Source organism: Acanthochromis polyacanthus, chromosome 18 (genome assembly GCF_021347895.1).
Source record: "Acanthochromis polyacanthus isolate Apoly-LR-REF ecotype Palm Island chromosome 18, KAUST_Apoly_ChrSc, whole genome shotgun sequence".
Lineage (NCBI taxonomy): Eukaryota > Metazoa > Chordata > Actinopteri > Pomacentridae > Acanthochromis > Acanthochromis polyacanthus.
The window spans coordinates 18,216,972-18,361,150 of record NC_067130.1 but is presented as its reverse complement, the minus strand read 5'-3'; the positions used below and the strand labels follow the sequence as shown (position 1 = coordinate 18,361,150).

The 144,179-nt window shown below is 40.2% G+C and overlaps 3 protein-coding genes across 4 annotated transcripts in view; 1 reads left to right on the top strand and 2 right to left on the bottom strand.

The window, feature by feature from the left end:
- Nucleotides 1–5,734, bottom strand: part of crhbp (corticotropin releasing hormone binding protein) — a 7,537-nt gene extending 1,803 nt beyond the window's left edge. Inside the window, exons 1-5 of the mRNA XM_022208210.2 lie at nt 5,586–5,734; nt 5,400–5,493; nt 3,844–4,001; nt 2,504–2,714; nt 1,801–1,946 (exon numbers count right to left, since the gene is read on the bottom strand). Coding sequence (XP_022063902.2) covers nt 1,801–1,946; nt 2,504–2,714; nt 3,844–4,001; nt 5,400–5,493; nt 5,586–5,675 — 699 coding nt within the window. The 5' untranslated portion in view covers nt 5,676–5,734. The remainder of the gene's footprint in view (nt 1–1,800; nt 1,947–2,503; nt 2,715–3,843; nt 4,002–5,399; nt 5,494–5,585) is intronic.
- A 19,618-nt stretch (nt 5,735–25,352) lies between these two features.
- On the top strand, nt 25,353–131,770 carry pde8b (phosphodiesterase 8B). 2 transcript variants are annotated; one of them, XM_051938193.1, is made up of 22 exons: nt 25,353–25,468; nt 68,617–68,673; nt 84,450–84,640; nt 86,997–87,056; nt 91,188–91,245; nt 91,557–91,645; nt 91,755–91,833; nt 95,463–95,603; nt 95,681–95,769; nt 95,854–95,908; nt 99,989–100,040; nt 101,022–101,099; nt 101,699–101,775; nt 106,226–106,390; nt 107,793–107,838; nt 108,676–108,805; nt 112,822–113,020; nt 114,304–114,521; nt 115,097–115,235; nt 118,487–118,654; nt 119,950–120,079; nt 126,936–131,770. In XM_051938193.1, exons 1-22 carry the CDS (start codon nt 25,421–25,423, stop codon nt 127,043–127,045), a joined length of 2,379 nt encoding a protein of 792 aa, XP_051794153.1. In that variant the 5' UTR covers nt 25,353–25,420; the 3' UTR covers nt 127,046–131,770. The 2 variants fall into 2 exon arrangements, with proteins under 2 accessions (XP_051794153.1, XP_022063903.1); XM_022208211.2 differs by lacking the exon at nt 25,353–25,468 and adding an exon at nt 38,208–39,437.
- On the bottom strand, nt 76,608–79,172 carry LOC127530777 (uncharacterized). The gene is made up of 2 exons (XM_051938203.1): nt 78,581–79,172; nt 76,608–78,221 (listed from the first exon to the last, which is right to left on the bottom strand). Exons 1-2 carry the CDS (start codon nt 78,699–78,701, stop codon nt 77,089–77,091), a joined length of 1,254 nt encoding a protein of 417 aa, XP_051794163.1. The 5' UTR covers nt 78,702–79,172; the 3' UTR covers nt 76,608–77,088.
- Nucleotides 131,771–144,179: the final 12,409 nt, after the last annotated feature.

Here is a 144,179-nt window from a genome sequence, read left to right as displayed (position 1 = left end):
CTCCCAAAAAGCTCGCGCTTACAGACAGAAGCCCTTTGGGAATTATGAAGCATCCTGTGATACTCATTGACAATAATACAGATTTGTCTTTCTTTCATTTTTATGTTTTAGCATGCATAGTGTTCCGTAAAGCCTTTTTGCTGGTTAAACATTGGCATTTGCATGATAATAATTCTTTATTAGAATGAAACGCAAAGTACAGCTGAGGGAGGGCCATTTGCTTTGGAGGCATTTGGTCAACATGAGCAAAGGCGCTGAATAAAAACTGCTGGTGGTGGTGGAGGATAAGTTAGAGAACCACATGTGAGGGCGTTATCCTTTACATATAGTCATCCCCCCCAAAAAAATGTTAAAATAACACATTTCCATCTTTGGGTTATAAAGATGAATGCCTGTACAATATTTTGTTACAACCTAAAGTTTTTGTATACATCATTTTTGAAAACTTCATCGTTCATAATGTTTCTCTGCAATTTTTGCAGTGTATTTTTAATATATTCTTATATTGCCTGTATACTCCTGTCTTTTGAGCTGCTGTGACGGTAAACCGTCCCCACTGTGGGATCAATAAAGCTTATCTTATCTTATCTCATCTCATCTCATCTCATCTCATCTCATCTCATCTCATCTCATCTTATCTTATCTTATCTCATCTTATCTTATCTTATCAATCTGTCCAATAATCATTGAGATATTCCAGTCAAAGCAGTGAACCATCAGACTAAATGTCTTTTCTAGAACCTTGGATGGTCATAAGGCTACAAACATGATTCCTGTTTGATCTAGTATAACTCAGGTGAAACAACTTTCATTAAGAGTAGCTCAGCTCCTTTAAATGTCCAGGCATGCGGCTGTCCTCTAAAGCCCTTTGGGATACTTAACATTGTTGACTTCCTCCATATGTTGAAGTGAAGCATTCTGTCATTCAGACGAAGGTCACTTTTACCATAATGTTCCTCACAGTTTCATTTAGAGGTGCCCAAAACAGTGACAGGCAGAGCCATGGTACAGACATGATACTTTCCATACATGAGTGACATTTAACGTAATCATCGTCAGCTTTATAAGTGTCTGTCTGTGTTATTTTGACTGCATACAATTCAGACTCGTGTCATGTTCAAATTGAAACACTGTGAGTGCTTCAGGTAATCTTCAAAGTGGTTTGATGTCTGGAAAACCTAAACTGTGAGTTCACAGATGCCAAAACACTGTAGACCTGAGAGGAACTACAGAGTCTGGTGATAATTCTTCACTAGCTGGGTTTTTCCTTTTCCAGAATGGGGTGTGACTACACACAACATTAAGTATGATTGAGCTTTGGTACCTTATTTGTCAGAAATCTATTCATTTTCCTGTTATGTCCAACCATTTGACAAACAAAAATGTCTGTTTTGCTTGAGTAAATGAAATCCCATTTTTCAAAAAAGCTGCTTCATGTTCTTTCCTGTCATTCTGATGCTTGTGATTTTCACTTTGCCACCAGATAAAACCTCTTTGGGTTGCCAAGAATTTCTCTGTGCAGGAGAAATCCTGACTTTGAGCCATGCAATGGTGCGACCCACTGTTAATATTAAAAAATTGTATATATTGTACTGCTTTAACCAAAGTAGACCACAGCAAACAGGGTAATTTTGGGAGAGGTAAATAGTTTTCCTGTTTACTGCATGGAGTTTAATGCTTTGAATGAATGAATTGCCTCAATTCAGCTGGAGCAGTGGCAAAACTTTGATAAAAACATGTTGAGGTGGAGAATCAAGAGCATTGAGGTAACACTAAAGTGCGTCTAATGACTTGGTTTACCTTGGGGAAGTTGTTGTAGTGTCCCAGGCTGAACTCCGAGATGTCGATCTCCACTGGATAAATGATGGAGAAGCTGCAGTTTCTGTGCTGCTGTGGGATCACCATTGTGTAACTGCCCTCTGGTGACTGGGAGATGACATTACAGGCTGCAAAGACGCAAGAAGGCATGTTGAAAGCAGGAACATCCAGACATGAATGATTTGCATACAAATGAGAGGTAGAAAATGTGCACTGACTCAATCAAGAAAGCCAGAATAATTTAGAAAGCTACTCTCCGCTTCCTTGGTGAAAAGATGAATTAATTAAATGGGGTTGGTGTGTTAAAAAATGAGGATTTCCTTCCTTTTAATGATTATTCTTATCATTTGATCTGATTTGTGCAGATCAGATAAGAGTTAGTTTCAGAGGTAGGAGCAAATTTTGCATTTTGCCTAATTTGGATGTGGTATCAACACAAATTAGGATGCTTTTAAAGTCTCAGTTTTGTGTTCAGTGCAACTTTAAGATATGTGCTTTGCAATGTGTTTATAGACACAGTGATTTCAAATTGTCCCCTGTTAGTGCGGTTGATGACGAAAGCCCCCTGCCAGCTTGTACTATCACCGCACAATCACACATTAATTGCTGCCCAAATGGGCTGACAGCTGAATTGGTTCTATTTGTGTGCATGCGTGACTGAGTATGACTATGATTATCCACTTACGGAAGGGGTTGATGTGTTTCCTGACTGTCAGGGTGAAGCTGCTGCCGGCGTTGTGGATGCGGAAGAAGACCATGGCCACGTTCTGAGAGGAGCGTACGCTTTTCCTCAGCGATCCGGAGTCGCAGTAATCCACGTAGCGCTCGTACAGAGGCAGCGGGTGATCCTGGGAGCTGGGGAACTTCTGTCCTTTCATCACCCAACCGTCAAACACCTGCAAGAGAGAGATTTCATACTCAGTCATCCAAGAACAAAACTCTCTCAAGTCCAAAACCTGCTGGCGTGTGGAAGGCATGTTGTCTTTTCAAAACAACCACAAACACACCATTTATGTGCATTTATGTATTATTTTTCCTCAAAAACTTTGGGGGAAACAAAAGAAAAGAATCAGACTGTCAATTTCACTATAATTCTTGAGCTAATTTGAGCAGCTCCAACAGGAAAATGAAGCTTAAAATAGTGATATTTCTGCAAAATCGCTTCACTTTACCTGTCTTTAGTAAAAATTTGCCAAAAAATAATCCATTTGACACAACAGTGTTTTGTAAAAGACTAAAAATTCTGCTCTTCATTGCCCAATTTTTTAGCCATTAGTGACTCAGTTGCAACCGGTAGTTACATGATAAAAATTCAGTGGCTTTTCGGCTGAACTGCAGGCTGTGTTTATACAGGGCAAACATCGAAACAAATTAAAAATGCATAGTATGCAGAGCTAGTATTTTGCGTTGCATTGGGAACACCTGTGGGCACCTGGAAAAAATGATCTAATTGTTGATTTCATTTTCCCCTAGTATTTCTTGATAAATAAATAGTTAAAGAAATTCAACTTTCTTTGTTATGTTTTTGTGATTTATGGCATCATAACTGTATCAAACTGCACAGAGGAGTTTTTCAGTTTCCTCTCCTTCTAGCTATGGTTCCATAGAGGTGTAGGACAATATATTGCAGTGAAAATGAATCAACAGTGAGTACAAATGTGACAGGAGCACTAAATGCCCAAACATTGCTTGGAGTTCAGAGGTTCAGTGTTGAAAAATTCCAAATCAACAAGCAGTTTTTTGCTGAGCTGTGTGCAAAACATTCAACTCTTGAGGGTTCGGGATGTGTTTAGCGTGCAGAGTGTCAGATCACCTAATCAAGCTTTACATTACAGGAGGATTTTTGCCTGATCAGGAAGTGTTTCTGAGCTCAGCCGAAGTTAACTGAACCAAGTGTTTGAAAAGGCTGCACTGCAAAAACAAAATAAACACACAGTTCTGTTCCTGTGATGAATAGATAGACACAGAATCCAGTACTAGACCTAAGGAGCTGAGTGAAAAAGCAGTGAAAAGCTGTTCGCTCACAGTGATGAAGTCTCCGCCTCTGCAGTCGATGTCAACGCTGTCATAATCCACACTGATCACTTCGTTGGGCTCCGCCATGAAGAAGGCGGCACAGCTGAGCTGAGGACGGTCTGCTGTGAAGGTGAACTGACCCGCCAATGCAACCATGTCCAGACAGCCTGACAGGCAGCAGAGGGCATTTCTACAGTTACACGTTATGCTGTGTATGTGCACATCGCAAATAAAAGCACTTGGAAGTAAATGCACAAGATCAATTTCAATTTACTTTTATCAGTTCTTAAAATGTAGTATTATTGTACACTGTAAAAAATCAATCTGTAACTTTGTTTTTTTAACAGATTTTTTTTTTTAGATTCTTAAATAGATCAATAATAAATTGATTTTTTTTATGCCTGATGCAAAATAACAGCAACAGAAAACTGATAAATGGTGTAATTTTGTTGATTTTGAAATTGCAATATGCCTTTAAAACCTGGTACACAGCTGTGTCATTCTATTTCTGTTCCAAATGCATGTAATCTGTACTTATCATATAGTTTTTGAAATTATCCAAAGACACAGACAAATGGAGACGTTCAAAATTGTAAGTTTGTCAAACATTGAGCGTGCATGTTGCAATTGGAAATAAAAAAATGAATGATTAAAAGATATATTTTTGAATTCCGTCTGTTGTGGCAGTTTTTGACGCTGATCAGACGATGATCGATGCTCAGACGGCATTTCTACATTTACACATTGTACTGCATGTCTACATCACAAGATCAATTTCAATTTATTTTATCAATATTTTAAAATTTTAATATTATTGTACACTGAAAAAAACAATCTGTAATTTTACTGATTCTTTTTACAGATTTTTTTTTTTAAATATCAAAAATAAACTGCATTTTTATGGCGAAGAGATTAAGAGGTTAATTTGAAGTTTATATATTAAATGTATTTTTAAAATTACATACAACTAGGGACAGATAACATTAAAAAGTAGTGGTATTGCTTCTGAAACTTCACATAGATTTGCTTATTAAATGAGCAAGTATTGTATAATTTCAGACATTTTCACAATTAACATGTTGAATAAGTTTTTTTCATTAGTGTAATATATATATAAGCACTCATAATTAGTCAAAATATGATTTTTTTTTAAATCATCATATTCACTGTAGGCAATTCAGTTGTTTTTACACATGCAAATATTTTTCATCAAACAACAAAAAGCTAAGAAACCACATAGTGTCATGTAGAATTATGGCTTGAAAATCGCTTTATTTGTAGAAATTATTGTACTTTAAAGAGATGGATATTTTAGATTATTTCACAGTATTATTTTAGTTTTTATTTTATTTACTTTTTTGTTTTTTTTAAACAATGTAGTGTAATTAGTTTTATTTCTTCTATTTTCTATATTTTCTCTCCACTAGTCTTTAGAATTACTGAAGTTTTATACTAATAAACTAATATTAAACCCAAACAGAAAGATAACAGTCTAGTAAATGGCTTACAAAACATAAATGAACACAAATTAGTCTTTGTATTATATTCTACTTGACATGACTCACGTAAAGGTCGACGGTACATCAGCTCCTCAGGTGTTTCTCTCTTTAGCTCCGAGTTGAAAAATGAGTATAATTCATCTTTTGAGATTTCGTTGTTCTGCAGGAGAGAAAAGAAGAAGTGCGCAAAGCTCAGCAAGCATGCGTGAATCTGTAAGGAAGCCATCGTGAGTAAAGTTTCAGTTCACTCACCTCAATATATCTGGAGTCTCCTTTGAGGACAGACAGACACAACACCAGGAAGAAGAGCTGCTCTCGGAAAGTGCGCTCCATTACGCGCATCTCTGTCTGCAAGGCGCACCTGAGCGGAGAAAGTGTGAGCTGCTCGGCGGCCGGAGCTGCTTTTTATAGGAGCACAGTCTGAGAGTGACATGGTCGCTGTCACCCACCGTGGACACCCTCCCTCCTACACAATTGCGTGGTTGTGACGAGAGCAAGGATGGGTGAGAAAGAGAGGGAGAAAGAGAGAGAGAGAAGGAGGAGATGACAGCTGATACAGATACAGGAGTTCAAACCACAGAGTCTCAGTGTGTCAGGCAGCTGCTGCAGGAATTCTGTCCAAAAGTGAAGCTGAAGCTGCAGTGGGGCCTCCAGAAATCTTTCAAAGAGGAGGTTAGATGGAGACTAGTTAATATTATATTATGTGTGAGAATAAACCAATACAGGAACAGTTTATTTTATTTTATTGTACTATACTATAACACTATAGAGTAATTGGTCCCATCTGTGTGTGTGTGTGTGTGTGTGGGGGGGGGGGGGGGGTAATTATAGGGGTTGTGGGGACCTAATGTCCCCACAACCATAGGAAAACCAAAAGAGATGTCATTTGTGGGGACCTCATTTGGGTCCCCATGAGGGGAAACAGCGTTTTCTTGGCCAAAACACCGGTTTTGGCGCGAGTTGCTTTCTCGCGTCCCAAGATTTGGATACAGACCACAACAAATAACGATCGCCAAGTAATGTGGAAGTTTTCGTTCACTTCTCATCTCTAGTATGTTGTGGGACACTCATTGAGACTATCCGAGCCGGTCAGTGTGGGAAAAAAAGCACGTTAGGGCGGACTTTGACGTGGGGGAGCAAGTTGCCCCATACTTTTCGCTAGCTGAGCTGCTAAGCTGCCTGCCTGGCTCAATACTGGAGCTATGTCAAAAATTCATTTCTCCATCACTCACATGTATGAAATGACATATGAAAACAGACCCCAGGTTGAAAAAAAACGAAGTTCCCCTTTAAGGTTAGGGTAAGGGTTAGGGGTTAGATATGAATGGGAGTCAATGGTAGGTCCCCACAAGGATAGGAATACACAGTGTGTGTGTGTGTCTGTGAACAGTCTCGAGCTCGAGTGCTATGGTCTGACACACTGATACTTTACAGGTGAGCTAGGAATGGCCTCTCAGGTCCACTAGAGGTCAGAGGTCACTCTTTCAAAAATGCTGTATATCTTGAAAATGGTGGAGGGTAGATTTAGACTATTTGGTGCATCCATGATAAAGCTTTCCATTGGTGATGTAACATTTTACCTTGGGTGATATTTCAAGGTCAAAGTCAAGGTCAAAAATTTGGATGATGCCATTGCATTTTAAATAACTTGTATTGTAGACATGGATAATATATATTTCACCTTGGACAAACAGCCAACCATGATTAGTGAAAGAAAACACCTGTTTTGTGGATGGAGTTGGATGGAATAATGGTTTACTGGGGCTCAGTGCAATCATGGCAGGCAGGGGGTAACTATATCCCTCTACTGGGGGGCCTCTATCCATTCAATATCTACACACTGCTTAATCCTCATTAGGGTCGCAGGGGGCTGGAGTCTATCCCAGCTGACTTAGGGTGAAAGTAGGGGATATGCTGGACAGGTCGCCAGTCCATCACAGAGCTACACATAGAAACAAACAATCACACTCACATTCACACTTACGTACAATTTAGAATTACCAGTAAACCTCAGCATGTTTTTGGACTGTGCAGTGATGCTGGTTATAGTCTGGATCCACGGATTTGTTAAAAATTTCTGTATCATTGCGAGATAGCGACACGGTGTCACTGTAACTATGACAACAAGCGAACACTACATCAACTGCCTGCTGATGATCACATGATTGTGATCCTGCTACAAATCAACCACTGCGGACCTATTGGAACTTATCTGCCAGAAATGATACAAGGAACAATTGTTTAAATTGTGGGGGTGTTTCAGAGTCCCATCATTTCCCGCTGCTACATATTTAGGTCACGTGATTTGGTATCCATACATAACATACACAGGCATAACACATACCCTGTGTTCAGCATAAGATCGTATTGTTTGTGGGTACATCTATATTAAATGGCCACATTCCATAGTGCTGTGATTTCTTTTCACGATCTTCTTTACAAGATTTCACCCATCAGACATCATACGACTGAGCAGCCTTGATGGAGTATTGCACAGTGCTTTTCTTGTTCTATTTCTGTTACAAGTGCATATAATCTGTACTTATCATATAGGTTGTGTAATTATCCAAAGACATAGGCAAAGGGAGACCTACAGCTTAAGAACATCAAGTCTAGAATTTGTTGACACTGGAGCACCAGGCGTCCGTACATACAAGACAGGGGAGAAAAGGCATAGATAGATGGAGGATGGAGGTAAGGGGGATTGCTTGATATGGGTTTAACTGTCTGATAGTAAAATAGCATGATGGAAAGTTTACATTCACACAACAGTGTAAGTCATGTAACAGCCTGCTAGGATTGGTACAGCATTTACTTCACACCCAGAGTACATTCACTGAGCTGCTTTCACGCCTGCCTTGTGTGATGCAGTCATAACAAACCCTGAGGTCCCTCAGCGCTAAAGTCTGGTACGTTTTCAGAAGGTGAGAAAACTCCAGCCACTCCTGAATGAACACCGGACAAACACTACTGAAATATCACAGCTGTAGTATAACTATCATTACCAAGCTGTTGTATCCAGCAGGAAGTAATGCAGTGTACACAAAAGTGAGGACATCCCTCTGCAAAATCATGCAAATGTCAAGAGATTCTAGATAGTGTTATCAATTCAGTAACTGAATTTGTTCTGAGCTGAAGAGCACAAAATTTGCTCTTCTGTGAAATTTTCAATCACTATCCATGAAAACAAGGGCTGGAGGTCTGGGCTCTGTGGAGGTCAATCCATGTGTGAAAATGATGTCTCACTCTCCCTGATCCACTCATTCACAATGTGAGCCCCATGAATCCTGGCATCATCATCTTGGAACATGCCCATGTCATCAGGGAAGAAAAACTCCATTGATGGAAGGACCTGGTATTTTTAGTATGCTTAGGTAGTCAGCTGACCTCATTCTTTGGGAGCGTAATGTTGCTGAACCCAACCAACTGCACCAGCCAGATCATAACCCTAACCTCCACAGGCTTGTAGACACCAGACATGATGAGTTCATCACCTCATCTGCCTCTCTTCTTACCCTGATGGCCCCATCACTTTGGAACAGGGTAACTCTGGACTCATCAGACCACATGACCCCATTTATTCCTCCAAGATGATGGTTCACCACTATACTTCCAGGTATTAATAATGCGTTGGACAGTTCTTAACCTGATTTTAGTAGTTTCAGAAATCTCCTTCGTTGTTTTCTTTGATGCAGGCCAATAATTTCACCCTTCTGTAACAGATCAACATCCTTTTTACAACCACAGGATATGTCTTCCAACATGGTTGTTAAAGAAATTAGAAGCTCCTCACTGCATCAGCTAGGGTTACATAAGTTGTTGCAGCTGAATCATATCATCACTGCAGTAATTATCCAATGGAAGACTCTTATCTATTTACTTAGTTAAATGCAGATGGTGACTTTTTTCTTGGACGAGTGGTGTAGCAACCTGTATTTTTGATGTCACATTCAATTTTCCAAAGTTCTGCACCAGCGTCCTTAAAGATGTTCTGTCGTTATGCAGAGATGATTTGTCTCCAGCTGCTTTTTACTGAAGAACTTGTGTTGCTTTACCTTTCTCTTATCAACATACTTGTTCATGTCATCATTTTGTCTTTTTGTTCTGTAGAAACTCTTGCGTGATTTTGTGCTTTGGATCATTACTGTGCTGGAATATTCCTCTTCCGCCAAGCATTTGCAGACTGGGAGTCATCTAGCCATCCAGTATTTTGGTGTTTCCACAAACATTCATGTTGTCATCCCACCTATGCGCTTCACTATTAGAACTATGCATTCACTGTGGTATACCTGACCAGATTCATTGCCAACATGCCAAACCTCATCTGAGCTGAAAAAAATTTATTTTGATCTAATTTGACCAAAAACTGTGCACCGATATTCATCAGGCTTCTTTTCATGTCCTATATCTTAATTTTATCTTGCAGTTTTGTGCCACACACCAAGCCACAGTGTGTTTCTTGGATGTCGCCTGTAGAGGTTGAAATTATGCACCATCCAGCACACTGTTTGAGCTGATACCAAAAGTCTGATTTATACTTACAACCCCTGCGCCATGTCTGACTCAGCTTTCTGTATATATGTTCAGAGCTGGATTGTGCAGGTAGCACACTGTCTGTGGCATCATTTTAAGATGCAGCTCTGCAGCTCTGATTAGTGGTACTTTGACTCACTCTATACCTCCCAATTATTGCTGCATCGGTGTTTCAGTTCATCTTTAGTTGGTTGCTTATCTTTCTCTATCCTTTTCCATTTTTGTGCAGTCTCACAATCCCATTTGTCGGTCCATCTGGCAATTGTGGTGCTAGGTCCCAAACTGGGGATGTTTTGCTGTTCACAGATCATTTTCATGTTCATGCTCAATTTGGTTTTGGTGATCCCACATTTTGTAATTTGTGTGTCAGTGATCAGAGGTATATTGACTTTTGGTGCATTGCGTTTCTACTTTGGTTGTTGCTAGAGGTACGGACCCGTACCCGTAGCCTGTGGACTACGGATACGGCACTTGCCATTTGCCAATCAGATACGCGAGATCTGGTCACATGACTCCCGGTAGACGCTAGCTGTACGGACCCGTAGCATCGGTACGACAGGTACGGACCCTAAACCTGACCCTAACACTAACCCTAACCTTAACCTTTGCTTACCTTTCAACAGTTTGCAGTGGTTAGCAGCTTCTTGACTCGCGAGACTCGCGTACGGGTCCTTATCTGTCTGGCAAATGGAAAGTGCCGTACCCGTAGCCTGTGGGCTACGGATACGGACCCGTATCCGTAGACACTACCTTCTACTTTGTGACCTGTATTTTCAATATAGTAAAGAATTTAAAAATTTGCTCATAAGGGAAAATACGCTATTTCTCAACGTAGAAATAATGCATTTATGGAAGTTGACGTCATTTTGAATCATTTGCCATAAGTGATGTTACACTATTGTATACTGTGTGAAACATGCATGATGAGTTGTGAGCAAAATCCAAACAAAACCACAATACTGGACATGTTGCATGCCAAATTGTGCACAGAATTTGTTGCTAAATACGAAGTAGACAGCATGATGAATATTTTCTGTCAGCCCTGGTGTTCGAGTTATGCTGTAACGACCTTTCAGATGAAGATGTGAAGATTTTCTGAAAGTGTTGCAGTCACATATCTGGTTCTTCTTCCAAAACTACAGTACAGCATCTTATAATTTGCTTGTTTTCCGAGCAGAGGAAACTTTGCAACAAACTAAATGAATAAAATGCACGACTGTTGAAAAGTTTCAAGTTGCATTCACAGACTTTATTGAAAGTCAAGGTCACTGAGTGCTTGTCTTCCACCCGTCTGAGCTCAGTCCCCGAGGTTTCCTGGAGCCTCAGGCTGTTGAAAATGTCACTTCATTCAAATGCTTTAAAAATTGTGCCTCAGTGTAATCCACACTCTAAACAACATGTTTCCCCGAGATAAGCAATGTTGTCGCAGAGCATATTAAAACTTGACATATCAGAAATAGGAAAATGCATTCAAATAATTTAATACACCGAGATGGCAAAAAGAATTGTATGTGTTTTATATTTTTTAGACTTGTGAAAGTAATACAATAAGTTTTCTCTCACAAAGCAGATCTAAAAGTATATTTATAGAATCATATCTTTCATGTCAATGAGAGTGCACAGAAAGCTAACAGATTGGCGCTAAATATTTCATATTAAAGTAGAGACAAAGTTGTGCTCCACTGACATCCACTGGTTTTGTCTCTTGTATTGTCACATATCATTGTGTTTCATTGGTCTTTCTAAAATCCTGACATATTACTGGGGTTTTCTGTCCAATAACATAGGTATCTATTTCTGTACTGGACAGCAAATAAGCAAATATGTACACACAACTGCATGTGTCCTTCAGGAAAACACAATTCTATGTTCATCATTTAATGGAAACAGACTGTTTTAACCACAAGCACATAATTAAGAACTAATCCTAATCCAACCAAGCCTACAGCCACACTAATATGTGTTAATTTTAATCACTTCTGCTTATTTATGCCTAGCATCTATGCTATTCCAGAGTCCTCGGGCGCCTAAATGGAAATATTTGAGCCACAGATAGACAGGTTCTCTGTTAGACTGGTCTTGCATTTATTGCCACAACATGAAGCAACACAACTAATTTGTCTGAACACAGATCTGCATGCAACAAGAGCAGGGCCAGATCTGAATGACTGCATTACACCAAATGGTAAGATTCCAAACGGTTTATTTTCAGCTTTTCTTTGAAATATTTTTTAATTTTTGATGACGATCCACCCATTTCCAAAATCATTACGATCACTGTAGAATTATTAATACTTTCTAAATAGAGTTACTTAAGTAATTTTGATGAAAACTGCTGTATTTTTTTCACGTAACAATATATTTCACTCAATAACAAAATATTGCAGTTTCCCAGTGTCATGCAGCCTCAGCAGACATTTTTGTTCACCCTGTGATGGTCGTCACACTTCTGTCACCTGCCCATTTAAGGGAAGAAAACAAAGACGTCAGCCGTAGTGGTTAATTTAACATGGATGATGCTTTACAGGCATTGCTGACCTTCTTGTTGAGCTTGCGTAAGCCTGCTACCGGAAAAAACCTGAGCTGGAGCCCTCTCTCTCTCAGAAAGTGCAGCCTTTGACACAGTGGATCACAGCATCCTGCCGGGCAGACTGAAGCACTGGGAGGATATCTGGAGCAGCTTGAGATCAGCTTTCATCTTATCTGTTCAATAGGAGGTTCTGTGTATCCGCTAGCTAGCATGTGTCATTGTGTTGCTCTGTCAAGTATGGTGTGCCACAGGGTTGTGATTTGAGACCTACTTTGTTTTCATTATGCATGCTTCCACTTAAGCACTTAAGCCTTGCAGTTCAGAAGCTCCCTGGTTCACCTCCCAGCCTTCCCGGGATTTTTCTGCATGGAGTTTGCATGTTCTCCCTGAGCATGCGTGGGTTTTCTCCGGGTACTCCAGCTTCTTCTCACAGTCCAAAAACATTGAGGTTAATTAGTGATTCTAAGTTGTCCATAGGTGTGAATGTGAGTATGTTTGTTTGTCTCTATGTGTAGCTCTGTGGTAGACTGATGATCTGTCCACGGTGTCCCCTGCCTTCACCCTAAGTCAGCTGGGATAGACTCTAGCCCCCCATTACCCTAATGAGCAAACTCCATGCAGAAAGATGACTGCAAAGTGAAAGTGCTAACCACCCAGCCACTGCGCTACCCATTTCAAAAACATGGTCTTTTTTAAATTTTAAAGATGCTGAGACATTTTAATTTCCTACTCTCTAATGAATCATCATCTGTCAATAGATTTTTCCATGTGGAGTTTGTGAAATTATGTCAAATTCCATTGTCATTCTGGCATATATCGCACATACATTGGAACAAAACATACCAGTACAACAGACTAGTTAAAGTGCAAACACACAACCATGTAAAATAAATGCAAGGAAACATTACACAGAGGATACAAATAATACACATGAAAATGTAATGCATACTACACAGATGGTCATCTGTAAAGTCTTTAGTAGTCTAGCAGCATGTGAATATTCTGCTGCAGCAAATACAGTGCAGTGTTTCATAAAATGCAAACACACAAAATAGAGTTCAAGGTGGATGGGGGCAGACGGGATTCAGGAGCTGGATTGTTTGAGATCACACTTTCTAAATTTCAAACTGTTAAATAACTGAATAACGGTTTAATCTCAGATTCAGTTCAGCAATTCAGATTTCTTCCAATTAGGTACAATTAGGATTGTGTTATTAGGATGTAGGTTAAGGTGAATTATCAAAAGCTTTACTTTCTAGAGCTAAAAAACTACTGAGTAAGTACTACTATCACTACCAGTGCTATTTAAGACTTACTTTATTAGAAATTTTGCAGCATGTTTTAAGGTTATTCCTTTGTGTGATTTACTGCAGCGCTCTCAGAGAAGCAAAGTTACAGTCAAAGTGTTTGTAGTATATCGTAATGTGCTCTTTATTGCAGCTAAATTACAAGCATTCCACCAGTCTGTGGTGCTAATTGAATGTCCATCCGCTGCATTTATTTTCATCAGTACATGATTCAGAGAGCACTCGCTGGGTTTGGAGTATAATTGACCCTATGAAGGGAAAATAAACCCAACAACTGGTCTGTGGAGGCTTTTATATTTTGCTTGTTTCTAATAATAGTTTGTCACCTGCTGACTTTGACAGGGGCCTAATTGCTCACAAGGACGAAGTGTTTTTCATCACAGGAAATAAACCGTAACTGTTGCATGCTGTCGCAAATCGAACACATGCTTTAAATTACCAGCACACTTTTCATTAGACGCACAAATCTGAGCTGATGTGGCATTTGCATACAGACATTTCCATTTGCACAGTCATTAGTCCTATTTTCTACCTCTTTGAAGCAGGGAGCTTTATTTGTTTTCTGAATGAATCTGTCAGGACGCCAGCCACTTGGAGGATTCTGTAGCTTGTCATTTGGTCCTGAGAGCTCTGGATGAAGAGTAGAAGGCATTAAGTGCTGGTGATGAAGCTTTATTGGGCTCCATCAAATCAAACGCTCAACACTGTGTCCTTTTTTGAAAGTTATGTATACTACTTTAGTGGGACGCACTCTGACGTAATTAATGTCCACTTTGATGAATGAGATTCCTCAAATATGCAAGAAGGAATGATTCACAGCTGTTTGTGTGTGAGCTGCAGCTCTTTGGGCCAATATGTCTCAATTTGGAATAAGTGCCACCACATGCTTGAATATATTCTGACTTAGACAGCATTTTTTTTGTATCTGAACAACTTTTGTTGTAACTCGCCTTGATAATAGTCCTTTGCACACACCAACAGCTGTGGACACCGCAGATGCTTAGTTACTGTTAATATATTATTTTCCAGTCCACTCAGAGGGGCCTGTTCTTTTAAACACACTAGACTGATACGTATGTAGTCTGACATGCATACGACTGTATGGAAAGCAGAAAGTGCCATATTTCACCTCTCCAAGCCATAAATTGTGGTGTTTTGTTATGATTTGATGGAGAAAAATGTGGTGTTGCATAAAGTGGTGCAAACAGGACAGCTTTTTTTGGCCTTTGACTTCATAATAAACAGCACTTTGCCAGTTTTTAGGCCAACACTAAATAAAGATGTTTCACACTGGTACAGGTCTAAAGGTGAATGCTCATCTATTCACCCACTCACCCATCCATCCATCCATTCATCATCTATACACCACTTAATCCTCACTTGGGTAATTGAGGGCTGGAGTCTATCCCAGATGACTTAGGGTGAAGCCAGAGGACACCCTGGACAGGTCACCAGTCTATCTCAAGGCTGCATATAGAGACAAACAATCACACTCGCATTCACACTTACAGGCAATTTCAAATTACCAGTTAACCTCAGCATGTGCTTCCATGAGGAAAGATCACCCGGCCCAGGCCTGGACACAAACTGGTGATCTTCCAGCTGCAAAGTGATTTTGCTAACCACCACACCACTGTGCAGCCCTAAAGACAAAGGAAATGATCATAATTTTCCGCAGATCGAAAACCCCTTTTCAGCCAGTGAACACTTGTGGAATGGACATTGAGGTGGTGACATCTTATAAAATTTTAGGTGTCCACCTTGATAATAAGTTGGACTAGTCTACAAACGTAGACTTCATCTACAAAAAGGGCCAGAGCCGATTTTTTTGTCTGAGAAGACTTCGATCATTAGACATCTGCAGTAAGATGCAGATGTTTTATCAGTCTGTGTTAGCAAACTTTCTGTTTTATGTTGCAGTCTGCTGGGGAGGCAGTATATAGAACAAGGAAGCAAGGCCTCTAAACAAACTGATTAAAAAATTGGCTCTATGGTTGGAATCAGATTGAACTCATTGGAGGATGAGGTGGAGAGACGTGCACTGAGCATCAGTGGTGGACGGCTTCTGTCCCTCCGCTGCAGGACAAAAAGATTCAGAAAACCTTTCTAACCATCAGCAAATAGACTATTTAATTCTAAGGTAAACAGATGAGATGCCAGACAATTGAATTTCCCTTCAGGGATTAATAAAGATATTGTTATTGGTCAGTTTGAAAGACATGTTATTTTTTAGAAATGTTACCATTATTGAGAACCTGAGATTGTAAAAAAATAAAAATAATAAAACAATCTCTGGATATTTGGAATAAGATAAGGCAAATGCAGTGGTTCAGCTTGTGACGATGTAAACAGCAGCATTGTGATTCGTGTCACGTGGATTCTTGCATATGAACACGGAAAGTCTTGACACTTATTTAACACTGGCATTGTATGCTACCACGGAAAAGCTCTGCAGAAAAAAGCAGAGATCTTGTTAACTTTAGATGAAACACTTATTGCTGAGTGTTGTTTTCAAAAGACAGAGCTCTATCAGTATACAGCTGCTGTCCGTGAGCTCAGCTGCACTGCCTGGGATGTGGTTGTCGCTCAGATCAATAGTTAAGGATTACAGTAGCTTTAGTAAAACATTCAGCATGCACAACCACGTCAATTACCTGCACATACAAAATACCGCATACTTAGTGTTACCCAATTATAAACTAATGTGTCACAGTCACAGTCATAAGAGCATCAACCCATGACCTTAATCACAGTGCAGTGTGTCTCAGTCAGCCTGGTGGGAGAGCTAAATGAACCATCTCCCTAACTATCTAGCTGTAATTATTGCTGCAGAACAGCCCCAGCTAACATCACAGGTTACTGCAAAATGCAGGATGCAGCATATAATGTAATACAGTCTTCCTCTATCAATCAATAGAAATCCAAAACAACATGTAAAATAAAGCACAAGTTAACTTAGTTAGCTAGCTCTACTAGTGGCTTTGTAGAGGCTTTACTGAGCTAAAATGTTAATGTCATACCGACATACTAATATATGTTCACATCAGCCTAACTCTAGTCTCCACTCATGGACTTTGAGGTGAGTTCCTGCTACATCCATGGGGGTGGGGAGTGGTCCTGCTGTCAAATCATCAAGTGCTTGATTACTCTAACTGGGGCTGGTTAATGTTAATTTACACCCTGTCTGTGAGTCTGCATATCAGCAGACCTTCCTGAGGAACTTGCCCATAGTTAATAGAGAAACTGGTGACATATAAATAGACTGTACACAAACCAAGCACGGATAGTGCAAGGAAACATTTGCAAGAAAGTTTGTCTGGCAGCGACAGCATGTGACTGTGTTGTTGCTTGAGTTCTTTGCATTTTCAGTCAAACATAACATTTACAGACGTTTATAGCTTTCTGGTTTTTCGGTAGTTTGCTTAAATGTATACATGTGTAGTGATCAACTGAGCAGCTGATCAAACTGCAAATGAAGCATGAATACAATTTCTGTATTTTTAGTGGCAGTGCAATGTGTTGTCACGATCATGACATTTCTCATTTTTATGCTGTCATGCGCTCACACACACTACAGCTGTGACATCAGATAAGGATTTAGCGCTTAGACCTCAGTGTTTAGTGCTTAGACCTCAGTATGCTAATGCTGGCATACTGTCAATTATTCTTAAACTTAAAGTGCATCTCAGACTACTGGAGAGTCATTTGTTTTTGCTAAAAAAGTGCTGCACCAACTACAGTTTTTATGAGGTCAAGTTAGGGGATTACAGCTCAATAGTTGGTGATACATTTTATTAAAAAACACAAACTAAACCTCATGGTGGTGAAAAAGGGCCTCATGAATCAGGAATAACTAAATTTTGTCACTATATATATGTCACTATGTCTAAAGTTGTTCTCAAATCATTAATCAAACTCAAAAACTCATCTATGTGTATCAAAATTGATGTAGATTTTATTTCCATGAAAATAATCCCTTTCTGTTTTCAAATGATTTAGATGTAATGCTAAACAGTTGCCTCCTTTAGTATCTGCAGATCAGTGAAGTCACTCTGATGCAGAAAACTTGACTCTGTCAGAGTTGCCTGTATATTTTGCAAATGATGTGTGTTCCAGCACATATAAACACCACATGGACATGTTAAGAAGGCACAAAATGCATTAGAGGGGTTTGTTCTTTTAGTAAAAACTTTGACCTGCTGGTGGCCCCAGAGGAAAAGTCACAACAATCCATCAAACAGTCGGTAAAATATTTCAAAGTCAACCATTAGTGACCAACCAATGGATCAGCATTTACCCCCAGATTCTTGCTGGTAATGTGCCTTGAAAAACAAGCCATTCAGGTAAATGTGGATTTGTCAGAATCTTGTATTTCTACTCTTCTACCCTTCACCAGTCAACATGTAACTTTTGCCTAATTTACCAAACAGAAAGCCCGAAGCTGTATTCCGCTGACATTTTCCCAGTGGTTTCTGTGTGACATCATGTGGCATTTTGAGACTAAAACGTAATAAATGCATCTCAAAAACAAAACTCTTCACATGAAAATTGGTCGTTGTCAAAAGTTTATTCAAAAAACTGAAGTGGATGAGCTGAACAGATGACAGCAGCGCACGTGCAGATACAAACTGTGAACATGCTGCCTCACGGCGTCCAGAGCCAAACGCTGTGACTGAGATGCTGTGACTTGACTGAGAGATCGGCTTCTATCTGATCCCCTCTGACACTGATAAACAGCCCTCACATTCAGTAGAAATTAGATGCTAATGAAAACCCAAACCAAGTGTAAAATTTCAATTCTCCAGGTGCTAACATATTTTCATTAATAAGAAAATTGCATTTCTTATCACATCATGAACTGTCACACATTGTGGACAGTCTCCTGTCGATGCATTCATATGCTCAGACTAATATAAAGGGTGGAAGAGGTGAGAGCCCACATCAAACAGGTTGAGGTCTGATCATATCATTCTGAGCTTAGTGTTAGGCAACAGTGTCATCTCCTTACATCAGCGCAGAAGGCACGTCTACCAATCTGTCTTGACATCCAAGTTATTAATTCTTTGTTCAGGATGGGGCATAAAACATTTTCATGCGTCACATATCAAACAGGTACAGCAAAACAAGGAAAATGCAAACATTAAACACCAAAGAGCATTAAAAAACAAAACTGAACCTGGAATTACATCTCCTCACAGAGTTTAAAATGTGTCTGACTGCAAGTTGCTACAAACAGACAAATCCAATCAATCTAATCAGTGACAAGTATTATTGAATTCCACTGACATTATTCAAATGTCAAACCATGACAGTCATCTTTTAAATGAAGCATGACAAACATTCTGTTTGGAAAAGAACTGCATCCTTCTCTGAGCACGGAATTTTCTAGGCGGTAATTTGTCGATGCAGAAAACAATCATCAAAAAAAGAAAGAATATAAGCTTTTAAAGTAACTGACTATAAAATAAGTGTGACCACAAAGTGAGAGAATGTTAATTTTTTTGTATTCGCTTTTACGGTTTCGTAGCTTATATCTTCTACAAAGAGATACATGGAATATGGGTCAGTGGCAGTAATAGTAGGATACCCCCCTTAAGAAAAATGTCTACTTTTTTTAAAGGATAAAGTATTACAAATATCAATATTATTGTTGCAATCTGCTTTTGGTCCACTATTACAGTACACGTTAGCATCAATGATAAATCTTTACTAAAGTGTGCAGCCACAACTTCAAAACTCCTGACAAAGTGACGAGCATTATCTCAGAACAATGGCACCTGACAAGTGGTGGAGTACATTAGTCAGCAAGTAAACAGTTCATTTGGGAAGCAGACAAAGGGGCAGCATGCAGGTCTAAGAGTCTCTGACAAACTGCAATGGCTATATAATTGGGTCAGATCACCACCAAAACAACATGTGATGTGGGTGTTCAAACCAACAGTGATCCGAGGAAGGAAAATCGGTGAACCAGCTAGACAGGGTTAGGGATGCCCAAGACTCACTGATGTTTGAGGGGATTGAATGCTGGCCTGTGTGGTTCGATCCTACAGAAGAGCTAATGGAAGGTAATTTGCTCAAAACTTTTTTGCTGCTATGATAGAAAAGTGTCAGAACACACTCAACATAACAGCTTGCCAAGTGCTCATGCTAACCTCTGTCCACTAGTGAAAGCTACTACAATTACCACATAAGCATCAGAACTGGACCATGGAGAACAGGAAGAAGGCTGCCTGGTCTGATGTTCACAGCAATGAATAAAGTAATCAGGATCCCAGTTGCTGAACAGAAATGTTCATTTTCAGTTGTAAACTCACATGAGACTGGCTTTGTTTGCTGCTGGACAGGAAGTGTAAAAACTGTTGTCAAAAGAGGCACGAGCTACTGAAGGAGAAACAAAACCATTGAGATGAGAGACAGTAAAATACCTGGGGTGTTACTCAGATGAACTGATGGCTGTAGTGATCTCTCTGCATCCCCAGTGCATTCACAAACCACACTGCCTAAATGGTTCTGGGGGCAGTTATGCAAATGTTAAGTTATGTTTAAATACTGGTGGTAGAAAAGGACATTATTTAGAAATGGCGTGACGAAAATGACAAAGAATTCAAGATGTTGCTTCTGCCTTCAAAGTCCTCAGATCTCAGTCTGATGGAGCATTTTCGGAGGCTTCACCTTGCAACTCCCAGGACTTAAAGGACCTGCTGTTAACATCTCGGTGCCTGATAGGGAGTCCAGGACAGGAATCTACACGATATTACCACGGGTAAAGTGTAAATATTATCTTCAGAATGTGGGATTCACCTTCATCACCATACTACTGTGTTGTTTTGTCCTGACCTTCCCTGAGAGAACTGATAACGGATAGCCTCATGACCTCATGTTTGTCTGCACACACGCATGTGCAGACAAACACACAAGTGTGGAAGCCTCCTTCATGCATCAAAATGTAACATAAGCCTGTACTGTGTGTGTGTGTGTGTGTGTGTGTGTGTGTGTGTGTGTGTGTGTGTGTGTGTGTGTGTGTGTGTGTGTGTGTGTGTGTGTGTGTGTGTGTAGTACGGATTCAGTTCAGCCATGCCTAATTCAGATTTAGAGAAACAAAGGCCTGCTTATGTCATAATAGTGTAAGCTACACATTCTTGCAAGTTGAGCAGAAGAGACTGAAATCCAGGTTCCTGCTGAACAGAATGAGAGAACATTCAGCATCTTTAGCTTTTATGTTTCTTTTCCTCCAGGAAATGCTTGTTTTCGTTCTCTTACACATTTATGTATTTGATATTTAGACAACAATTGATCAAAAGCATTTAATTTATTGCTGTATAGAAAAAATATTGTGTCATAACTAATATTTTTCGATTTTATTTTTTGATTTCCTTTGAGAAACTGAGATATGTCTACCACCTTGTGTTGATTATTGATTAGCATCACTTTTGAAAACCTTTTTTCACATCTTGTGTTCCTCTTAAGCTCTTCTATTAATGTAGCTTCAAGACAATCTTAACTAGTCTTGTCGTTACTTTACTATGTTTTCTTATTTTATTCGCTTGGGAGAGGACCATTTTATATGAGTAACAACACTTTCTTGACAATATTACAAAAAAGGGAAAAAATACTGTCAAGTTGCAAAGAGGTGCCCAGTGCTCAGGCTGAATTGAATCTATGAAATCTCACCTGCTGTGCTTCTAACGCCCTCTGCTGGCCTACTGGTGAACCTACATAGTAATCACATCCTGTATTTAAACTGAGCACCAAGGTTTTTACATAACTTACTGATTCTTTACACCTATTACATACCTAGAAAGTGGTAAAACTTAAAAATGTTTGTGAAATAATTAATCAAAGAATTTCAGCATTCGCTTTCTTCTCTCTTTTGATGATTTATGACACTCTAATTGTACTACACTGCACAGAAGACATTTATGAGTTCTCTCTACATATAGCCATGCTTGTGCTGTTTCCATAAAAGTGCAGGGCTTTATATTGCCGTGAAAAATGACCTCACAGTAAATGAAAATGTAACAAGAACAAGACATACGAAACTCTCAGACACCCTCAGACGCTTGTAGTTCAGAGAGTTAAAAACCAGTTTGATTAGACAGGCAGCTGACAACTTGTCCTGGTTTGTTGACAGTGATGATAAAACATATTTTCAGATGTGCTTCTCATCTCTTAAGGGATGAATGACTGAGCCAGCATCCACATTTCTTTGAAACCCTCTTCCAAAGAATTCATAGACAGGGTCAGATCGAGACATATTGTAGTCAAAGCCTTGTACTTTAACTGTGAAACATCATACAAATGTTGTGCTGCTGAATGAAAGGTAACACTTGATGCTGAAAAGCTCTTTGTTGACACCTTGTCTTCGTCTTTGTCATGGAAAGCTTCAGAAGCAGCTTCTCAGTGGAAGCAGCCTTTCAATCTCTCATCCCTACATTCTCAGAATAGGTTGTCTTGTTGGTTACGCTTAAGAATGACCTTCTATGGAGCTCAGAGTCTAATCGATACACTCAGTGACCCATCAGGTCACTGAACTGGTTGTTGTCTGCTGGAACAATTGGATCAGGAACCTTGACTATTAACTGTAAACCCACACGTTTTGTATGCCTCTCCATCCATCCATCCCATTCTTGTAAAAGCGACATCTCTTCAACACCTTAAGGTACTTTATGATATATTCCACTGCATTCAATATCTTATTTTATAACAATGTATATAAGAAAAGTTTTCTATCTTATAACAATGTATATAAGAGTTATCTTGTACTTGCACCTTTCGTGACTTTTTGCACCCCTCTGTTTGTTCCTAAGAGCTCTGTAACAGTAAATTTCTCCTTTGTGACATCAATAAAGTCTATCTTATCTTATCTTATCTTATCATTTTACTTCTTTAACAGTTTGTAATCTGTAAATTTCTATCTATTTGCACACCAGCCAGGTAGTATTTTACAACAGCTGCATTATCCATTACATTGCATTGCTTTTTTCTTAGAGTCTCTTTTGTTTTTCTGCTGTGCCTTGCATTTTTGCACCGGTGTCTGAGAGAATTTAAATCCCATCTATGTCCTGTATGTCATGGCAGAACTGACAATAAAGTTGAGGTTGACTTTGACTTGACTTCTTAAAATTTGGCTCAGACTTTTTTTTATGCTCACTGTAGTGGTTACAATCAGTGCAGTCCCTGCAACCCTGTTGCCACAAAATTGCTTTCCTTGAAAACTAAACTACACTACCAGTCTAAAGTTTGGACACACCTGCTCATTTAATGGTTTTTCTTTATTTCATGACTATTTACGTTGTAGCTTCTCACAGAAGGCATCAAAACTATGAATGAACACATATGGAATTACGTAGTAAACAACAGAGTGTGAGATAAGTAAAAACATGTTTTATATTTTAGATTATTCAAAGTAGCCACCCTCTGCTTTGATTACTGCTTTGCACACTCTTGGCATTCTCTCAATGATTTTCATGAGGTAGCCACCTGACATGGTTTTCACTTCACAGTTGTGCCTTGTCAAGGTTAATTAGTGGAATTTCTTGCCTTCTTAATGCGGTTGAGACCATCAGTTGTGCTGTGCAGAAGTCAGGTTGGTAGACAGTTGATAACCCTACTTGACAACTGTTAGAATCCATATTATGGCAAGAACCAATCAGCTAAGTAAAGAGAAACAACAGTCCATCATTACTTTAAAAACCGAAGGTCAGTCAGTCTGAAAAATTGTAACAACTTTGAATGTATCCTCAAGTGCAGTCACAAAAACCAGCAAGTGCTACAATGAAACTGACACATGAAGACCGCCCCAGGAAAGGAAGACCAAGAGTTAACAGCACCTCAGATTAGCAGCAGACACATCTCTACATCAACTGTTCAGAGGAGACTGACCAATCAGGCCTTTATGGTCAAATAGCTGCTAAGGAAAAGCAACAAGCAGAAGAGATTTGTTTGGGTCAAGCACCACAAGGAACAGACATCAGGCCAGTAGAAATCTGTGCTGTGGTCTGATGAGTCCAAATTTGAGATGTTTGGTTATACCTGCGTGTTTTTGTGTGACTTGGAAAAGGTGAACAGATGGTCTCTACATGCATGGTTCTCACCGTGAAGCATGGAGGAGGAGGTGTGATGGTGTGGGGGTGCTTTGCTGGTGACACTTTTGGGGATTTGTTCAAAACTGAAGGCACACTGAACCAGCATGGCTACCACAGCATCCTGCAGGGACATGCCATCCCATCTGATTTACATTTAGTTGGATCATTTATTTTTCAACAGGACAATGACCCCAAACACACCTCCAGGCTGTGTAAGGACTATTTGACCAAGAAGGAGAGTGATGGAGTGCTGCATCAGATGACCTGGTCTCCACAGTCACCTGACCTAAACCCAATCGAGATGGTTTGGGATCAGATGGACCACAGAGCGAAGGCAAAAGGACAAACAAGTGATCAGCATCTCTGGGAACTCCTTCTAGGCTGTTGGAAAGCCATTTCAGGTGACTACCTCATGAAGCTCATGCAGATAATGCCAAGAGTGTGCAAAGCAGGAATCAAAGCAAAGGTTGGCTATTTTGAAAGATCTAAAATATAAAACATGTTTTGACCTATTTCACACTGTACTGTTTACTACATAATTCTGTACGTGTTCATTCATAGTTTTGATGCCTTCAGTGAGATTCTACAATGTAAATAGTCATGAAAATAAAAAAAAGGATATTAAATGAGAAGGTATGCCCAAACCTTAGACTGGTAGTGTACATTCACAGCTACATTTTAGTAGGTTTGGTGTCTAAACTTAAGAAAAATTCTAACATGTACTAGTCACTCTAAAAGTGTCAACAACAGGGGGATTTCTTCCTAAACTGAACTAGGTAGTTTCATTGCATAAACCAAACCAAACAATGAGTAAAAACTGCAATACCCAACAACCAAAAATTAGACTTAAGTCTAAAAGTACGTGTCCACAGGGTAATTTTTAGAAAAGAGGGACTGCCTTGCTTTCCAGTAGTGGACTGATGGGTGTACCATTCAGCTGGGTCTTGACAGATGATGGAAACGCTCTCTTCAACATCCCTACATCCCTTGGCCTGCTCCTGGATTTCAAATCGGACCAACATGGTGGCTCGTATTTAAAAACCACTTCACCAAAATGTATTTCTGAAAACATCTGACATATGCCATACAGTTGCTGAGTCTGTCTTTATTTTGGATAATTGTTAGTTTAAAAGTCTTTAGTAGATTTTCAGAAGCAGTGGTTCACACTGTATCGTCCCTATTTGCATAAAGTAGCACTGGCATTAACATCATGCAAATGAGGAGTGGACAAAGTGACGCCCTATCTCTTTGTCCTTAAGACAGTTTAAATGAGTGAGTTCTTTAAAAACATCCACCCCTGTACAGTTACCATCAATGGGAAAATTAACTATAGAGACCAAAGCTGTTTTGAGTAAACATGTTTATTCCTGCTGTTAAGCTGAACACTTTAGTATTGACTTAGCTCCTAGAGGACACTAGGGCCGCCCGGACACCAGCCACCAACCAAAGCAGGGTTACGAAGTTCACAGGCCGACAGCGAACCTCTGAGGATCCAAGAGTCGCTAACTGAGGAGCTCATCCCACACACACACACACACATACACACATACACACACACCGCTGCAAACCTCCACTGTGCTCTCCATTACTCTGCTAGCACAGTGAAGGGCAGAAAGTCCGTGGATTAGAGTCATGAGTGGACTAACAACAGAGGAGTTTTCCCCCAATGGACCTCACAAGGTAGGAGCTGAAACTGTAGAAAGGAAAGTCCTGATAAGTGCTGGGAGTTAGGAACTTCAAACAGATATTAATTACACTTTGCTGCATATAAAAGTCTGTATAACTTATGTTTGGAATCATCAGGTGAAAATATTCACATAACTTGCCAATTAGCTCAAAATATTCAGATAATTACAATATTACAAATAAAATTAAAGCAAGTCTGTTGATGTTTGGACTAGAGAGAGTGCAGTGAAGACATGAAAGATCACAACAGATTATGTTAGAGTCAAGCTGTAATCAGAGGTATTTTGTTCGGCTATATTCTCCAAAAATCTCACTTGTTTGACCTTTTCAGCTCTTTAGATCGACTTTGATTTGAAGAACAAGAAAACCAAACTGCAGAAAACGTTTGTAGTCGGTGTAAATAACTAAAGAAGCAGCTCTGTTTGCTCCTAAATGTGTGGAGGTGTGCACAAAGTGAATTAATATGCCTTGTAGTTGTTTGCAGTTGCGGTTGATAAGCGAAATAGCTAAAGTCGATGAGTGAGCAGCTGTGATTATGAACATTACTATGTATGCTGAACACTTTACACCCACCTGACTGTTCATGAAGCAGCAGCTAAACATGTTTGAGGCCCACCACCAGAGGGCTGCATCAACAGCACATCAGCCAATATACTGTTACACTGCTGAGCAAGTAAAATAAGTTCCCTCACATACTAATAACCAGACTATTTGTACTACTGTACTTCATGGCAGTGGTGGAGTAAACATTTAGATTCAGAATGTGGGTTAATAATGCAGATGTGCACTTTCTGTGTCACTGATTATGTTTATTTTTCATTTTAAATTTGATTTAACCAGGAAGACCCATTGAGATTAGAGATCTCTTTTGCAAGGGAGACTTGGTCAAGGGAACAGCCATACAATATTCAAAAAGTTATATAAAACAGATACATGATAAATGAATAAACAATAAACTGTAAAATAATAAAACAGATGGACAGTTATTCAAGGACAGTGACCTCTCAAGGAAAAAACATTTACATTCCTCCTTCACTGTATTCTTTCTGATATTCTTAAACTCATTAATAGATATGAATGTTTCTAGTTGAAGATTTTTAAACGTGTGTAAATCTGTGAATTTTTCAGCCAATGGAGCTCGTTTTAACTGCTGAGGAAGTGAACAATGACTTACACTAGAGTTCAAAAGTTTGGGGTCACTTAGAAATATTCTTATTTTTGAAAGAAAAGCATTTTTTTCAATGTAGATAACATCAAATCAATCAGAAATACAGTGTGGACAATGTCAATGTGCTAAATGACTATTCTAGCAGCAAATGGCTTTTATGGAATATCTACATAGAGGTACAGAGGAACATTTCCAGCAACCATCACCATCACATGTTCTAATGCTACATTGTGCCCAGGCATGGGCAAACTACGGCCACACACGTTGGGCTTTTCAATCCTTCCTGACCACCAGAGACTGCATGTAATACCTGGATATCATCACGCTGTGGCGCATGAGGTCGAGACATAATACCAACAAAGTCACCATGTGACCTGGGTGACGAAAGCAATCTGATAAGAAGCCCCGTCACCCAGCAGTCGTCTCCTTTTCATCTTCTCGCCATAACGCGCAGGTCGCTGATATTGATTTAGCCGCCAATGCTAGTAGCCTCGTAACCCATCGGTTGGAGCTACGTTCCATCCTCCAGAGGCTGCATAGCCGGAGTTCACTGCCGAACCGGGAGTTTTGCCTCACCTTTCAGGTAAGTATTACCCTTTATTCTCCCGGCTGATATTGCTGTCATTGCCGTTTAGCGTCTGCGCTTGTAGCGGCTAACATTCTGGGTGTTGACTTGCTATTTTCGGGTGTTTCCGACTTAGCGAACACACTTTACTGTGCTAACTTTATCCGACCAACCAGTCTCGCTGGGGTGCTTCCGCCTGATAGCGACGACGGTGTATGTGGTCTGTGGACAGTAGCGGAGAGTGTTCTCGCTCCATAGCTACCATCCCGCAGTTGGACCTATTACGACGTTGTGGTTGAGTGTGACTCGCTCTTGCTGCTTCGTTAGCCTGAAGTGCTAGCCGTTTGTTCCAGGTGGGTGTGTAGCGGAGTGTCCCCGCTCTTGCCACACATTGCCCCTATATTTTAGCTTCTCCTTGCAAACTAACAGCGTACCTTGCTCCCGACAGTAACTGAATGTTTGTGTCGACTGAGGCAAGCAAGCTCGGGCCTGATAGCAGCGATGTTCCCGGTTTGCAACGCATGTTTGACCCCTCTCAGTGCAGAGGATGGACATGACACTTGTCCAACGTGCCTCGGAGTTGAACATCTCAGGCAAGCGATGACTGACCAGGCTTGCACTAATTGCAGCTGTATGCCGTTGTCAGAGAGGGCTGCTAGGCTAGCCAGATATGAAAGTGGCCTCAATGGGACCCCTTCTTTGGGCTCCAAACGCAGAGAGAAACTGAGTTCCACTGTTCCAAAAAAGAAACAGAGACGTGAGGACCCTCTGGCTCTCAAGGTGGACACGCTGGCCTCCGAATTTGCCCAGAGTAAGAGCCTTCTCTTAAATTTACAACCCCAAGCCCCCCTCCAGCGGCTGCAGTCACTACTTCTGTTCCTCCAACACCACCTCCCCTGATCAGTGAGGGTGATAGCTTGCCTTCCCTATCCCCTGTTGCTATTCTGCAGGAGGATGTCCTTTCTATTACAGCTTCGGGGAACTGCTTTAGTGATAAAGAAAAGGGAGAGCAGGAGGATTTGATGGGGGCACCCTAACACTCCTCAGGAAGGGACTCTCTTGGGTTAGACCCCTCTAAAGATGCAGAAACTGGGCTGTCAGCAGTTAAGACAGTCATTCAGCTTGCCAAATCTCGGCTTGGCCTCGACATTGCGCCTGTTGAGACGGCTCCAGTCAATGCCTTCTTTAAGAATACGCCACAGCCATCTGTCTTTCAGGTGCCTCATTCAGTGCCATGCATTGATGAGCTTAAAAGATGCTGGCCTGACCCTAAGGTGTTCAGTCATCTGCCGAGTGGCTGCAGGGCTTTGGCTGCTATGAAGGATCCTGCTCAATGTGGATTCGATTGAATGCCTGCCATTGATGCATCTATTGCTTCTTTGATAGTCTCCCCAGATGAAGCTCTCCGACCTGATGCTCGCTGCCCACGCCCACAATGCAGGATCACTGATGACCTCCTCATTAAGTGCTATGACAGAGCAGCTAGGATGGGATGCATCGGTAACTCCCTATCCTGCCTTCTGGCTCTGTCACAGACTCTTCAGACCACTGGTGTTGATGCCTCCACACAGAGTCGAAGTGATGCTTCACTTCAGGCCTTTGCTTTTATGACAAGAGAACTTGGCAGACTTATGTCCACTCTAACTTTGGCCCGAAGGCAAGTTTGGCTGGCCCAGTCCCCATTACCAGAGAACTGCAGGAAGACCTTACGCACGCTGCCGGTTGTTCCAGGACAGATGTTTGGGTCCGCAGCCCAGGAGGCCTTGGAGCGCAGTGCCCAAGTTAACAAGGCCAGACAGCAGTTTGCTGATCTCTTCTGAGCACCCCTGTCTAAACCAAGACATGCCAGCAGTCATCGCCAGAGTCCAAGGACTCAGAGTCCCTTGGGGGCTGGACGTTCCTCTCCTCAACAGGGCCATGCTCATCGGCCCCCTTCACAGCCTGCCTTTCAGGCACCAAGGACAATGATGGCCAGACTGCCTCCTGTATGCCTTTCCCTCTCTCCCATTGCTAATGCTGATCCTTCACAGGATAGAAACAAGTAACCATTCTGTGCTGCTGGTAGCCCCGTACTGGCCAGGCCGGATCTGGTTCCCTGTGGTTTGCCAGCTTCTCAACGGAGTGCCCTGGCCTCTCCCACAGAGGCAGGATCTCCTGTCCAGTTGGGGGGTCGCATTTGGTACCCTCAGCTGAGACGTCTTTAGCTGCATGTCTGGCCGCTGAAGGGCCTGGCTCCCTGCTGAGCTCCTTTGAGCAGGCTGTAATCCAGACTGTACTCAACTCGAGAGCTCCCTCCACTAGGGAACTTCATTCCAACAGATGGAAACTTTTTTCCAGTTGGAGTGCAGATCAACATGAGGATCCAGTGTGTTGCTCTGTTCCTGTGTTACTCAGGTACATGCAGTTGTTGTTGGATAGAGGTCTTTCAGTCTCAACTATCAAGGTATATGTTGCTGCTGTCTCAGCCCAACATGTATTTGTGGATTGTCGCAGTGTGAGTTCGCATCCTCTGGTGGGTCGTTTCTTGAAAGGCGCTCTCCGGTTGTGGCCTCCGTTTGCTGTGCGTGTACCTTCATGGGACTTGCCTGTCGTGTTAGAGTCCCTTTGCTCCTCACCATTTGAGCCACTGGATCAGGCTGAACTCAGATGGTTATCTGGTAAGACTGCTTTTTTACTCGCTATGGCCTCCGCTAAGCGTGTTGGTGACCTTCATGCCCTTTCTATTTCTAGTGAGTGTTTACGTTGGAATCCTGACGGCTCTGGGGTTACCATGTGGCCCAACCCCTCTTTCCTTCCTAAGAGGCTCTCTGACTTTCATGTCAACCAGCCTGTCAATTTGGCAGCTTTCGCTCCACAGTCTGGGATGGGAGAATTGTCCCACAGTGCTGGTCTCCTCTGTCCAGTCCGAGCCCTGAGGCAGTACATTCAGACCTCTGCAGAGTTTCGTAAAACTGATGCACTGTTTGTTTGTCATGGTGGTTCCAGGAAGGGACAAGCCTTGTCAAAACACAGGCTGTCTAACTGGATCATGGATACTATCTCTATGGCATACAGTCTGGGGGGCCTCCAGGTTCCTTCTGTGAAATGTCATTCCACCAGGAGCGTGTCTACATCCTGGGCTGCTTTGAGGGGGGTGGCGCTCAGTGATATATGTGCTGCAGCTGCCTGGGCTTCATCCTTCACTTTCGCTCGGTTCTATCGGGTTAACGTGGCAGCCCCTCATCCTGTGGCAATGGCAGTCCTGTCTGCCTCTTCAGTTCATTGTTAGCAAGGTGAGTGTGTAATCCTCGTGACTTTGTTGGTATAGGTCATCCAGGTATTACATACCATCTCTGGCGGTCAGGAAGAATGAAATAGAACGAGAGTTACAGCTGTAACTAAGGTTCTATGAATTCTGGATGACCGTCAGAGTTCTTTGTCACTCGGAATCCTGTCGAGAAGATTCTGTAGGAGACGACTGCTGGGTGACGGGGCTTCTTATCAGATTGCTTTCGTCACCCAGGTCACATGGTGACTTTGTTGGTATTATGTCTCGACCTCATGCGCCACAGCGCGATGATATCCAGGTATTACATACCGTCTCTGGCAGTCATCCAGAATTCATAGAACCTTAGTTACAGCTGTAACTCTCGTTTTTATGGCAAACTAGGATTCAAGAGTCAAGCACGAAGGCAAGTTATTTGCTAGCATTCAAAAAAGCCTTTGCTATTTTGAATGCTAGCCTTTCTCCGAAGGGGAGTTTCTGAAAGAATGCATGGTAGAGACAGTAGGTCTCCTGTGTTCAGAGAGTACAAACATATGTGAGAAAATTAGTTTATCACGACAGTTACTTGCCGTGTTGAACTAATTGACGAAGACTTAACCAGCTCACTGAACGAAAAAGCGGAGTCCTTCAAGCTATATTCATTAGCACTGGACGAAAGTAATGACATAAAAGACACTGCTCAGATTTTAACTTCTATTAGAGGGATTAATGAACATTTTGAGACAACGGAGGAATTTTTGACCATGGAATCCATGAAGGGGAAAACACGTGGAGAGGACTGTAGGACAGGATGTCTGGGTCATCCAGAGGATGAAGCTGCCTTGATGTAAACTTGCCAATGTCACCACTGATGGATCGCCAAACTTGACAGGAAAAAACGTCGGGCTGCTGAAAAGAATCCAGGATAAGGTGAAGGAGGAAAACCCTGAGCTGGTTATGATTTTCCTACATTGCATAATCCACCAGGAAGCACTCTGTAAGTCTGTTTTGCATCTTGATCATGTCTTAAAGCCAGTCGTAAACCTTGTTACCTTTTTAGGAGCGAGAGGGCTTCAGCATCGTCAGTTCATTAAGTTTCTTGAAGAAACTGATGCTGATCACCAGGACTTGCTTTACCACTCTCATGTCCGCTGGTTAAGTTTGGGGAAAGTATGTCAGCGAGTGTGGGAGCTCAAAGGCGAGATTAGCTCATTTTTGGAGTTAATCGGGAAAACCGATAATTTTCCTGAGCTGAGTGACAGAGATTGGCTGTGATTTTGCTTTTGCTGTGGACATACTGACGCACATGAATGAGCTGAACTTGAAGCTGCAAGGAAAAGATCATTTTGTGCACAAAATGTAAACAAATATGACAGCCTTCAAAGCCAAACTGACATTATTCTCAAGACAAATGTAAAAAAAAAATCCTTTGCTCATTTCCCTACACTGGCGACGCTGACAGAGGCCAGTCCACATGTGATGAAACATAAGGAATCACGAGACGACTTACACGGAGAATTCTGTTCTCTGATTTTGACAAGACACTTCAGCTGGTATCATGTCCCTTGTCACAAGACCCAGAAACAGCACCTCAGGAGCTGCAGTTGGAACTGATCGATCTTCAAAAGTGACTCGGTCTTAAAGGAGAAGTTCAGCTCCCTTAAACTGAATGACTTTTACGCTTCACTAAGTGAAGCCAAGTTTCCAAACATTGGGAAGATGGCACAGAGGATGCTGGTGTTGTTTGGACCTACCTACGTGTGTGAGCAGATGTTTAGCGTGATGAACATCAACTAAGCACACCACAGATCCCAGGTAACGGATGAACACCTCAGATCCGTCCTGAGAATTGCCACAACCAGATTGACACCAGATTTTGATGCACTGGCAGAAAAGGGTGACCAACAACACTGTTCCCACTGAAACTGAATGTGAGTATTCTTTACTTTGTCAGCATTGTCTTTAACATGTAATTCATATAAGTTTGCACAATCTCCAACCATCTGATACTGGTTTGGCCCATCTGTCAAATTTCAAAAGTCAGTGTGTCACTCGCTGAAATTATACATTCCGCTACATCCCCTCACGGACACATAGCCAGGACTGCTAGAGTGCTTCTCTTAACTCTTCTAAGGATTAAAAACATGAAGATGTGCTTTCATTTTCTGACAGATGAATTGTGTGTATACTATGTTGACAGTCTAATTTTCTAAATCGATCCAGTGTCACCTGAGATGCAGAGGAGATATTTAACAACTTTCCATTGGCAGGCAACTTTTTAATAATGCATGTTTTCTAAAGGGTTTTAGCTTAACTTCATGAATAGTTAATACACAATTTACGAAAGTTGAGTAGATCATGAAGTTAAGTATTTGGTGTAGTAGGGTGTGAAAAATCGTTTTGATTGATCGACATTGTCCATTTGTCCACAACTGCAGATTGATGGCAAATTAGGCAGCAAATAAAATACTATTCTTCTACTGAAACGCAGTGGAAAGATGCAGTTAATTGCATTTATTTATGGACACTTTGTCATGAGTAGAGCAAAAGGTTTGACAGATTAGTTAAACTCTTAATAACTGTCTTACATTATTTAGTTCAGGCAATTTAATTTAGAAAAATATCTAAAAGTTCTCTGATTCCAGCTCTTTAAATTTGAGTATTTTCTGGTCTTTTTTGTTCTCTGTGACAGTAACCTCAATATTTCTGGGTTGTGGACAAAAACAAAACATCTGAGGACATCAGTTTGGGTTTGGGGAATAACTGACAGTCATTTTTCCCAGTTTTCTAACATTTTAAAGATCAACAACTAATCAATTAATCAAGAAAATAATCAGCAGATTAATCAACGATGAGAAGAATTGAAAGTTGCAGTAACTATTTGGAGTTATGATCTGGCCATCTGGAAAAAGCATGTTTAATATTCATTCACTGTTGCTTTTTCTGCACATTGTGTCTATAAATGTGATTGATGAGAGCGGCGAGAAAGAATTCTGACAGTGAAGTTTGAGGTTGGAGGACTAAAACAAACCGTAGAGCTGAATAGAACTGCAGAACTGCTGGGTGAACATTCTCTGTGGCTTCATCACATACGCCTGCTATTCTTTAGTCCAAAAATATAAAAATAGTGTTTGTAGCTGCTTATATAGATCAAGCCAGTGGTCACAACAAAGTGAAGTCTTACTATAGCATCGCCCATCTCACATAGCATTGTAAAAAAAATAACGATTAGAGTTTTTCTTTTTTTTAAAAAAATACCCATGAATTGTTCCTGTCTATTAATTTAGAAGCCTCTGTTTCTTGGTGAATAAATTAGGGATTGAGTGATCAGGTCTACAGCTATATGAGGGAAGCACAGAGACCAGACATCTTTCCAAGAGGAGATACACTACTGTTTGAAAAGTTAGAGGTCCCTTAGAAATGTCGTCATTTTTGAAAGAAAAGTATTTTGTTGTGTTTTTTTTAATGAAGATAACATTAAATTAATCAGAAATACAGTGTAGACATTATTAATGTGGTAAATGACTATTCTAGCTTGAAATGACTGATTTTTAATGGAATATCTCCATAGGGGTACAGAGGAACATTTCCAGCAACCATCACTCCTGTGTTCTAATGCTACATTGTGTTAGCTAATGGTGCTGAAAGGCTAACTGATGATTAGAAAACCCTTTTGCAATTATGTTAGCACATGAATGAAAGTGTGAGTTTTTATGGAAAACATGAAATTGCCTAGGTGACCCCAAACTTTTGAATGGTAAATAAACAGTTTATTTTGTGTATATTCTGTGTATTCCTACAAAAATATACAGAGCATATCCACCTCGCGCCCCACAAATCGTGTCCTTTTCCACAGTGATATCAGCTCATTTGTTAATATTGCTGTCTTCTAAGTGGGGCTGAACATTTCATCATTATATTAGTGAAACTGCACTGTCCAAATCCCAGGAGCTGTATTATTTATTTTTTGAACAAGGTGAATGTGTCTCAATATGTCATAATAAATGAAGATGTGCAGAGATGCAAGTCAGTATTTCTTGATGTAAGGACCTTGGTTTATGCTGCAGCAAAAAAAAAAATGCATCATCTGTTTTATAATTTTTCTCAGAGGAAAAGAAATCTAGATATCTTGCTGAAGTCATAATACATAATGCATTATCTGTCAAAATAGTCACACATCTGACACTTTTTTGAACATATCATCCATCCATTCAAGAATCAAGAATCTTTATTGTCATTGTGTTTTCACACAGCAAAATTATGATTGGTGACTCCCAGCCATGGATTAAAAAAAAGTAGAAAAAGGCACACTATGTGCAAATAAAATAGAAAATACTTAAAAGATATACATATGTAGTTCCTAACTGTGTAATTTGTATTGACATGTGATCAAAGTGATACAGATTAGAACATGATAATGTAGGAGTAATCCACGTCAGGCCAGTATGGATATTTCCTTCCTCCTTATTTTTAACATTTTTAATCACTGTGGGTTCATTTTTCATTCCAATAAAACGTCCTGCACCTCTACGCAAACAGCATAGTCAAGACTAGAAGTAGAGAGAACTTAGAAATGTGTTTAGTGCAGTATGACAAAGTTAGAATGCCATAAATTAGAAAAAAGGAAAATAATATTTATTATTTAAATTATTTATTTTACAAAAATCGGGGGAAAAAAGTGGAATTAAGATGTACACCATTTTTCCAAGTGCTCACAAGTGTTTTTTTTTTCCAGTACTGGAAACAAATGGTGGCTCCACGAACTGTAGATGTTGTACTACTTACATTTTAAATTGTTTCCATCCTTGTCTCCTCTCTGCTCTGTGTAAACACAGCCTGCAGTTCATCCAAATATTATGAATTTTTCCTGAGTGATTGTTTGCTACAGTGGAGTCACTAATGACTTTTCAGTTATTCTGAGGAGCAGAGGTTTTTTCTTGTAGTTTTTTTTTTTTTTTTTACAGAATCTGGCTGTACACGGTTTGTTTTTTGGGAATTTTTCAACGAGACCTGTAGAATAAAGCGATTTATGAAATATCACGAATAAGGTTAGATTTGAATAATTTTGCAAATGGGCAGGTCAGTCAGGCAGGAGTACTTCGAGGACCGTCAGAAAGTTGAAAATCTGATGATTTTTCAGTTTTTACAGTTTCTGTATGTGATTAAGGCTGTCATTTTTATCAGCTGTTTTAAAGTCAGCATGTCTTTAAAAACCTCTGGCAGATTTTGGGGTTTAGAGGTCCTATATTTTTGGATTGACTGACTAATTCTTTAATTAATGAATGTGAAATTATTTGGTCTTTGGTTCAAATGTTCTGAAGTAATACGTCAATTATGTGCTATTCTGTTGATCAATTAATCAGCCAATTAGCTAATTATTTCATCTTATCATTAATTTGTGCCAACTGAAAAATACACCTTACCGAGTTTGTTAAAAAGAATTAGGGCTAGTAATATTCCAGTAATAATTGAATAGCGACTAGAAAGAGTTTTTTCCCTCTTGTTTTTACATTTGCTCACTTACTCAATTAGCATTTTCTTCAGTATGTTACAGTTGCCCACAACTGAGGGGTCATATTTATAGTCTGGAATTATGTCCATATACTACTATCAAGTGTCATCATGGTGAGAGAAAAGTCAAAACATGAATACAGTTAAACCCCCAATTATTCATAGCATGCAGATTTTGCTATATAATGAACTTTTAGTTGACCAATAAGTTCCTTAAGCCTAAATTATATAGGACCAGGACCGTTTGTAATATATTATTGCAAATAGTCCTGTTCATTTCTACCATGTTCTAGAAAGTTACATCAGACTATAAACTGAGAACAGCTGATGCAGCAGTTTTTGTTGTCAAAGGGAAATCATGGCAGAAACCAAAGAGCTCAGTGAGCTTTTAGAGTCCATCACTTGACAAGAGCTGCTCATTTTGGCTGCTCACATGACAGTAAAAAGTTATAAAACTACACTACCGTTCAAAAGTTTGGGGTCACTTAGATATGTCCTTATTTTTGAAAGAAAAGCAGTTTTTTTCATTGAAGATAACCTTAAGTTAATCAGAAATACACTCCAGACATTATTACTGTGGTAAATGACTATTCTAGCTGCAAACGCCTGATTTTTAACATAATATCATAGGGGTACAGAGGAACATTTCCAGGAACCATCACTCCTGTGTTCTAATGCTACACTGTGTTAGCTAATAGCATTGGAAGGCTAATTGATGGTTAGAAAACCCTTGTGCAATTTTGTTAGCGCATGAATGAAAGTGTGAGTTTTCATGGAAAACATGAAATTGTCTGGGTGACCTCAAACTTTTGAACAATAGTGTATATTAAAGTGTTTTGAAATGCCAGTGGCCACAAAGTACAAGGAGGTTCATACTGTGAAGAATGTCAAAGGACGTGGTAGGAAGACAATAGTGACTCCTGCACTGTAAAGAATGGTAAAGGCCAAGAAGAATTCAAAGGTCACCATCAACATCATCCTGATGAATCTAAGCAACATTTGAATCAGACACTGAACAAGGCTGAACTCCATGAATGAAGACCAAGCAGGAGGTCACTTCTTTGAGAGACAGAAAAACTGGACAAAAGTTGAAGCCTTTGGTCATCAGTTCTGTGGTCTGATGAGATGAAAATTCAGTTGTTTGGACATAGAGACAAATGAAAAGTGGTGCATTAAACCCCAACAGCATCATCTATCTAATGCTTTGGGATTGTTTTCAAATCAGTAGACCTGTCAACCTTGTCAAAGGAAACGTCACCATGAAAGAAGAGGACAACATTAAGATTCTGGAGGAAAACATCAGAATGCAGAAAAACTTCTCCTGGGGCAGCACTGGAACAAGACAATGATGTGAAACACACAAAGTGGTGAAGAATTAGTAAACAGAAAACAATATGAAGATGTTGGAGCGACTCAGTCAACATCCATTCAGAATCTGTGGAGGAACTGAAGACCAGAGTCATGAGGAAATGTTTAACCTCAAGTACCTGGAGATAATCAGAAACAAGAGTGGAACAAAAAGACAACTGAAATAACTTCATGATTCAAGTGGAGGCAAATCATGTGAAGGCTTTGCTGTTGCTAATGAAAATTAAACCATCTTTGGTTTATGTTGTTTCCAAGCAGAAGAAACCTTTTAGTCGAATAAAAATTCATTATAAAGCAAGATTTCTCACAGTTCCGAATAATTTTGGGCTTCCCTGTAAAGAATTCATTAAAAAGTAACCTTGCTCTATTTTATAAATCCTGTATTATAAGTACCTGGTACCACAATGCACTAATAATAGATTATTGCTATTACAGTTTTTAATTACCAATTAATCATGTACCTCATTTTTCAAGCAAAACTTTCTTTAGTTACAGCTTCTCATGTGTGAGAATTTCTGCTTTTTCTTCATCTTAGAGGCTGGTATTGATACTTGTAGACTAAAGAATGTGTTGATTAACTGAGGAAACCATCCATCTGTCATCTATATACTGCTCATTAGGATCGCGGCTGGCTGGAGTCTATCCCAGCTGACTTAGGGTGAAGGCAGGGGACACTCTGGACAGGTGACCAGTCTATCACAGGGCTACATACAGAGGCAATCACACTCACATCCACACCTATGGGCAATTTCGAAACACCAATTATAACCTCAGTGTGTTTTTGGACTGTGGAACCAGCAGAAAACCCACGCATGCACAGGGAATACATGCAAACTTCATGCAGAAAGATTCAAGGAAGACCAGGACATGACCAGGGATCTTCTGAAGTGCTAACCACCGAGCCACTGTGCAGCCCCTGAGCAAACCAAATCATTAATTTAAAAAAATAAGTATCACCTGTGATCTTTACCAGCTCAAACCATCAGTTTGAATCACCTGTTTTTAACTTATCAGGACTATAGAAGACCAAATGTCAAAGCTCCCCCTACACCTTTCAATAACACACACACACACACTCAACATCGTGTCATGACACTGTGAAGTTGGAGGGTAAGAGCAGGCCCAGGCTGCAAGTGATTTTTCATTAAGCCTCAATCCCTTTTATAGTGTAGTTTTGTGTCTAATTCAGCAGAGCCAGTTTTTAACCGAGCCCTGGAGTCAGAGCAGGGCCTCAGGGGAGATCAAAGGGTCACACTGGAGAGCCTGAGCAGATATAATGTTGGTGTGATGGAGAGAGAGAGAGAGAGAGAGAGAGAGAGAGAGAGAGAGAGGGAGGAGAGACACTGACATGGACGCTGGCCAATGATCTGCGAGCTGAAGAACTGAAGTAGAGACACAGAGCAGATTTCATAAAGCCACTTTACTCTCCACAGGCCGAAAAATGCGAGCGAGCAGGAGGTGATGAGGAGCAGCCAGGTGGTTCAGTCCGGTTCTTCATCAGCCACTCCATAGATGCTGGTGGTGCAGGCCGGCAGCGGGGTGTCGATCCGAGCCTGGAAACACGTTCCGTCCTCAGCATGAAATCCAAGCTCCGACGATAGCGGAGGCTGAGGAGGAGAAGCGGACTGACGGGACGCATGAATTAAATAATCATCCGCACCTCCCGTTTCCCTCCCTTGATGTTCTCAGCCGGAGGTGTGCGGAGGAGAGCGCGATTCGCCCGGAGAGCCCAGAGCGGCTGGCAGCTGTGGACGGCTGGAAGGTGGTACCCAAGTGTCGCTGTTTATTATCTGGGATCTGACTCCGGAGGCGCGTCGCTGAGGTTATGGGCTGCGCTCCCAGTATCCACGTCTCTCAGAGCGGCGTGATCTACTGCCGAGACTCAGACGAATCCAACTCCCCCCACCAGACCACCACCATCTCTCAGGGCACCGCGGCCACGCTGCACGGGCTCTTCATCAAGACCGATGCGGCCGAGACCATCCCCTCCGTCATCACCTACCAGAGCCGGCACTCGCGCAACAACTCGCACCGGGATCGCAAGGAGAACAGCGGGGGACACATCCGCATCGAGGCCGAGACGCAGACCAGCCACACCAGCGTCAAGGTACGGTGCAGTGAGCCGGACGCGCTGTTCCTGGCGCAGGTCCACCGTCCTCACCGGGTCCTGGGTTAAAATGTTTTTTTTTTTTACCCACCGGCCTGCCTCCTCAAGTGCACGTGAAGGGGCCTTTGTTTTTGTTTGTTTGTTTGTTTGTGACCAGTGGAGGCCAAAGCCTGCAGGTCTGCTCAGTGGGCAGCCATCAGTGGTGATCATTTATTGCATCACACGTGATGAGAAGGTGGTTGTGTTATTGACAGCATGCAGGCTGCAAGATGCATGGAGTTATAGAGCAAGAGGCTGATCAGAATCCGTGCTTCACACTAAAAAAATTAAATGAAACTGCTCCAACTGGCAACACACATCTGAATAGGTTCATCCAGATGAAGTTGACAAGTCATATTAATGTCACAGGTTTAGGTTGGACGTGCTTGAATCGTGTGGTAGCTGTTCAAATGAGCTGCTGCAACTACAACTTGAAGTTTACAGTTTTTCCAACTTCAGTGCTGCTTTACCCACAAGCAAAATGCAAAACTTGGCTTCTTTCTTCCTTTTCTGTACTCTTTAATCATAGTGGGGGTTTAAAAAAAAACAGCTGGGCATGGACATCAAATTCACAATACTAAGAGAGAAGTAAACCTAATTTTTGCACTTTGGCTGATATTCAAATTCTAGTTTAAAAGGACAGAATGTAATTTCAAGTAGAAAGGAAAAATAAACAGGTCAGACACACCTTTTTTGGTGTATTAACAAAGATGTTTTGCACCATAAAGCATATGTACTGGACTGTACATAGTGCACCTACTTTTTAAGAGGCTGTTGCAACAGTAAATAAAACACTACTATGTATTGGTATGCAGATAAAGATAATTTAAAGTGATAAAGACAAATTGTGTATAATTCACTTAATTCATCATGTGTTTATACCATCTGTTTACGCAACCTCCTCCTTCAGTGTGTCCACAGGAGGAGTTATAATTGTCAACAAATACATTAATAAACACATTAGCCTGCTTACGAATGTGCTTTATAGCATGTTGTAAACCACAGATGAAAGTATTTAAGACCGGTAGCTCATCAGTCAGTGCCTCATTGTTAAACATAACATGGAGCTGGCATAAGAACTAAAATAAGACTTGCAGTGGTTTATCACACACTATTATATGTTTGAAAGCAGTTAAAGGACATTCTCGGTGTTTATTCGTTTCGGTTGCTGAGATTTCATCTTTTGCAGCACCCTGTACTCCAGTTTGTCCACAGGAAGAGTAATAACTGTGGACGAATACATTATTAAACTCTTATATCTGCTTACAAATGTACATTACAGTGGGGCATAAACCATTAGGAATGTTAAATAACTCTTCAGACTAACTTCCTGTACTCTTCCCAGAGCTCTTGACTTCCATCACTATCAGCTCTCTGCTGTGGGAGTATGTATAGTTTGAACATGTGCTACAAGTAACACTTATTTAAAAACTGTTGTTTATTTGTAAAAAAAAAAAAAAAAAAGTGAAAATGTAGCTTCATCTGGTTATGTCTTAAGCAGCAAGGGCCAAAAGTCAAAGAATCATCAAACATTAAAATAAGTTAAGTCCTGGATAGTTTCAGCCAACAACAGCTCTGCCCTGGAATTTAAAGAAGAAATATTCTCCTGTTGGCTTCCTGAAGTTTACTTCAAAGTGAAAAGCAAACTGCTGTGTTATGGGCTATTCATCTAATAAATAAATCATTAGGTCATGAAGTAAAACACAAGTTAGTCATTAAAGTTAATCGCTCATTTTGATCTTAGCGGGAGATGATGCAAGTAGAGTAGTTGACCTTTGACTTAAATGTATAATCCATTGTGCAAAAATCAGATTGTCTAATGACAAGTGTCCTCATCTCATTCTCAAAAACTTTTTTTTTTTTTTTTTAATTCAGGAACATGTTCTCCTCCTTCCTTGACAGATAAAGTGTGTGCACTTTAGGCTAATTATTATTTTTTGTCTAACTTTGCTTCCAAAGAACGCCATGAAAGAACTTTAGTAGGAGCTCCTAACGCCAAATAAATAGATGCTAATAACTGAAGTTAATGCATCAGATCCATGAGAACGTCTCGTCCTTGCTTCGCAGCTTTCACATCCTGCCATGTAGTCCGCGTGCTCTTTACTCGCTGATGGATCCCTCTCATGAGGAAGCATGTGAACAGATACTTCTTCATATTTATGATCGAACCCTAGAGGATATAGCTGTGTTTTCTTAACAAGTAGTGTAGCAGATGATCCTGTCATCAGACTCTCAGAGTACATTAACCCATTCAGGCCCAGATCAGACAAAGTGAGATAAGTCTGCCTCTTCTTAGCCAAACCTGTTGTGAAATGCAAACTGGCATTCTCTTACATACGTGGATCTGTCTTCTTAAAGTAGTTCCTAATTCTTTGTTGAACTTTTAAGATTTCTATGTGCTCTTAAACTCTCACTTTTTGCTTATTTTTACCATGACCTTGTGCTGTCTGGTCCAAACAGGGAAGATATCTGACACACTATGGCTCACTTCAGTGAATGAAATTTAACATCATCAGCAGCTGAATTTGTTGAAACGTACACTACCGTTCAAAAGTTCAAAAGTTTGGGGTCACCCAGGCAATTTCATGTTTCCCATGAATACTAACATAACTGCACAAGGGTTTTCCAATCATCAGTTCACCTTTCAACACCATTAGCTAACACAATGTAGCATTAGAACACAGGAGTGATGGTTGCTGGAAATGTTCCTCTGTACCTCTATGTTCCAGCTAGAATAGTCATTTACCACATTGCCTGAAGATTGTCTGCCACAGTGTCTGAACTGTATTTCTGATTAATTTAATGTTATCTTCATTGAAAAAAACTGCATTTCTTTCAAAAATAAGGACATTTTTACATGACCCCAAACGTTTGAACAGTAGCGTTTTACAGTATATTTTGAATTATCACCAGATACCAGAATCCATTAACAAAGATATTTACATTACAAAGTGATGCAGAAAAGGAACAAATTGGTGCACTGGAACCCACAAGAATGACCCCCATACCCCACACTTAGTGTCCACCCCAACCTTAAATTGACCCATCTATGCCCAAACACCTAAATCTGTGCACGTTGGGAGATTTAAAGTAGAACAATGACTCATATTTTTGGAAAATGACTTTTACTCTAACTACACATGCTTTGTGCATTTTTTACTGTATGTAAAGTCTTAATTTATAAGTGGCTAGTAACTGTAGCAGTTATGTAAATGAAGCCGACTAAAAAGAAAACTTTGTCACCCTGAACTGAAGTGAAAATAGAAAGCAGCATGAAACTGAACTACTTGCGCAAAGTACAAGTCGCTAAAAATCAGCCGTTTCCAGCTAGAACAGACATTGACCACATTAACAAAGTCTAGACTGGAATTCTGACTAATTTAATGTTATCTTCACTGACAAAAACAGACTTTTCTTTCAAGAATAAGGACATTTCTAAGTAACCCCAAACTTTTGAACAGTAGTGTATTTAGGACCAGCAGTTTAATATGTTTTATAGACTTGTGTGAGTTTGGTATTGACAGTGTGTGCTTGGAGTGTGTCGGTTTGTCAGCTGTTCCTCTGCCTCCCACAGTTACCCTCCATCACCGAGGACTGAGGGAGGATCAATGATACCATTTATTATTAAAACCATCTGCCTTACCCTGCAGGATCTTGATAATCTGCCATGATGTTGATCACGCTCCCATGTGTGTCTGTGTGTGTATGTGTGTGCATGTTTATATACACAAGTCATTTGTTTACCCCTCTGGTCAGTGCGGCAGGGAGCTGAACAGTCACATGTAAGGGAGCTGATTCTGGTGTCCTGTACAGACTTCCCCACAGGGCTCCCTGACTAGTGAGAAAATACGTTCGAGAGCATGAATTAGCTGTTTCTCACCATCCTCGCAGCCACCTCTCATTTAGACACACAAAAGTTCAACAATGCAGGTTCTGTGTTCAAAAAAGAAATGATCACACAAGCAAACCAAAGCCAGTTAACGCAGAACCTGACAGTAGCTTCACAGAAAGTGTCTGTAACCCTCTGAACTCCAAACAGTTTCTGGGCATTTCTTTGCTCCTGTCACATTTTTACTCATTTTTCACTGCAATATAAAGAACTCAGAAATGTTTTTTGTGCTGTATACCAAAGTCATAAAGCTATAAATACACCCCAGAAAAGAAAGACTAAAAGCTGAATTTCATCCATCCATTCTCTATACACCGCTTTATCCTCACTCGGGTCGCGGGGGGTGCTGGAGTCTATCCCAGCTGACTCCGGTGAAGGCAGGGGACACCCTGGACAGGTCACCAGTCTGTCACAGGGCTACATATACAGACAAACAATCACACTCACATTCACACCTACGGGCAATCTAGAGTGACCAATCAACCTCAGCTTATTTTTGGACTGTGGGAGGAAGCCGGAGTGCCCGGAGAAAACCCACGCATGCACAGGGAGAACATGCAAACTCCATGCAGAAAGATCCCAGGCCCAGGCCGGGATTGGAACCGAGAATCTTCTTGCTGCAAGGCGAAAGTGCTAACCACTACGCCACTGTGCAGCCCCTGAATTTCATATTTGTTATTTTTTTAGAAACAGTAAAAAAAAAAAAATCCTGGAATCAACTTGTTGTTTTTTTTAAATTTCCACAGGTGTTAACTAGAAAGGCACTCAGAGAGCACAGTAGCCAAGGCTATTCATTCCCTTATATGGCATTGTCAGAAATGCAACTTTTTTCTTTTTTTAAAATGCAGCATTTGTTTATTAATTACTAATGAAATCATGGCATCATAGAATGTAAACCTTTAATACAGATGTACCCACAAGCAAAAATGATATTGCGCTGAGCACAGGCACGTGTTATGCATGTGTATGTGATGTACAGATACCAAATCACGTGGCCTAAATGTGTTACGGCTGGCGGGAATTGATGGGACTCGGAAACACCGCCACAATTCACTCAATTGTTCCTTGTATCATTTCTGACGGATAAGTCCCGATAAGTCTGCAGTGGTCAATTTGTAGTAGGATCGCACTCATGTGGTCATCAGCAGGCAGCTGATGTAGTGTTCACTTGTTGTCATAGTTACTGTGACACCGTGACACTATCTCGCAATGATACAGAGATCTTAACCAATCTGTGGATCCAAACTGTAAGCCACATCACTGCCAAATTCTAATCACTTGATCCTTGTGTCATTTCTGACCTTTCCTAAAAATTGTGTCCAAATCCATGTGTCCGTTTTTGAGTAATGTGGCCAACAGACAGGCAGACAGATCGTCACTTAACTCCTGCCTCTTCCTTGGCAGAGTAATAATAGTCGGAAAAAAGTGGTGATGACTACATAATATAGATGTTTCACTTCTTACATTTTTACTTTGTTATCATACTTTTCTATCTGCTCTAGTTCAACACATCCGGCAGTGCATCTGAACACTCCCCTAATTTCTGTTGCGCCGCTTTTGGTCACAGCTGAACCACTCATGGCTTCAAGGTGGTGCCGAGGACCGGAGAATTTTTTTAAATTCAACAGAATCTGATCAGTGCCAAGGATTTATTTTTGGCCGTTTTTTTTTAAATGAAGCATGTACAATACATGATTCAGATGAAATATCGTGATTTTAAGTTTAGATTTGGTTAGCAGTTCAAGAAAAGCTTTCTGTCTTTTCAGTGTCTGGCTCTGATAACTGGTGTAATTTTGGCTTTTTTTTCAAGATACAGTAACATGCTTTCCACGCTGGCAGATTTTGGGACTCAGAGGGTTAAATGCTTTTCCTCTTTTGTTTATTCGCGCAAACAGAATTACACATATCTTTTGAGATTAGAAACAGGATGATAACATTAACAGTGTGCAGGATAAGTGATAAAATATGAGGCTTCCTGTAGAGATGAAAACATAAACTTGCAGGTTAGCAACAAGTAGCAACAAAAGAACAGTGTTATGGTGAGAAGACATGAACATGTGGTTGGAGATGCAGAGCAGATGAATAGATTTGCAGATCTAATAGACACTATGAAGTGACAGTGAGGGTTTGGGGTTCCAGAAAAGAAATTTGAGCATGTCTCTGCCCCAGGGTTGCTTTATTATGACTGACCATGCACTCCCTAAAACCCACTACCTAAAATACTGTGTCATACAAAGAATATAGAATTTAACTGTGCTGCAAAAAACTCCTGAAGAAAATGTGTAGCCACTAGAAGTTCTATGGCACTCAGACCTTAGATCCATTAGCCGTTGTTGCATATGCTCTCATGTTGTAATTTTGGTTTACACATCAGTTATGTAACTGTATATGCTAAAGCTCAGTGTCTGTAAAGCCCCTGTTCTTTATGATGTCTCAAAAACAAGGCCAGAGCACTTCAGGCAACAGTCCCTCATATGTTTACATAATCCTTCTCTCCACATACACTAACTCACATTATTGATCTTATTCACAGACACCAGTGATGCACAATGTCAGTATTATTCAGAGTAAACCGGTTACATCTGGAAAATCTTATTAATGTGTTCATGGTAAAGAAGCAGTCTTTACAGATTGAGCATGTTTGAATTGTTTTTTGTATGGACAATGGAAAAACGCCTTTAGAACACTTTGCTTATGTCTTCTTACACCATGCTTGTCTCCTAAAAATGACATTCTTATGCAACTATTTATTTACATTTTGAAAGAAATGGAAGACTTCCAGTTTGAAAGAGCCGCAAAGTCCACAAAAGAAGGCACCAAAACGACATGGGTTAGGAAGCGATCATGACTTGGGTAAAATACAACCCTTTTACAACATGTTTGAAGCATTGATTTTCAGTATTACCAAGGTGACAAGTCCTACTTCATCTGTTTTAAGACTGGTTGGCTGAATAGAAGCAACAGTGAAACTATATAATAAATGGCAAAGGTATGCTGACTGGGGCTGCACGGTGACTTGGTGGTTAGCGCTTTCACCTTGCAGCTAGAAGATCCCTGGTTTGGGGCCTTCCTGAGATCTTCCTGCATGGAGTTTGCATGTTCTCCCTGTGCATGCATGGGTTTTCACCAATACTCCAGCTTCCTCCCACAGTCCAAAAACATGCTCAGGTTTATTGGTAACTCTATATTGTCCATAGGTGTGAATGTGAGTGTGATTGTCTCTATATGTAGCCCTGTGATAGGCTGATGACCTGTCCAGGGTGTCCCATGCTTTCACCCTAAGTCAGGGGTCCCCAAGCTTTTTCCTGTGAGGGCCACATAACTTTTCCCTTCTCTGATGGGGGGCCGGGGTCAGTTTGTAACAGAAAATGTGTGACGATCGCAGGGGTGTCTAAACGTAAACATTTATTGTTTTCCAGAAAGCCACACAAAACCAAATATTAATAACCCTTTCCAGGATCCTCACAGAAAAATAAAGTCAGCAAATAAATAATAACACTATTATTTGTGAAATGAATAATAACCAAATAACCCTCTCTGGGTTCTTCACAGAAGAAAGGTCATGGAACATTAACTTTCTGTTGTGCCATGCACAATCTTAACAGGTAAAAGTTCAGCTTCGTTGTCAGAGCAGAATCTCTTACTTAAATGACTCATATGACCAATCTCTCAAAGTTCTTGTGTTCCTTTTATAATCCTTTTGTGTAGGTTCCAGTAGGCTTGTAGACTTCGCTGTTTGCAGCTCTCTCTGTCTCATCAACTTCCCTGTGAAAACGACACAGCAAGCAGGCTGAGAAACAGAATTAAGTGATACAGCACCTACACAGCACAATACATTTCACTACCAGTATGGTTGTGGAGATGGATTTTATCCCAGTAGATTTTATGATGATTATATTTGTTTATACTCATAATGACTCATTCAAGTCAGAAAAAAGAGCTTGCCTATGTGTGTTCATCAGTGTGAACTGTGGGCCTGCATCTGGCCGGTGAGGAGTTTATTGTCTGGTTCCATTCTAGTCACAGCCAGTCTCAAAAACTGATGCAGATCTTCATCTGTCAGTCTTGATCTCATCGGTCTTTTCAGGAGTTTCATGTGTGAAAAGGTTTGCTCGCAGATGTGCGTGCTGCCAAAAAATGTGGACATCTTCATTGCATGTTTTTTTATGTTAGGGTACGTGTCGTTTGGGAGGGCGGCATAGAAGTCAATGAGACTGTCGGGCTTGAATGCGTCTTTCAGAACATCACAGTTCTGTAACTCGGCCAACTCAAACTGATAAGAAGGCTGGGCTTCATTGATGTCGGCAACAAAGGGGTTCTGGAAAAGACAGATTTCCTTTGCATTAACGTGTAGTTCACGGAATCGCACACCGAACTCCGCCTTCAGCATTTCCAGTGCTTCCACACACTTTTCAGCTGGGAACGGGACTGCTGGGTTCTCTGCAGAGAGGTTTTGGGTAGCAGGGAGATGGATGAAGTTGTGCTTCAATGCGTCTGGTGATTGTACTCGCCGACAGACTCACGGCATTAAAGACATCTTTCCTCTCGGGACACACCTCCTCCGTGACAGCATTCAAACATTTCTTGACAAACTCTCCATCAGTGAAAGGTTTGTCGCTGCTTGCTATCAGTTGAGCAACCCGAAAGCTGGCTCGAACGGATGACTGATTCAACTGAGTTTGGCATACAAATGTGTTCTGCTGAGCTAACAGTCCACTTTTTTTAGCTTTGAGAGTTTGTCTTCTCTCATTTGGCCTTGCAAGCTATCATACTTGTCTTTGTGACGGGATTCATAGTGTCGGCGCAGATTGTATTCTTTGAATACCGCCACCGTCTCTTGACAGATGAGACAAACAGCCTTTTCTTTGCATTGAACAAAAAAAATAATCCTTTGTCCACTGCAGGTTAAATACCCCACATTCTGAATCAATTTTTCTCTTACCTAATCTTTTCACCATTGTTCTGTTCTATTTGATAGGGTGAGTCTAGGATTTTTTTCTGGGAGGGGGAAGGGGTATTTTTCTGGTATTGCTCAAGGGGCCGGGCCAAATGTGGAGACGGGCCGTATCCGGCCTGCGGGCCGTAGTTTGGGGACCCCTGCCCTAAGTCAACTGGGATAGAAGCACTGCTGTAACCTTCTGTGTCACAAACAAACATAAACCAGCAGAAAATAAGTTTCCATCAAAATGCAACTGAGAATAAAGTTTAGTAACTTTAATAACATACCTTTTTGGGATGTACAGCTGACAGTTGTGTATAAGCTCAATACACACGAAGCCCGTATCCTTTATGATTTCCTTAAAAACAAGGCCAGAGTGCTGCTGTATAGAGCCCGACCAATATATCAGTTCTCTGATATCATCAACTGATATTCGTCTGCCACACATATCAGACGTCGGATTCAGCATATTTTTGTGTTTTTTTTTTATATGTTTAGGTTTTGTTTGTTTGTTTGTACAGCACATAATGTAGAAAAATATGTTTGGGATCATTTAGAATTTGTGTCATCTCATAGTTTGTCCAGCAGAGCAGCTCTGACTCCATTCGTTACGATACACTCCACACTGAGCAGCACATGTAGCAGAGTACATATCACAGCTGAGCAGAGGTGATGCAAAGTCATTTGGTGTCTTCACAGTAATCTGTTTACTACTCTGTGAAATACGATGCCGGAAAGTTAATCAACAATGATCCCACTATTACCCAAACATGCACTACCGTTCAGAAGTTTGGCGTCACCCAGTCAATTTCGTGTTTTCCATGGAAACTCACAGTTTTATTCATGTGCTAACATAATTGCACAAGTGTTTTCATCAACTAGCCTTTCAACACTATTAGCTAACACAATGTAGCATTAGAACACAGGAGTGATGGTTGCTGGAAATATTCCTCTGTACCCCTATGGAGATATTCCATTAAAAATAAGCCGTTTCCAGCTTGAATAGTCATTTACCACATTAACAATGTCTAGACTGATTAATTTAAAGCTGTCTTCATTGAAAAAAATGTTTTTCTTTTAAAAATAAGGACATTTCCAAGTGACTCCAAGCTTTTTTATGGTAGTATATACACAAATAAATTTAAGTAATATTAGCTGATTTGTCAATATTTTAATCTTTTTACAGTGAAAAAAAATCTGTATCAACATCGACCGAAGAATCCAATATCAGTCAGGTCTTCTTCTGTTTATGTAACCTCATTCACCATATAATGTGACTCGGATTGTTGAAACTAATCGCACACATCACTGTTGCTGTGCATAACATTGGATGGTATGTGATGTACGTATTCTTTGTAAGCTCATGAACTGGGGCTACATCCACAGTAAGCTGAGTATATCTGGGAAATTTTCTTCTACTTTTTATACTATACTTTTCACCATTATCAAAACGCAGCACACCTGGCTCAGGCCCTGACAGCACTTTGTCTGCTGTGCCATGCATAGACAGTCCTTCTGTGGACTATAAATAGCAGCATTTGTGTGGAAGTTATCAGCATTTGTCTTTATCGATGTAACGTCTTATTGTCAGTTAATGTTTCTGTACTGACAATAGCACTGTCAACAGTGAGCGTTTACAGCAACACAGAGTTTTTGCTGCTTTTCCTAACATTTAACCACTGTGTGTTTGGGGGGGGTCTGTAAGAGACAACCTCAGAGTATAAATGTAAATAGGTGTGCTTTTATACCCTATTCTCTGATTTACCCTCTGTGTGGTCATACTCTGAGTGTGGATGTAAGGGGGGGAATGTCATCATGGAAAATAGTTTCAGTGTTGGACTGGGATAACTGTTTACACACAACGAAGTTCCTGTAGGTGTGTGTTTACATGTTATCTCATTGAAGCATAGTCGGAATTTTTATTAAGCATAGTCATGTTTCCATGTTCCTTTTTGGTCTAGTACAGATGAATGAGTTGTAACAGGGGTTTGGACAAGTGACTCACATCTAAGACTGTAGATTTGAATTTATAAATGTAACAGAGTTTGGATCTCAGCCTGCTTCACTTAAGCTTTTTTGTAGAAATTGCAAATAAAACAGTTGGAAAATTGGAAAAACAGGTTCTTTTTCCTTTCAGTGTGTACTGCAGCTGATCGTATGCCTACAGTTGGAACACAATACTTTTTCATAAGTTTTGACTGTCTTGCTTTTACACTGCCTGTCCAAAAAAAAAAAAGTTGCCACCTGGATTGAACCCTTTAAAGCACAACATGGGGCAAAAGTGATCCGAAATCGATGGCAAGTAGGTACGTCTTGGCCCACATAAATGGGTAAGAGCCTTCCATTGGATAATTACTGCAGTGATGGATATGTTTCAGCTGTAACAACTTATTTAACCCTAGCTGAGCTTCTCATTTCTACAATTTCATTTAGCATTTCTTCGACAACCATGTCAAAAGACATATCCCGTGGTTGTGGAAAAGTTGTTAATCTGTTTCAGAAGGGTCAAATTACTGGCCTGCTTCAAGCAAAGAAAATACCTAAGCAGATTGGTAAAAGTGCTGAAATCGTCTTATGAACCATCCAATGCGCCATTAAAACCTGAAAGGATAGTGGTGAACCATCGTCTTCGAGGAACAAATGTGGTCTGATGAGTCCAGATTTACCCTGTTCCAAAGCGATAGACGCATCAAGGTAAGAAGAGAGGCAGATGACAGGTTGTACTCATTATGTCTAGTGCCTACAAGCCTGTGGGGGTTAGGGTTATGATCTGGGGCGGCTGCAGTCAGGTCCAGGTTCAGCAATGTTATGTGCCCAAAGAATGAGCTCTGTTGACTACCAACATGTACTAAAAAATTCCATCAATGGAGTTTTTCTTCTCTGATGGCATGGGCATATTCCAAGCTGATGATGCCAGGATTCACAAGGTTCACATTGAGAATGAGTGGATCAGGGAGCATGAGACGTCATTTTCACACATGGATTGGCCTTCCCAGAGTCCAGACCTCAGCCCCACTGAGAATCTTTGGGATGTGCTGGAGAAGACTGAGCGCAGCGATCCGACTCTCCCATCATCAATACAAGATCTTGGCCGAAAATTAGCGCGACTCTGGACAGAAATAAATGCTGTGACTTTGCAGAAGCTTGTCGAAGCGATGCCATGGCAAATGTGTGCTGTTCTCAAAACTGAAAGTGGTCCAATGAAATATTAGAGTGTGTGACATTTTTTTTGTTTTTTGGATGAGCAGTGTATATCGGTCCAAATTTGCAGTGTGAAGTCACCTGTCTGTGAGCTCTCAGTGGCTCCAGTTTGTTACTCAAATGAGGCATTATTACGAACGTGCTCAAAGAATTGTAGGTCGGAATGAGAAGAAAAGCATTATGGCTTGCACACTGCAAAATGAGACCAGATGTATTATTGACATATGTATTGGGGCATTGTAAGCCTTTTTCTGGTGAGCTATAGAGTATGGTCGTATCAGTACGCCCTCCTTTACTGGTCCCCACTCTTCAGTCAGCATTTGTTTGTTTTTTGACCAATACTGGATATTCGACACTAATTCTTACGTCATTATTTGAGAGTTTAGATAATGAAACACTTCTAAAAGGTACACTGTCAATCACATTTGTGTAGCAGCTTTTTGTAGCTGTCTGCAGCACAGTGGTGCACTGAGCTAAATACAAACATAAAATGCCATGCTAGGGTTTAGGACACATAATGCTTACCCTGTTAAACTCTCTGGTTCATTATTTCAAATACTGTGCAAATTTTTTGAATTATTCAAAGTGATGTTAAAACCAATTATAAATGAGATGGTGTTTCATTTGTGTAAACATTTTTGTGGTTATAAAAAAAAAGGAAAATGCTTTTATTTCTGTCAAAAACAGAGACTCATTGCCTTTACTGTACGTGGAGCAAGTATACTTACTGTTGTGTGTAGTCATCACCCCAAAGGCTCGTTCTGAGCTAGCAACAACCCTGCTTTGTCTCGCATCATAGTTAAATGAATGTTTTGAGGTTTTGAACAGTTGGTCTGATGAAATAGGGCGCTTCTTTCATTATTTTGTGCTTAAGGAAATTGTGGTGTGTGGTTGTTGATAAACGGCAGAAATAACTGACTGATCAGTTGTTCATAAAAAATTATTATTAGCTGTAGCCCCATTTGATATTGTAAAAAATGTGTAAATTAAAGCATACTGGCATGGAAGAAAACAGAACCAAGCTTTGTTTTACCTTTTTAATGCATCTATGTGATGTTTTTTATATGCTAAAAGACACATCATGAGCGTTAATAAGCATTCAAAGTCATGACTGAGTGTTTCAACTTTGAAACTGTGTTGTAATGATGACAGTCTCCAAAACACAGATTCAGATTTCTGTGTTTGTATGAAAAACCTTGCAGGGTCACACCTTCTGTAGCATTTTTCTCCTTCTTCTTCATTCCAGCTCAAACATTTATGGCAGAATCTCTCCAAGGTTACAACTGGCCATTGTGTAGTGTGGAATAATTTTACAGTGTTTGAACAGAGTTGTAGGCGAGCTGGTGTGCTGGAGCTGCAGTCAATAGAGACGGATGGGTAGACAGAGAGGCAAAGACTTTGTAGATTTGTACATTTTAAAAGAAGCATGTAGGCCTTTTCAGGAGATGAAGGGATTGTTTCCTCGATCTTATGTGTAACATTAGTACACAGACATGAGCTTAATCAGCAAACAGAAACACACTATAAGCAAGTACTTTCCTCTATAGTTTGGTATTACTGGTAGTGTGAGCATAAAATTTGAAGGTTGCTGTCAAGAACTTTGCTCACATGACAGAGCTGAGCTATGTCAAAATATCATTTGATCAGTGTGAGTACCATTGACTGCACGCTGTGGACAGAAGTCTAACAGATAAGACGGATAACTGCAGCAGTGTGCAGACGGAGGCCGACCTCAAGCGCTCCAGAAGGCCACCTGCACTGCAGATAAGATGAGGCCTTGTCACAAGGGCCGTAATTCATAGGAACTCCAAGGCCTGCTGTTAACAATGATGAGGGACATAATGTGATGAAAGCCGACCGCTGGGTATTTATCTGGCAACATACGAAATAAAACCATATTTTATTTGGTTCAGATAAAAATGACATAATGCACGGGATCAGAAGAGATTTTGCCTCATTTTGAAGGACACAATAACATCATTCTGTATCACTTCTGATTTCTAAACTGTCAGACTGAGGTAAGCCTTTCATAAGGTCAAGTCTGGATGAGAAATACTTTGTCACTTGCTGAAAGCTATGAGACTTTGGCACATGAGTGTAAACACATCTTTCTGTTCTCTAGCCATAATGTAAACTAACTGGTCATCTTTATGATCTAACATCATTTTAAACAGTTGAAAACACCTTCAAAGGATTACATTAAACACGCTGTAACTTTGTTAGGTTTATTGTATTCTGAAGAATAAACTGTTCTGCTATATGTGCATTTAAAGTGAGGAGGTGGCTTTCACAATGAGCGCAGTGTTTAATCTGTATCATTACAATGTGTATACACTACATGCAATGACATGATATACCTGAACCTCAGTAAGCAATTAAGAGTTGATTTGTACAGCACCTTTCAAAGCCAACACTGTAATGTGCTTTACAAAAACAAAGGCAATAGGATTAGCTGAAACGACTTCAAGATGTGAGCAGCTGCAAAGCAAGAAAAGCAGTTAGCAAGTAGTTGAAGATGTAAATGAGGTATTCAAACTGAAAGGCGGGTTTTTGTAGAGGTAAAGGGCATGGAGGGAGAGATGTGGGGTAAATTAAGAAGTGTTTGTAGTTTTGTGCACTGAAAAGCATGAATATAAACACAAACGTGTATGATAACTCGGTTTCAAATCAAGAATTTTAAATAGTGCAGTTATCAAGTTCTCAAGGCTGCAATTTACTTTTAACAGTTGTAAACAATGTTTACATACACTTGTAAATACTATTTTTATCAAGCAGACTTGAGTTTCCAGTGACTCCTTTTACTCGTTTGTCAGATTTATTACAAGTTTTCAGGAAATATGATAAAATCTGCTTGGTCAAAAAATGTACATACACCAATTCTAATAATTTTTTTAAGTGCCATTTGGCCATTTTCACCTCAGTTAAAGAGAAAAGCAGTCCAAATAAACTTGTTGGCTTCCTGACTTGGTTCTTCAGTTCATAGGTTCTCGATGGGGATTCGAACTCCGAACTCTTGGAAGGTTGATGTAAAACTTTCATTCTAGCCTGATTTAGCTATTTCTCTACCACTTTTGATGTGTGTTTGTAGTCCTCTGGCTGATGATTTTAGGTTATCCTGAAGAATGTGAAAGTAATCCTCCTTCTTACTTATACAATTTACTTTGTGTAAAGTACCAGTTCCTCTGGCACAAAACGGCCCACAGCATAATACTACCACCACCATGCTTAATGGTAGGTTTGTTGTTCTTGGGGTTAAAGGTTAAAGGCCTCACCTTCTATCCTCCAAACATGTTTCTGGTCATTGTGGCCCAATAGCTCAATTCCAGAAGGTCTTTTCTTTGTCCATGTGATCATCAGCAAACTTCTATCACCTCTAAACGAATGACTTCCTTCTTTCATCACAGCCTGTCAGCCCTGATGATGGAAAACACTGGACACTGACACCTCTGTTCCGACAGTTGCTAATTCATTGCAGAGCTTCTTGGTGGTCATTCTTGGTTGACCTTTGACCTTCCAGACCAGTTGTCTCTCAGCAGCAGGTGTTAGCTTGTGTTTTCTTCCTGATCTTGGCAGTGGCACAACTGTACCATGCACTTTATATTTACAGTACAAACAGCTGTTTGTACACATGGTTTTAGTGCCTGTAGCTGCTTTCAAATGGCTCCAAGTAACTTTCCTGGCTTCTTTAAATCAGTGATTTACTTTTTCAGAGTTCCTCAGAGCTTCCCACTGTAAAGTTTGTGGTTGAGTTTCATGAGTGTAGCATAATGACTCAATTTAAATTCCCTCAGAGAAGTCAGTAACTGAAGTTATTTGTTATGAATCGTGAGACGTTAAGGGGCCATCCCACTAAGAAATCGATTAACACAAATTTCTACATCACCAAAGTCATTCTATGTGTATTTCCGACCTAGCAGATTTTCTTATCTCCAGAAGTCCTTTAATAAATTTATGAAAGAACCAAAATGTGAGTGTTTTTTGTGATAAAGTTTCAGTGATTCCATCATAGAAAATTAGGATGGATAGGAGTCATTAGAACTTAAGATGGCCATGATATACATGGTATCTGTTCCAGTCTATGTAAACTTTTGTGTACACCTTTACATATTTTTAATTGTTACACTACTGGTCAAAAGTTTTGAGACACTCAAAAAATTCTCATTCAAATAAATGACAGCCTGTCTCAAAACTTTTGACCAGTAGTGTACTTTATTTAGCCTGATTGCAGAATGTGCAATACTTACACACTGCTCCTGAGAGATGAATGACCTACTCATTTCAATGTCAGAAACTGTTTGCAGAAGGTACTATTATTTTCTTATTGGAGTTATTTTAACCTTTATCATCATTACTTACTTATTTGGTGTCTCATGTGGTAATGATTCAGAGTATGCTTTAAATTTAATAGCCAATAAGTTTTGAACTGAAGCTTTACAAAAAATGCAATTTGCATTATCTGTTAGAAATACTGCAATTAGACATTTTCTTTAAATCGTTCAAAGACAGACACATTAAACAAATTTTTAAATTTGCTGAACTTACACATTACACATTAGATATTTATCAACCTAAATTGATACATCAATGTCCATGAATGTTCTTACAGATTATACAAATCTTCAGGACTGGCAGTTCACTTTGAAAACCCGTAGAAGAAAATAAAATGATATTTGTTGCATTGTGGGAAAAACAGGCTCCAGTGTTTATGAGCTTGATCTTTACTACAGATTCAACATTAGGATTTTAGATGTACTGGGGAGTGCAGAATTTATTTTTATTTTTTACAGAATCAGGTGCAACCAGATTTTCAAATCAAGCATTAGAATTAAGTGATTTTGATAACGTATCTTGATTTTAAACTTAAATTTGGTTCATTTTCCTGATGGTACCACACGCTACAGATTACTAGTTGAAGGACTGCCAGAAATCTATAATCCCCTTTTTTCCTTCGGTTTTAAAAATATGATAAGTCGTGTAGTTTTTGCTTAAATTTTTTCCTTTATAAGGAAAGCATGCTTGTAAACCTGCTGGAGGTTTGGAGGCTCAGAGGGTCAATGGAATGATCATTGTAGTTATAGTTTCTATATTAAATGAATCAGGAAAACAGTCTTGTTAATGTGGTAAATGACTCTTTTAGCAGGAAACAGATAATTTTTAATGGAATATCCTAATAGCAGTACAGAGGAACATTTCCAGCAACCATCAGTCATTGTGTTAGCTAATCGTGCTGAAAAATCTACCTGATGATTAGAAAACTCTTGCACAGTTATGTTAGCATATGAATGAAAGTGTGAGTTTTCATGGAAAACATAAAACTGTGTGGGTGACTCTAATCCGTCTATCTTTATTGTGTTCATAATATACTTTGTAATGGATGTGACTTGTTCCAGTAGCCATGCTATGCCCCAGCTAGATGATTAAAGTACAATTTCACAAATTTGATATTCTTACCAAATAAAAATTACCAGTGTCTGTCACTGTGGCTTGGTTTCCTCATTATTCTATTCACCTATCTCCTTTGTCCAACTTTCTACTCCAATGTTTTACATCTATTCACCCTTTCCATCTTATTTCTCTCTTTCTGTCTTTCATTGCCTGCCTCTTGGCTGTCTACATCTGCCTCTCCATCAATCTTGTTTCTACCACTCCATTTACCTCTCAGAGGCTTTTGCTGTGTAATCCACCCAAAATCCTCCTTCACTCGCTGCCCCTCCTGTCATTCCATGAGGATTTTGTCACCCACTTTAAGAAGAGAAGGTGTCCAGTGTCAGCTTCTCCCAGCACTCCCTCCATCATCTCCTAACTCCAAAGACTGATCCCCCCCCCCAAACTGTTCTCTCAGCAGTGATTACTGAACTGTCCCCTCTTCCGCTGCTTTCCTTCCTGCCCTGTTTCACATCTGGTTGTGTCGTCTTCAAGTAAAACAAAATTACTCATTTTCAAGTCAACCCTCAATCCCACCGATATATTTGGAGTCTGTGCTTCATGTTGCCACCAACACACTCAACAGTGATTCAGTCTACTCAGTCCTTTGACACTAAACCACCAGATGCTCTTGGTCTTTGTTACAAACTGTCACGGGTCATCTCTGACTGGGTTGATCTCATTTCTTTGTCCTGTTGGACCACACCATGGTTGCTCACAGTGATTCCTGCTCAGCTTTCCAACAATGGTTTGTTGCTCAGACACAAATAATGGTGATGTGGGGACCACATGCTGGTGACAGCACAAGGTTGCAAATTTTCAATCATCAACAAACTGCTTTCGGTAAACTGATTGTATTGTTTGGCTTCTTGAGCACTTTTCGGTGTCATACAGCCTCTACTATTTAAATAGAAGATGGCGCCGCGGATGGCAGCCTCGGTACTGCGCTCTCTTGTACTTTATGTGTTTTGTGTTTTTTGCTTAGTTTTCTGCTCCCCTCCACTAGTCAGATATACCAGGGAGAAACTCTTAAACATTGGCGCATGTGCCTGTAAAACTTTTGTACTGGTTTTCTTCGAACCAGAAAGTTTTGCAGAGATTTTGGTCGGAGGAGCAGCAGTTCTGTACAGGATTAGACGGAGACGCCGTCGTGGGAAACGCGCAGGAGCGCTCGTCAGACTGAGACAGCGGAGACTGCGGACCGCGCTCCCGGCGATTCACCTGGCGAATGTCCACTCGCTGGCAAATAAGATGGATGAACTGCTGCTCCTTAACAGAAAAAACACGGACTTTTGCAGATCTGCCGCTCTGTGCTTCACGGAGACCTGGCTCAGCGAGTACATCCCGGACACCTCACTCCACCTCCCAGGCTTCCACCTGAACCGGGTGGACCGCACGGAGCTGTCCGGGAAAACGAGGGGTGGCGGAATCTGCTTTTATGTGAACGAAGGTTGGTGTATGGACGTCACAGTGCTAGAAAAGTCGTGCAGCCCTCATTTAGAAAGCCTTTTTATAAACTGTAAACCTTTTTATTTACCGCGGGAGTTCTCCTCGTTCATGCTGGTGGGAGTTTACATCCATCCTCAGGCCTGTGTCACTGAGGCCTTACAGCAGCTGGCTGACCAGATAAGGAACGTGGAGCAACAACATCCAGACTCCCTGCTCATCATACTAGGGGACTTCAACAGAGCAAACCTCAGCCACGAACTGCCAAATTACAGACAGTACATCAAGTGTCCCACCAGGGACGCAAACATACTGGACCACTGCTACACAACTTTAAAGGACGCCTATCGCTCTGTTCCCCGGGCAGCATTGGGACTCTCTGATCACTGCCTGGTTCATCTCATCCCGACCTACAGGCAGAAACTAAAATCTGCCAAGCCTGTGGTAAAGACTGTGAGGAGATGGACCACTGAGGCAAAGCTGGAGCTACAGGCCTGCTTTGACTGCACTAATTGGAGTATTTTTGATGCTGCAACCACTGATCTGCACGAACTGACCGACACTGTGACATCCTACATCAGTTTCTGTGAGGAGATGTGTGTACCAACCAAAACCTTCCTCACTTACAATAACAACAAACCCTGGTTTTCACCAAAGCTCAGGCAGCTTTGTCGAGCAAAGGAGGAGGCCTACAGAAGTGGGGACAGGATCCTGTACAACCAGGCCAGGAACACACTGACTCAGGAGATCAGAGTAGCTAAGAGGAGCTACACTGAGAAGCTGAAAAACAACTTTTCAGCAAACAACCCAGCGTCAGTGTGGAGGAGCCTGGAGACCATCACAAATTACAGGAGACCCTCCCCCCACACTGCAGGGAGCCATCACCTCGCCGAGGAGCTCAATGGGTTTTATTGCAGGTTTGAAAGGCCATCTTTCTCACCTCTCACCCACCCCAACAACACCACCTCACAACTGTTCACACCTCCTGCCACCCCTTCCCTGCACCCTGCTGACCCCTCACCCGCACTCAGGATCTGTGAGGAGGACGTGTGTTGGCTATTTCAGAGACAGAAGATCAGGAAGGCACCAGGGCCAGACGGTGTGTCTCCCTCCTGCCTGAAAGTCTGCGCTGACCAGCTGACACCCATCTTCAAGCAGATCTTCAACAGATCTCTGGAGATGTGTGAAGTCCCCTCCTGCTTCAAATGCTCCACCATCATCCCAGTCCCCAAGAAATCCTCCATCACAGGACTAAATGACTACAGGCCCGTCGCCCTGACATCTGTGGTCATGAAATCTTTTGAGAGACTGGTGTTGGCCCACCTGAAGGACATCACAGGCCCCCTGCTGGACCCCCTGCAGTTTGCCTACAGGGCAAACAGGTGAGTGGATGATGCAGTCAACATGGGACTACACTACATCCTGGATCACCTTGACTCCCCAGGGACTTATGCAAGGATCCTGTTTGTGGACTTCAGTTCGGTGTTTAACACCATCATCCCGGACATCCTCCACTCCAAACTCCTCCAGCTCACTGTGCCATCCTCTACCTGTGAGTGGATCACAGACTTCCTGACAGACAGGAGGCAGCAGGTGAGATTGGGGAGCATCACATCCAACACCCGAACAAACAGCACTGGCGCCCCCCAGGGGTGTGTGCTCTCCCCACTGCTCTTCTCCCTCTATACCAACGACTGAACCTCAGGTGACCCAAGCGTGACGCTCTTAAAGTTTGCAGACGACACAACTGTCATCGGCCTAATCCGAGACGGTGATGAGTCTGCGTACAGACGAGAAGTGGAACAGCTGGTTCTCTGGTGTGGTCGGAACAACCTGGAGCTGAACACGCTCAAGACTGTGGAGATGACAGTGGATTTCAGAAGGAGCCCCCCTGTGCTGCCCCCCTCTCCATTCACAACAACACGGTGTCTGCTGTGGAAAGTTTCAGGTTCCTGGGTTCCACAATCTCCCAGGACCTGAAGTGGTAGTCCAACATCGACACCATCAGGAAAAAGGCACAGCAGAGGATGTACTTCCTGCGCCAACTGAGGAAGTTCAACCTGCCACAGGAGCTGCTGATCCAGTTCTACACCGCCATCATCCAGTCTGTCCTCTGCACTTCCATCACTGTGTGGTTTGGATCAGCCACCAAGCAGGACAGGCACAGACTGCAACGGACAGTCAGGACTGCAGAAAAAATCATCGGTGCCAGCCTGCCCTCCATTCAGGACTTGTACATGTCCAGAGTCAGGAAAAGGGCAGGCAACATCACTGCATATCCGTCACACCCTGGACATAACCTGTTTCACCTCCTCCCCTCCGGCAGGCGCTACAGAGTTCTGTACGCCACCAGACACATGAACAGTTTCTTTCCACAGGCTGTTGCTCTGATGAACATTTGAAACCAGTCACAGTCTGAATCATGAACATAAACATCCATAACCTCAACAAACAGTCCTATAAACAATAAAATTATAACTAGAAATGCACCATTTCCACTGATCACTTTAAACTAAGTTTTTTATGTTGTTATGCCATGTCATGTCATGTCATGTTATGTCATGTTATGTTATGTTATGTTATGTTATGTTATGTTATGTTATGTTACGTTACGTTACGTTACGTTACGTTATGTTAAATCTTCTTATTACGTAATGTTAAAGTTATGTTAGTATTTTTTTTTGTTACAAAATTTATGTTTATTATTTGAATTTCTATTTGTCTTGTACAAGAGGGTACTGTAAAATACCGGAGTCAAATTCCTTGTATGTGCTCACATATTTGGCAAATAAAAGTGATTCTGATTCTGATTCTGATTCTGACCCTCTACATGTATGCCGCAGAAACACAGGGTTGCTGTCTTGATGAGTCTAGCTTGTCTTAAATGCATGAGCTCTGGCTGGAGATCATCAAGCATCGCAAAAGTCTTTGTCATGGTGGTCTGGTGCTAACCCAAGTCTCCTGGCTGAAAGTCTGCTGATTTTAGGCCAATTCATGGTTTCTGCTTTTTGACAGCAGAAGTACGTGCAGTTGTACACATATATGCAGACAGTTTCATTGCCCCTAATATTAAAAACAGAGAAGCACATCAGGCTCTGTGATGCTAGTTTTGCTCTAGTGGTCACAACTGACAACGAATAGCTTTTCAGTTGCACTGAGGAGTGCAGAATTTTTGTTTTTGACAGACTCTAGTTCATGCTAATTCTTTATTTTTGGCAAATTTTGAAATGAGACATGTAAAGTGATTTTGAGAGAATATCATGATTAGATTAAGTTCTTCAAACACATGATAAAATCAAGGACCATGAAGAAATTGAAAATGTGACCATTGTTTCTGTTCTCACAGTTTCTAGCTCTTACAAATAGTTTAATTTTAGCGATTATTTAAAAAAAATTGTCTTTAAAAATTCCATGCATTTAAGGTAGGCAGCAGGTTTGGGGTTTCAGAGGGTTAAGTCACGCTGTCACTTACTGTTTGGTTCAGTTTAGACACCAAAACGACTTGGTTAAGTTCAGGAAAAGATCATGATTGGGTTAGAAATGCACTGTTAGCTGTCTGTTTAGCAGCTAGTTTGCCAGCCGGATGTTAGCTCGACAACTTTCTCAGAGCACAATCCAGTTCGCTGTTGAAAGCCAGGCAATGGTCGTACATTTACCAGGGTCTCAGCAGCTAGTCCAGTGCCCTTAATCCAAGATCAGTGGTCGATAAATCTGGAAAACGGTCAAAAGCCAAGCACCAAAACTCAAAGAAACACAAAAATACAAAGTGCCAGCTGTTCAAACTGCATGTTACAAGGTAAAAAAAAAAAAAAAAAAAGAGCAACGCTACCTGAGAACATTTGACAACAGACTTATACCATCTATTTCTGACATTTCTGAATTTTTTATAAGTCTGTCAGACTATCATGCAAATTGAAAGTGACACTAAATTGTGTTCAACTATGACACTAAGGGGTCCTAACTGTGTATTGTGACATATTGTGGCTACTTGAGACCAGATGTGGGCAGAAACATGTCCACCTTTAAGCCTAATTACCGCTGACAAATGAACCAATAATGATGGGGGGTTAGGTCATCACTCCTGCCTGTCTCACTGCTTTAGTCATGCAGTTTGTATGACTGTGAGTATGTTTTCTGCGCAGTGTGCATTATTCTGGAGCTTCTGGTGGAATTTACTGAAATCCTCCCCTCCCCCTCTATCTTTATCTTGTCTCTCTGTTTTTCCGCAGAGAGTAGATGTTTTCTCTTCAACAGGAGAAAGACCTTAATGTGGAGCGTTCTTCTGTTGGTTGTGAGTCCGAGTTTATGAGCATGTTAACATCCTGCAACAAAGACGTTTCCATGAACTAACAAACATTATTTAAGAAAGTGATAAAGATGATAGAAGAGTGACAAAAGTGACAAAATGACAGAAGGGACGGGGGGGAAAAAAGACAAAAAGCAATCAAAAAGTGAAACAATTGACACAAAATCACAGGAAAAATGACAGAAAATTACAAAAGAGCAACAGAAAGTTATTTTGACAAGGAACAAACTCTTGAGGATTTTTTGTTCCCCTCTTGAGGATTTTTTTTGTTTCCCTCGGCGCCTCAAGGGGGCCAAAGTGATCAGTTTGTTTGGAGTGACGTGAGGCTTTAGTTGTTTCGTTGTTACAGTGGAGTCAGGGACGAGATCGGTCAGTGTATGATGGATGATCTGAATTGTGTTTTTCCCAGGATTGTCCAGCCCTATTTTAAATTAGTGTTATGGGAAATACATATTTTAGAAATTTTTTGTTCTTACCCTTTTTTTTTTTTTTTTTTTTTTTTTTTTTGTATCGTTATTATTATTTATTCACTTATTTATTTTTATTTATCTATTGGATCTAAACTTAATTATTCTACCAATTTTGTGATATATATATATATATATATATATATTTTTTTTATATTCGACTTATACATTCATTTTATTTTTCCCTATTTTTGTGTTAGTATCATTTTTTAAATATAATTTAGGTTCCTTAATATTGGTGAACTGCATTCTTGAATAGCCTATGTGGGTTGCTTGGGAATGGGGGTGAGAGGGTTTATGTCGCCTTGTGGAGATTCATTTACTCTATGTTAATATTGCTGTTGTGTAACATTGAGTAGCGAGAATTATATGTTCTTTATATGTGTTTGCTCTGGGGGCTCTTTGAGTGGGTACTGAGTTAGATCGTTTCGAAAGTGACCTTCCGGGAGCCCTTTAGCGTTAGGAATACCCTGTCCACTCTGTTTGGGGGGTGGAAGTAAGGGGGGGTTGTTTGGTGGCTGAGTGTTTTTTGTTTTATTTTTCCTGTTATTTTAATATCTTCTTTTTTTGTCTAATGTTTTCTTTTTTTTCTAGACTCTTAGTATATTTTTGGTTCGAGAGCTTAGCTGATTTTATACAACTAATCCATGGCAGGTGGAGAAACAGGAAATCGTAATGGACGCATAGTGCGAATATTGTCTTGGAATGTAGGAGGTATTAATGGTGCCATCAAAAGAACTAAAGTTCTTTCTCACATTAAGGATCTTGATGCAGATGTGATCTTTCTCCAAGAAACTCATTTACGTAATATCGATCAGAAAAGACTGAGCCAATCTTGGATATGTTCAATTTTTCATTCTAGATATAATAATAAAACAAGGGGTGCAGCTATACTAATTAAAAAACATGTTCCCTTTGACATGTCAGAGACCATATGTGACAACAATGGAAGATATATTATTGTAGTAGGGACTTTGTGCCAACAACCAGTCATATTAGTAAGTGTGTATGGGCCAAATTATGATGACGAGAACTTTATAAAAAGACTTGTTTCTTTAATACCAAAACTACACTCACATTATCTGATTTTGGGCGGGGATTTAAATACAGTTCTAAACCCAAGCATAGACAAATCCAACCCCAAGGATCCCACCCCTCCTAAGATGGCACAGGCTCTCTTGCAATTCATGTCCCAATATGGTCTTGTTGATATATGGCGACATTTACATCCAGTAGACAAACAGTTCTCATTCTATTCCCATGTGCACAAAACACACTCTCGTATTGACTCCTTTGTAATTGATAAAACTTTGCTGCCCTTGGTGTCCACTTCTGAATATCAGGCAAGGGTAATCTCGGACCATTCTCCCTTGATGTTAGAGTTGCAGTTTATCTCTGCCCCCAGAGAATTTCGTTCCTGGAGGCTTGACCCCACACTACTATCTGATGAAAATCTAATCTCCCGTATGAATCAAGCTATAGACAACTATCTTGAGGCTAATCAATCTGATACCACAAATTCAAGTTTACTTTGGGAAGCTTTAAAAGCTGTTCTTAGGGGTGAGATCATCTCATATACTGCATATACAAAAAGAAACATCAAAAAGCGTAAACAAGAGCTAACTAAACTGATCTCGGACTTGGACAATCAACTTGCTCTATCACCAACAAATGACCTGAAAAAGCAGAAACTAGAAGCTCAGACAGAGTTTGACCTAATTAGTACTTCGGAAGCAGAAAAATTATTACATACAGCAAGAGGGGTTTTATACGAACATGGTGAAAAAGCTGGTCGTTTACTTGCAAATCATTTGAAAGGCCGAAGAGCTGCTCAACAGATCGTTCAAATTAGAAATACAACAAATCAAATTACTTTAGATCCCCACGAAATAAACAATACTTTTATGACTTATTACTCCCAATTATATAAGTCAGATAGTTTAAATGATTCAGCTATGTTGCACTTTTTTAACAGCATTGAAATGCCCAAGCTCTCAGTTGAGGAGAGAGTTGCTTTAGATGCTCCCATTACCCTGAATGAAGTTTGTAGAGTTATTAAGTCAATGAACAGCGGGAAATCACCAGGGCCTGATGGCTTTGTAGTTGAATTTTATAAACAGTTTTCTATGAAATTAGCTCCCTTGCTACTGAACATGTATAATGAGTCCTTTCAACAAGGAATTCTACCCCCAACTCTCAGACAGGCTACCATTTCACTAATACATAAATCAGGTAAAGATCCGGACAATTGCTCATCTTACCGACCCATTTCGCTCTTAAATGTAGATGTAAAAATATTAGCTAAAATTTTTGCCTGCCGCCTTGAAACTGTTATACATAATATTATCTCAGAAGACCAAACGGGTTTCATAACAAACAGACACTCTTTTACCAATGTTCGTAGACTTATTAATATTGTACTAACCCCATCTCCAGTACCAGTTCCAGAAGCTGTAGTTGCGCTGGACGCCGAAAAAGCTTTCGACCGAGTGGAGTGGTCGTACTTGTTCATGACGCTTCAAAAATTTGGCTTCAGCGACCACTTCACTTCGTGGATTCGATTGCTTTACACATCACCTCAGGCGAGTGTGTGCACTAATACTTTTAGATCTGCTTTTTTCCCTCTAACACGGGGAACTCGGCAGGGGTGTCCACTTTCCCCCCTCCTTTTTGCCGTAGCAATTGAGCCCCTCTCTATAGCTTTGAAAAATAACCATCTTATTCAAGGCATAAGGAGGGGAGGAGTTGAGCACAAGGTCTCTTTGTATGCCGACGACCTCTTACTTTACATATCTGATCCGGTCAATACTGTCTCTCATGTCTTGGATACGCTTAAGATTTTTGGAAGCTTCTCAGGGTATAAGCTTAATTTAGAAAAAAGTGACTTTTTCCCAATCAATGAATCAGCAAAAAAGATCCCCCAGATCGATATACCTTTTGCGTTTTCTACTAATAAGTTTAAATATTTGGGTATCAACATTTCACGAAGCATGAAAAGTCTTTTTGATGAAAATTTTGCTCTACTCCTTGGTAAAATTAAGGAGGACCTTCAGAAATGGGATAAACTTCAAATTACTTTAGCAGGAAGAATACACAGCGTTAAGATGAACATCGTCCCTCGTTTTCTGTATTTATTTCAGTGTCTTCCTCTATACATACCCAAATCATTTTTTATCAACATTAACAGCATTATCTCATCATTTATATGGAACAATAAACCTCCGAGACTTCAAAAATCCTTACTACAAAGGGCCAGAGTAGATGGAGGTATGGGATTGCCTGATTTTCAGCGTTACTACTGGGCATGTAATATGCACAAAATGTTGTTTTGGGCATTTTATCCTGAGACACAGTGGTGTCTATTGGAGTCTGATTCCTGTAATTTCTCCTTGATGGCTTTGTTGTGTCACCCACAAAAACTTAAACCCAAGGAATATACGAACAACCCAATTGTATCTGCGACCTTGAAAATTTGGCAGCAAATTAAACATAATTATAAGTGGGAGACACTTCCTTGTCATACCCCTATTCGCAACATCTTATTTAAACCTGCTCAGATGGACACAAGATTTGCTGTCTGGGACAGGCAGGGTTTGAAAACGGTTGGGGATTTCTACATGGAAGGAATTTTTTCCAGTTTTGAAGATCTGCGGTCTAAATTTAACCTTAAGTCACCTGACTTATTTCGATATTTTCAATTTCGTAATTTTCTTAAAGTCAATACTCCTTCGTTCCCTGCTTTACCTCCTCTTTCAGGTGTAGATCATCTTTACCCACTTGTGAAAAAATCTAAGCATCATATATCTTTTCTTTATAATTTACTCTCTTCAGACTCATCACCTGCCTTGACTAAAATTAAAACAGAGTGGGAGACTGAACTAGGTATTACTTTTAATAAAGACTGGTGGTCAGCAGCACTTAAAGAAATAAAACTCTGCTCATCTTGTGTGAAATTCCAAGTTATACAATTTAAAGTGGTTCATAGAGCACATTACAGTAAAACCAAACTAGCAAAAATATATCCAAACTCTACGGATATTTGCGATAGGTGTTCCCAGACTCCTTGCAACCACACGCACATGTTTTGGTCTTGTCCAAAACTAGTATACTACTGGAAGTCATACTTCAAAATTATTTCAGAAATATTGGGACATGATATAGAAATTAGTCCTTTCATTGCCATTTTTGGAGTACCCGGACCTGGAATTAAATTGTCAAATAAACAAAAAAATATAATATCTTTTACCTCTCTCATAGCTCGGCGTAAAATATTATTATTATGGAAAAGTAACGCACCACCCTCCACAACATCTTGGTTAAAAGACACTATGTCTTTTCTAAAACTTGAAAAAATTAAATTTTCATTAAGAGGCACCTCTGGAAAATTTTATACGCATTGGAACCCATTACTTCATTACTTCAAGACAATGACTTGTTTCTCTACTGATGATTGAGTAATCTTTGACTTTATGTACGCTACAAAATGATCTCTCTGTGTCCTTTTGTCTCGCTCATACGCATTATTTTCTTTTAGTAATTTTCTTTTGCGTGTGTTTTTTTTTTTTTTTTTTCTGTCTTTTTTGTTTTATGTCTTTAAAGCTGTAAAATTATTTCTCTTCATGCATATTCTTGTAAAATGTATTTTCTGAAAAATGTTCAATAAATTGTGTTGACCAAAAAAAAAAAAAGACGTTTCCATGAGAAAACTGACTCAGCAGTGCAACGTTTGCTCAAAAGTAGCGGGATAAGTCAGGGGTAGTACCCAGACATGGCACACAGAGCTGTGATACAGTATGTTATCGTACTCTGCTGATTCACTGTGTGTTTTTAAGTGTGGTGTAAGCATGTGTGTGCATGCATATGCTCAAGTGGACGCACATGTAGCTGAGTTGCTTATTCACCCCAGGATGACGCATGTGGTTAAGACGGCTGCTAGAGCTGCCCAGACAGGCTGCAAAAACACTCACATATATATACGGCAGAGTGTGTGATGCGCCACAGTAGGATTACGCAGGTAAACCTGTGAGTTCAATCTGCGGCTGGTGGCTAATACCGTCTAAGGAGGTTTGCAGTGGACGGCTGCGTTCTGGACTGCTAAAACTGTGTGGACATATCCCTGTGTGCAGTGTGGGAGAGGTCATCACACAATCTGTAGTCAGTCTGTGCACAGTTTTGTTTTAGAAGGTTGTTTCTGTGCTGTTTTACTCCATACATCTGCCTCGTACGGCACGAAGGAATACTGTTGTTTGTTGCTGCTGGATTTGAAACTGAAAGTAGGTTGTTAGAAAGAAGATTAAAGGGACTGAAGTGCAGCAGGGTCAGACAGGTCTTGCAAGGAAACCAATATGCCAATATGCTTCTGGACATTAACGGTAAAATGGTAAGAAGTGTCTACACCTGTTCTTTCCTTTGTATGTCTTTTATGTGACCAGTTTTGACTGATTCTGTTGTCACTGTGTCTTGTGCAGGTTTCAGCTACAGAAGAATGTGTAGGTCCAATGAGACTGACCCAAGAGCCCATTCAGGTAAGAGTAAACACAGACTCAGTTAACACCTGGAATCATATTGCAAAGTTATCATGATTTGGGGCTTGTTTGAGGGACTGGAATTTTTTGATTAATTAATGCGCTGTTTGGTGAAAATGGTGAAAGATTTCCATATGACTGTCACAGAGAAGGAAAGAAAACAAAATGATATTCACATATAGGAAGCTGCAATCTGCAAGTTTGGACTTTCTGTCATACAGATGACTCATTAATGACTAATTAATAGATTATCGGAATAGCTGCAGATTTATTTAATGGTTGACAACTAATTGGCTTTTGGATAAATTGCTGCAGCTCAAACGGAAATGCAAGAAGCTGATTAGAAAAATGGGAGAATGTTGGTCCACAATTCTACAATTTCATTTCCCAGAAGCTTTAATCCAAAGCGACGTACATCTGACAGTAGGTACAATGTGGTCCATTTTTGTCACCATACAGTAATTGATCAGTGCAGTTTGAGCTCAACACCATATAGCAAATAATAAATTCAGTTATATGCTTGATTTTTACCAAATAATGTACTATTCTTTGGAAAAATTATGTACATGACCGTTCAAAAGTTTGGGATTACTTAGAAATGTGCTTATTTTTGAAAGAAAAGCATTTTTTTTTCAATAGGGATAACATTAAATGAATTAGGAATACAGTCTACACATTGTTAATATGGTAAATGACTATTCTAGCTGGAAATGGCTGATTTTTAATAGAATATCTCCATAGAGGTACAGAGGAACATTTTCAGCAACCATCACTCCTGTGTTCTAATGCTACATTGTTAGCTAATGGTGTTGAAAGGCTAGTTGGTGATTAGAAAACCCTTGTGCAGTTGTGTTAACACGTGAATGAGTTTTAAATGAAACACTTGGGATGGAAACACTTGGAAAATTGCCTGGGTGACCCCAAACTTTTGAACGGTAGTGTATGTTACATGTAATGTGTTTATGCACTCGATACACAGTTACAGGAGATCAGACGGGTACATAAAAAGGTCCGAAATCCTGATGATAAAAAAGATTTGAAAAGTTCTTAATTAAAGCTCCAGTTTCCAGATGTTTATACAGTGGTTATTTATATACAAGATTCCGTTTTAGTTGAAGTGGGATCGCTGACACGCTGCTTGAACTCTTGTGCACATTAAGATTTTCTGCAAGTGTAATCCTTCCACTGGGAAAACCATTTATATCAACTTCCCAACAAAAAGGTGAAAAGGCTTCATTCGCTAAAAGCTCAGTGTTTCTACCAACAATTATTTTTCTCGATTTTACTTTGGTTGTTTTGTGCTTAAAATGTCAAATAAAATAATGAAAAATGTCAAGCAGTGCTTCCCATCGCCCCACGAGACAAATGTCTAGTTTTGCCAACAATCCAAAGATATTCAGTTTAATTTCATAACGGAGGAAATAAAACTAAAATATTCACATTTAAGATTCAGAGAATAATTCAGAGAATTTTGACTTTTTCTGAAAAAGAAAAAAAAAACACTCAAACTGATTAATCAACTATCAATTATTGGCTATTAATTGAAATGTTTAAGCCATTAGTAGTTGCAGCTCTGCTTAAAAAGTGAGAACACATTGAAAAACAATGCTGCAAATAGTTTTAATTTATAAAGCAATTTTATGCAAAGTGCAGAAAAAACAGAGTCATGTTAAGTGTCTTCAGCACAGTTTGGGATACAATCCAGTCTTTATTGTTTGCGAAAATGCTGATCTAAAGCCAGATTTGGTCAAATCAAGGCAATATTTTCTAAATTTAGTATTTTCTTAGCCAAGTGTAATTTATTTAATGTGCGTTTAGAGGCTGTTGTATTTGTTTGAGGGACACATTTTGACCTGAAACTGCATGCAACTGCCTTGTTTGTCCTCTGTGATGTCAATCCAGCCTGGATTTCATTCTGTCCGTTCAGAACTTGGGAATATTGCAAGGTTAGGTGGGATTGAGTCAGGGATTGTCTGTACTCATCCTCGGGTTAGGGATTAGGACTTGGATTTATCCTTATGTAATGAAGAAAGTAAGAGCTCCGGGAGGTTACCAGCTGGTTGGGATGCAGGTAACACAAGGCATTGCACCGCTCTGCCAGTTCCTACCTCGAGAATCGGCTAGTTTATTAGGTGCCCATTTATTGCTCTGATTTGATTTGCTTCGGTTCGGGCTGTGCCGGTTTGACCGATCTCCAGGGGTTTCTGAGTTCAGCTCAGCTCCCTCTTCAGCGTAGTGATGTGAGAGGCCTGGCATGCTCCTCATGTTCATGCTGAGCTACAGTATCCTGCTGTATCCCTTCACCCTCCTCCTCCTCCTCCTCCTTGTTCACCAAGCCAAAAAGCATTGTACCAGGAATCTCTGGCAGCAGGCAGGCAGGTGGAGGGACCAGGGCTTTTAATAAAAAAGCCTTGTAAGACCTCGTCTCATGCCCCATAAAACCCCCAAAAGTGCTCTCACAAAACCCCAGCACACTTTTAGTCCTACCTCCAACCCTCTGCTGGATCCATGACCAGACACGCCCCTCTCCTGCTTCACTCCTTGCAAAGATGAAAAGAAAGATAAAATGCTCTGCAGGAGAGAGTTATATATTGTGAGTTTCCCCTGACATTTACTGTTGCTGCCTCACAGCCCTGGAGAGTTTCTCCAAATGCCTCCTCCTCCAGCTTATCTAATGATTCGTATGCTTCACTTGTTACACAGATAAGTGAATGTAAAGCAACTCATATGTTATTATATTGCCCCTGCCTGTGCCTGCAATATATTTATATCTTGTTGAAAAGGAAGCAGAAGTTATGTCATTCTGCTACTTTAAGCTTTTAATACCTGCTGGTTTTTTTAGTGCCATGTACAACTTCTACTGACTGCCAGGAACAAGAATATGAACACGTATTTACAGCTGAAGCTCCGTGTTATTAGGAAAATGTTGGGGTCGTAGATCATAGAGGATCTTATTGTATCATTGAAGAAGTAATATTTAAAGCAAAACTCACTGACTCCAGTTTCTCAAATGCAGATACACTACTGTTCAAAAGTTTGGGGTTTTCAAGGCTTTTCTAATCATCAGTTAGCCTTTCAACACCGTTAGCTAGCACAATGTAGCATTAGAACACAGGAGTGGTGGTTGCTGGAAATGTTCCTCTGTACCCCTGTGTAGATTTCTCATCAAAAATCAATCGTTTCCAGCTAGAATAGTCTTTTACCACATAAACAATGTCTAGACTGGATTTCTGATTCATTTCATGTTATCTTCATTAAAACAAATACTTTTCTTTTAGTGGGCCTGGGATCTTTCTGCATGGAGTTTGCATGTTCTCCCTGAGCATGCGTGGGTTTTCTCCGGGCACTCCGGCTTCCTCCCACAGTCCGAAAATATGCTGAGGTTAACTGAGTACCCTAAATTGCCCGTAGGTGTGAATGCGAGTGTGATTGTTCGTCTGTGTATGTAGCCCTGCGACAGACTGGCGGCCTGTCCAGGGTGTCCCCTGCCTTCGCCCGAGTCAGCTGGGATAGGCTCCAGCACCCCCCGCGACCCTAATGAGGATAAAGCGGTGTATAGAGGATGGATGGATGGACTTTTCTTTTAAAAATAAGGACATTTCTAAGTGAGCCCAAACTTTTGAACAGCAGTGTATATGTTGGTTTTTCTTGTCTTCTATGTTAAAGTGAATGTCCTTTGTTTTGGACTACTGAAGCTGAAAATCTCAAGCTGGAATTCTGATGCATACTTTCTTATGGGCTAAATGATTATTCCTTAAAGCTGTGGTTATATATATATATATATATATATATATATATATATATATATATATATATATACATATATATATATATATATATATATATATAGATGCTTCAAAGCAATATGGCTGTCCAACAGTGTGTAATAAATCCTCGACAACTTTATGTCTAAGTTCATTGCGAGGATCAATAAAAGTGCACTTGTTTTCTTAAAGGAGGTCAACCCCAAAAAGTCACGTTGAAGATTGACAGTTTGATGTAAATCTGTACGGCTGAGGATTTTACAGCTGTTAGATTATAAAACTATATGTGCGAAACATAGCTTTTTCCTCAGCTTTTAAGGAGCGCTGCAGCTGTCAAATATTTTGCAGAAAGTGTCTTTAACCCTTTGGTCCTCAAGCAGTTTTTAAGCATTTCTTTACTCCTGTCACATTTTTTCTCACTGTGAGCTCATTTTTCACTGCAATACAAAGTTCTGGACCTCTATGCAAACAGCACAGTTTCCATTTTTAATTCTATTTACATCTCTAGAAGTAGGGCTGTACAGAGGCTCCGTGGTTAGCACTTTCACCTTGCAGCTAGAAGATCCCCAGTTTGCGTCCCGGCCTTCCGGGGATCTTTCTGTGTGGTGTTTGCATGTTCTCCCTGTGCATGTGTAGATTTTCTCCGGGTTCTTCGGCTTCCTCCCACAGTCCAAAAACATGCTAAGGTTAACTGGTGACTCTAAATTGTCCATAGGTGTGAATGCGAGTGTGCTATCTGTAAGTGTAGCCCTGTGATAGACTGGTGACCTGTCCAGGGTGTCTCCTGCCTTAAGTCAGCTGGGATAGACTCCAGCCCCCACGACCCTAATGAGGATTAAGTGATGTAAAGATAAAGGATGGATGGATGGATGTCTAGAAGTGGAGAGAACAAAAAAAAATGCATTTTGTGCAGCTGAACAAAGTTATGTCATAAATCATAAAATGAAAAAAGTCAAAATTTTTTGATTGTTCATGAAATAAAAGTAATCAACATGTGAAATGTTTTCAAAGTGTCCACAGTGCTTACAAAAGTAACACAAAGGACTTCTGAGACAAAGCTACACAAACAAGACACAAATGAAAAAAAATGCACAACATGAAACAAAAATGAGACACAAAACAAGAGAAAGAAAAACACAAAGAGACATGGGCAAATTGTCACAAATGAAACCCGATGCAATATGAGGCAGATAATACACAAGATCCATCCATCCATTCTCTATACACTGCTTTATCCTCACTAGGGTCGCGGGGGTGCTGGAGCCTATCCCAGCTGACTCGGGCGAAGGCAGGAGACACCCTGGACAGGTCGACAGTCTGTCACAGAGCTACATATACACACGTGGACAAAATTGTTGGTACCCCTCAGTTAAAGAAGGAAAAACCCACAATTCTCACTGAAATCACTTGAAACTCACAAAAGTAACAATCAATAAAAATTTATTGAAAATTAAATAATCAAAAACAGCCATCACTTTTGAATTGTTGATTAACATAATTATTTAAAAAAACAAACTAATGAAATAGGGCTGGACAAAAATGATGGTACCCATAACTTAATATTTTGTTGCACAACCTTTTGAGGCAATCACTGCAATTAAACGATTTCTGTATTTGTCAATGAGCGTTCTGCAGCTGTCAACAGGTATTTTGGCCCAATCCTCATGAGCAAACAGCTCCAGTTGTCTCAGGTTTGATGGGTGTCTTCTCCAAATGGCATGTTTCAGCTCCTTCCACATATGTTCAATGGGATTCAGATCTGGGCTCATAGAAGGCCACTTTAGAATAGTCCAACGCTTTTCTCTCAGCCATTCTTGGTGTGTTTTGGATGGTTGTCCTGTTGGAAGACCCATGACCTGCGACTGAGACCAAGCTTTCTGACACTAGGCAGCACATTTCTCTCCAGAATGCCTTGATAGTCTTCAGATTTCATCGTACCTTGCACACTTTCAAGACACCCTGTGCCAGATGCAGCAAAGCAGCCCCAAAACATTACTGAGCCTCCTCCATGTTTCACCGTAGGGACAGTGTTCTTTTCTTCGTATGCTTGGTTTTTGAGTCTATGAACATAGAGTTGATGTGCCTTACCAAAAAGCTCCAGTTTGGTCTCATCTGTCCAAAGGACATTCTCCCAGAAGCTTTGTGGCTTGTCAACATGCATTTTTGCAAATTCCAGTCTCGCTTTTTTATGAGTTTTTTTCAGCAGTGGTGTCCTCCTTGGTCGTCTCCCATGAAGTCCACTTTGGCACAAACAACGACGAATGGTGCGATCTGACACTGATGTACCTTGGCCTTGGAGTTCACCTGTAATTTCTTTGGAGGTTGCTCTGGGCTCTTTGGATACAATTCGAACGATCCGTCTCTTCAATTTGTCATCAATTTTCCTCTTGCGGCCACGTCCAGGGAGGTTGGCTACTGTCCCGTGGGTCTTGAACTTCTGAATAATATGAGCCACTGTTGTCACAGGAACTTCAAGCTGTTTAGAGATGGTCTTATAGCCTTTACCTTTAAGATGTTTGTCTATAATTTTTTTTTCGGATGTCCTGGGACAATTCTCTCTTTCGCTTTCTGTTGTCCATGTTCAGTGTGGTACACACCTTTTCACCAAACAGCAGGGTGACTACTTGTCTCCCTTTAAATAGGCAGACTGACTGATTATGAGTTTGGAAACACCTGTGATGTCAATTAAATGACACACCTGAGTTAATCATGTCACTCTGGTCAAATAGTTTTCAATCTTTTATAGAGGTACCATCATTTTTGTCCAGGCCTGTTTCATTAGTTTGTTTTTTTAAATAATTATGTTAATCAACAATTCAAAAGTAATGGCTGTTTTTGATTATTTAATTTTCAATAAATTTTTATTTATTGTTACTTTTGTGAGTTTCAAGTGATTTCAGTGAGAATTGTGGGTTTTTTCTTCTTTAACTGAGGGGTACCAACAATTTTGTCCACGTGTGTACAGACAAACAATCACACTCACATTCACACCTACGGGCAATTTAGAGTTATCAATTAACCTCAGCATATTTTTGCCCGGAGAAAACCCACACATGCACAGGGAGAACATGCAAACTCCATGCAGAAAGATTTGAACCGGGGATCTTCTTGCTGCAAGGCGACAGTGCTAACCACTACCCCACTGTGCAGCCCTAATACACAAGATGAGACACAAAATGACACAAATAAGGAAAACAAGATACTAAAGGAAAATTAGACTAAGCATGGCAAAAATGAGGTGCAAAATGATGGCAAGGAGACAATGAGACATGGCACAACATAAATGAGACGCAAAACTACACAAACGGAACTAACGGAACGTGACAGAAAGGAGACACAAAACAGCAGTTACAGATAGAATAAAATAGAATAACTTTATTGTCTGTTCCAAATAAGAACAGAAATCCATCTTTTGTCACGGCTGTAAGACAAAAATTAAAAACCACACTCAAACATTTAACACTAGGAAGACTGCGAGGGGATCTACTGGTGTTTTATTACCTTTAAGGACTGAAGAGGGATCATTTAATCCTCCTGTCCTGCTCTGTCTGCCCCGGAATGTGCATTATGCTAATCATGTGGCAACTTCTTGCAGGGAGAACAGTGGAAGGTGTGAACGGTGTGTGTGGGCGGGGGTGGGAGGAAATATGCTCCCCCTTCCCAGGGAGGATTCTCCTCCTGCCCTGGGATGTGGACTGATCATTACGCTAATTATGTGGCAGCTTCTGGTTTTACCCAGCACACATCTTTCAGCAAGCCTCCTTAGCATAAGCCTGAACCCTACTCAGGTTCCATACCTTATAGTTGTTGATCTGTGCTTGTTTACTGGTGACAATGCACTGGACATAAATTCTAAATTTTTTGTATTGTACTGTGCTTTCAATTTATTCCGATGTTGTAAAACACCCTGTGTACTCGTACTGTGAAGGGTGCTATGCAAATAAAACTTTACTTACTTACTAACCAAGAGAAATTAGCCAAAAAGGAAGAACTAGCTTTTACAGCAACTGAAACTTCATTGCTTCTGACCCTGCCCTTCTTCTTGAAAGCTTGAATGTTCCTGGGTTTTTCTGTAAATATTTTGCATTGCTTAGGATGGATAACCACATATTTATCTTTTTTGTTGAGTGCAAATAAGTAAGAGACACAAAAATAAGAGGATGAAAAATGCTTATTCTAATAGTTTATTTATATTTTTGAATCAACATTGTAGAAAGCACAAACAATATTTACACAATTTACACATTTACCGTGTGTGTGTCATCACACAACTTTTTCAAAACTGGTCTGCGCAGACCTGGCACTCCCATGGCACTTCTCTTTTGCATTTGCCACACGTTAACTTGTAGCAATGCACACATCGAACAGTAGCAGGGTTCTTTTTGCACCGGTGATGGACTTGGCACTTCTGCCTTTTGCCCGGTTCCACTGGTGTGGCGGCCTGTTTGCGAAGATGGTTTTCCTTTCCAATCTTCTTTGATGTCACATAAGACTCAGCCAACTCACAGGCAAGCCGCATCAGAAAATCTGGCCGCCTTTCCGTCCTTCCTGTGCAGGCTTGATATAGCACATGGGCATTCAGGGCTGCCATGTCAACCATATTATAAAACACACTGACAGGCCATCTTCTTGTTCCTGCCCGTACGCTGTACTACCGCACCATCTGATCCATGGCGTCCACACCGCATTTAGTGGAGTTGTACTGGGTGATGGTGCTTGGCTTTCTTTTGCGGCTGTCCTCAGTCTGAATCACACTGTGCATGCTGCTCATAACGTAGACTGTCTTCTTCCGGCTGGCTGCGTACACTGTCAGTGTTGCATCAGTTGTTGAAAACACCTGAGTGCTGAACTCACTTTGCTTTATCTCTCGAGCTGAAGGGGGAATTTCTCTGCGAATTTTATTGAGTGTCCCAAGAATGGTAGTTTTCCGGCTGCGTAATTTTCTTGCAAGTGAAATTGATGTGAAAAAATTGTCCGTCGTGACAGTTCTGCCCTGATCAAGAAATGGTCCCATCAACTTCATTACCACACTCTCAGACAGTCTCTCCTCTTTGGGACGGCCAGGTTCTTTGCCAACATATGGAAAGACATTGCAAATATACTTTGATTTCAAGTCACACGCCACCCAAAACTTGATACCAAATTTATCCGGTTTTGTAGCAATATATTGCAGAAAAGGGCAACGTGTCTTTGATGGATAAAGTTGTTCATCGATTGTGATGTGCCGACCAGGTCTGTAGAATGTGACACAGTTCTGTCGAAATGATTCCCATAATTCGGAAATAGCTGCAAACTTGTCTGTCTGCACTCGCTCAGCCCGTGTGTTCTTGCTATCAAACCGTAGGTGCTGCATTATGTCTTTGAAGCGGTCGCTACTCATTGTTTCCATAATCCGTTTGTTTCCATACATCTCTGACCAGTTGTCAGACAATGATGGAACCTTAGTCACCCCTCGCCAGATGACAACTGCAATGAAAGCCATTAGTTCTGGAATAGCCATGAACCAATCCACAGTCTCTGTTTCCCTTGCATGCTCAATTGTGCATGCTTGAATGGTACGAAGCATCTGGAGAGTGAGAAAACAGAGGAAGCTTTGAAGGCGAGTTTTGATCCTTATTCTGGCTTCATGTGTTGGCTCTCCTTCTGCAGCGTACGGTTCAATAGGAGCGAATTTCAGATGTCGTCCAACCTCTTCCTTGCACCACACTGTGCCATCTTTTGCGGTCTCCGTTAGTGCGGTATCCAGCCGTTTTGTCCTCTTCTGGGGAGGGGGAGCGTCTTCCTCTGCAAATTGAACAAATTTATATCGTTAGCAAAGACAAATGTACCAATGTAGAAAAGAGTCAAATTATATCACATCTTTTCATTGTTCTGTTTGTCTTTATTCTGAACTCTGTCAGTATTGTGGCCCTTGGTTCAGAAGTTCACATTTTTCGGGCTCCTTCTGTGAAAACATTGATGACCTCTGATCTAAAATGTGTCATTTTTTATCTAGAAATTTGTAAAAAAAATAAATAAATAAATAAATAAATAAAATAAAATAAAAATCTTGAAGTTAAAAAAATATTCCCCAAAAGAACAAAATCTTTGAAATTAAATGTGAAGTATTCTGAAACAGAAATTTGATGTTTGAGAAATCTTACCCGAAAACTGCTCCGAGTCAGAATCTGACTGAAGGTCTATGTCCTCTCCATCAGAGTCAAAAGCGCTTGTTTCAGTCAGAATCATTTGCAAAGCCTGCTCAGTAGTGAATCTTCTCTGCATCTTTTTTTTGGAGAGGTCTTGGAGCAGATGACGAACTGGCAGGTTGTCCACTGGGATCTTGTATGTCTCATATAGCTAATGTAGCTAATGACCACAAAAGTGTTTTTCAGACTTTTTATGCCAATCCCCCCTGGGAAGGGGGAGCATATTTCCTCCCACCCCCCGCCCACACACACCTTTCACACCTTCCACACCTTCCACTGTTCTCCCATCCAGAAGCTGCCACATAATTAGCGTAATGATCAGTCCACATCCCAGGGCAGGAGCAGAATCCCCCCTGGGAAGGGGGAGCATATTTCCTCCCACCCCCCGCCCACACACACCGTTCACACCTTCCACTGTTCTCCCTGCAAGAAGTTGCCACATGATTAGCATAATGCACATTCCGGGGCAGACAGAGCAGGACAGGAGGATTAAATGATCCCTCTTCAGTCCTTAAAGGAGTATCCTAAAAGCATAGTCTTGCGAGTGTTAAAACACCGTCACACATTAAAAACACAGTCCAATAAATAAAAACAAATAACACACATAAAATAACTAAAAACGCTGAAAACAGTGCAATCTACTTTGTGTTATTAACAACAGCTATTGCAGAAGGAGCAAAAGATTAATGCTGAATACAATGGCAACACAATATAAATACAGTATATTATTGTGAAGTGTAGTTACAGTGTTAAACTGTGAACTTCAGATTCTACTGCAGAGCTGTTGACATCTTACTGTAATTTCACAGGAGCGTTTATTACAGTACACTAAAAGAAACCGATCGGAAATCAGAAAAACATGCTCCGAACGGCCACCATTTCACTGTCTATGCAGACTCGTCCCTGATGTGCTGCGAATCCTCCTCAGATAAAGTGCTCAGAGCTAGTTAGCCCAGCGACACCTCTCTGTGTTTGGGAGTCTCCCAACGTTAGATGGCATCTGGCTTGCGTGTGCAAACACGGCAGATTAACCTCTGAACTCTGAAAATGTGAGTGAGCTCGCAGCAGCCGTCCAGGATAAGCCTCGTACCAACTGAAGACCAACGGCACGGCGCTTTCATTCAAACCACAAAGCCATTTAGTGACCATGTAGTCTGATTGGTTTAGAATGAAAAATGTGCTGTAACCTGGTAACTATGTAAACTTGCATTCATTTGTGTGCCATTAACGGCGAGGTACATTTTTAGAAGTGTAACAGAAGTGATGGAGTGCGGCCACGTGTTTAAATATATTTGGCTGTGTTTACATTAGATGGGGCATTAAGACCGATGGCGCCTCCTACCAGGCTCGTCATTGGTGACATATTTGGGTGGCAGGTCGGAGATGTGTGCGGTCTGTGTCGTCCCAGGGTCCACTGGGTGCTCTGCGTGTGGAATTTCACATGCTAGCACCATGGTTACACAAAGCAGTGCCATGGTTACACAAGCCAGCACGGGATCAAAGACTGTGGACCTTTCACAGGCACTCACCAATACGAGCCCATCGTCTCCCTCCGTCCTCTTTTTACATCTCCCGCTGCCGTTCTCACCTGCTCTCTCACATTTTTGGATTTTTCTCAGAGGCGTTGTTGGGATCTTGACACATTGGGGTCTTAGCCCAGCCCGCAGATCTGTAGATTTTAGCCCAATAACTGCGTCACGTTCGAGTTATTTCAGAGTAAAATGAAAATCAAATGTGAGGCGCTGTGATCTCAGCACTGTAAGGTCATTCCACGTTCTTTCTAAGGTCAGTGTACAATCCACATTAATATCAGACGGTGTAAAGTGAAATTAACATCACTTATTATGTAAAGTTGTGCTTTGGAAATGATCTGTTTCAGCCTCTGAATTCCAAGCAGTTTCTGCGTGTTTTTTGTTGTTGTTGTATTTTTTACTTTTGTTGCCTTTTCTTTCTTTTTTTCACATTTCACATTTCAGACTCATTTTTTACTCGTCCCGCCCTTCTAAGGAAACAGCACAACCACGGCTAGAAGTAGAAAAAACTTCAGATATCTTTTGTGCAGTAGGACACAGTTCTACTGACTAAATCATAAAGAAGGAGAAAAATGAAATAGATTTTTTTTAAGCTATTTTACAAAAATTAAAAACAAACATACAACCCAATTCAAATTCTGGAAAAAAAAAAAAGTATTTATATGCAATCAATGTTTCACTACTTCCCATATTAGTTTCCTTACTTGTGTGTAACCTACAGTTCAGCAGAGTTTAGTCCCAAAGTTGTCATTCTGTGGCAAACATTCAGGGACTTTTCGACTGAATTGCTGGCTGTGCTTAGAGAGGAGACAAATATGGGGGGGAAAAGTTTAAGTAGTAAAATATATATATGTAGTATGTAGAGCAGCTGCTAACACATGAGGACGCTTAGAAAAATATTGTACATGTTGGGGTTTTTTTAGATTTGCAAAATAAACGTTCACCAAAATTCAACTTTTTTCTTTTTTAATATAATTTATGGTGTCTTAACTGTGTCATACTGCACAGAAGGCATTTCTGACTTCACTCAGCTTCTAGCGATTGTTGTGTTGTTTCCACAGAGGTGCAGTGGAGAAATGATCCCACAGTGAGTGAGCAGAAAATGTCCTTCCACTGCTCGCAGTTCAGAGGGTTAATGCATGATCACAACGTCACATGAATAGATCCATTCTTTTATTCTTACTTTTGCAAGGAAAAAAAACCCAAACCAGCAAAATATTTCATACTCGAGGGTATTCATACAAAGTTTTGGCTGTAGCCTCAGACGTCCGAGCCCGTCGACAACACTTATCTTCCCATGTCCCGGTGTGAAGGACAGCTTAGATAGATGCATCCCACCATGAGCACCTCCCCTCCTGGTTTTAAAACAGGGCAGTAAGTGTAGATGTTCATGATTTTAGTTCTCCTCTACTTACTTCACTCACTCATTATGTGTTCCCTCTCTCTCTCTCTCTCTCTGCTGCGCCTCCATGCACTCGCTGTCACTCTATCCTTTGTTGTCCTTAGAGCGAGTCAGGAGGTGATGCTGCTGCGAGGAGAGCTGAGGACTGTTGGTTCTGGCAGCACACCAGCTGTCTGTGTGTGTGTGTGTGTGTGTGTGTGTGTGTGTGTGTGTGTGTGTGTGTGTGTGTGTGTGTGTGTGTGTGTGTGCGTGCACGTGTGTGTGTCTTACAGTGTTGTATTTCCTCACCTCTGTACCAAAGGTGGCTGGTGTGTTCATGGTCAAAACACAGTGTGGGATCAAAAACATGAGTCCGCACTCTGCAGGCTGCACGTCTGTCGGTGTGAAATGCAGAATTCATTTGTGATTCAGCGCTGCTCAGTTTCAGCTGACAGAAAATTTCAGCAGGAAAAAGTGTTACCGTGACATTTACATGGTGGTGGTTATTTACACTGTTAAAAAAAAAGAAATCAATTTTTTTTTTACCACTTATCACACTTAGTCGAAGAGTGTAAGAGTCAGTTTCTTCATTTTATTGCAGGAGGTGGTATCTTAAACATGTTTTTTTTAATCAAATATCCTTTTATTTTGCTAGATGAAGTTGCAGCTAGGTCGCAGTGCCATGCCTTTTCCTGTTAAGCATTTGATTTCAATTGAACAGTGCTGCAAAATAGTGCAAAAAAAATAAATTTTGGGGAAAAAAATTAATGAATTTTGATGTCAGGGAAAATATATCTATATACAAAGGTCAGAAAATCTATAGATTTATTTTAGAGTTTTTAGCTTGTGTTGTGGACCCTACCAGTTTTTGTTTTTTGTTTGTAAATACTGATAATACCTACTAAAATCACACAAAAAACAACATTCATTTACATGTTGCTTTTGGGAAAAATGAACCAAAAACCAAACAAAACTATCAATATTGTCCAAATTAAAAATCTCTATTTTTATAAATGGTAATTTAGTCTTTTACAGTGTTTGACCAGAAAATGCCACTTTTTTGTTGAACAGTTTTTAAATTAAATACTATATTGTTCATTTACAGATTTGCCTTTATTTGAAACAAATGTTATGCATATTAAAGATGGATGACAAATATTTTTTAACTCTTATTTTACGCATTTCCCTATCGTCATATATTATACATAATGACTAGTAAAATCACTGAAAAAGGTAAAAAAAAAAAAAAGTAAAAGAAAGAAAACTGCCACAACTGTTCATTATCTACATCAAGATTCTTTATTTTTACAAATATTAATTAATTGTTTCAAGAATGTACGGAAATTACGATATTTTACTGTATTTAGATCCAATAAAAATCTAACTTTATCGGAGATATTTGCTGTTATTTCCACAGTTTCTACAGTTTTAAAATCTTACCATTTTACACCATTTTTTTTTTCTGGCACCCTAGCTGCCAAATGTTTTTACAGATTTTTTTTTGTCACAGTGTAGCTGCTCCCTCCATCAATTCTGACTTTCCCTACTCAGAATAAATGAAGGTATCTGGACTCTTTCCCAGCATGCTCCGAGAAAAAGCCAGAGAGTCGACCAGCACAGGTTGCCAGCTTGTCAAAGAGGAAAACAAGCAGACAGATGAACTCACTCACAATTATGGACAGCTCATAGTTTTCAATCCCTACTGAGCTGTGTGTGTCTTGGGACTGTGGGAGGAAATCCACATATAGCCAGAGGGAACATTAAAACTTGACACAGATGAAGCTGCAGGGCTCAAACTGAAAACTTGGGACAACAAAGCTGACTGCTTCACCGCTATTTCTGGTTTTGATTTTTCTCACATGAGCGGTCTTCCTAACTAAAATAAATGAGGTGGTAATGATACCCTTTACTTTGCACAGTTAGACAAGTTTTGCAAATGAATTTGTGCATTTTTATCCATCAATCCGTCTTGTCCAGTTAAACTTCTCCCAGTAGCTGTTTTGCCGTTGTGCAGGAACAGTAACAGAATTTACAATCTGCTAGAACTGAGAAATATGTAGTGAGCTATGTTTATTGACAACTGTTTGTCTTATGGTTTAATGTTACAAAAATTAGTGTCTTAAAGGTATAAAATTAAGTGATTTCATTCACTATAGTGGATATAAGACATGTTTTAAAATGGTAAAAGTAGAGTTGAACAAGTCTCTCTACAGTCATAGAGGGCTTGGCAGGTCAACAGTGAATCATTAGAACATTTTATTCAAGATTATTGACATGATTGAACAGTTAAAAAAGTTCATCTTGACATAAATGCAAAGTGGTTTAGACAAGTAGCTCATGAGTGCAAAGTCTCCTTCCCCAGTTTTGACATTTTTCTCTCCATTTTTCTTGTCTCGCCATCTTTCTCATGAATGCCAAGAAGGGCTTATCACTTCTGGAAGTTGTACAGTTTTCACAATAAGCTCAGTTTAATTGACTCGAAGTTAAACTGCATTGTTTCATCCACTAGAGCCTTAATCCTCTTAACGTCCAGCATATTGTAACGGCAGGTTATCGCCACAATTTAGTAACAACATGTGGGACGTACGATGTAGAAACTGTAGAAACAGAAAGAATCCTCAGATTTTCAACTTTTGGACAGTCCGGGAAGTACTCATCTGCTCAGTCTAAGCTTAAATCAAAGCTTACAATCATTACATGTTCTAATTCGTTGTGGTATCAGTGTTTAAAAAGCACTAACACTAGTTTAGACTTTATAAAGGGACCACTAAATATATAGATAGAGCATTGTATATATAGTCTCCTTTGTGGTACCATACATGGTGTGTGCTGTTGTGGACAATGTCCTGAGCAGTAAACAGTAACAGAAGCACTGTCTCACCCAGGCATCCATTTCTTCATGTCTCTTCAGGTCCTGCTGGTGTTCGCCAAAGAGGATGGCCAAAGTGATGCCTTCTGGTGGGCGTGCGACCGCGCTGGCTTCAGGTGTAACATCGCACGGACACCGGAGTCGGCCGTTGAGTGTTTCCTGGACAAACACCATGAGATCATCATTATCGATGGACGTCACTCGCGCTACTTTGAGCCTGAAGCAGTCTGCCGGTGAGCCTCAACTTCTGACTACAGTTGCTACTTCTGCATGTTTGTCTCCTATTGTCACTTTGATGGAGTGACAGTGCCACTTCATGAGATCTATTTAGAAAGAGCAGCTGCATCACAGTCCACCAGGTTTATTTACTTTCTAGAGTTGCTTCTGCTAACTCTAAAATGTCTCAGCCACCAGTAAAGCTCAACAAGTGTTCTGCTGGTGGCTACAAGAGTAAACACCAGTCTTCATGCACTCCCAGCGTTTGAGGAGCTGAACACCCTGTGAATCACTTTTATTTTTGATGACAACATTCCCACAACAAAAGGCAAAGTGTTGTACCGCTAATGTTACCATTAGCTTTTATCATATAGCCACAGGTCGCCTGCTGTGCTTCTGTCAGCGTTTACTCAGTTTGCTTCTCTCCTGCTCTCTGTGCTCACATATACTGTATTTTAATACAATGGAATTCCCACTAACACTGTTCTGAATTGCATATATTTATAATTCTGTTGCCAAACAATGAAAGTGAGTGTAACACAGCCCATTAATTCTACACGTTAACTAGAAGTCACATCAGAGCTATTTCCAAGCCGTGGCTCTGCGATGTCAAACTACTGATTTTTGATTTCTGTCAAACTCGGCAAACACATGCGTTTAAAACAATGGCTGTGCAAGAGCAATATTTGAATGTGAAGTGATTACTCAGAAAGACAGAAATGATAGACAGCCCTGGTCATACACACTTAAACACTTCTTTCACAGTCACAGATGCAGAGAGAGTCTTCTTCCTGAAGGAGGTGTGGACAGCAACCGCTTGACTGTATTTAAAGCTACTAAAATGTTTAGAAAATATTTAGTTCTAAATTTAGAACAGCTGTACATTCATGGTAAAATATATATCTGTGTATTTGTACTATTTTAAACTGGCACTTTGTTGACTTTGCTGAAAAGGAGCAACAGAATGGGACCTTTAAATGGAGTTTGATCAGGTTTTATTAGCCTAAAGCAAGACAAAGATCATGTAATTGTTCATTTGAAGTGTAACGTTCTGAGACCGGTGTGTCTAAAACGAGGCGCATGTAAATGGCTCTGGGAGCTTCTAGTTGGAGTGCTTGTTGGTGCCATCTGGTGTTCACCGAAAGCACCACAGACATCTACTACATGAAGCTCCACATTAGCTGGATGTTCACAGGTTGCTCATTTCAGCATTGCTCCGAAAAGCAACAGTGGATACTGGATGTCACAAGTCAGTAGAAGTCAAAGGAGAGCGGTGCTTCAGTGAGCCTGAACTACACGCTGTGAGTTTGTTTGAAAGCTGGACAGTAGCTCAGGGAAATAAAGCGCACAGGCAAGGTCTTGAAAAAGTTTTTTGTTTTCTTTTTGTCGATTTTTCCGCAGCAGATGCCCCTGGCCACTTTTCAAAAGCTTATTTGATTGTAGAATAACCTCATTCATTCCCTGTATTTTGCCAGCTGGTAAGTTCATACTGGTTATACCGGTCTGTCCCCCGTTACTTTATGGCTTCCAGGAGCATCTCAAGATTTATTCAGGAAGTATTTTTAGTCGTGCACAAATTTGCACATCCTAAACTGTTTCCTCCGGTTGCTGCCAAGTTTCTCAACATTATTTTGAACATGTTGGTTCCCTCATTTGATTTAATGCTGTCAAGTTAAATGTGGACATAGAAAGCAGCCATTAATGTAAATAACTAATTTCTTTGGCATTTTTTGACATCTATTTAAAAGACAACTTATTTTTAGCTAAGACAAGTGAGGGCTGGTTCTGGGTTTGATTTTCTGCAGACCTTTGGGGCTGCACTTATTGTTAGATACAGTGCTGACCAAAAGCCACCACCATATATTTTGTAGAGTGATTTACTGTAAGTGCTTCATTATTTCCTCAAGTAAAGGAGCAGATCCATTCGTCTCTCCTGTCTCCCGATCACCACAGTCTGGCAGCTCCTCCATGTTTGTCCGTTGCTCCTTTGCTCCTTTCCCCAACACCGTTTTTTCTTTCCTCCATCCTCCTCCCCTCCTGATCCCCCATGAGGATCTCTGCCATCATCTGTTCCCTCCGTTCGTCCTCTCATCCTCCGTCACCCTCTGCTCACTCTTCCTCCACCTCCCGGCCACTTTCCCGTACGTCCTGCCAGCGGTGTGGCTTTGTGGTCGAACCTCTGAAGCACATGCTGTGTTTGGTGTTTCTGTGTAAAGAACAGAAATGTTCTGCCCTCCTTCTGCGGCAATGACATCACCTCCAATCTGCCCATATGTTTGTCCTGTACCTGAGTCCAAGCCGCTTCGCCTGAGCCCAAAGTGTGGATGAAATGAACTCCTGCTGACTTTTAATCTGCATTTGTTGTATTTCCAGGATGATCCGCGCCACAAAGCCCTCTGAAAACACAGTTATTCTAGCTGTTGTGCCACAAAAGTAAGTTTGATTTTGTGAGTTGTAATGCACTATGTTTTTGGGTGATTTGCAAGAGAAAGATTTAAAGACCCTGAATACTTGGCTTTAAATCAACCTTTGAAAAAGTATTTATCTGAAGTATTGTCATCATTCAAAGCTTAAAAAATCTTGCTTTGGAGGTCAAAACTGAAGGTCAGGCAAGGCCTTTATTTTGGGGGATTATTTTTCCAAATAAAGGGAATTTACAACCCTGTCTCCTAAAAATTGATGTACCTATACAAATAAACTGCATTCACATTTATTTTTCAAGAGAAACATATATTCTCTTCTAAAGTTATGTGTGTGATTCAGTAGGAAAGACTTCCACTTTGAAGGAATCAAAGTCTGTTTCAGAATGTATGATGGAGGCAGAATTCAGCTGCAGGATTCTGAGCTTTATTTTAGACACAAGTTTCATTTTCGCCCATTTTCTGATTCAGTTTAGGCCCCTAAACGATATTGTTAGGTTTTGGAAAATACCATGCTTTGGTTGATATTTTTATGTTAGAAACATGCTTCAGTTTTGTTACCAAAACTGCTTGGTTGGGTTATGGAAAATATCACGATTTGGTTTAAAATATGACCCTTTAACAACACATTTGAAGTTTCTCCTCCATTTTTGGAGTTACGCTGTGATAAGTCCCGCCCCATCTAATATATGATGGGTGGCTGAAAAACAGAGACAGTAAAGTTATAAATTAAATGTTGAAGACTGTTGAATATAAATCTATTCATGCTACACCACAAACAATCATAATCCAGGAGAATACATCTTTCAGCCAAAATGCAACTGACTATGCAGTTTAGTTGTGCAGGAATGTCATTTTTGGGTGACAGAGCAGCTTTTCAAAGACATTTTTTTTAAAGTCAGGCCTTTATATCAAATTTCCCATGTCAGGTTCATGTAATTTTAAGCCACTATGATTGAAAGCATCTCCTGCAAAATGTGTTCTTTTTCACACTAAAAATAAGGTTTGGGCTCAACAAAGCAAATTAATCTAATCTTTTAAAGCTTTAAAAATGAAAACAGTAGAATTTTGTTTCCAGTGACTTGATGCCAGTCAGTACATTATACCAAATTAGCAATTATAATAAGCTGCATATAATTCAGTTCCATTTTCTTCAGGGTTTTTTTCGTTATTAGCAACTGGCTTTTATTTGTTCATGCTTTTATTTTGACACTGACTTTTAGGGCAGATTTACACACGTGGACAAAATTGTTGGTACTCCTCAGTTAAAGAAGGAAAAACCCACAATTCTCACTGAAATCACTTGAAACTCACAAAAGTAACAATAAATAAAAATGTATTGAAAATTAAATAATCAAAATCAGCCATCACTTTTGAATTGTTGATTAACATAATTATTTAAAAAAACAAACTAATGAAATAGGGCTGGACAAAAATGATGGTACCCATAACTTAATATTTTGTTGCACAACCTTTTGAGGCAATCACTGCAATTAAACGATTTCTGTATTTGTCAATGAGCGTTCTGCAGCTGTCAACAGGTATTTTGGCCCACTCCTCACGAGCAAACAGCTCCAGTTGTCTCAGGTTTGATGGGTGTCTTCTCCAAATGGCATGTTTCAGCTCCTTCCACATATGTTCAATGGGATTCAGATCTGGGCTCATAGAAGGCCACTTTAGAATAGTCCAACGCTTTTCTCTCAGCCATTCTTGGGTGTTTTTGGCTGTGTGTTTTGGATCGTTGTCCTGTTGGAAGACCCATGACCTGCGACTGAGACCAAGCTTTCTGACACTGGGCAGCACATTTCTCTCCAGAATGCCTTGATAGTCTTCAGATTTCATCGTACCTTGCACACTTTCAAGACACCCTGTGCCAGATGCAGCAAAGCAGCCCCAAAACATTACTGAGCCTCCTCCATGTTTCACCGTAGGGACAGTGTTCTTTTCTTCGTATGCTTGGTTTTTGAGTCTATGAACATAGAGTTGATGTGCCTTACCAAAAAGCTCCAGTTTGGTCTCATCTGTCCAAAGGACATTCTCCCAGAAGCTTTGTGGCAAATTTTTGCAAATTCCAGTCTCGTTTTTTTAAGCAGTGGTGTCCTCCTTGGTCGTCTCCCATGAAGTCCACTTTGGCTCAAACAACGACGAATGGTGCGATCTGACACTGATGTACCTTGGCCTTGGAGTTCACCTTTAATTTCTTTGGAGGTTGCTCTGGGCTCTTTGGATACAATTCCAACGATCCGTCTCTTCAATTTGTCATCAATTTTCCTCTTGCGGCCACGTCCAGGGAGGTTGGCTACTGTCCCGAGGGTCTTGAACTTCTGAATAATATGAGCCACTGTTGTCACAGGAACTTCAAGCTGTTTAGAGATGGTCTTATAGCCTTTACCTTTAAGAGGTTTGTCTATAATTTTTTTTCGGATATCCTGGGACAATTCTCTCCTTCGCTTTCTGTTGTCCATGTTCAGTGTGGTACACACCTTTTCACCAAACAGCAGGGTGACTACTTGTCTCCCTTTAAATAGGCAGACTGACTGATTATGAGTTTGGAAACACCTGTGATGTCAATTAAATGACACACCTGAGTTAATCATGTCACTCTGGTCAAATAGTTTTCAATCTTTTATAGAGGTACCATCATTTTTGTCCAGGCCTGTTTCATTAGTTTGTTTTTTTAAATAATTATCTTAATCAACAATTCAAAAGTGATGGCTGTTTTTGATTATTTAATTTTCAATAAATTTTTATTTATTGTTACTTTTGTGAGTTTCAAGTGATTTCAGTGAGAATTGTGGGTTTTTCCTTCTTTAACTGAGGGGTACCAACAATTTTGTCCACGTGTGTACAACAATGTGCTTCATCAAGACCCTCCCATCACTTTCCTATACAACTAAACTGTTTAATTTTGAATGAAATGTATTTTCTGTTAGGGTATATTTGTTTGTGAATATCATGGATACATTTAATTCAATATACCGTTGATATTTATTTAGTTGCTTTACTGTTTTCAACCAACCAGTCAAATATTAGAAGGGGCTGGACTCTTCCACCTGGAAACCCATACAATGAAGGAGAAGCTTCAAAATGTTGTAAAAGGGGCAAAATTATTCCTCATCTGTAGTATTTTCCTAAGCCTAGCCATGTAGTTTTGATACCTACATTGAACCAAGCCTCTAAAAGGCTTGTTGTTAAAGTGTCAACCGAAAGGTGATATTTTCTGCAACCTTCCTGACAAGGCAAGTGAATACCAAAAGTAAACAAGTGAAACCTAAGTCTAAGAATAAAGGACCCACACAGGACATGAATCCCACTGGGTTTAAGTCCTGTTACCTCAGTGCTGCCCTGCTACCTCCTTATGCGGCCGTTGTGGCTCCTTCAAAATAGAAGCCAGTCTCACTGTTTGGGGAGAAAAATTTAATTAAAACATAAATAAGAATGCAGTTTAATTGCATAAGAACATACAGTATATAGTTTTTAGAAGACAGAGTTGAATATTATCAACAATCAAAGCTTAAATTGGATGTATTTATCCCAGCGGCATTAACAACAAGGCCATTTGAAATATTATTCCAAATAAAGGCCTTTAAGTGCAATATGTGTGCCACCATGAATGAAAGCACTTTCTTCCAACCTTCTTTTTCACACATATGAAGCATAATAAAGAACTGAGTTATGTTCTTGTCAAAAAACAGAAAGAGAAAGTCAGACCCCTGTTGTTGTGCTGATGAAGTCCGACTGTGTACATAGGCATAATTTGCTTTGATAGTGAGGTACATATAATCTACTTCCACCTCCTTCAGCGTTTCTTTTCTGTGCTAGTAACTGACCTTTATTTGTTTGTGCTACTATTTGATACCCCGACAGTATTTGAATAGTGGCTTTTGTGTGACAGATTGACAGTAATGTGCTTCATCAGGACTGTATGAGGGTGAAAATGAAAAACAGAAATCTCTCATGTGAAATAAGTTTGGCAGAAAAGACCGTGTTAATGTTGGATCCTATCACTCACGCTGACAAGCCGACTGAGAAAAACAGGGCATTTAGGCGGCGTAGTTTTCCATATACTGTAGGTACGGACCACATGTTTATGAAAAATGATTGTGGTTGCAGATGGTAATCATTCTTTTCTGTCATTGTACAGACCGCCTGACCAGGAGGAGCCATCTGTTCTTCCTCTGCTCTGCGCTGGATTTAGCAGAGTACGTCCAACAACTCGCCCGCATTTGTGATTGTGTTTATAGCAGACGTAGGCCTCAGCATGTTCTGCTTGGGTCTCCTTTATGCTTTTTTTATTGGGTATCGAAAGAGATTTCGAACACTAAAATAGCAGCAAGGTGCCAGTTTTGAAAGGGGCTCTTATTGTCAGCCAGATTTAATGGTGTGAAAATGACGTAGGAGGTTTCAAAACAAGTCGCTACTGACTGAATCCTGACTCACTCGGTTTTCCACTACTCTTATTCTCTGTCTCTCTCTTTTCTTGAAACACCACTTAACCCTGTTTGGCCTCCAGAGGTTTGTGGAGAACAGCAGTGTATCAGCCTGCTATAATGAGCTCATACAGATCGAACACGGAGAGGTGCGCTGCCAGTTCAAACTCAGGTACAGCAGAGCAAAATCACACTAACCATATTATGCAGTCATACATACATGCACAGACATACTGTAGTATAACATGCTGCTGGATTACAGTGGTGTTATTCATCCACAGGGCTTGTAACTCTATCTTCACTGCTTTGGAGCACTGTCAGGAGGCTGTGGAGATCACCAGTGAGGAGCACATAATACAGGTAGGGATATTACACACATATGTACAGTGCCTTGTGAAAGTATTCGGCCCCCTTGAACTTTTCAACCTTTCGCCACATTTCAGGCTTCAAACATAAAGATATAAAATTTTAAATTTTTGTCAAGAATCAACAACAAGTGGGACACAATCGTGAAGTGGAACAAAATTTATTGGATATTTGAAACTTTTTTTAACAAATTAAAACCTGAAAAGTGGGGCGTGCAATATTATTCGGCCCCCTTGCATTAATACTTTGTAGCGCCACCTTTTGCTGCAATTACAGCTGCAAGTCGCTTGGGGTATGTCTATCAGTTTTGCACATCGAGAGACTGAAATTCTTGCCCATTCTTCCTTGCAAAACAGCTCGAGCTCAGTGAGGTTGGATGGAGAGCGTTTGTGAACAGCAGTCTTCAGCTCTGCCCACAGATTCTGGATTGGATTCAGGTCTGGACTTTGACTTGGCCATTCTAACACCTGGATACGTTTATTTGTGAACCATTCCATTGTAGATTTGGCTTTATGTTTTGGATCATTGTCCTGCTGGAAGATAAATCTCTGTCCCAGTCTCAGGTCTTTTGCAGACTCCAACAGGTTTTCTTCCAGAATGGTCCTGTATTTGGCTCCATTCATCTTCCCATCAATTTTAACCATCTTCCCTGTCCCTGCTGAAGAAAAGCAGGCCCAAACCATGAGGCTGCCACCACCATGTTTGACAGTGGGGATGGTGTGTTCAGGGTGATGAGCTGTGTTGCTTTTACGCTAAACATATGGTTTTGCATTGTGGCCAAAAAGTTCCATTTTGGTTTCATCTGACCAGAGCACCTTCTTCCACATGTTTGGTGTGTCTCCCAGGTGGCTTGTGGCAAACTTTAAACCAGGCTTTTTATGGATATCTTTGAGAAATGGCTTTCTTCTTGCCACTCTTCCATAAAGGCCAGATTTGTGCAGTGTATGACTGATTGTTGTCCTATGGACAGACTCTCCCACCTCAGCTGTAGATCTCTGCAGTTCATCCAGAGTGATCATGGGCCTCTTGGCTGCATCTCTGATCAGTCTTCTCCTTGTTCGAGGTGAAAGTTTAGAGGGACGGCCGGGTCTTGGTAGATTTGCAGTGGTCTGATACGCCTTCCATTTCAATATGATTGCTTGCACAGTGCTCCTTGAGATGTTTAAAGCTTGGGAAATCTTTTTGTATCCAAATCCGGCTTTAAACTTCTCCACAACAGTATCTCGGACCTGCCTGGTGTGTTCCTTGGTCTTCATGATGCTCTCTGCACTTTAAACAGAACCCTGAGACTATCACAGAGCAGGTGCATTTATACGGAGACTTGATTACACACAGGTGGATTCTATTTATCATCATCAGTCATTTAGGACAACATTGGATCATTCAGAGATCCTCACTGAACTTCTGGAGTGAGTTTGCTGCACTGAAAGTAAAGGGGCCGAATAATATTGCACTCCCCACTTTTCAGTTTTTTATTTGTTAAAAAAGTATAAAATATCCAATAAATTTCATTCCACTTCACAATTGTGTCCCACTTGTTGTTGATTCTTGACAAAAAATTAAAATTTTATATCTTTATGTTTGAAGCCTGAAATGTGGCGAAAGGTTGAAAAGTTCAAGGGGGCCGAATACTTTCACAAGGCACTGTACATACAGTCCACCTCCAAATTATTCCTATCCTTGCTAAATTTTGATTTACAGTAAATTTTCATTTTACTGAAAGGTTTCTTCTTGCTGGAAATGACATAAACAAGTGACAAAAGACAGTAAGAGTTTGTGTTAGAGATGTTAAAGTTCCATGAACTCTTTCTGTGTTGTTGTTTTTAATGTTTTATTAAAAATGCCGTGTCCAAAATGATTCTTTGATTCTTCAGTTTTTGATAAACAAAAAAGCGCTATTATTTACCACCAACACTCTATCTTCATGTCTCCACTGGGATTTTGTTGCTCTTTGTGATGATCTTAAAGCTCTTTGAGGTTGAAGGTTTCATCACCATCACTCCTCAGATTCTCGATGGATTCGGTTCTAGATTCAACATCTTCATTCATGTTTCTTCACCACTTTGTTTTATATCAGTTCTCAGTGGAAGATCCCAATGCTTTCCAAGGACAATTTTTTTTCTTTTGACTCACTCTTCCACAAGCTTAACGTCGTTCTCTTTACTCATGATGCTATAAGGCTGACTGGACCATAAAAACACAGCATCACATTCCCACCGCCATGTTTCACGGCAGAGATGGTGTTTTTGGGGTTGAATGATTCACCTTTCTTTTATCTCTGTGTACAAACAACTCTATTTTCATCTCATCCGACCACAACTTATGACCAAAAACCTTGTCCTTTGTCAGTCAAGGTTTTGTGTGTCTGTCTCGGAGAAGTGGCGTCCTGCTCGGTCTTCGTCCATGGAGATCAGGCTTGTTCAGTGTCAGATGTTTCTACCAGAACTGCTCCGATTCTTTAAGATGATCTTGGTTCTGATCCTTGGATTCTTTGTACTGGTGCAGGAGTCCCTTTTGTCTCCCTACCACATGATTTTAGATTCTTCTTTACAGTGTAGAACTCCTCTTTCTTTGTGATTCTTCTTTGCATTGTGGCCACTGGCACCTGGCAACACGTTGATAAGGTTTTATAGCCTTTCACTGTCTTGTGATCAACCAAAATTACAAGCTCTTTGATTATAGTTATGACATGCAGTTGACTAGCTGCTTACTGGAGAACTAATTTTTCACCTGTACTCAGTTTATAGTGTATCAGAAGGCTCTGCAACATTGTAGAAGTTATGAAGACCATCAGGAGTGACACAGAAACATTTTCCCAAAACCTGACAACAGAGTTTAGGACAGGGCTTTCTTTGTGGAAGGAAACAACATAGAAACACTTGTTAATGTCATTTTCAGCCGGAAGAAACCATTTATTCATACAAAAATTCACAATACACCAAAGTTGAGCAATGCTAATGTATGAATGCGTACACATATATACTGTACAGACTCAGCAAAGCCTCAAGCTATTCTTTTTGAGCGTGGAGCCTAAACAAATCTCACAGAAAAATCCAAAACCAACATCATGCCCATCTGCCAATACTGCCAGACTTCCCCACAATACCGTTGCACTCAGAATCAGCCTCAGTGGCTCAGTTGATCACAAATATATATTTTAACAGCAGTTTTTAAAGAAATGTTACAAGAGTAAATAGTATACTTTACTAGTATCAGCTGTGGATACGACATGAAGTCACACAACTTTTGTCATATCAAAGGTTCCTTGTCACAGCACTGAGGAGTGCAAAAAAAAGAATTGTTGAATAAGACGTGTCAAGTAATACCCCTGAAATATCAGGATTTTAAGCTTATATTTGTCTATTTTTCCTGATAGAACTGTACATCTCAAGTGATGCAGTCAAGGACCATTGAGAAGTTGAAAATTAGATGATTGTTTTCGTTTTCTGGCTCTGATAAATGGTGTCATTTTGGAGATTCTTTTCATAAAAAACATGCCTTTCAAACCCATGGCAGGTTGTAAGGCTTCAAAGGTTAATTCAGGCTTTTCATGGTAGTTGTTGACAGTAAGACTAACCCGATGTACCAGACCTATCATTTAACGCCTTCCTGGTTTGTCCCAGTATGTGAACCCAGCATTTGAACGGATGATGGGCTACCACAAGGGGGAGTTGATCGGGAAGGAACTGACTGAACTTCCCAAGAGCGACAAGAACAGAGCTGACCTGCTGGACACCATCAACACCTGCATCAAAAAAGGAAAGGTCAGTCACACATCCACCCGTCCATCTGCATCTCAGTAAAATAAGACGATGTTTCATAGTCTGTGTTGTCCCTTAAGGAATGGCAGGGCATTTACTTTGCCAGAAAGAAGTCCGGCGACAGCATACAGCAGCATGTGAAGATAACGCCAGTTATCGGCCAAGGAGGGTGAGCTACATTTCAAATTACCTAAAGTGTTAACTGTACATGTCCAAAGAATTTCCTAACAGGTTCTTCTCTTGCTCCTTATAGGAAAATTCGACATTTTGTAGCCATCAAGAGACCTCATATTGACAACAATAACCAGGTGAGTCACGTGATTATTCAAGCTTTCACACAGATACAGTTGATTTAAGACTTTTTTTTTAAATATTGTATTCCTTTTCCATTGGGACTATCTATTTAGCTACAAACTTCAGAGGTTCTTGAATAAGTTTAATAAAAAATCTTTGTTCTGATCAAGCCTTAACTCATTCAGTTAAATTCGTACGTAGAGCAGTGCAGTCCTGTGCATTAGCAGCACTTTCTTATCTCAACTCTCTGAACCCCAAGCAATTTCATTTTTTTAAATTTGCTTCTGTAACTTTTTTACTCACTGTGGGCTCATTTTCAACCCTGAATATTTGTCATATGACTGTCGGTCACCACTGAGTCACTTGTGGCTTCTCAGTTGTGCCTCGGCGTGCAGCAGTTTTTGTTTTTGCCAGAAACTGTTGCAAATGGTTTCTTTTTTGGCAAACACTTAAATGAGACATGTAAAATTAAGTAATTTTACTTCGGTGTGATGGAAGTTTTTGACAGCACAGCACTCACAGATGAGGAGTTCGAGAACTGTTGGAAAGTTGATGATTCCTCCTGTTTTGACAGTTTCTGGCTCAGTTCAATGATGAAATTCAGGTGATTTTCTTAAAATAACATGCCTGTCAAACCAGAGGTTAAAACTACTAAATGTGCTTTGGGACATTTAGTTTTACTACCAGAGGGTAAAACTAAATACCCAAACTGCTGATTTGCAGGCTCAGATGAAAAATCCTTAGCTTACAAGCCTCCCAGCAGCTGTTTGAAGTTAGAAAAAAAACTGCTTCAAACGTCATTTGCAAAAGACTTTAATAGTGAGTTGGTTTTTCTGTTGTGGACCTTAAACAAACGTCAGTCTATCAGCGGTCCTAATGCTACAGCACAGCTTGGCTCAATCAGGGCCGCTGAACAAATGAGCAACTGGGTCCAAACAGGACTTAAGTGTGGATTGCAAACGCTGCTGGCAGTCAGTTTTGCATAAATACTTCAAATGAACTGTAGGCTAAAGTGTCAGCTTTAAGTACTTCAGCGGGGCTTGCAGCCGTGCAGGCTTCCAACATTGTTGAGCTCCGTGCACAGTTACTCTGAAGCAGGTGTGTCGCTGCTCTCAGCTGGGTTCCAGGCCAATAACGTCATACTATGCTAAGCTACGGCTAAGCACCAGGATCCCCCACTAAGGCTTGGGAAGGCTAGCAGCCAGGCGCCAGGGCTATTTATACCCAGGGCAAAGCTGCACAGGGACTAGCTTTAGCGCATTGCTCCCTTTCATCGTGTGCACACGAGGTGAGTCAGCCGCTGGCATCCGTCTGCCAAAGCCAAATGGCATTCGTTCCTGCTGGTTGGGATCGGGAATCCTTAGACATGGCAGGGACTGATCCCATTCTCCAAATCATGGAAGTGATCCCCCACAACCTGAATAGTGCAGTGTCAAACTGAACGGTGTTATCAGTGTGTCCCTTTTACTTCCTGTTTGCCACAAATTAGAGAACTGCAAATGCAATGAGGGAACACAAGTGTAGTATTAGATGATGTTTTTGAATAAATCATGTCATTAGGCATGTGCTGCATCTTCACTGAGATGCTGTTCTGCATCTGACAACCAAAGAAAGCCACAGAGGTCCTTTCAGGATACCACTGCTCTGATGCTATATCCTTGCTGAGGACATTTTCCTCTGACCATTTAAAACCACACGTTGCTCCTCGTCTTTTCCCACCCAGACGTTTGGCTGCAGACAACGGTTTCCATTACATTGTGTTGTTTAGTATAGCAGTATTTGTCTAAGCAGTCCAGACTTACAGCAGGTTTAGGGTCAGCTTTGTTTGTCTTTTCATCTCATTTAAGGGCCATCATCATCTCAACTATTTCCCAGCTTTAGTCTAGTTAATTTGAAAGATGTTTTTTTAGATGTCTGTTTGTGCTCTGCAGCCCAACAAGCCCATTACCAGGCAGCCAGCTAAGTCTGGCAACCGTGTATGTCATTAGAAGTGTTTATACTGTCTTAATCCTATTTACTCGGTATGGGACCCACTGGAGACCTGAGAGCAAGCGACTTATTTCAAGAGGAGGGCTGTAGAAAAAAACAACAAAATGACCAATTGTGTTGGAGTGACATGGATTTTGAAAACAACATGAAGTTGATATTTTTCCCATCCTTTCCATGATCCCCATCAAAATGATATTTTCCTAATTTTGTGCTTTAAAAAAGTGACTAAATCTGAATTATGTTTGCATGAACTTGCTCATTATCTCATACATGTAATACAGGTTGCGCTGTCAGCGAGATGGAAAGTTGCAGTGAATCAGTGGGTGAGGAAAATCTTCTGTAACCAGATTAGAGGCTCTGCACATTCATATCTACATAACCTCGTGTGACTAACAGGATGTACTGTACAGAGTGTCACCTATATGAAGGTGTGCTACTATGAACCTGACAAAATGTGCGACAAAGCAACTTATCACTGTCAATCTGAATCAGCATATTAAATTCAGCTGTTGTTTGAAATAGTGAAGTTCTTGATTGAATTAGAGACATAACTGATCCCTGGTCTAAACATCTGCACATTGAAAGAAACCTGCTGGTCAGATGTTAATTAGTTACATTTTCTTTACTGCTGAGAGCAATAATGACAGAAACCGAGGTACTGAGCAAAAAGAACAAGTACAAAAAATGGACTCAACTTTATAATTAGGACACCAAACTGTGTAGTAGATTCACTGTTTTATTCATTTATTTGATAGGGACAGTGTACATTAATGAACGTCTGTTTAGCAGCAAGAGACGTAAATATGACGGATTATAGCAACAATGCTAATTTACATCTGCAGTCCCCAGGCAGGTAGAAAAAAAAACATTACAGTGAAACATAAGACAATAGGTCACAATAGCAGCACATTACAAAAAGTACACAATGAAAAAATAACAGTGAAACATATAGTGAAGCAAAGGACAATAGGTCACAATAAAGGCACGTTACAAAACAAACAAAAAATACACAAAGATGTTAAAGGTCAGTGCTCACAAGACTGGTTCACTTTCAGCTGTTATGGAAATACTGCACAGTTTTGACATGCAGACTGTACAAAAGTGATTCTTGTTCATTTAACCAGTTATGCAAAGTAATTATTAGTGATTAATGATCATCTGATTATGCAGGCATGTCTAAGTACATGAGAACTCACACACAGTATAATAAGCTTTTTTATGTAATGGTTATGGAACAGTTAAAAGGAAAGTCATTTTTAATTGAGATAATGAGATAATTGCACAAGATGAGCACATATAAGACTCTTACGGCTTTGCATTGCATCATTCGGCAGTGTTTTTCACCGAGTTGTGAAAAGTCGGTTTCATCCCTTCAGCCTTTAAGAGTCTCTACAAGTCCTTCACATAAAGCCACAATTCAACCTGGATTATACACTTTTATACAACGGACAACTTAAGATGGATGTATTTTTATACTGTCCATACAGTTTTAGTGCATCTAAACTGGACCAACAAGAGAAATGGTTCAGCAAAGGATTCTGCCAGTAGTTGCTGTAGCCACCGACCAAGCTTCACTATTGGTTCTGTGAAGTAGTCAGTGTTGGGTCTGTGGTTCAAGGTAACACTGTTGGTTTTAGGCTTCAGGCTACAGCGCCACCCCTAGTGTTTCATCCACTCACTTTTTCTGTAATAACTGATTTTTACAGTCACATGTGGTCTTCAGAGAATCTTAGAAAGCTCAAAGAAATCATACATAACTGCAGTCACATGCAGGTTATGGAGGAAAGAAAACGGAGCATGGCAGCTCTTTGAACACTCTAATTGTAGCCCAAAAGCGTCTGTATCAGGCTGCTTGAAGTTTCAATGAAGCACATTAAACTGCTGTACTGTAAACAACACAACAGACTGCGGAGGTGAGACTCGATAAACCTCAAAGCATAAAGAATGTCAAATCGCTCGCTTGCATTAAGTCTTTAATCAACAGCAGTTATCCTGCCAGCGTGTTGCTTTCAAGGAGCAGGAAGTTAGACTGATTTTAGTCCTCACAGTGGAGGCAAACCGACAGTCACATCTCCAGGTTAATCATCTGCTGCTCTGTGTTTCAGGTCCACAAGTTCAACAAGGAGGAGAGATGCAGCGGGGAGCATTCTCAGTCAGGTACCACAGCACTGTGTTTGTTACTGTTGCCGTGTCTCGTATTGCAAAGATGGTCTTCACAAACCTAAATGATAATAATGGAACAGCATGGTTTACATTAGGCCCAGTTTGTGACTCTTGTGTGTAAACAGTAAAACATATACTAGTACAAGATTTAGCAAGTTACATCTACAGCCTACATTAGGTAACACTTCTAGGGGTAGGGCTGTTAGAAAACTGGATTGTTAATAATATAAAATAAATATCTTATGCTTCTCAATTGATTTAAAAGTCTTGTCTCAGCGCATATGTTCTCCAATGTTTGTGATTCATGTACCAGCAGTCAAGTCAATTTTTTTTGTCAGAAAATATCACAAATTACAGCCTTAAGGGGCTTTAAAATCTGCACAGCATACAAATCAATACAAGTGAATAGGGAAAACAGTGATAATGTGTCAAAATATAAAATTGTATATTTCTTGTTTATTTGCTGTTTATTTTAATTATGGAACAAAATCATGTAGGTTTTGCTTCAACATTCTTCCCGCTTTCACCACTTTGTTATCCAAACAAAAGTATAGCCACGAATGAAATGACTGTTTGCTCACCTTATGAACCATGAGCAAAACAGTTGTAACGTGCAGAAAGAGCAAGAGAACAGTTTGTAACAAAAAATGAAAAACTGAGAAAATCTTTTACACAATTTCCATCCATCCATTACCTATACAGAATCACCAGTTGACCTCAGCATGTGTTTGGACTGTGGTAGGAAGGCGTAGTACCCAGAGAAAACCCACGCATGCACAGTGAGCTGACAGTGCTAACCACTGATCCAAATAAAAACTGTTTTTAATAGATAATTCCAAACTTTATAATGCTGCACAAGAGACACAAACTGGGCCAATTTGAAAGTCATATATCGTCACTATCCCCATGTCAGTATAAATCTGTCCTTCCATCTAAACACACTGTGCTTTTAACGTCCATTACTTCCCTCCACAGAGTGCCATTCTCTACGTCACAGAGACAGGAGGAAAGATTCAATTGACGCCAGATCACTCAGCTCCCGTGGCAGTGACGGTACGACCATTCAAAGCCTTCTTCTGAGTCTCTGTCTGAATGAATGGAGTTTGTGCCATTTTATAGGGAAGATAAACAGAAAACAATAGAGAAAGAGACAATGGGATGGATAGAATGGGGATGAAGTAAAGACAGAAGCACACAGGAGGAATGTTGCAGGGAGATGAAGACTGGGAGGATGATTGGAGATGGCTAATCAGAGAGTGAGTCAGACTGTGTTATAGTAGGTACTTGAACTAAAGAGATCCTAAAGAGAGATGTTGTGGGCTGATGACATACGTACCTCCTCCCTCCTCAACTCACTGACGCAGCTGCTGCTATTTTCAGGTATCTCAGCTGAGTGCTGCTTCTCCTCTGCTTCGCCTGCTTCTCTCTCCTTCAGTCCATCCATCATCACTCTCACATCCTCTTAATTCTCTCTCCTATCATCCTGCATCCATATATTCTTCCCTCCTTCCCTTTGGTTTGCACACCTTTTGACAGCTAACAATTATGATCTATTTTCTTTAGTTTGCAGAATTTATTATCATTAGTTTGAATTAACAGCCATACCACGATTATTATCACAATACACAAAATGCTTATTTTCTAAATTGCAGCTCCCAGTTTACAGAATCGAAGATACTCCTCTGTGGCCAGGATTCACTCCATGACTATCGAGGCTCCCATCACCAAGGTACGCTGCTTGGAGCCTTCAGGCTTGTTGCAAACGTCACAATCCTACCCCGTGTTAAGGCGTTTCTTTGTTTCTTGGGGAAAATCAGGGTTATTTCTGACCGACCACAGTGGTTTTCTTCCATCATGAGCCTCTATACTAAACTATAGAGTTATTCATTTGCAGCAAAAGTACACTAAATATCTGCAAGCAGCTTTTTGCTGCATGTTTCTTAAAGGGTCAAGATATAATTTAGGGACTTTTGAAGTCAATGGGATATGTCTTGCATATATTTTTATTAAGAATATGACTTTACAAATTCCATAATTATTTATTATGGAAACAATCATTCATTAGTAAAAAATGACTGGATATCACTGAAATGTCAACTAAATAACCGTCCCAATTTAATTACAACCACCTTCTAATTAGCTAAACAATAATAAAATGAGCTTATTTTTATTAAGTTGAGATAATCATGTCAGATATATCTTTTTTTTTGGCGATATATAAAATTTTAAATGGAAACTAACAAATTGCATCTGTGACCTAGAAATCACTTTCAACTAAGTTACCCATTACAAAAGCATCTCTCAAGGAAGTGTATTAATTCCAGATCACATGACCTGCTCCACATGATGTCATTTCCTCCTGAAGAAAAGACTCCAAGGCTTTCTTAGTTATTTAATATAAAGTAGCATGTGAGTCAAGTGTGGATTTATCATGTCAAAAGGTTTACTACAATATCTTTATAAATAACTTTCAATTTCAATTTTATTCAATTGCATATATAATATTTAGAACAATTTTTCTATAAAAATGCCATGTGGTGTTTGGTTATAGGCGGCCATGTTGATTTTAGGCCTGAAAACAGCAAAAACGCCAACTATGATACAAAAAATCCCGCAAGTATATATTGACCCTAAACTTTTTACATGTAACGTAACCAGCTGTCATATAAAAACAATAAAAAGTAATGGAGTGAAAGTGAATTTTTTGACGGTAAGCTGCTGTCTCTGAAGTCCGCCGTGCATCGTGGGAATACAGTGCCTTGTGAAAGTATTCGGCCCCCTTGAACTTTTCAACCTTTCGCCACATTTCAGGCTTCAAACATAAAGATATAAAATTTTAATTTTTGTCAAGAATCAACAACAAGTGGGACACAATCGTGAAGTGGAACAAAATTTATTGGATATTTGAAACTTTTTTACCAAATAAAAACCTGAAAAGTGGGGCGTGCAATATTATTCGGCCCCCTTGCATTAATACTTTGTAGCGCCACCTTTTGCTGCAATTACAGCTGCAAGTCGCTTGGGGTATGTCTCTATCAGTTTTGCACATCGAGAGACTGAAATTCTTGCCCATTCTTCCTTGCAAAACAGCTCGAGCTCAGTGAGGTTGGATGGAGAGCGTTTGTGAACAGCAGTCTTCAGCTCTGCCCACAGATTCTGGATTGGATTCAGGTCTGGACTTTGACTTGGCCATTCTAACACCTGGATACGTTTATTTGTGAACCATTCCATTGTAGATTTGGCTTTATGTTTTGGATAATTGTCCTGTTTGAACATAAATCTCCGTCCCAGTCTCAGGTCTTTTGCAGACTCCAACAGGTTTTCTTCCAGAATGGTCCTGTATTTGGCTCCATTCATCTTCCCATCCATTTTAACCATCTTCCCTGTCCCTGCTGAAGAAAAGCAGGCCCAAACCATGAGGCTGCCGCCACCACCATGTTTGACAGTGGGGATGGTGTGTTCAGGGTGATGAGCTGTGTTGCTTTTACGCCAAACATATGGTTTTGCATTGTGGCCAAAAAGTTCCATTTTGGTTTCATCTGACCAGAGCACCTTCTTCCACATGTTTGGTGTGTCTCCCAGGTGGCTTGTGGCAAACTTCAAACAAGACTTTTTATGGATATCTTTGAGAAATGGCTTTCTTCTTGCCACTCTTCCGTAAAGGCCAGATTTGTGCAGTGTACGACTGATTGTTGTCCTATGGACAGACTCTCCCACCTCAGCTGTAGATCTCTGCAGTTCATCCAGAGTGATCATGGGCCTCTTGGCTGCATCTCTGATCAGTCTCCTCCTTGTTCCAGGTGAAAGTTTAGAGGGACGGCCGGGTCTTGGTAGATTTGCAGTGGTCTGATACTCCTTCCATTTCAATATGATTGCTTGCACAGTGCTCCTTGAGATGTTTAAAGCTTGGGAAATCTTTTTGTATCCAAATCCGGCTTTAAACTTCTCCACAGCAGTATCTCGGACCTGCCTGGTGTGTTCCTTGGTCTTCATGATGCTCTCTGCACTTTAAACAGAACCCTGAGACTATCACAGAGCAGGTGCATTTATACGGAGACTTGATTACACACAGGTGGATTCTATTTATCATCATCAGTCATTTAGGACAACATCGGATCATTCAGAGATCCTCACTGAACTTCTGGAGTGAGTTTGCTGCACTGAAAGTAAAGGGGCCGAATAATATTGCACACCCCACTTTTTAGTTTTTTATTTGTTAAAAAAGTATAAAATATCCAATAAATTTCATTCCACTTCACGATTGTGTCCCAATTGTTGTTGATTCTTGACAAAAAATTAAAATTTTATATCTTTATGTTTGAAGCCTGAAATGTGGCGAAAAGTTGAAAAGTTCAAGGGGGCCGAATACTTTCACAAGGAACTGTATGTTGTGTTTTCAGTACAGTTCTCTAAGTGCTGGATGTGTGGGTCAGTGAGGCCGAATACAAGCAATTTTCAACATTTGAGACGAATGTTCAATGGTTAAGTCACAACTGTCTCTCAGCGAGAAGTTTCATGCTGAATCGCTGATGACCCAGTTCTGCCTTAAGCTCTTTAAAACACATGTTTGTTCCGGCGTATGAAACACTGAGCAGAACGTTCCTACAGCGGCAGTCAGCAGGCTGCATGTGTTGAAGTTTCATCACAAAAAGTCTGTTATGGCCATTTACCAGTTGGTTTCACATCAGGCGATGAACGTGGGTACTGAAAATGGAATGAAGTGCTACCACATTTAGGCTTAATATAGTATACTGTTGTAACAGCATAGAAGCAGTCAGCGGCCCCTAGAGCTGCTTTTACTGCCTCTGTGTGACTTGACTGATCCTGTCATGGAGTGTCGACTGACTGCTAATAAGTGAACTCATAAACTATCCACTTTGTGGCGTCCACATATGTCGGTATAATTTTTTTTTTTTCAAAAAAGAGCGTACTGTTTGTAGAAATAATAATAATAGATATGAAAATAATAATAATACATGGAAGAATCAGATATTAGGTATTATCTGATTGTTATATTTATTGGTTACTCCTCCCAAAATAACTAGAAGAAATCTAAAATGCAAGCCCAACTAAAAGCTCAGGTCTTATCTGTTTCTGGAACTGGATTCTTATTTTAAAAGCATTTAAGATATCTTGTTGAGAGATGCACTTGACAGATTAACACCCAAATATCCAGGATTTAAATCAGTATCACAACATTCCCAACTCACATAAACCGCATGAATGTACTCAGTTGACTTTGTTTTATTAGAGCTACTCTTTTGATGGACAGTGTTTGTGCATTTTAAACTTGTGTGGTAAATAGAAGTTATAGATTTGAGTTTTATGTAATATTGTCAGGTTTTAATCTTAATATTAAACTCGTTAGGTAAACTCATATAGTGCGATATTGGAAAGCACCTTCAATTGTGGTTGCTATAGGTGAGTTATATACACTACTAATCAGCCATTTCCAGCTAGAATAGTCATTTTACCACATTTACAGTGTCTAAACTGTAATTCTGATATATTTAATGTTATCTTCATTGAAAAAACTGCTTTTCTTTTAAGAAAAAGGACATTTCCAAGTGACCCCAAACTTTTAAACGGTAGTGTGAATACAGTAAAGGTAACTTGGTTAAAATTGACAGATTGCTTTTTGCATCTGTTGTGTTGTCTGTCAGGACACTTTACGCAATATAAATAAAGTCAGTGGTAAAATGTGTCTTTGGACTCATTGTTTCACACCTCACAGCTGACGTCAGCAACATCAGGGGGATTTTCACAGCATGTGTTCGTGAACATGACTTTGAAATGAAAGCGTTCAGGGCTGATGGGGGATTTCTGAATTCTCCGTGACCATGCTGTAATGACAGGAAGGTGTACCGGGGCAGACACAGCAGCTGTTGGGCAGGTCAGGCTGTAGGCTGGTTAGTATACAGCGTACAGTATATGACATTGTCTCACTTTGCCTCCTGCTGCAGGTCCTGTGATGCTCCTGTGTGTTTGAGACGTCACTTTATTTGGTCGTTTTGCCCCAGACGGGTTTTTTTCCACAGCATCACATGCACATCTTCTCAACTCATCCACCAACAAAGGAGCACTCTGTTAGAGTGCGCTGCAGAAGGCTCTTTGTGGAGTCATTTTTTATATATCATGCCTGCAGCAGAATTGGGACTTTTGTTCTTCTTCATCCCTAGGTGATAAACATAATCAATGCAGCCCAGGAGAGCAGTCCGGTGACGGTGGCCGAGGCTCTGGATCGAGTGTTGGAGATCCTGAGGACCACCGAGCTCTACTCCCCTCAGCTCGCCTCCAAAGAGGACGACCCCCACACCAATGACCTGGTCGGGGGGCTCATGAGTGTAAGAGGCAGTTAGTGCACCTACTGTGGGCTTTTGGGTTCATTCATAAGTACAGATGCCTGTATCACTTTATAAGGAGCGGTACCAATCGGCCTTACCTCATGCGTACCAAATTGAACATGCATTCTTGTTGAGCCAAGAAATTGTTGGCTTCCAAAATCAAATCAAATCTGTATTTGTGGAGTGCCAACAATCTCTGTTTGTTTAATTTACTGTGAGGTGAGTCACTGCACGCTGATTCTGAAAGCAAGTTTTCAGTTCGATAAGCTGAGATCTTTGTATGCCATAGTATTCTAAAGGCTGGTGATGTCATGTTTTTTTCTCACATCCGTATCTTTTGAAAATGAAATGCACCAACAAATAAGTTGTGTTTTTGTGTCTATAGCCTGAAATACACTCAGCAGCTACTTTAGAATCTACATCTGTGAAATCTAATGCAATCCAACACTCGATTTTGTGTCCATGACATTTTGTCCACCTCACTAAAATATTAGGAACACGTTTGAATGTAACACAGTCCAGTGAATCTCCACCATCTCCTATGACCTCAGTAATAAGTAGAATCATCACTTTATAGACTACGTTAACATAAAATGAAAATGCTCAGAAAAGTAGAATTTATTGCAGAGATATTGAAGCGCATCAGATTTTACAAGTGCATCTAATAAAGTGGATGGTGAGTGTCAGTTATTCCTCTGTGCCATGGATCTACAATCTTTTTCTAAAACTATGAGAAACATATCAGTTAGCCACACTGTTGTGTGACAAAGCAACCCCCTGAACCTCAGTTTCTGAGGGTATTTTTCTGCTCCATTCACATTTTGACTCACTTTTGGGCTCATTTTTCGCTGCAGTATAAAGTCCTGCACCTCTATTCAAACAGTGATTACAAATAGTAAGAACCCAAAAATATTTTTGTTTCACGTGACTGTTGATCACAGATGAGTCGCTAACTACTTCACAGTTGTGCTAAGGAGCACAGAGTTTTCACATTTTTTTTTTTTTTTTTTTTTTTTTACAGGATCTGCAGCTAACAGGTTTTTTTTTTTACGGTGAAAAGTTTTTCTGTCTTTGCCTCCGATAAATGGCGTAATTTTGGTGATGATTTTGAAAGATAACCTGCCTGTTTATGGGTTCAAGGGGTTCATCAAATGTGTATTAATCTAAAGTTAAAATTTGTCCCTAACAAATGCACTATTTACTCTAGCTTGAGTAATGTGTGTTGAAAACTAGGAAGCAGCCAAAATACTGACAGTCAAACTGACATATTGTAGGGTTTGGTGTCTTCATGGAATATTATGATGCTAAGAAAAATGTAGAACCACACAATCTTAATTATTTGTCTTGTAAGTCTATTGTCTAAATATTTACTATAATCATTTGCACTTCTGTTTTCCTGCAGGATGGGCTGAGGAGACTCTCTGGGAATGAATATGTTTTCTGCAAGAGTAAGTTTTAAAGCATCACTCTGTTAATGCCAAAGAAAAATAGGAAGGAAAACAATAAGGGCGATTGTTACTGTCACAGTTTCAGGAGTTAATACCCAAAACGGAGTCATTTAATGGACATGTCACCATACTAAGTCAAGTTTAAAGAATGAATAAGTCAATAGAATGAGTATTAAGCAGGGTAAAGGGTGGGGGAAAGGAAACAACAAGCCAGACATGATTAGAACTCTGACAATAATGCATCTTTTTTTCACACTTCCCACACAAAATGACTAAGACAAGCAAAAACAGTAGTTAATGGTAATGAATCATTGTGTTAAGAACATGTTAAGAATATGTGGGATCACAGCTTGAGGCCCTCAACACAAAGATTATGCACTTGAGCTCTCCTGTCTTGATTAAATCTCATGAATAATTATTATGTTTAAGGTAGCTGTGATGAAACCAACACAGCGTTTTGTTGTTTTTTTTTACTGTTCTAGATTATGAATTCTTCCTCTCAGTTCATTACCTAAGCCAATGATAAGGATTAAAGTCACAAGAGCACTTTACTGAGAAAAGGGTTACGTCTGGAGTCGGTTTTCTGAGAAATTGTCTCTGCTTTTATCAAGCCAAACTGCATCCTTACTTCAGCGCTGCAGCTCCAGCAGCACTCTTTAAACAGTCATCTCTCCACATCGTTCATAAGCACCAGAGACGCTATGTTTGCTCCTGCGTGTAGATGTTGCAGAGCCAAGATCAGTTCGGTCATTCAATATTTATCTGTAGAACGCTCTGGCTTTGTCCCTTTTATGGTAAATCACCTTGAATGGTGTATGTATGTGTGTCTGTCTGCAGATATGAGCCAGAGCCAGCTGGCCATCCCAGTCACTTTGAATGACGTCCCCCCATCCATCGCCGAGATGCTGAATGATGAGGAATGCTGGGAGTTCAACATCCTGGACCTGGAGGCAGCTACACACAAAAGGTACAAAGAAAATAGAATCAAAGCAGGCAGCAATAATCATGATAGTCTTTGTCTATTGAGTATTTGTCAAACCCAAGTTACGTAATGCTTTACAAGGCATTAACAAGGCAGGAAAGACATAAAATCACTCTATTTTAAAAGAGGACACATTATAAATGCAATTTTGTGTATAAAAACCAATGACAAAAAAATCTATATTTGCAACAAAGTGCAGCAGTGACGTTAAACAATGAAACTGGTTAAGAACAATCAATAAAACAAGGACTCAGACAGGGATGTGTGCTGTCACCTGACCCTTGTACAGTGAAAACATCATGAGGAAAATATGAGGCTTACCAGGGCTATCCATCAGAAATTGTAACATAAAAAAGCATGCGTTACGCAGATGACACAGTGCTGATGACAAACAGTGAAACTTGGTCTGTCTTTAAACAAAAAGAAAACAGAAATAATGGTAATTTCAAAGAAAAATGTCATCCCAACCTGTAACATAGAATTAAACCAAGAAATACTGAAGCATCATTTCAAATATCCCAGTTCATGGATGACATCAGATGGGAGACGTGAAACATATCAGACGTGGAGTAGCAATGGCAAGAACAACATTTAGGAAAATGGAAAATATACCGACAAATAAGAAAATAGCAATCAGCATCCGTATGAGGACTCTTAACGTTACATTCTACCAGTTCTGATGTACAGATGTGAGTCTTGGAACATAAATAATAAAATGTCAAACAAAACCACTGCAGCAGAGACGTGGTTTTACAGACGCATGCAATGTATATCTTATAAGACAGAATAAGCAATGAAGATGTTTTAAAACGGCTAAACACAAATTATACGCTATTCAACTAAATTAGGAAATGGCAAGTAACTTTTTTTGGTCACATCATGAGGAAAAAGACTCCAGAATATATTGTCACAGCTGGAAAAATGAATGGGAAGAGAGGCTGAGGCAGACAGAGAATGAAAATGATAGACAGACTGTTATCATGGCTAACCATGGAACGGGCAACAGTCACAATTTAGAGAGCAAAAGATGAGATTAGATGGAGAGAAATGATTGCCTACGCTGAATGGCATAGCACTTGACTGAGTGTTGGAAAAAGCAAAAAGACTGGAAACAGAAATTCAAATTGAAGCATATTCAGGAGAGGCTCTCAGATAAGAGCGTAGATTTAACCCAACCAGTTTTTTGTCGTCTTTTTGCTATCTTTTTTTTTTTAGAAATGCCCAAATTACACAATTTATCAGAGCTAGAAACGACAAAAAACAGAGAGAATTGACAGATGTTTAACCCTCAGACAGTCCTACTTAACTGTGATGTGCCGATCTGTCATAAAACCTAGCCAAATTCTGTTAAAAGAAAAAACTCAGCTGAACTGCAGGCTGTGTTTACACAGTGCAGATAGAAGACAAATATAGGAGCAAATTAAAAATGTAGGTAAAATGTCTATGTGTGCAGAACCATTTTTCCAGCAATGGTAACACTTATGGGCATCTGATAAAATGTTGCACATATTAATTCCAGGTTTTTCCATTTTTGTATATAATTTATGGCCGTATAACTTTGTTACACTACACAAAGTACATTTTTGAGTTCTCTTTACTTCTTGCTGTGGTTGTTGTGTTCAGATAGAGTTGCAAGACTTTATGTTTATTCTCTATGTATATGCTCCTGTTTGGTGAAATTATCACGCGTCACAATGTTTATTTTCACTGCTACGTGGACAACACACAGATATACCTCCCACTGAGACCTGCTGAAAGCCTAGCATCTGTTCTTAACTGTTATAACAATATAAGCTGTTGGATGGTACAAAACTTCTTACAATTAAACAACTCCAAATCTGACATCATACTGTTCAACCCTCCAAATCCCCTCGACAGCCAACATCCTTGTTCCACTATCCACAAATGTAAAGCCCGCTGCCAGAAATCTAGGTGTCCTATTTGATTCTGACCTCAGTTTCACGCCCCACATCAACAAAGTCACCCAATCCTGCTTCCTCCAGATAAGAACCATTGCCAAAATTAAATTGATCCTCCCTCGGTCAGACCTTGAAAAAAATCATCCATGCCCTCATTTTTTCTCCTCTTGATTACTGCGACTCCCTTTTATCAGGTATTGCACAGAAATCCCTCTCCCACCTCCAACTGATCCAGAACGCAGCTGGGCTTCTTACTGGTTTTAACGACATCACATCTCCCCTGTCCTGGCTTCCCTCCACTGGCTCCGTTTTAGAATTGATTTTAAGATTTTACTGATCACTTTCAAAGCTTTCCAGGGCCTTGTCCTGGCTATGTTGTAGACATGTTAACCCTGTACGTACCCTCGCCCAGCCTTAGATCCTCAGGTGAGTTGTTCCAAAGTCAAGGCTTAAATCCAGGGATGACCAGGCCTTCTCCATCAGCTTTAGAACAACCTGCCTGAGGAGATGAGGCTTGCCGAATCAGTAAATTCTTTTAAATCATTTCTTAAAACTTACTTTGATAGACTCGCCTTCCAGTAAAGTTCTCCTTTATCACTATGTCCTACCTGTCAAAGCACTTTGTGAATGTTCTTCTGAAACATGCTATACACTACCAAAATGTAATCACTTGGTCCTTGTGTCATTTCTGACCTTCACTGAAAACTTCATCCAAATCCATTATTCTGTTTTTGAGTAATGTTGCTAAAAGACAGACAGACAGATGCCGATCGTCACATAATTCCGCCAAGGAACGCGGTGATCAGTAATAGTGGCAAAAATAATAATAGTGGAATAGTGGAAACAGTGGGAAAAAATGTGAAAGGAAGAAAAAAATTTAAAAAAAAAAGAACTGACCAGAAACTGCTTGGGGTTCAGAGAAGTTAAAAGAGGTCACTGAGTCAGAAGACCTGATTTCCTCAGAAACACGGTTCCAGAGCCTCTGGGCATCGACTGCAAACATTCTGTTTCCTTCAGCTTTTAGTCAGGCTCCTAAAACACAAAAGTCCTCTGTCCTACCTCAGGATGTGTGTAAGTGCATATGGAGCTAATCGGTTGTTGATCACTAGATTTTTGGTTCAGGCGGGGAATAACACTAATGCAATAATTCAGCTGTGATGAGTGTATAAAATGGTCTTAGTGTTTTTGGAAGTTAAACGGATCAGATTTGCAGAAAAATATTTTTAGGATGATAAGAACACGACTGTGTTTGTGTAGTTTTGTGGTGTGCAGCTCAAAAGCTAGATTACTGTGAAACCAGATGCCAAGATTATCTGCAACAGGCTTGATAGGGTCCAAAAGAGAATCAGCTGATGAAGTGGTTTCACAAAAGGCTTCTTATTGATAGTTGTATGGTCATAGTGTTACGGTTACTTGATTTATTTCAGTATTGCGCTTACTTTGCACCTTCAGTAGAAAGTGGGTTAAGGATCTCTGTTTTTTTCCATCTTTATAAAATACACGTAGAGGCATTAAAGGAACAGATTATTTGCTTTCTTGTGGAGAGTTAGGAAAGAAGATCAATGTCACATTCTGACATTGTCCATTTAATAAAGAGCAGACAGTTAGCTTAGCATAGAGGTTGCCAGGCAACAGTGGTGACAAGACTTCAGTAGTTCCCGAATGTCCAACAGAAGTGAGACCCCAACTTGTTGTTTTCGTATGTTTTTATGTAGATTAAACATCAGCACTGTTCAGATGACTACTACTAAACATTTCTACATACAGAAAATATTTTTTTACAAAACTGCTCTTATGTGTAATGCTTAAAAAATGTGTAGGACAAAGTTAATCAACTAAGATTCAAACCATTTAACAAAGATGAAGATGCAGGGGGGAAGAAACTTAATGAAGCAAATCCAGTAAATTGACAAAGCTATGAGAACATTATTTTCAGTGTTTTTTCATTCTTTTTGAAGCCTTGCACAAGTAGGCCTATAAAAGAGGAAAAGCGTTTCATTCTCAGAAGTCTCTCTGGGAAGTCTGGGAAACTGAGCATTGATGTCTGACCTTGTTCCCGTCCTCTGTGTGATCCCTTTGCAGACCTCTGACTTATCTCGGCCTCAAGATTTTCACCAGTTTCGGAGTGTGTGAGTTCCTGAACTGCTCAGAGGCGACACTGCGCTCGTGGCTGCAGCTCATGGAGGCCAGCTACCACTCGTCCAACTCCTACCACAACTCCACGCACGCTGCAGACGTGCTGCATGCTACTGCCTACTTTCTACGCAAAGAGAGAGTCAAGGTTAGCAGAAAAACACATATTGGGTGTCTTTGACCTTTAGTAGATGGTTCATTCCAGAATTGGAGGACATTTAGGCTTCGAAATTTATGAAAAATAAACCGTCTCTTTTCCAGTTTTCTGCTACATATTCATCAATAATAGGTCGTAAACGATCAAAGACTTGATTGGCTCAGCTTACACATCAATGATACCATTTTTATTCCATGTCTTACTTGCTGTTTGCTAACCCTACTCTAATCACAGTAACAGTGTTGCTAAACCAAAATGCACTGAAGGTACTGAATGCTACGCACATCAAATTTACAATCACTACAAAGTGAGAAAAAGATAGTTGCAGAAACATCAAATCATTTAAATATGTTAATAACAAGAAAAGGTAACATCAGATTCCTGTTTTCCTTGATCAAATGGTGTGTTTAAGAACACAGGCTGTGGTTCACTGTGCATATTGTAAAAACTTGAAATGGAATTTTACATCAGGAGTGAAATTTGCCTAAAGCAGCTTTTTTTCAATAAAACACAAGGAAAATATAGCTTTATAATGCATTCCAAAGTAGCATAAATTGCAATTAGAATATTAGAAATTATAATAATAACATCAATAGATGGAAAGAAACTATCGCGTAGACTATGATACAACTCTGCTTTGACAGATTCTCTGTGTTTATAGATATTATACTATGAAAAATGATTCATTGAACACTTTTGTAGTGAAAACTTCAGTTCAGTCTTTTTATCTCAAAAATTTTTTTAAGAAAGCTGAAATTTTATGGTAAACGACTGTTAGACGATTTAAATATTATTTTCCTTTTTTTAAACTTTTATTTTGTTGTTTTTAGTAAACAGTAGTAGTCAATAGTATTGTTGTCCTAATATTTTTTTTTTCAAAGATATGGAATAAATTACTAAAATTAAAAAACTAACAATTTTCTAAAGTTCATTTTTTAGAGTATCACGACATATTTTATATGACAAGATGTCTTAAAATACAAAAATATAAAGTTATTGTGTGCTGCTCTTTATCTGAATGAAGTGAAATGTAAAAGATGCCACCTGAACCTACATTTTGAAATTGTCACCCATAGGAAACCAAACAGTCATGAAAACCCGTAGGTCTTCAGCTGTTAATAACTGCTCGTATTTGTTTATAGTGATACATGATACAGATAGATTGATTAATATTATAATTACTGAGAACAAAAACAAGATCTGGCCAGTATCTGTACATATGTGCAGTTCGGTCTGGTACTGACGTCACCCTCCGTCTCTGCTGTTTCCTTCAGAGCAGTCTAGACCAGCTGGATGAGGTGGCAGCATTGATAGCAGCTACGGTCCATGACGTGGATCACCCCGGCAGGACCAACTCCTTCCTGTGTAATGCAGGCAGTGAACTGGCCATCCTCTACAACGACACGGCCGTGCTGGAGAGCCACCACGCTGCCCTCGCCTTCCAGCTCACTGTGCGCGACAGCAAGAGCAACATCTTCAAGAACATCGACAGGTCAGCAGCAGGAGTCTATGATTACTTTAGAGCAGGGCTGTCAAACAGGCGGCCTGTGGGCCAAACCCGGCCCTCCAGAGAGTCCAATCCAGCCCGTGGACAGCTTTGCAAAGTGTAAAAATTACAGAGAGGGCATCAACTGCAATTTGTAAATTTGTAAAATTATAAATTTAAAATAATTCCTATACCATGAAAAGTTGTTTTGATCTCAAAGTAAAATACAATACAGGGGGTCCTTGACCTCTGAGTTCCGTTCCTATGGCAACGTAAGTCGATTTTCGCCATAAGTCGTAACTCCGGCAAAGATGGAAACAAAGCTGTTATGAAAGGCAAAAAGTTAGCAAATGTAGCACAATCCTTGTGAGTTTGGAGTTGTCGTTATTTACAGGTTATTGCGCTCTGATTTTACTGGTGTGGACCACTTGAGATCAAACTGGGCTGTATGTGGCCCCTGTACTAAAATGAGTTTGACAGCCCTGCTTTAGAGACTTAGAAAGTTCCCTTCACCAACAACAACCTGGGCCTGATGTGAGTTCATGCAGTAATTCTCTGGTGTTTGTTGTGGTTGCTGACAGGAATCAGTTCCGAACCCTGCGTCAGGCCATCATTGACATGGTTCTGGCCACAGAGATGACCAGACACTTTGAACACGTCAGCAAGTTTGTCAACAGCATCAACAAGCCGATGGCTGCCATCGAAGAGACCAGCACAAGTGTAAGTGAGAGTGTATCAGCAAAGAGGATAACATGTGCCATTATTCCCTTTATTAGAGAGTAACAATGGGCAGACAGAATAGAAATGTGTGACAGCAGAGCAGGTAAACAGCATGCAGTAAAGGTTTGGGCTAGCCAGGAATCAAACCAAGGACTTTCTGCTGGAAGGCATTTCTCTGACCTGGTACATGTCCTAACCACTTGGCTACTGAGCCACACCAGGGCTACACTGTTTTATAAGCTGCTATTTTTCCAATAATTTCCCAAGGCTTTTTGGAATGAATTGTGAATTGTACAATTGCACCTAGACAGAGGAAAGATAAAGCTCTGAGACTGCTGTAGTTTTGGCAGTTTGTTGATTTCCATCAGAATCTTCCTTGAATCATGTTTAAAAGGACAGATTTTAATTCTTAATCAGTTCTCTGTACACATGAAAGCCTAAACTGACCTATGCTCATGTTTCTGCATGTTCAGCTGACCTTTTTAACACCTAGTTCAATAAGGAAAGATCATATCAAGCAGAGAGCAAATGTTTGTTCCAGAAACATGGCTGAAGGATCACTGATGTGACGTTGAGACTGAGCGTGAAGTGATTTTGAGAGAGTAGGAAGTGGAAGGGACGATGAGATTAGAGCAGCAGTAATAGCTCATGTTCACCAAGAGGAATGGAGACAGAATGTAAGTGATCAGATTTGCCTTACTGAACTTAGACATAAGCTTCTTAAAGGACTGTAGGTCACACCAGCACAGCAGCTAATAAGACCTAATGAAACCTCTGAACCCCTAAAACCAACCAGTGGATTTAAAAGGTACTGCTAGAAAAAATCATAGATTTTTCAAGTTTCAGATGGTTCTTGAACAATTTATCAAACTCCAGCAACTATTCACCACTTTCTTCTTCACTACTTTTGCAAAAAAAAAACATGAATTCCCTAAGAATCTCCACAGCGCGTCCTGGAGAAATGTTTGTTTTGCTAAACATTGAACTCCTTAATGTAGACAAAGGGGGAGTAAAAGGTTAAGCTTGTGTTCTTCTATATTTTCCTTATAATGCATTGGTCTTACTGGAAGAAGTGGTATGTTTTCTGGGGACAGTTTAGATCTGTTTATTTTCACGCATGATGCTTTAACCCTCTGAATGCCAAAACCTGCTGGAAGGTTGGAAAGGCGTGCTATCTTTTTAAAAAAAATACCAGAATGACACCATTTATTACTGTCAGAAACTGTGAAAACAGCAAGAATTGTCAGATTTTTGACTTTCTGATGGGACTTGGGGTAAATTTAACCAAATCTAAGCTTAAAACTGCAACATTTTTAATCAAAAGCAGTTTATTCCACACTTTTTTAATAATAACCAAAAACAAATCATCTAGACATATAGTAGCCATGGGTTGGCTGCTTCAATAGAGGTGCAGTACTTTACTTTGTGGTGAAAATGAGCTCACAGTGAGCAAAAAACACCCAGAAAGTGCCTGGTATTCAGAGGGTTAATTAGATAGACCCTCCAGAAAAACGCGGGCAAAAATCCTTGATTATGCGAAAAAAATATGCGGGGTTTTTATGCCATTTTATGCGGGGAAATTGCGGAAAGTTGCAAAGTATACGAATAGTTGTGAAATATGCTAAAAGATACGAAATATGTAAGAACTGGGGGAAAAAAAGTGATTCTTCTCCTACATCCTGTTACTAGGCTACCACTGAATGAAAAAGAGCAATATAAAGATAAACAGACATACTACATGCAAGACATATCACAGTAAGTGCTGCCAATGTTTCATTTATTATCAGCTTAAGCATGACTTAAACATTCCTCAATCACAAATTTCTCAGAATTAAAACATTCTTTCTGCTTAGTTATACTTTGAGGTAGAGCAAACTACTTGCAACACGGCTGATTTTCTTCGTTGCTCCAGAACGATGTTGCACACGGTGCAAAAAAAGTTTCCCACCACTTTCGTGCAGTAAATCTGGGTACTGTTTTGCCCGGTCTCTGGCTGAAATATTCGTAGGTAAATGTGATCTCTGAGCATTCGCCATTCTGATTTTTCATCTCTGAGCGCCGCGCTCCGCATCAGGTCGTGCTTCTCGTGTGTGCGTGTGTGAATGCGCGAACTGATGACGTCAGGCCGGGCGTCACATAAAAACTCACTCACAGCTCCATTTATATTGGTTATAGTTTTCTCATTTTATGCAGAAATTGTGAAATCAAGCGGGACCCGCATATTTCTCTTTTTTTTCGTGGAAATGTGAGATTCTTGCCGGAATTATACGCTGTTTTGCGGGGATTATGCAGACCTGCCAACCTTGGCGAAATATTTTGCGTACCACTTAATCTCACACACGCACGCGCAAACACGCACGCACGCACACACACACACACACACAGCTCGCGCTCATGTCGATAGGAAAAAAAACTCGGTGCTTATTTCCCCGATATGACATCGTATTTTCAATGTGAAAGTAACGTTATTAACAGTACATATTTGCCAAAAGACACACACGTGCACTCACGCGTGCACACACACACACACACACACACACACACACACACACACACACACACACACACACACACACACACACACACACACACACAGAGACACACACCATTTTACCGTTTTAATCGCCAGCTGCTGCGGGTGGGGGCACAGGGAACGGGGAGAGAGGCAGAGGGAGGCAGAGGACAGGAGAGAGCGGGCCAAAAAGGGTTCGGCAGACTCGTTATTCTCCGCTACTCTGTGATGATTGGTTGAAATTGCACCACTACACTGCTGCATCATGTTGTCAGGCATGAGTATTGCACGTCCACATTTCTAACAGCACTCACAGATGTCTGCAGCTTTTTGAGTAGTTTAATGAGGCGGAGCGCACCAGCGTATTTTGATGTCAAATTGCGTAACTGCTACGCAAAATGCGTACAGGTTGGCAGGTCTGGATTATGTGGCCTTTTGGGAAATAATTGACCCCCGCATAATCAGCGGCATTTTGGTGATTAATGCGGGAATTCATGCAATCGCATAATCGCGTTTTTCTGGAGGGTCTAATTAGAGATGTTTTAGCAGTTGGTTCATTTCAAAACTTTCAAGGAATTTGTTTCAATTTCTCAGACACCCAGAGTGTTCCCAGACTGACAATGTGCAGCAGTAAAAGCGTGTCTAAGCCCACGGGCCAACAGCATGTATAGAACACTGCGTGCTGTTTTTGTGTGTGCGTGCAGATGTTTACCGTTCCTGACATGTGCTTTTCCTGCAGAGCGTAAACAGCGACTGTGAGGGTCAGGCCAACATCCGCAACTCTCCAGAGAACCGTCTGCTGATAAAGAGGATGCTGATCAAGTGTGCAGATGTGGCAAACCCCTGCAGACCGCTGGAGCTGTGCATCGAGTGGGCCGGACGGATCTCTGAGGAGTACTTTGCACAGGTGTGGGGGCAGCACTAATACCGCTCAGTTTAATTCACCTTATTCAGCTCCGCCCATTTTCCAACGGGCGGGACTTCCTGTTTTGAGTAGCACTTCCAGTAACTCGGTCATGGCGGTGTTTACAACTGAGAAAGTGATGCGGGAAGAAACGAAAACCTCTTTAAAAAAACAGAAATGGATCTCATCTGCCTCATCCGCGACTTATTACAGAGTGGGAGGATGACATGAAAAAGTGGCCACAAGTCATGGTTGGCGATATTTTTTAACTATTTCGTGTTGTCTCTTGGCGTTGATCGCTCGGCTATGAGGGATTATAAGAGCACTGAAGCCTATCAATATTTGCACAGTAGTAAAGTCGGCGCTGTTCTGTTACATCAAGAACGGGAATATACATTTCTTAAAGCTAATGTCAGCCCGAGTCAGGCTAGTACCTCCTCACACATGGCGTGGGTGTTGGTGACAGCTGATGGAGTGGTGGAGACGCTCCTGTATCGCTGGGTTGGGACGGTTCTGCAGTCACGCGGCTGCGATATTATGGAAGGTATGTTGATTTGAATAAAACTTAATTTGATTCATGTATATACGATGTGGCTGTGCAAACGGAGGTTGGTATTGTCATTTCTGAAACAGCTCCTGCAGTTTACTGTGTTATTAGCCCTGTCACAAGCTAATGCTAATTCCCTGGAGCAACAAAAACTGATTCTGACCAAACCGCAGTCATAACAACGTTTCAAAATAGCAGGGAGTGTCTTTTTACCTCACTGATGGCATAGCTAGGTCTTTAGTGGAAACTGAACTTTGTTAGAATCGCTGTAGCTGCGCTGACAGTGACCGATGCGAGCTGTATGTTTATATAGCCATGAGCTGGTCCGCAGCATTCAGATCTAACCTTTCCGTGCTCTAAACAATTCTGAGAGAGAGAAAGCTTCATCTTTCCCCAGTTGTTGCGGCACCTACGGACAGCGCAATTGATGCCAAACATGTTAAAATCGCTTAAAAGAACAGTTAAAAGTAACTACAGTAGCGAGAGGACTCGATGTTGTTGTAGGGCAAAGACGGTCAATCGGAAGTCGCTCTCAAAAATGGCGCCGCCCTGCCTCACTTCCTGAATAAGGTGAATAGAGCAAAGCCAACAACAGCACCGGATCTGTGAAGGGAGGCAGCCATTCGTTACCAACCGCTTTCATTGTCTCACTTGGCATAATTTATTTTGTCCATAACCTCTCACCTTCCACGCTGCACTAATCATCTCCCTTACTGTCACTTCATTGTTCTCTCTGTGCCTTTCCCTGCAGACGGATGAGGAGAAGAGGCAGGGGCTGCCAGTGGTGATGCCAGTGTTTGACAGGAACACCTGCAGCGTGCCCAAGTCTCAGATCTCCTTCATAGACTACTTCATCACTGATATGTTTGACGCCTGGGATGGTAAGAGCAACATTTTCTGCTGCAATGTGTCTGAATGTCTTAATTTTAGTGGGAGGTGTAGTGACCAGTAAGTTGTATTTTCATCACCATATGAACAATAGGCGCACCGCAAAAGACTGCTTGAAGCACAACGAATAAGACAAATAAACGTATTTACACGTGCTAAGAATTCACAATCAGCATGCAAACATTTGATCTACCCAGTGGCTATGTGAGCCATGCATTCATACCATTTGGCCAGTTGGATAAAGCTGACTGGGGTTAGACAGCAGAAAGGCTGAGGACAGAGAGAAGAGCAATGGTGGAGTGAAGAAGAAAATACTTCATGCCTGTGAACCCTAAAACCCTTGGGCGAGTGTGAAAGGCTTTTTTTTTTTTGATTGTCAAAACTACAACATTTATCAAAGCTAGAAACAGTAAAAACTGAGGGAATCATCTTTTTTTGTTTACTCTCTGACAATCGTGTAAGATGCAGTTCAATCAGGAAAACTGTCAAAACATAAGATAAAAACAGTTGGATATTTCTTTAAAATCACATGATTTATTACACCACCAAGGAAGTTATGTGACGATCGGCGTCTGTCTGTCTGTCTGTCTGTAACATTACTCAAAAACAGACTAACGGATTTAAAATTTCAACAAAGGTCAAAAATGACACAAAGACCATCAGATTACATTTTGGCAGTGATACAGCTTATAGTCTGGATCCACGGATTTGTTGAAGATTTCCGTATCAATGCGAAATAGCATCACGGCGTCACTGTAACTATGACAAGTGAACACCACATCAGCTGCCTGCTGACGATCACATGATTGCGATCCTAGTACAAATCCACCGCTGCGGACTTACCACGACTTATCCATCAGAAATTATACAACCACAAACAAATTAAAACTGTAAATCCTAGCTATGGTATGTAGAGCTACCAGTATTGGTAGCATCTGTGGACACATGGAGAAATGTTGTATATGCTGATTCCAAGTTTTTTCAGTTTTTGTAGTCAATGTTGAGTCCAAATCTTATACCATTTTTCGAGGTAATAAACACTTCGAGTACATTCAAGGTATTCAAATACATTCAATGTACACTACGGTTCAAGAGTATGGGGTCACTTAGAAATGTTCTTTTATTTGAAAGAAAAGCATTTTTTCAATGAAGACCACATTAAATGAATCAGAAATACAGTCTAGACATTGTTAATGTGCTTAATGACTATTCTAGCTGGGAACAGATGATTTTTAATGGAATATCTCCATAGGGGTACAGAGGAACATTTCCAGCAACCATCACTCCTGTGTTCTAATGCTACATCGTGTTAGCTAATGGTGTTGAAAGGCTGATTGATGAGTAGAAAACCCTTGTGCAGTTTTGTTAGCACATGAATAAAAGTGTGAGTTTTCATGGAAAACATGAAATTGTCTGGGTTTTCCCAGACTTTTGAAACGTAGTGTATATTCTTGACAAAGGAATAGCTGCACAATTTATTAAGAAAAAAGTGCATTTCTGCATCCAAGCTGTTCACAGTCTACTGTTGCTTCACAAGCTTCAAAAGACAGAGAAGACCTGTATTCTCTTCACTCATGTCAGAAAATGTTTCTGGGATAAGCAGGGGGCATCATGACAAAGACTTCAGCGAAGCTTAATGGCCTCCACCCACAGCTGATGTGCTCAAAACAAGCTCAGGCCAACAAGGACAGTGTTTGTTCATGCCAGTGTTTTGTAATAGAGCTATGTTTGGTTTTATATCATGTGTCTGTTGACGAAAACAGAAGCACTAGCAGAGGACTAGTGTCCATTGTGTTCAATTTGTGTTGAGTTTTTTGATTATTGATTTGCAATGGTGCGAATTATTAAGAGTTGTTTTCAATATTTCCACTTTAAACGTCCTATCACGAATGGTGCTCTCCCTTTATGACTCTTATGTGGCAGGAGATTTAAAATAGGGTTTTATTCAACATATTAGTTAAAATTGGTCATGATTGTCATTCCCAACAGAAACAGAAGCATCCCAGGTGCAGAGCTTTGAATCGCTGCCCACATTTCCCGTTTATTCAACAATTCAAATAGAATGAATGAATCAAGAGGCAGTTCAGTCCAAACATTAGTCTAAATCAAAACCTCATAGTCACATCTTCACTCCCACCCTCCATTACTGCCTTCTGCATTATTCTTGGCAGATCTCAGGATAGGAAATTACAGCAAAGGGATGAAGAGGAGGAGTCGTGAAAACCGGGAATGGATAGTGTGGTGCTTATACGAGCCACCCATTCCCACTGAATTCCCTCTCAGCATAGTCTTCCCGAGAGGGAAGTTGTTTACTGTCAATATGGCTCTGATGTCACGGAAAGATTCCAAATGCCGGTGGGACAGGGAGAAATTGCTAGAGGCGTCAGGGGAGGGGAAGTTGGGAAAAGAGTAGCGGGGATGGGGGGGGTTTACGATCACTCAGTTTGGGGGAAGGACGAGCGGTCAAGCAGGACTCCACTTGAACACAAAAACACACATGCAGCCGCTTTCAGTTCACCAGGGTCACAGCCGGGTCACGGCGGGGGTCATTGCTAGTTCCAAAGAATGTAGTACGAGTCGAACCGGAAATGAGGACGTAAACAAGAAAGCAGGTCGTACGCTGGGAACGCACACTGCACACCCAGAGCTGTGAGTGTGAGAAAGAAAGGCAGAGAGACCTTCAACCCCAGCAGGCCTCTGAATGTGGGAGCAACATTGCAGAGTGTACATAACACTCACCACTGAACAGGAACTGAACACACCCTCATACACACATCGTCGAGGTGAGCAGCTCGTGTGGAATGATAACAGGATAACAGGTGTCTAGAAAGTTTACATTTCAACTGAGGTGTTTGTGTTTAATTCTGAGGGATCAATTCAGTTTTTGAGCAGATCTTGAATTACTCATTTGTGGTGCGCTGTGCTTTCAGGAGGAAAAAAAACCAAATCCAAGCATGAAATCAATCTACATGTCTTTTTACTCCGCCAAAGGACGGCTGGGTCAAGTGACACCTAGCGTACATGTGTCTGTTTGTCTGTCTGCCTTTCTGTTAGCAACATTACTCAAAAACGGAATTACGGATTTGGATGAAAGTTTCAGGGAAGATCAGAAATGGCACAAGGACCAAGTGATTAGATTTTGGCAGTGATGTGACTCATAGTCTGGATACATGGATTTGTTAAAGGTTTATGTATCATTGCTAGATAGCAGCACGGCGTCACTGTTACTGACTACAAGTGAACACTACGTCAGCTGCCTGCTGATGATCGCATGATTGCGATCCTACTACAAATCGACCTGACTTATCGGGACTTATTTGTTGGAAAGGATATAAGGAACAATTGATTATATTGTGGGGGTGTTTCTGGGTCTCATCAATTCCTGCCTACATATTTAGGTCAGGCAATTCGGTATCCACACATAACGTGCACATGCATAACACACGCACATTAAATGGCCACATAGTGCCTGATTTCTGCCACTATTTTTTCCAAGATTTCAGCTGTCAGAAATAATACAACGACTAAGCAGCCTTGGAGGAGTACTGCGGTCCCCCCAGTGCTTTTCTTGTTAAAATACTCCATAAGCCATTTGCTCCACACTGATTCTGTAAGAAAGAAAATATTATGCATTCCTCATTGCAACCAAGAAACCATTCATGACTCAGCTGCAACCAACAGTCACATGGCAAAAGTTCAGGGACTTTTCAGCTGAACTGCAGGCTGTGTTTACACAAAGCAGAGAGGAGACAAGTATGGAAACAAATTACAAACAGAAGAGGTAAAATATCCACAGTATGTGGAGCCAGCATGTCTTCCAGTGTTTGTAATTCCTGTGGACACTTGGGAAAATGTTGTACATGCTGATTTCTTTTCCTTTTCAGTTTTGGTTAACTTTTGTCACGTTATGGTCTTTTGAGAATAAATTAAAGAGCTTAAAATAGCTGATCTGAAGAAAAGAGAAAATTTAGCAGCAACTATTTTGGTGTTTGTTAGGTAACTTCTCCTCCAGGCTGAAGATTCTTTATTATCACTGTAAACTGGACTGTGTTTTGGAAATTATTTATAGTAACAGCACCATATTTTGACAGCCATGTTTTGTTTGCCCAGACAGTGGTGTTTTTTTAACCACAGAATGGGGAACAGTAAGACAAGGAGGGGATTTGATACTAACTAAACTCTGGAAGATGTCCACTTGATTTGACTCGGACTTCTGAAGCCTGATTTTTTTTTCAGCGTTTTTTCCCCGTTTAATTCTTCAGTGGGAAAAGACTGACATTAAATAATGACTGTAAAAAAACAAGAAATGTTTTCACATTTTTTCCAACTTTTGCGGATGATGGGTCTATTTGTAGCACTGCTCTGATGTCACCAATTTGAATCTTACATAATGCCGGTATTTCTTCCAGTTAAAATCTTCCTGCAGCCTCAAGATGTCAGTTTGCTTCCCATAATCATGTCTTCAGAGAGGTTAGAAATAAGAACCATACACCTCATTAGAACCTTATATCCTTGAATTTATTTGTACATTTGAAACTGTAATTTAAACCTCTTTTAGACTGGGAACCCTCCCTGTTACAGTCTCTTAAAGCTGCTGTCCGGAGTTTCCGTTTGTTTTCAATTTATGTATCATTTTTTAACAAAGCTTAAATGTGTTAGTCTAGTTCGATACTATAATATAAAGTTAGTATGACGCGATATGAAAATTTATTCCTGAGCTCCGCCTTCCTCTCATAGACCCCCATGTTATTCCAAAAAGCGCCGGTCGCTGCCGACCAATCAAGTTCGAGCTTCAGCTTTGTCATGCTGTCAATCAACGGTTACGCGCACAGCAAGCACGCCCATGCAGAGGTGGGCGAGCTACGCACTACGCAACCGCGCACACATTTGTTTTGCTTCTGGAGGAGAGAGCATCAGGGCTCAGCAACTTCCAGAAAAGTTACCAATCCCACGGCTTGTCAGACCAAGAGACTGCAGGACGTTTTTTGGCTCGGGGTGCTCGCGTCGCTCCCCGACCACGGCCTCCATAGCCCGCCTGACGGCTTCGTTTAGATGCCTGACCTCTGGAGGAAGATGTTGGGGCGTCTGGGACATACTCTTCGTCAGAGGAGTCATGCAATTCTGAACTCTAGATAGAAATAAATAAACAATGTAACGCATATACACGCGTAAATACATAAGTTACACAGACAAACAATCACACTCACATTCACACCTATGTATGATTTAGAGTCACCAATTAACCTCAGCATGTTTTTGGACTGTGGGAGGAAGCCGGTGAACCCGGAGAAAACCCACGCATGTACAGGGAGAACATGCAAACTCCATGCAGAAAGATCCCAGGTCCAGGCCGGGACACAAACCAGAGATCTTCTAGCTAAAAGGCGACAGCGCTAACCACTAAACCAATGTGCACCCCTGAAGGGAATATTCAAAAATGGCCAAAATGAAACCATTTCTTGGAGTAAGACACTGTAAAAACATAAATAACCATCACATGTTCAACTCATCAATGAAAAAATCCAATCAAAGCTAAAAATCACTTTATTCTACATGTTTCCTTGTGTAATTTCTGACGGATAAGTCCAGATAAGTCTGCAGTGGTCGATTTGTTGTAGGATCTCAATCATGTGATCGTCAGCAGGCAGCTGACGTTGCGTTTACTTGTCATAGTTACAGTGACGCCATGCCACTACCTCTCAATGATACAGAAAACTTTAGGAAGTCTGTGGATCCAGACTATAAGCTGTATCACTGCCAAAATCTAATTATTTGGTCCTTGTGTCATTTCTGACCTTCACTGAAAATTTAATCCAAATCTGTTTTTCAGTAATGTTGCGCACAGAAACACAAATGTATACCGATCGTCACATAACTGTGCCATGTTCCTTGGCGGAGTAATGATGCAAAAGTAAAAATATAATTAAAACAAAACATACAGTACTCCTCAGCACAATCATGAAGCAGTTAGTGACTCGGCTGTGACCAGCAGTCAGAAATCCTGAAATGATTTGGCTGAACCGCAGGCTGTGTTTACACCGAGCAAATGGGTGTCAAATATCGAAACGAGTTAAATTTAATATTACCTAGTAAAATATCTGTTGTATGTAAACTTACCATTTGGCAGCATCTGTAGACTTGCACACTACTGTTTAAAAGTTTGGGGTCACTTAGAAAAGTCCTTACTTTTGAAAGAAAAACAGATTTTTTCAATGAAGATCACATTAAATTAGTCAGAAATCCAGTCTAGACATTGTTAATGTGGTTAATGACTGTTCTAGCTGGAAACAGCTGATTTTGAATGAAATATCTCCATAGGAGTACAGAGGAACATTTCCAGCAACCATCACTCCTGTGTTCTAATGCTACATTGTGTTAGCTAATGGTGTTGAAAGGCTAATTGATGACTACAAAACCCTTGTGCAGTTGTAGCACATGAATAAAAGTGTGAGTTTTCATGGAAAGCATGAAAAAAAAGATTAAAAAAGACTAAAGCAACTTTTTTTGGTTTAATGATTGATGGCACTGTAACTGTGTCATACTGCACAAAAGAAATGTTCGAGGTTCTATCTACCTCTAGCCCTGGTTGTGCTGTTTCCATAGAGGTGCAGGATTTTTGTGAGAAATTAGTCCACAGTGAGTATAAACTTTGGTGGATTTTGCCCCCCTCGCTTATAATTTGCATAAATTAGTGTAAGTGTGCATAAGGTTGTATTAAGTCGTATTGTTTTTTACACATAGAGATGAAAAAAATGTGCTTCTGTCCTTTAAAGCCACAAAACGATCTACATCTGTGTCCTAGCGTCTGTCGTTTCTTCTACTCACCTCAGCTTCTGTGTCTCCTCACAGCCTTTGCCAGCCTGCCTGGTCTGATGGAGCACCTGTCGGAGAACTACAAGTACTGGAAGAACTTGGATGAGATGAAGTGCAAGAGCCTGCGTCCTCCCCCTCCTTCCTGACCGAATCCCCTTCTCCTCCTCCTCTCACCCATCGCTCGGAGCAGGGTGGGGCAGTGAACGCACCCCTGCTGGTGGAACTATTAGCCTTTTCAGCTGTGATTGGACAGCGCTCTGGCGTCCCGGGACACGAAAAATCGGCCAATCGGGGACTGTGAGAGCCGACACCGCCGACTAATGAACACTGAGGCGCTGTTTCCATCACAAATCACAGCTTCGTTTCTTGTGTGGTTGCAGCTGGAGGTGGTGTTCTGCCAGTGGAGGGCAGGTTGTCATTTGAGGGCCCTGTCGACTCTGTCGCCGCTTCATGGCCCCGTGAAGTATTCCTTATAGCGCCTCTATGAGACTGTGCAGACCTCATGGCTCACCTGACAATCTGTACTTAACAGTGTACCACACCAGAAACCTGCACTTTAGCCAATCAGACATCTTCATTTTGAGCTCCTTTTTGCTTGGTTTGCTTTTCACAGTTAAAAATCTCTTCATTTTCTTTGAGCAAATGGTTTTATTCAATTTCTGTATATTGCTGTAAAAGAAAATGGACAATGACAAGTGACAACAGCTAGAGACACTGAGAAATAAGTATCTAGAGTCATCTACTCGTGCTTCTCACTGGATGTGAGTGCACATCTTCAAACTGTTTTCAGAACTTGCGAAGGTGCTCAGCAGGAATTATTCATTCTTATTATCTGTGAACCGACTAGGAGACATTTTGACTTATCTCTGGGACCAAATTCTTAGCAGTCCCGTTCAGCTCTACAAAGAAAGTACTTGTTGGAAACATTTAAGAGAGTCAGTTATCTAAGAACGAAGCTTCAGTGCCAGCCAGCACAGAAACTCTAAATGTCCAGCCCCTTATATATACAGAGGTGACATCAAAGAAGGGCTGTCTTTGTGGTGATTGCTGGATTTTAAGGTCATGTAGCTGCCCAATACCCTGCTGTTTTAATTTTTCATATCACCATCCTCTGTGCACTGTGAAAGCAGCCGGTGTGGACAACGGAGATCTTCGTCAGAGCAAATGGAGGAGCAGAATTGCACTGTACCGGAGCTGTTAAGTTACATTCATAGCTTTGTGACACTAACTGTAGACGTTTGCACCCATAAACAGAGTCGAAATGAATCCTACATGAGAGCATCTGAGCAGCAGGGGCTTTGTATGTGAAGCAAGTCTGCTGAGTGTTTGGAGAACAAATCGACCTTGGTGGCCTGATAGATGTGTGACGGCGCAGCAGATCCAGGTTTAGATCCAGCTTGTAAAAGCTGCAGAGCCGGCGTCTGCTCCTTAAACTAATCAGCAGCGGCACTCAAATCCTGCATCCACAACTCTCTACATGCACATGATTGTCCATTTTTTTGGGATTCACTGACGTAGACAGTGAAGTCCATGAGATGGTGGGGTTTGTATGAGTTGGCTGCCCTCTGGTGGTCATCTAGAAGGGGTGCATGGTAGATTTTGTTATACATTGTACGTCAAATAACATCTATGAGAAATTAATGATTTATCAGCTGTTATTGGGAATGAAAAGGATAGTCATTTTTCAAAGTAAGGTATTTAACCCTCTGAACCCCAAACAGTCTCTGAACCTTTTTTTTTTTTGCTCTGGTTACGTTTTTGCTCATTTTTTACTGCAGTATAAAACCTTGCACCTCTATGGATAGAAGCAGACCGAACTTTAAAATGTCTTTTGTTCAGTTTAACAAAGTTATCATACCATAAATCATAAAAAAGAAACAAATGAAAGTTGAATGTCTTAAATGATTTTGCAAAAATTTTTTTTAAAAAAGTAGAAATTATTTCATAAGTGCCCAATAGTAGAAAAAATGCTACAGATATTTTATATAGCACATCGTTGCTCAGTGTAAACATGGCCTGCAGTCCAGTTGACAGTCCCTAAATTATTTTTATTTATTTTTTATTTTTTTATTTAATGTTTATTTAACAGGGACGATACATACAACATTGCCACAATGGGAAAATGTGAATGTATATAGGACGTCTAGCTTCAGCTGATTTGCAGTCTTTGTCCCTGGTCAGGATTTGCAGTAAAATAAATTATACAGAATACAGATACAATTTTACAAATAAAATAATACAGTGAATACACTCAATGAGTACCACAAATAAATAAACACAGTTATAGTAAATTAAAACTAAAACACAAGTTACGTTTAATTATTTTCAGCTGACTGCTGGGTGCAGTTTCTCAAATGTGCCAATGACCTGAAGGTGTTTGTTTTTTTTACAGGATTTCGAATGGTGTATCTTTAAGTGAGATAAGTACACCACTGTTCAAAAGGTTGGAGTCACTTAGAAATGTCCTTGTTTTTGAAAGAAACAAAGTTTTTTCAGTGAAGACAAAATTAAATGAATCAGAAATACAGTCGAGACATTGTTCATGTGGTAAAAGACTATTCTAGCTGGAAACGGCTGATTACTTCGCCAAGGAACGCAGCGGAGTTATGTGACAATTGGCGTATGTTTGTCCTTCCATCTATGTGCAAACTTATTCAAAACTGGACTAACAGATTTGGAATGAAATTTTCAGGGAAGGTCAGAAATGACACAAGGACCACCTCATTAGATTTTGGCAGTGATGCGGCATATAGTCTGGATCCACATATTTGTTAAAGATTTCTGTATCATTGTGAGATAGCAGCACGGCGTCACTGTAACTATGACAACAAGTGAACACTACATCAGCTGCCTGCTGATGATGACATGATTGCGACTCTACTAAAAACTGACTGTGGACTTATTGGGACTTATGGGGACTTCTCCATCAGAAATTATACAATGACTGAGCAGCCTTGGTGGAGTACTGCGCTCTTTTAGTGCTTCTTATGTTTTCATTGGAATATCTCCATAGGGATGCAGAGGAACATTTCCAGCAACCATCACTCCTGTGTTCTAATGCTACATTGTGTTAGCTAATGGTGCTGAAAGGCTCATTGATGAGTAGAAAACCCTTGTGCAATTATGTTAGCACATGAATAAAAGTATGAGACTTTATGGAAAACATGACATTTGCCTGGGCGACCGCGAACTTTAAATGGTAGTGCACATTAAGTGATTTTGACGAAATATTACAAAGTTAAGGCATTCTGATGAAACAGAATGAGAAGTTCAACGACGGGAAAGTTCAAAATTCACTGATCCTTCTATTTTCAAGCTTCTGGCTCTGGTGTAATTTAGTTTTTTTTAAAAGAACAAGCCTTTCAAACCTTTCCGTGGGTTTTAGGGTTCAGAGGGTTAAGCAAAAGCTGATGAGTGTAACTGCGCTGGAGACCGCCGCAAAAAATGAGATATTATTTGGCAAATTAGGAAAACTTAAAAGAGTGGTTAGTGGCTGTCAGTATCCATAAACTACTTTTCATGGTGAAATTCTGTGTTTTCGTCATATTTATGTTAGTGGAGGTCATGTAGAAGGATGTGTAGCTCTCTGTGTACGGTAAGTGTGCATTAACCCAGAGGACTCACATTACCGTATTAACCAAAGGCACAGAGAGCTCTTTAAAAGGTGCCTTATTCTTTTGTCATCTTTACACCTGCTAACTAAAGTATTTTTGTTCAAACAGTTCCTCCTTCTATAAGATTATAAGAAAAGCCATATGTGTTCTGGATCTTTCTTTCAAACTGTGCTGCGGTTTTCAGTCGGTGAGTCAGTGCTGATGGTTCGGTCACGATGGTCCTGACATTTTATCCTGTGTTTTGTACAACTTTGAGGTTTTTAAGGACAGAAACTGAATCAGTGCAGTCGGATCAAATTCCACGAATGCTTCAGTTCGCTTTAAAACTGTTCACCTCCATGTTCAATGTATTCACAGTGTCACTCTGTTGATGATCACGGTCTTAATCGACGCCTTAATCTTGTCACGTCTCACTGTTTAGGTCTGCTATTGTTGCAGTACACTGTAAACTACCTAATGCACCTGCTGTTCCTGTAAATACTCAGCCAATATCATTTCTGCTTTGCATTTTACATATTTTGCTTATGTGACTTTTTTGTTTGTTTTGGATGTTACATGTTGCTGTTGATTTCCAAAATTTCTAATTTTTTTACAGTGACTTGAAATGCGGCTCCACGTCTGAATGTTTCATAGCTGCTATCACTGATCATAAGAAGATATTTTTGCTAGTCTATAAAGAAGATTTCTATCGACAAAGACAATTTAAATATTTCAGATTTACATGTCGGACAGCCATGCCTTTTCTGTGAGTAGCAATGACTGGAATATGATGATTTTAATTACATTAGATGACAGCCAGTCAGTTAATGCCTCTCATTGAGTCTACTGAGGCAGAACTAGATTGTATAACTGCTTGTTATGAAATGATAAGCCTTCATCACTTAGTTATTTCTATTTCCTCTCCCTCATCTGTGACACTGATGGCCGTGACAGCGAGAACGTGCCAAGTCTGTGTTTTGCATAATTTAAAAATGGAACAACAATTAGAAAGTGATATTATATGCAGTACAAAAAATTATTTTTCAAACAAATGATCATTATCGGCCATGAGAAGCAAAGTGTGTGTTTTGAAAGATTTTACTGCCTCAAGCTTAGTAGTTACAAAGCTTTACGTTAGAGTCACCTAAAAACCATCCACGTTTGTTTGAAAAATTTAATGTGTTTTTGCTCTTTCTGGATCATGTCTTATTTTGATGTTTTCTGTCAAACACGAAAATGTATTGTAAGAGACGATTAAAGCATTCTTTAAATATGAAACTGTTCCATAAATTGCAGCAACACGTATAGAGAAATACTGTACTATGAAACTTTGTCTTTACAAAAGCTGGATCAGAAGATCAATACCACCCTGTGCATAAAAAACAACATTCATTCAACATAGAAAGTTTCGTTCACAGCCAGACGAGTGGTTTTCCCGTTTCCATATTTTGTCAGGGTTCCCAGTCCTTCCCTAAAATTATTTTCCAGGACTTTTCCAGGACATTTTCAGCCGGTACAGACACACATTATCACGTCATACACTAATACACTAATACAATCATTCTTTGGAAGTGATTGCTTCCATATTTATAACTCAGACATTTGATGTGCAGTCTGTGGCTATAATTCTAACAAATGTATCATAGAATAATGCTATTACATATATAAATGTAAAATTTACATTGTAAATAATTAGATATAAAGCTACATGAACAAAAAGGAGGAAGATAAAAAAATATACATGTATAGAAAATATGTTTATAGATCAAAAAATTTAATTGTAAAGGTAATCAAAAATTTATATTTATCTCTCTCTCTCTACAGATATAGGCAGTTATATACATATAACTTGGAGATAGAATAGAGTTTATTGCCATTTACAAGAAACAGGTACATTGAACTGAATCATTAGATATGACAAAAATAATTTAAAATACTAAGACATACACACAATTTACATATGCTAATAGCATGAAAGCAGGGATACAAGCAGATATTTATTATTTATTTAGATACAAACACAAGTAGGGTGAATAATAAGTGTTCATTGGGTCACAGTGAGTCATCTATAAAGAAACAGTAAAAGTGTAAATTTTTATGAAAATAATGAAACTCAATAAAACTGAGTTGCTGCATCTTTGTCAATGATACACGTCCTCTTCCAAGATGAGCCGGGAAGTTTGAGTCCTAATCTATGTCTGTGTGTTTGCTTCTTTACACCACTCTAGACCCTCCAGAAAAACGCAATTATGCGATCGCATGAATTCCCACATTAATCACCAAAATGCAGCTGATTATGCGGGGGTCAATTATTTCCCAAAAGGCCGCATAATCCCCACAAAACAGCGCATAATTCCCGCAAGAATCTCACATTTCCACGAAAAAAAGAGAAATATGCGGGTCCCGCTTGATTTCACAATTTCCGCATTAAATGAGAAAACTATAACCAATATAAATGGAGTTGTGAGTGAGTTTTTATGTGACGCCCGGCCTGACGTCATCAGTTCCCGCATTCACACACACACTAGAAGCACGAGCTGATGCGGAGCGCGGCGCCAGTGTTGCCAACTTAGCGACTTTCTTGCTAAATCTAGCAACTTCCCAAAGCGTCCTAGCGACTTTTTTTGTCAAAAGCGACTAGCCACAAATCTAGCGACTTTTTCTGCCGTTTTGGAGACTGACAGGAAAACTCGGATCATTCTGCAGTTACTGTTTTCAACGAGCAGCAGGTGCTGCTGTGAGCTTCTCCCCCTCCCAAAGCACAGGGTGTCAGTCCAGTAACCCCGCAACAGTCCCAGGCTGAATCCCAAACCGCCCCCTACACACTCCCCCTACACTACCGAGTGTCACTCCAAAAGAAGTCACACTCGCAGCTGTGGAGGGTAATTTACTTGAAGGGGGAGGGTATAAATACGATCGTCAGGAATGGGACACCGTCGCCAAACCGGAAAACGGAAGACGTCATCGCCATGGTAACACAAAGACGCCTACTGTGCATGGCTGTCGCGCTGTGGCACAGGTTGCAGGCAATGATGTAGGGGCTACATTCTGCATCAAATAATTTGAAGTCATCCCACATGTTTTCCAATCCTATTATCTGGCATTTCAAATCCAACAAATTAATGAATAAATGAATTCTGTCAGTTGTGTTCAAATTTTAAGGTGTCAGGGGGTGCACAATTAAATCAAACGTCAGCAGAGAAGAAGATTTGTTTCTTTTGTTTTATCTTTCTTCACCACTCTTTTTGTGATGTTCTGTCAGTGTGAAAAAGGCGTGGGAGAAATAATGGACGCATGTGGAACTTACATCGATATGTTGTTTCCTCCTCCATTTCGACGTTGCACTTCCTGAAAAAGTTGTCTAGAGTGAGCATCGATGCAGACTCGCTATTTAAGGGCTGAACAGTCCACTCCCACTCCGCACTACGCGGTTTGGGACAGCACTTAATATGGAGGACCCTCCGCGGGAACGCGCAAACGGAGGGGTAGTGTGTAGGGATAGTGTGTAGGGGGCGGTTTGGGATTCAGCCCCAGTGTCTGATTAGAGGACACATCCCTCCGCGGCCAGACGGCAGGTGAATTGCGCATATTTTTGCATATTTCACAACTATTCGCATACTTTGCAACTTTTCGCAATTTCCCCGCATAAAATGGCATAAAAACCCCGCATATTTATTCGCATAATCAATGATTTTTGTCCACGTTTTTCTGGAGGGTCTAGTTAACAGTTTAGGCTGTTAGATTGTTCCAGATAAGACGAGTACAAGATACTTCAGAGCCGTTCTACCAGGAGCCTGACAGGAAGAACTCCAACAGCTACTGAATGTTCCTGTGGTCCCGTCAAGGCTACAGGAGGAGTCTTACAAGAACGAGCCGGTCCACCTGATGGCGGCCAGTCGCTGCGGTTCAAAGACAACACTGACTACGTGGACTTCTACTGGACCACATGGAGGCCTTCAAACTGCACCAACAAGTTCACCGACTCCCAGACTCGTGGGTCTGAGGATGCCACCAAGCTTCGGCCCAGCCGGTCGCCTGACTGTGGGTGTTTGAGTGATGAGAGGTTTGTGGATGCATGCACTGGTGTAGTCCAGGGTATACGGCGGTATACGGCGTATACCCACTTATTTTTCAGTTAGCATTACGTATACCCACTTCTAATGCTCCCTGGTGCGCATCATTCAGTAATATCTGTGTGCCAGGTAGCCCTCTTTTCCTTAAGGATGATGAAGCCATGAACAACCCTCCTCTGCCTGTAATTGGCTGGTACATGCTACCTTCACTGATTCGATTGGTTAACTTTAGGGATGAGCCAATCAGAGGCAGAGTAGGGCGGGTCATACAGAGGGAAATTTTGCTAACACCTCTGTGGCACTCCAGTTGATTGACAAATCTGCTTGAAAGATGCGCGGAAATGCGAGAAAGTCAGAATAAACACCTTTCAAGTGAGTGGCACGTATCAAGCGAACCTACTTTCATGGACGATATAATTCTCAGGTAAGTTTTAAGGTGGTTTCCAAATGAATCATTGTTTTAAACTACTGGCAACACGACTGCACATTTCAAGGAGAGGATATTTTGTCGCCAGTGGTTAAAGCTGCAGTCAATTCCAGCCATTTTCAGTACAAAAAAATCGCTAATATTCTATTTGTAAATAAAAATATGACGAGAAATACAGGGAATATTGGACGCGCATCGCGAGGTGCATTTCCTCGAAAACGACCTATTCGTGGATTATATACCGTCTTCAAGACATGTTTTGGACAAAATAGTTTACTGGCTTGTTTCGTCTGGATGTCCAAGGTTGGATTATGGCCGTTTTTTGTGGAATATTTTCATCTGTGTGTAATAATGAACCCGGAAATGTCAGTCGCGCTGTGTACGTTGAAGCCGTGTATAGAGAACGGATGGATGGATATTCGTTTTTTGTTGGACAAATGTGTTTATATTACCTGCTGTGGTAATCACATCTGAAAGTAGTTTATACCGGCGGATTCATGAGAATCTAAGCTTTCCGTCGGCGTATAGTGTTTGTATAATCGCATTTGCAGTTTCAGACATTTAGCAAATTGCTTATGCAGATCTCAAAGTGTACCGCGGGCGGGACACTGAAGCGTAACTGAAGCGCAACGGGTTAAACTGAGTGTCGGGCCAAGTCTGACTAACGTTTTGAAAGGCTAACGTTATTCTAACGTAAGTCTGAAGCTAGCTAGATTGGGATAATGTGGGAAAACCTCTAGGCTGGTAGTTGATTTTAAAGTAAGTAAAAACACAAGAATGGGGACAGGTAGTTTAAGATTCGACCTAAAACAATATTGAGGTTTTATTCATGATGAAATATGAACAAGGATGCACTGTCAACTTCATATTTGAAGTATTTTATTTAAATAAATGTTCAAAAGTAACTGAAACACCATGTTTGCCTCATGATAAATACATGTTACATTAATCCAGTTTGCTTGTGTGACCAGTAATAACTACAAACTGCTCCTAATCAAGTCATGATAATTTTATAATAGTGGGCAAGTAGAAATGACTGAATAAATTGAATAGAGTAGTCTTCTATGTCACTGTTTCTAAAACAGGGCGTTTTTCTGGACTAATTTTTAAAAAAAGGTGAAAATTAAGAGTATACCCACTTCTCCAGGGACCACTACACCACTGGATGCATGTGAACATGTCTGTGTTGAAACAGCAGCTTTTGACTCAGTAACGCCGATAAAAAACCAAGAGCTCCTTTATTTTTGACTTCCACTAAAAAAAAACTGATGAAAACAAGTTTGCCAGGGCACTGACTGATAACAGGTTATTAAATAATGAAAATAATAGTTTAAATGTTCCTTTAATCAATCCTTTTAGGTCTACGTTTCTTTTACACTGACTTCTTGGTATATGTACAAGTATTTTGGGTGGAATATACCATTAAGCCCAATGTTCAAGGGTTCTTCTGGGAATATACCATTAAACCAACCTTTTAGGTAAATGTTCCAGGACGTTGGGTAGAATATACCATCCGATAAACCTTTTAGGTCTACATTGGAAGATTTTAGAGTAGAATATTACTCCAATCCATCCTTTAGGTCTACATTTAAGGTGGAATACTCCTTTACACCAAGATTTTTGGTCTACATTGAAGGATTTTAGGTGGAATATTCCTTTGAACGAACTTTTTAAGTTTCTGTTCAAGGATGTTGGGTGGAATATACCATCAGACCAACCTCCAAGGTCTACAGTAGTCAATTTTAGGTGGAATTTTCTTCCAAACCATTTTTAGGTCTACATTTAAGGATGTTTAGGATGGTATATTCTTCCAAACCAACTTCTCAGGTCTACATTTGAGGTGGAATATTCCTCCAGACTAACTTTTTTGGTCCACATTGAAGGATTTTTTCTAAGACACTCTTTCGGGTCTATATTTGAGTTTTTAGGTGGAATATTCCTTTTAACCAGCCCCTCAGGTCTCTTTGAGGGTTTTGGATGGAGTACTCAGTTAAACCAACATTTTAGGTGCATGTCCAAGGATTTTTGATGGAATGTTCCTTTAAGGTGGATGTGTGAGGACCTTGTAGGTGGAATACTTCCTGAAACCAACCTTTTAGGTCAACATTCAAAGATTTAAGGTGGAATATTCCTTTAACCAACCTAAAGTTCAAGTTTTGATCATTATCAAGTGAGAAACCTCAATCCAGACTTCTCATAATGACATTTGAGATTTATGCTGCTGTTATTTGTTTAGTCCAGACTAAATGACAGAAATCCACAACTATAATTTTATTTCAGGACTCAGTTATTAAATGTCAAAACAATCCATGTGACTCTAAAAACTCAACAGCTTTACAAACTCTAAGATTAAACTCTCCACAAGAGTCCAAAAGAAGCTGGACTTCTACATGAGAGCTTTAGTTATTCTTCATCTACTTCCTGAAAAGTTTGGTCAATAAAAAAGACAAAAACTAATATTTTCAGCTGTACTAAAGACAGACTTTGTGATTTTTCTGCTCACATGTTGTGTTGTTGTAAATTTACTCTTTCAAATAAATAGCCGCCTAACCCCCTGGAAACCAGCGTTTGTCCTGTTCACTCCTCTGTGACCCCAGACAGCCGGATCGTAATGTTTTTTGAGCAACACACCATACTATGACATTTTTATAATGAAGGATCTACTATGGAACCAGTTTGACATGTTCAGGTGTTCTTTGTGTGAAAATTCAGAGATTTCAGGTATCAGAAGGTGGTTTTCAACTTTCTTTTGTAACTTTCTGCTTCAACTTTAAACTAAATTTAATTCACTAAAGGGCCGTTTACACGAGGACCATCCGAACCGAAAACGCAAAAGTGGCGTCTCGTCATTTCACGTTTAGACGAGCGGTTTTGAAGGAAATCTGCGTATATACGGTGACTCTATAGTGTGTGGAATTCGATTGGATATGCATGCCAGGCAGCTGGGTGGCGCTGTGATAAAACTCTGCCATGTCTACGCGCATGCTTACTATCTCCCTTTTCGGATCTCCGCCGCGGTAAATGTTCATGAATGGAATCTGTACAGATTCTGTACGTTTGTTGGTACGACTCCTGTAGTGTACATAGAGCTGCCAGAGTTGCTTGAAGGCAGGAAGGATGGAAATAATCACACATCTTTGTTTACGTCCTTGTACCGGCCGGCAAACCAAAGCACGTATGTGACGTAATCGCGTATGTGACGTAATCGCGTACGCGACGTGGTCTGATCTCGGCAAAGTTTTGCTGTTTAGACGGAAACGTAACGACGGAGCGTTTTCTACTTTTCCACTCTGGAGGCCGGTTTCAAATTTTTGCGTTTTCAAGCCCCCAAAACGCCGTCCTCGTATAAACGGTAGGGTGTTTTGTTGAAATATTTTGCCGTTTTCACCTGCAAGCGTCCTCGTGTAAACGGCCCCTAAGCCAGCCCTCTGGACTTCTAGTAAGCTGTATTCCTATTGGCTGTCCAGGTGGCTGCTTGGTGTTATCAGGAACACCTGAGCAGCTCAGTGTCTTCCTGCTTTATGTCTGCAGTCAAACATTTCCTCTGCTTCTTTTCACTGAACCGGGTTTGGTGCCGTTGCTTTAGTTTGTTCTTTAGGTGTTGGCTTTCAGCTTCCAGCAGTAAAATCCTCTTTAATGTGTTTCTTGGTGTGTTTTAGGGTTTTGTACTGGATAGTTGTCTTGGTAAATGTGGTTCTTCAGCCACAGTTAGCACATGGTCCTAATGTGTGCAGTGATTAGTGGATTTGGTGCAGCTGAGTTCAATGCAGTTCAATTTTATTTATATAGCATCAATTACAGTCAAATTGTCTCAAGATGCTTTACAGAACCCATATGCCTGACCCCCCAGAGCAAGCCAAAAGGTGACAGTTGTGTCTTTATCTTGGCTGTAGTGAGTCTTTAGAGGTTTTTGGTCAGACACATTCTGTGTTCATGTTTGTGAACCAACGTTGGTTGTTCAGAAGGTAAGAGTTCCTGTCCTGATTCTCTGTTTAAAGAGGTTCTCTGGTAGGCTACAGGAGACTTTAGCGTTTGGGTTGTGCTAGTTTGGTTTTTGTATGGTTTCATTTGGACGACTATCTTGAGGTCCCTCCATGTGGTTTAGTGAGGTTTTCTGTAACAGTTCTACAAAACAACCTGCAGCAGAAGAGACTGAGTTTTTAAGAAGTTCTGGAGACCAGACTTTAGAGCAGCAGAAACATTTGTCAGCAGTTTGAGCTGGAGAAGGTGAGCTTCAGAGTAGAAATGAGAAGGAAATCTTCTTGAACTGTGTGGTGAGGTCCTGTATCAAGAGTTTGAGCAGGTTGTAAAGAGTCTCTAGTTCTTTGGTCTGAAAGCACCAGAAGAGTCAACTCAAAGGAGAAAACAGGAGATATTGTTGGTTCTTCTGTCACTCTGCAGTTTCCAGTTTCCTTAGACTGAATATCAAGTTTCTATTTTAAATGACTTACCGTGTGAGCCCAAGAAGACTTCAATAAACTCCCTCCATCCCCTGGATACAATACATTTTATTACCATGTTAAATCTTTTTTTTTTCAATGTTGAGTTTTAATCATAGTTTGAGCATAGTTTCTTTTCTTTGCTTGTTTAGTTTTGTCATCTGTGTGAAAGGTGCTAAACAAATAAAGTTGGGTTGATAAAGTGAATAATTGAGTAACTCATGATTGTGACAGCAGAAGTATTTTCATTGATTTAAGGATGTTTCATTTTTAAGGTTGAGTTAAAATCTTCACAGAAAAGATAAATAAAAAAACTACATTTAAAAATGCAATTAAATCAAAAGGAAAAGCATTTATTACAATAAAACTTTTAAAAAGAAAATTTAACATTAAATACAATTCAATTATATTAAACAGACAAAATATTTAATTAGATAATTAAACAAGATACAAAACATGTAATTATGAAATTAAACATTTTTTAGACAAATTAAATCTTAAAAACAATAAAACTTTAAATAAGAATTAAACAGAAAATACAATGAAGCATTTAAAAAGAAAATTAAACATTAGAAAGTGGTAAAACATTTAAAAAGCAAAACCTTCAAAATGATTTAATATAAAAATTGAACATTGGAAAAGAAGAGGAAATTTTTCAAACAAGCTGATAAAACGTTTGAAAAAACAACAAACCTTAAAAAGACAAAATATTTCAAAATCAAATTGGACATTAAAAAAGAATAAAAGGTGAGAAAAGAGCAAAACTAAACATTTAAGAAGAATCAAACTAAAGACAAAACATTTGAAAAGACACCAGTTAGGCTTTAGAGGATCAAATTAAACAGAAGAGACAATAAAACGATCAAAAACAGATAAAGGTCTTAAAGTGTTTTCTGGTCTGAAGTTGTTTCTTCAAACATTTCCTCCTATGTTCTTGGTTTGACTGTGAACAGATTTACTAAGAACTCATTTCAGAAAACTGCTTTCCAGATAAAGTCTACTAGTAGCTGAAGGCATTGATCAAACTAATGTTACCTTCTGATCTCCACAAACTTTACTGTTCAATGAAGAGAATCAAAGTTTGTTCAAGATTTCTAAAGAACCCACAGGTGAAGGTCTGAGAAGAATTCAGATGGATGGTCTAAATGTGAAATCAAGACTCATGGTCTCAAGTTTTAAGGCTTCTGTTAACCAGAAAGTTCAAACTAACACAGAAGTACTGGGGAACTTTGAAAACTTCAGCCCTCAGACTGTCGAAAGGTTCAGACTAATAGAGATCTACTCAGGAACTTAGAAGATATCAGTCCTTGGACTGTCTCAAAGTTCACACTAACAGAGATCTACTGTGGGACTTAGAAAATGTCATCCCTCAGACTGTGTGAAAGCTCAGGTCCTGAGGACTGGGGAGGTCTCGAGGCTTTGGAAAGTCTTCGAACTGAGGGTTCAACCCTCCTGCACAAAGGCTGAAGTCCAACCCCCTAGGGAAAAACGGTCGAGTCAAGACTGGAGTTAAAAAAAACTCGAAAACGACAAAAAATCGATGATAAATGCGCAAAAAAAGAAGATTTAATATCTGAGCAAGTAGCTTAGGGGGTAAGAAGAGAGACTACCAAGTAAAAGGTAGTAGGTTCAAGACCCACTACTGACATTTTTGTTTCTTTGTCCTTGTCTAAATTTTTCAAAAAAATCTAAGAAGGGTCCTCTCTTGAACCAGCAACCTGCAGCTCCATAGGCAAATCCTTAACTCACTGAGCTACAGATCAGATAAAAAGAAATAATTTCGTCGTCCCTTTGACATCGTAGTTTCTGTTCCTAATAAAGTGACCACATGGGTGGAGCCAAGGTGGAGTCAGGGCGGAGAGTAGGCGGGGAGGTGGGTGGTGGCCTCCCCCTCCCCCCTCCCCCCTCTACTCCTCCACCGCCCACCACACCTTCCCCCGTCTGACGAGTTTTTTGAAAATCCGAGTCTCGACGGGTTTCCCGAGGTTCCACCACGTCGGAGGTAGAAGAACTTGTCATGAAGAGTGTTGAAGTCGGCAAGGATGGAGTGACTTTTTACAGCGACCAGAAGGAAGACAACTTGAAGAGCAGGTCTTTAACCAGCATCCATAAAATCCATGGAGTCACTCCATCCGCCTCCATCCAGATGTTCAACTTGATATCTTTACTTTGAGATTTTTAGCACCACAAACCTTTAGTATCACATTTTATGATAATTTATTAGGACTTTAATGGAATCCACCAGCAGATTTAGTTTTTGTTGAGAAACTTTATTCTAGTCGTCATGGGACTGCAGTGTTTAAAACTGTTCCTTCTATTTGACGTCATGTTTATTAGTTTTGGTGTAGAAAATTATTTTAATTGCCGATTAGTCTCTTAAAAAACAAATAATAAATTGGTGTAGTCAAGAGGTTTAAATTTCTTACTTTGTCATATTTTAAATATTACAAAAAATATAAAAATAAAGCGTCTTGAGACAATTTGACCTGTAACTGACATTATATGAATAAAATTGAATTTAAATTGTATGTATCTTGTGATGTTGGGAGGAATTCAGCCATATATGTTGGAAAACACAATTTCTTTGTCCATTAATCTGTTGATTGTTTTCTTCAGTAATTAACCATGCCTGACATACAAGTCAGCGGGGTTACTGCATTCGCTTCGGTATCTGGCTGGCTGGGTAAGTATGTATGTGTGTATGTCCGTTCAGATATCTGGGCGTGGTTCTGCCATCTACTGAGGGCTGGTCTAGTTCATTTCTTGTTTTGGTTTATAAAATGTTAAACCCAAATATATTCAGTTTACTGTCATAAAAACCAAAAAGATTTTCATTCATGATGCAGGAATCAGGCAGTTTTTCATTTTTTATCTTAGTTTAATCAGAAAGATAGTTGATAATGTGTGAATTGTTGCAGCTTCTGAGCCATAGAAGGTTTTAATCTTTGGGGCCGAGTGTCAAAAAACATTTAGAAACCAACATCAACAAAACACTTAAAGATTTGAACATCATTAAAGGGAAATCCAACTTTTGCATGACAATGTGTAATTAAAGGACATTTATTCCAACATAAATGTGTGATATTCATCCTCTGCAGCTTCTCTTCACATCATCTTCCACCTGGACTGGTTTGGTCAGGAGCATGTGCAACAAACATCTGAAAAACTGCACTTTAACATCAATGAATGACACTGAAGTTTAATCTCTACATAAATGAGACTGAGTCTGGATGTGCTGCTCCGTCATTAACTCCTAAGTTTAGAGAAAGTTCAAACAAAAGAGGACAGTTCAGATAAGACTTCAGAATGAGCTTATTTTGAACAAACATCTCAGACTTTCTGAGCTTCAGCACCTCTAGCAAGATATTTTAACAACAAGCAACTCAAGAGATCCAGAAGTTGGAGAGAGTTAGCTTTAGCTGAGCCAAAGAACATGTGGGACGCTAACCTAGCAAACATTTCAGACTTTTCTCTGTGAATTCTGAGAAATAATTTCCTATTTAATGACAGAGCTACACAGCTGAACTCAGTCTTATTAAAACAGACTCTAATTCAGTGTCATCCATCCATATTAAAGTGCAGTTACCCAAAATGTTTGTTGCATAAGCTCCAACAAAACCTGTCCAGGTAGAAGGCCACTTTGACAAACAGGAAGTGGAAGATTCCAAGCAGATTTATAGAAGGGGGAACCAGACTGTACAAAGTGTGGTCGAGTATAGAGGGGTGTTTTGTGGGTTTTTAAGGCTGATAATGATTATTAGTGAGACATTTGGAGGAGATATTCATGTGCAGTAAATGAAAGTATTTGAAATCTTGGAGTTAAACTTAGAAGAACACAAACTCCAAGAGAAAACTTTGTTGATACATTTTTGTTTTGTTTACAGATGTAAGGTGAAAGGAATTTTATTCGTGACGTATAACCAATCAGATCACTCGAGAAGACAGAGCGACCACAGGTAGATAAAGGTTCAGAGCCAAAGTAGCGGCATTTTTAAATTGATTTATTACCGTAAATCAGTAAAAACTAAAATACTGATAATCAGTAAATTAGTCAGCCCACAGTTACTACAATTCTACAAAGTATGTCTCTTTCCTTTGACTTATTTGTATAATATACGATGTATATGATGGCGTTTTTTTCAGACCAAAGGCTATACTATGATGTTTTCTCAGAGACATACTATGCTACTCTGTTTGTTCTGGCCCTGGGCCGCTGCACTCCTCCTCTGTTGTTTTCTGGATTGTTCTCAGCGTCATGCCTTTGTCCACCCGGCCTCCGTTGACTCGTCCCGCCTGCCGTCTCTGAAGATGAAGCTGGATTGGATCAGACCAAAGTACCGTCCAATCACGATGCCAGCTGCCTCTCAAAAGGCTCCTTCATCTGGCTTGAGCTTCAGAAGAACTTTGGAGATGTGTTCCAGTGGTTGGTGGATGTGTGGGGAGCTAGAGAGGGACCTTTGAATTGTTCAGAAAGGAAAACAGGGAACCCATTGGTAGTTTTAATTTAGGGTGCTACTGCGGTGTTTTGGGGTTTTAAGAGGTGAACAGGAAGAGGTTTTTTTTTTGTATTGATGATCTCTTACTTTGTTCCTGGTTGGAATGCCCATCACTGTAAACGTGAAGTTCACTTTTAGTTCTTTTATTTATTTTTATTTTACTAACACCCATTTGCTTTTAACCCCCTCACATGTTGAGTTGTTGTAAACTTACTCTTTCAAATAAATACTTGTCGAACCCTCTGGAAACCA

Coding starts and splice junctions, on each gene's coding strand:
- pde8b (XM_022208211.2), top strand. CDS start 39,156: ATGGGCTGCGCTCCCAGTATCCACGTCTCTCAGAGCGGCGTGATCTAC. Junction 91,834..95,462: donor GTGAGGAGCACATAATACAG/GTAGGGATATTA, acceptor GGTTTGTCCCAG/TATGTGAACCCAGCATTTGA. Junction 95,909..99,988: donor ATATTGACAACAATAACCAG/GTGAGTCACGTG, acceptor TCTGTGTTTCAG/GTCCACAAGTTCAACAAGGA.
- LOC127530777 (XM_051938203.1), bottom strand. CDS start 78,701: ATGCAGAGAAGATTCACTACTGAGCAGGCTTTGCAAATGATTCTGACT. Junction 78,222..78,580: donor TGACTCGGAGCAGTTTTCGG/GTAAGATTTCTC, acceptor TTCAATTTGCAG/AGGAAGACGCTCCCCCTCCC.